The 118250-nt window shown below is 37.3% G+C and overlaps 2 protein-coding genes across 3 annotated transcripts; both read left to right on the top strand.

The window, feature by feature from the left end:
• Nucleotides 1-11452: 11452 nt before the first annotated feature.
• Nucleotides 11453-53446, top strand: LOC132103273 (eukaryotic translation initiation factor 3 subunit E-A-like). The gene is made up of 13 exons (XM_059508237.1): nucleotides 11453-11592; nucleotides 12301-12418; nucleotides 12511-12628; nucleotides 21219-21261; nucleotides 26115-26219; nucleotides 32343-32468; nucleotides 34468-34592; nucleotides 38767-38893; nucleotides 40264-40365; nucleotides 45600-45709; nucleotides 50963-51065; nucleotides 51562-51696; nucleotides 53240-53446. The coding sequence occupies exons 1-13, from the start codon at nucleotides 11503-11505 to the stop codon at nucleotides 53276-53278; spliced, it is 1341 nt and encodes a 446-aa protein (XP_059364220.1). The 5' UTR covers nucleotides 11453-11502; the 3' UTR covers nucleotides 53279-53446.
• A 2171-nt stretch (nucleotides 53447-55617) lies between these two features.
• On the top strand, nucleotides 55618-108642 carry LOC132103272 (R-spondin-2-like). Of its 2 annotated transcripts, none has more exons than XM_059508236.1 (5): nucleotides 55618-55972; nucleotides 78672-78860; nucleotides 89494-89637; nucleotides 90111-90299; nucleotides 107342-108642. In XM_059508236.1, exons 2-5 carry the CDS (start codon nucleotides 78734-78736, stop codon nucleotides 107461-107463), a joined length of 582 nt encoding a protein of 193 aa, XP_059364219.1. In that variant the 5' UTR covers nucleotides 55618-55972; nucleotides 78672-78733; the 3' UTR covers nucleotides 107464-108642. The 2 variants fall into 2 exon arrangements, with proteins under 2 accessions (XP_059364219.1, XP_059364218.1); XM_059508235.1 differs by having other exon boundaries at nucleotides 55618-56529.
• The last annotated feature ends 9608 nt before the right edge of the window (nucleotides 108643-118250 follow it).

Here is a 118250-nt window from a genome sequence, read left to right as displayed (position 1 = left end):
TTTGAAAACCGAAATTGTGCTGCTTAACTACTATGTGCATAGTTTTCCATGCCTTTGGAGCACTATGTGAAATGAGGTATAGACCTGTGTTTCCCCTCATACGCCTGCTTCCACAGAAAGAAGGCATTCACTGAAATACGTTCACTGTTCAGATATTTTATTTTGATTTCTGACTAAATTAGTCAAGGCTACTGATCTCTGACACAAGCAGTTCTAAAGACGCAATTTGGAGCAATGGGTGAGGTGTTCTGTGGCTTTAAACAACCACTGCACTTTTCCGGTCTTTCTTTTTTTTAAGCAATATCTTCCAATTACAGAAAATGAAGGCAGATGCCATTTACAACAGTATTTGCTTTGAAAGCAAATCTTGACCTCAGTCTGACAGGATCGCTTTCGATCTTAGCCTACACATGACTTTAACTGTGTACCTGCTTTGCAATTATTTAGTAACACATTTTCTTTATTTATCTCACTATCTTTACTAGCTCCAGAACACACATACAGTACATAAAAAGACACTAACAAGTGCATCACACACCTCTTGTTCAGTGCCAAGAAAAACAGTCAATTCTTGACTGATCCTGTGACATAAAACCTGGTCTAAAAGTATGCTTATGGTAAAATGTCTGTCAACACATGCACAGGATTACATGCTGCTGGACTGAGTTTATGGATGTCATTATTTCTCATTAATTCAATTCATGCCATGTCTTAAATGACACTACACTGTGAAAGTGAAAAAGGGCAGTTCTTTCTGATGTGACTCCTTAAATGACTTTCAATGACGTTACCCAGTGTATTCTGGTTGAATCGGTCATTTTCTTGAATATAGTTAATTCAGATGTTGAACAATATTTTTCTTTAGTTTTAAAAAGGCAGCATAAGTTAAATGACATCATTTACGTAAGTAAATGTCTTGACGAAACTGGGCAAAGTTATCAATTACACGAACTGAATGCCTTTATTTACTTGGTTTATCCGTTTAAAAATATGTGCTTCATCTCATGTTTCAGTAAGAATTTTACATGGAGAGCAAAGTGCAATTCTGAAACATAAATAACATCATGTTAAATTTTAAAAGACATAACACAGACAGTTCTCAACACTTGGTACATAAAACATGAAATGGGTAACAACCATCTGATTTCAAGTACAGTCATTATTGTGGAAAACTGGCAGTTGCATGCTGGGTAGAAGGTGATTCTTCCACATAAATGAATTATTAAATTATTAATTTCATTTATTTAATTAATATAACCACAAAAAAGCATTAATCAATTAATCAATCAATTAATTAATACTTTTGTGGTTATTTTATTCATATAAAATAAACTGGCCGATATTGATAATTATAATAACTGCTTATTTGACTTTTGAAAAGTCAAAGGGTGTTTGAAATGTTGAAATTTAAAATAATAATGAAAAGGAAAAATCCTCTGCCATACACATTAAATTGCAAGTAATCTTCTGAAATTAATACTCACAATTAAAACTTTCAAATATTAAGCTCGTGAAAAACGTATGTAATCACGAATGTACTAATCTTTGTCCCCAAAACTGAGTGACACATTTACAGGAGATGTGATTGGAAAACACAAAATCACATTGTCTCTCATACACTCCAACATGTGCTCTAAAGCTGTAAAACCACAACCAAAGAGCACCTCATTTAAACTGACAGCCTGGAAACCTTTTTCCTGTTGTGAAATAGTTTTCAAGCTCAAGACACTGCACGTTATTTGCCGTCCTCAATTGGAGCTCATTTTGTTTAGCAAAACACTTCCTGCGACCGAGTGGTTCACGCCTCAGTTGCCCTCAATGTGTGGCGGCAATAGAGCATGACCCACAACTCACCCATGCCACTGTCACTTCTTGGCATCGGTTCGTAACATCTATAAAGATGTTTTAGAGTCTTCCCATGTGTCTGCTAGGTTTAGCAAAGCACAGCCACAACAGAAACCATACACGACACCTACTGTAGCAACGTCAATACAAAAGAATGACTGTTGTCACCAGTTCTGTAAACAGTAAGCACAATTACGAGAAACCGCTGGAAATACAGCTTGTTTTTATAGCACGTCTGTAATTTCCTCAACTTTACTCTGGCGGTGAAGAACAGCCGAAGCACAATGATTTCACAAGACCACATGCTTGATTCTTCCCAAAGTTGCAGTATCCAAAGTAGCGGTGGTCCGGCCCTTCTCTGCTATTGTTGCAACTGAAGACGTGTATGTCCTCAAGGGGTCAGTAATTAATTGAGGTTTTGGCGCATAAAAAGAAAATTAGCAAAATTAGCGCCATTTCATTTTCGTTTGTAGCTTCTTCATATTTGCCTCATCCTTGTTATTTACTCAGGCAGGACCATTTATGTTTGTAACTAAATTAATCTTGTTTTTTCCCAGTGTTATAGTGTTAAAACCTAACCCATGTCTTTTTATCCCAGGTTTTCCACACAGCACATAGCAGATTACTAGCTATCAGTTTTTGCTCATTGAAAGTTCTATATATAAATAAATTAAGAGTATTTTGGGTTTGAGGCTATTGGTTTGGATTCAGTTAGACTTTAAAAAAAGCTTTTTTGAAAGAAACCTCTTTTGCTCACCAAGGCTCCTTTTATTTCAGTAACATTGTGAAATATTATAAAAATGTAAATAACTGCTGTCTATTTTAATATATTTTAAAATGAAATGTATTCCTGTGGTGGCAAAGCTGAATTTTTAACACCCATTACTCCAGTCTTGAGTGTCACATGACCCTTTTCTATTTTGTTAATAACTTTGTTTACATTGTTTTTTAAAGGTGCTGTATAAATAAAGCTTTGCTTACTTCAGAAATCATTCAAAAAATCGTATTTGTTACTCAAGAAACATTTTTATTATTATCATTGTTGGCAATAACAGCTGTACTATCCTTTTTTGTATTATTATTATTATTTACTGTCACCTTTGCTCAGTTTAGAGTAATGCATCCTTCCTGAATATTAAAAAAATATATATATGGTCAAAATTGACACTGTTTACAAAATAATGTTAACCAATAGCCATTGTTTTAGTAAACAGATTTTTGAAAAATCCCCCCATTATTGGACATAGTACATTGGACATTAGTTCATAGAAAATGTGATAAAACATTTCATCTATCTAAACATGTATCTATCTATCTATCTATAGAATAATACAATCTTTATGAAATGCACATCACATTTTTTATTTTATTTTATTTTTTACACAAACATTAAGATGCATTTGCACATCCAGAAAAAAATTGGACATTCTGCTTTTACATTAAATCATTAAAGCGTTTAAAATGTAGTCTTGACTTGAATTCTCAGAGCAAGCAATTGTGTTCTGGCTTACATGTGCGGTGCAGATGTTGTCTCACTGCGCTTGGTGCAATGGGAGGTTCTGTGTTTGCATTGTTTGCTCACCCCCTTGGCTCCTCTGATAACCCAAGTCCAATGGCATCATATACGATAGTGCTGAAGTCAGCATCGGGCACGGGATAAGGGGTCTGGGATGGTAATTTATCACTAAACACGTCCAACGAGCAAGGTGATGCATATCTAAAAAGCAGGGGGGAAAATCATTTGAATTCATATCACTGGTATTGAGGCCCGAGCAAAGGTTTGACTTTGAGGTATCATGCATGGAGGCATTCATCTTTAGAGGCAGTTGATTTGGATTCATTTGATATTGCGATGAAAAGCAGCTGGATGACTTGTTGTCTGGCAGCGTCTTCTACATAATAAGGCAGCTATCAGTGTGGAATGGTTTTTCATGGAAAGTTTGGCTATGTGTTGCTATGTATGTCATCCTATTTCATTAGATCTTTTTTTCCATTAAATTTCATAAACTGCATGCAGTGAGACAAGTTTTTTTTTTTTTAAATAATAGTTGAAAATAATGCTGTCAGCATTGCCTAACATGCTAATTTTGTGCAATTCAGGGAAGAATTTAAACTTGACTGAAATGGATGATGATAGTTAGGCTATTCAACATTCAGCTCCATGTTTTTAATCAATATCTTGCTTCTCTAATGAAATGACTTCACTTTCACACTGACATCTCAGGCCGCAGCTGGACTCCCGACTAAAATAGTTGCAAATGCAATAATTACTTGCAATCTAGTCGCAAACTTTGTGTAGGCCTATGTTTATATCCTATATGAGGTAGCATTAAAAAAAAAACATCAAACACACTGCAAGCCGTGAATCACGAATAAATGACGCTTGTGAACCAGTTCTTAGCCAAAAAGATTCATGAAATGGTCTCGAAATTCAATTAATGTCTGATTTGAAATGAACTAGGAACCGTTTCCATTGTTCAAGTTCAAGTTCATTTATTTATATAGCACATTTAAACAGCCGCTAGACAGACCAAAGTGCTTTACAGAACAAGCATATAAAAATAAAAGCAGCAACACACATAAGCACATAGAGAACAACTGAGCTAAGATTAATTATAAGTCAAAGAAACAAATGTAAAATAATAACAGCCTAAGAAAAGTAATCAATATGCTAACGAGAATAGGTAAGTTTTGACCAGAGACTTAAAAACAAAGAGGTTGGGAGCCGTTCTGATCTCTAGAGGCATGGTGTTCCACAGACGAGGCGCTGCCACCGCAAAAGCACGCTCCCCTCTACGCTTAAGTCTGACACGAGGGACTACCAGCAGCGCCTGGTTGTGGGATTTGAGACTTCTGGACGGAATGTACGGATGAATAAATTCAGAGAGATAAACCGGTGCTAGGATGTGTAAAGATTTGAAGACAAAGAGAAGAATTTTAAAATCTATTCTCTGCCGGACTGGTAACCAATGTAAAGATCTTAGGATGGGAGAGATATGATCATATTTGCGACAATTATGGAGGAGTCTGGCCGCAGCATTTTGGACTAACTGAAGATGGGAAATTTGAGAATCTGATATACCGCAATATAGTGAGTTGCAATAATCCAGCCCACACGTGATGAAAGCATGAAACCATTATTTCCAGAGTTATTAGAGTGCGAAAGCCTTTGATTTTAGATATTAAGTGAAGTTGGTAGAAACCGGAACTAACTACAGATGAGATTTGTTTATCAAACTTTAAAGACTTGTCAACAAGAACACCCAAGTTCCGCACTCTTGTAGATTGAAATGGAGATAGACTCCCCAAGTCTGGGCATGTGCACTGGGACCTTTCACTCGGGCTGAAAACAATGACCTCGGTCTAATTAAAGACACATATTCACAGTCAGAATTATTCTCGCACATAACATGTAACACAAAATCTGGATCTAGTGAGAGTGTCACTTTGGAGTGTGTGTGTTTATACAGTACAGACCAAACGTTTAGACACACCTTCTCATTCAAAGAGTTTTCTTTATTTTCATGAATATGAAAATTGTAGATTCACACTGAAGGCATCAAAACTATGAATTAACACATGTGGAATTATATACATAACAAAAAAAGTGTGAAACAACTGAATATATTTCATATTCTAGGTTCTTCAAAGTAGCCACCTTTTGCTTTGATTACTGCTTTGCACACTCTTGGCATTCTCTTGATGAGCTTCAAGAGGTAGTCACCTGAAATGGTCTTCCAACAGTCTTGAAGGAGTTCCCCAAGAGATGCTTAGCACTTGTTGGCCCTTTTGCCTTCTGTCTGCGGTCCAGCTCACCCCTAAACCATCTCGATTGGGTTCAGGTCCGGTGACTGTGGAGGCCAGGTCATCTGGCGCAGCACCCCATTACTCTCCTTCTTGGTCAAATAGCCCTTACACAGCCTGGAGGTGTGTTTGGTGTCATTGTCCTGTTGAAAAATAAATGGTCCAACTAAATGCAAACCGGATGGAATAGCATGCCTCTGCAAGATGCTGTGGTAGCCATGCTGGTTCAGTATGCCTTCAATTTTGAATAAATCCCCAACAGTGTCACCAGCAAAGCACCCCCAAAACATCACACCTTCTCCTCCATGCTTCACGGTGGGAACCAGGCATGTAGAGTCCATCCGTTCACCTTTTCTGCATCACACAAAGACACGGTGGTTGGAATCAAATTTGGACTCATCAGACCAAAGCACAGATTTCCACTGGTTTAATGTCCATTCCTTGTGTTATTTAGCCCAAACAAGTCTCTTCTGCTTGTTGCCTTTCTTTAGCAGTGGTTTCCTAGCAAATATTCTATCATGAAGGCCTGATTCACACAGTCTCCTCTTAACAGTTGTTCTAGAGATGTGTCTGCTGCTAGAACTCCGTGTGCCATTGACCTGGTCTCTAATCTGAGCTGCTGTTAACCTGCGATTTCTGAGGCTGGTGACTCGGATGAACTTATCCTCCACAGCAGAGGTGACTCTTGGTCTTCCTTTCCTGGGGCGGTCCGCATGTGAGCCAGTTTATTTGTAGCGCTTGATGGTTTTTGTGACTGCACTTGGGGACACTTTCAAAGTTTTCCCAATTTTTCGGACTGACTAACCTTCATTTCTTAAAGTAATGATGGCCACTCATTTTCCTGTACTTAGCTGCTTTTTTCTTGAATAATACAAATTCTAACAGTCTATTCAGTAGGACTATCAGCTGTGTATCCACCTGACTTCTGCAAAACACATCTGATGGTCCCAACCCCATTTATAAGGCAAGAAATCACACTTATTAAACCTGACAGGGCACACCTGTGAAGTGAAAACCATTTCAGGTGACTACCTCTTGAAGCTCATCAAGAGAATGCCAAGAGTGTGCAAAGCAGTAATCAAAGCAAAAGGTGGCTACTTTGAAGAACCTACAATATGACATATTTTCAGTTGTTGCACACTTTTTTGTTATGTACCGTATTTTTCGGACTATAAGTCGCACCTGAGTATAAGTCGCATCAGTCCAAAAATACATCATGATGAGGAAAAAAACATATATAAGTCGCACTGGATATAAGTCGCATTCATTTAGAACCAAGAGAAAACATTACCGTCTACAGCCGCGAGAGGGCGCTCTATGTTTTCAGGGTAGACTACAGGAGCATTGAGCAGCATTGAGCAGCATAGAGCGCCCTCTCGCGGCTGTAGACGACAATGCACCTGACTATAAGTCGCAGGACCAGCCAAACTATGAAAAAAAGTGCGAAAAAAGTGCGACTTATAGTCCGGAAAATACGGTATATAATTCCACATGTGTTAATTCATAGTTTTGATGCCTTCAGTGTGACTCTACAATTTTCATAGTCATGAAAATAAAGAAAACTCTTTGAATGAGAAGGTGAGTCCAAACTTTTGGTCTGTACTGTGTGTGTATATATATATATATATATATATATATATATATATACACACATATATATATATATATATATATATATATATATATATATATATATATATAATGTATGTATTTTTATGTGCAATGTTCATTTAACATTTATTTATTTTGAAGTGGCATAACACAATGTTTTTTTTTTACATTTTATTTATTTATTTATTTATTATGATATGCAATGCTCATTATTTTCTTTCTTTCCTTTTTTCTTTCTTTATTGTCATGTTGTTTGTTTGTTAAGTGATATAGCACTAATAATACAGCAGGGTTGAATACAGTATTAGAGCTTTCATACATGTGCAATGGTAAAATACAGAAATATTTACTTAGTCTTATGTAAGGTGCTGTTCCTTATTTTGAGGCTTGTGGTTTATGATAGTAAAAGGAAAAAAGATGTACATTTGTGCGTGTGCACTCTGAGCGGAATACTTAATTGTGCAAGTTATTATTTTTGTGGTCATACCCACCACTCTTCTCAGTTGGGATGGGTGGAGATGGAGCGCGGGCGTGCAGTATTTACTCCGACATGCTGTGAAGCATCTGCATAGTGTAGTTTCCAGACAGAAGAGTTGTAAACTGGGGCAACATCTGGGGCAATCAGAACTATTCCTGCAAACATTTTACTGTCTACCACAGACATTTAAACCACCCATTTCCATCTATATAAACACTGTATGTCCAAAAACATCAAGGGAGATACTTTAGCAAAATTTATTAATTGAGTTCTTCTTTTACATCAAATTGATTTGCAGCATTTTGCATGGAAATGTAGACCTTCAACCATGAGCTCATTCAACACTTCGTCAGTCAAATAAGGTTCTAAAAAAATAGGTTAGATTTAGGTCTCCTTTTAAGAAACTGACTTTAAAGATCCAGTGGGATTTGGGTTTACTAACTTCATCCAATTGCAAATGCAGAAAGGTCTCTATTTTTCCGGAGCAATGGGTACATTTCCCTCAAAGGAACATCAGCGATTTAATCACCTTAGCACTCACAGTTTCCCGTGCATTAACAAAGCCACAATTTGGTATGATTCACTGTAAAACACAGTTCCTCTTTATAAATGGCTCTGTTTGTATTGAAATGACCTGTTAAGGAGGTACCAAAGCCAAGATAACTTTTTTTGCGTGTCTGCTTGCGTTTGTACTGCATAAATTATGGGTCACCAGTGTCATCTTGACTTGAAATCTGTAGCCTGCTCTTCCAATGTGTTTTGGTGGCTTGTGTTAGTCACTGGTGGTTTTTTGTCATGGTCTGTAACCACAAATATTAATAAGCGACGGATTCATATGTTCTGGAGTATTAGCTAATGTGTCAATCTTCAAGGAACTATTATTTCTCCATTTCCTCATGTGTCACAAATAGGTTGCTTCAAAGCAATATGCACTCATAATATAATAGGTTTTGTATCATATTAGCTTGATTCAAGTTTAAATGGATGTGCAACAGAACTAAAAAGTGAATTTTCATCACGCTCGCTGTCTCTGACTCTTCTAGCCTCAGTCTTGTTTGGTGGAGCGAGTAAACGTGGATTTTCCAAAGCTGTGCTCCAGGGCCTCCTTCATTAAAATGATTGGCTGGTTGAAACAGGAGAAACCAGAGCAATTTGGCTTCAGAATAAATTTTTCAAAAGTAGTCTTAATGTCAATTAGTATTCTATTGCTGTGTTTAACATTTGGCTCCTTCCTTTTCCAACAGTCTTTGCCAGCATTGTATTTTTTCTGGAACTCATTACCTTATCAAGTTTACAAGCAAAATAAACAGATAAATAAATAATAATAATAATAACAAAAAGTTGATTTTGTTTGCTGGTTTCAGAATATTTGTTGCATTTGCTCTGAAATACCCAAAGAAAAATACTTTGCTGCATTCATCATATTTATAAATATAATAACAATTAAAAATGTAAAACACCCCAAATTTCTCCAATTTAGAAAGACCTTATGAGCTACTTATGTTCATGGCACTTTTTATATAAATAATTACACCTTAATTTCCTAGAGAGAAAGTGGAACGTGTACTTTATAAATAGGGACAGTAAGGAAAAATAATTCTACCTTTAGTGCCGAAGCATTTACAATCCCTGACATTGTGCCTATTTGCACAGTTAAATCAAACCACATAGTAATAGCTGGTAAATTCTTTATAAGCCATGGATAATAATTTCACAGGAATATTCATGGATGCCTTCCCGAGCCTGAGTGCCAGCTATTAGGCTTGATGTGCAAATTGTTGAAAAGGGGAAAATACATTTTCTTATTGAAAATGAGAATACAAATAAGCAAAATAAGAATATGAGCACCATGCATGCCTTTCTTTCGGGGGGAAAAACACAGCACATGTATATGCTGAATTATTTGGATAAAAGGAGTTTCTCATGAACTCTGGGAATGAATGGTGGGTGTGACTGCAAAAATTACTCAATTCCCCTCAAAAAATAAAAATAAAAATAATCTGATGTTTGGTTTGTAAAAAAGAGTGTGAAAACTCATAGCTAAAGCAAGTGTGACATTTCAATGTGATTTTTCCATGTCTCAAAAAGAGACATTAGAAATCATGTCAACCTTTTACCCTCAAAACCAACACAATGGCATGCCACTTGGTGCTATTCAAAATCTGTGAAAAAGTTTGTCCAAACAAAAGTATTAAAATACAACACAAATGTTTAAATATGACGTTTTCAAACATATGAAGGCTTGAACAAAGATGCCTTTAACTATACTTCTTTTGTTTTCCTTCCAGACTTTAAGTACGCCTGGGGTGAACGGTTAAACAGAGTTGGCCAAAGTGAAAGCTTTACATTTGTGACTCATTCCACAGTCAGGAGAAATGAAAGGATCGATGTTACAATAAGGAAATTGTTTTGGGATCCAGGACAGTGTCGTGTGGTTGTCAAGTAAACATGGTGCTGGTGGAACCTATTATAGATGGACCATTTAGGAGCTTATATTGGCTCTTCTTTGCAGTGCATGGCCAACACATGGGCATCTTTATGAGACAGCTGCTGAAGTGAGGAGTAAAACCTGGATGCTCTTCTGCTCCTGTCTTCAAATTCTTAGTTGACGTAGGCCCATATTGCATGATTATTTTGACAGTAATGAACTTTTTTCCTCTTGGACCTTGCTTTTGTTTTGATCTTGAAGTGAAGGTAGCTCTGTGTTCCAGAGAGAGGTCACCTTTCCCCCGGCCCGATGAACTCTCGCTGATACTCGTCTGCTGGAAGAATTTCAGCTGGTTCTGAAAGAGGCCCATTATTTCAGCAGGATTTTCTAAATTCAGCAAGTTTACCTGGCAAAACATGAGCTCTTTATAAATAAAACATTTTATTGTATCAATTCTGCAGTCAAATTATAGAGTAATGAAAGGTTTATAAGCATAGCTCCTATTTAACTTTACACATAAAAATCTGAGTATTTCACACTTAGGATTCTATTCTATTCTATTCATGTAGAGTACAGTTTAGTAAACGTTCAAGTAAATTTTATTAACGACAATTATATTTTATTATTTAAATTATTCTGTTCAGTTCTATAATATTTTAAAAATAATAATTATTAAACCTAATTATTTAATAAATGTTTTTATTCGATTAGTTCTACTTTAACTTTATTATTAGAACTGCAGATTACAGTTGAACAAATTTTTTTAAACTAGCGTATTCTTTTTTAATTGTTATGTTTTATTCTATTATAGTAGAAGTAGATTAAATTTCAGTTTTATTCGTTACATTTATTCTTTTATGTTATATTGTACAATTAGCTATATTTTGTTATCTTTTGTTATCCTTATTCTATCACATTCTATTAGCGCAGGGTAGTCAAGTATTTTTTTTATTCAATTGCATTTTATTTACATTTATTCTTTTCTGTTCTGGTTTACAAAAGAGTAAGTTTTATATCATTAAATCTAATTGTTTTCCACCTTATTTATTCTGTTAGTACTTATTTTAACTTTATTATTTTCTAGAAGAGTACAGCTGAGTCAGTTTTATAAGTTAAACTATTGTTTTCTGTTTTGTTAACTTTATTCTATTATATTCTATTAGCGTAAACATCTTTAGAAAGCAAACATCATTTAATTTAAAACAGAATATTCCCTTTGATAGGCTACTGTGTGACGCCTGTAGATGCAGCCCGTGGCGCTATGGACTGTGTGTGAACGCACCTTATTAAATAAAGTTTTTTCCTGTTTTGAAGCGCGTCCTCTTCCGTTGTCAATATGGCGGAATACGATCTGACCACCCGAATAGCCAACTTTTTGGATAGGCATCTCGTTTTCCCACTGCTGGAATTCCTCTCAGTAAAAGAGGTACAAGTGCAACGTACATTCGTGTTTGAAAAAGCGCTGTAACCGTTTGTTTGTAGAAGGCGGCAAAAGTAGTACCACGTGCGCGCGGTAGTTTAGCCACGATAGTGGTGCCGCACCGGCAAGTCCGTTTTTTTTTTAAATCACGTAACTCACGATTTCGACGAGTATCGACAGAGCCAACAAACTTTGACATGAATAAAAGTTTATTCATAATATAATTAACCCTTCTGTTGATTGTTTGCTAGTAAGCTGCCTAACTGGACAGTATTGTAAGCAGCTAGGGAGAGTTTATCACAGCTGATAGATCTGTCAGTTGTTCTTGGCTTGCCATTCTTTTTTAATCCAGTGCTGCTTTGTTTACATTTATCTTCTACGCTCGTGTGTTGTGATGTTGTTTCATTGTTTTCATATAGTTTTCATAAGATATATAACTGGTGATATTTGACAAAGATGAGGTTTTGTTGTAGTTGCAAAAATGACTTCGAAGTGATAGCCTTAAAAGAATCAGTAAAATTGTTGAAAAAACGTGTATGTTCTAGCAAAAGCGTTTCTGAATTTGCATTGCATTTACATTATAGCTGTTCCAGTTTGTTGCAACAAGAATCGTGTTAAGAAAAATATATACAAAATAAAATTTCTGCATTACCCCTAAATAGATGTTATTGAAGTCGTGAATGTACTGTTTATGTTTCCATCACTGTTTGCTAGATCTACAATGACAACGAGCTCCTCCATGGAAAGCTGGAACTCCTCAGTGACACCAACATGGTGGACTTTGCCATGGATGTGTACAGGAATTTATTTCCTGACAAAGAAATACCCAACTGTGAGTGGATTAACTTCTAATGGCTTTCTGTGATGCATGAGAATTGACTTTGAGATTCATATAAAAAGAATGTATCATCTGCACTTGTCCAGCTCTCAGAGAAAAGAGGACTGAAGTTGTCGCTCAACTGAAACAACTGCAATCTGAGACCGAGCCGATTGTGAAGGTGTTTGAGGACCCAGAAACCATGAGGCAGATGCAGTCAACAAGGTAAATGCTGAAATTATACATGTACTAACAGTGTAACATCTTCAGTCGTCTTTGTCAAATACCATGTCTTGTCATTGTATTTATTAAAAGGTTATATTGTTGTACCTGCATGTCTAAATATCAGTATTCATAAGCTGTTTGTAAGATGTTCGTTTAACACATCTGTCTGATTATGCTATTCTTCGCCTTCTTGGCTGAGACTTGGGAAATTGAATATTTTTTTATTATTTTATTTTATTTCAGTATTTAGAATTTTGCAGAACTATTTATTTATTTATTGGTGCTTGGTGGCATACATGCAAAACATATGTGTTAGTGCCAAAAAAAAAAAAATAAATCAAAGAGATTCCCCAAAGTCTGCTACTTTGGATCATCTACCAATGAGATGTTTAATACACGCTTTAGGGTGTGTTGTAGTTGTCTTAAAAGTGACTTTTCTGTACTTCATAGTATATTGTGTAGACCTGTGGAAGACTGGAAGACTGTGGTGAATCTTTTAAATGTTATTATGACAGTAGTTTAGTCATTTTCTATTCCAAGCAACAGCTAACATGGTGCTTTACTTATTTTGTTGTTCATCTAATGTAAGTTGAACAGTGTTTAATTGCACATAGTTTAGACAAGACAGTCCTCAGGGATGTGGGACAGAGCCCTCCCCGATTACAATTGATACTCCAAACAGGACGTTTGTGGCTCTTTTTCTGGAAGGTCGGGATTACAGTAAGTGCCATTTAATTAAGTGGATGGCAGAACATCAGTGGGCATTTGTAATCACAATCGGTTTGTATTTGATTGAAATTGCCATGTGGATGAGTATATGGTTTCATTCTGCAAATTTCAGAAGAGCAAAATGCTAGAGCATCCTGTGGTGAGTTTCATGGAGGCTACTTTTTGTTTTTTGTTTTTTGATGCTGACTTTGCTGTAATTAAAATATTTTGGTTAAAATTCTGGTTTTCTTCCAGTGCTTGCTTTTCTTTGATGGAAGTTCCTCATTTCTAGCCGCCTGCCAATCTAGATGTTTTAGGTTTAGATATGTGGTGTCTTGGGGATTAGTGATATTTTCATTTAATTAAAAGAAGGCTTTTGCACTGATCATTGAAGGCAGTAGAGATGTTCTCAGATAGTTGTCTCCATTAGCATAGATTTTTAACAGAGGATTCTTTTTAATTATGTTGGATTGTGAAGACATTGTTAATGTTAATGCTCTCATTCAGTTGCCAACAAACCTAGACGTAAGAGACACCATAGCAATTACTTACTGGCTGAATTTTTCACTGTATTTGATGTGATTTAGACCTGATCTTGAGAATGCTATAGGGTTAAATATTTGAGTCTTTTTCTGTCTATGCTGTATGGCAGGGATTTCCAAGCTGAACCTCTTTGTGCCAAAATATTTACTTGAACTATCCCCTGAGATTTTAAGAAAATATTTAAGTGATTTAACAACACATTTGCATGTTCAAATGGCAGATCAAATGATAATGACATTTAGCTTTAATCTGTTTAAGTAACATTACTTTGACTAATTATTCAAAACTGCAAATAACAAATAAATAAATAAATAAAAGGTGATGAGTGTTTTATTCACTTTGGTTGATGTTAAGAATTTACATTTATCATTTAATTTACATTATTGCTGTAAATATATGCATTTTTAATTTTAGTAATTATATTAACTGGGGCTTTGGCGTCTCGCGTGAACATGGTTTATGCTAACTAAGCTTTGTTAGTTTTGAAGGATTAGTGTAGAAATTAGATCGTTTTCTATTGCAAAAGTTGCTGATATGATATGATGAGGACCGTTTCGGTACAGGGCTTTCGGTACGGTGCACATGTGTACCGAATGCAATATTTTGTTTGCGGAACATAGGTACATTTTCGTGTTTCCAAACGAACATATTAAGTGGCGGAAGTCTCCGCGTTCAGCGCAAATCCCGCCCTGCAGCTGATTCTAAGGCCGTTGACACACTGGCTGCGTTGCGTGAGCGTGGCGTTTCTGCTGCGTGTCAGTTGCGTGACACCTGCTTTACGTTTTCTGTGTCTTTACACACCAGAATCGTGCCTGACGCGGCGCTGATGCGCTGCTGCTACTGTAGGTGACATAGAGGGAGGCCGCCGACAGACCAGGATCTTGTCTTCACGACAACAATATACTTCATGTTGAGCATAAATATAAAGCCTACTGATAAAGGACACCGTCAACAGTATTGACGGCAAAATAGACTATGTTTGACAGGTGCAATATGCCAGTGTGTCACCGGCCTAAGGTTTTCAAAAGGTATCAGGCGAGTGTGAACATCACTACAACTAGGAAAAAAACGATGGTAATTCAAACGCAGCTCCCGTCGGCATTTAAACAGACTTTTGCTCTTAATTCCGATCGGTCCAACGCAATAATGAAATCTGAGCAGGTCTAAAAACTGAAACTGCACTTTACACTTTGGAAATGTTATATATATATATTTTAAATATGAGCAGGCCTACAAGCTGGGATGGGTAATGCTGCACTGTAATCATAGTTATTTATATTTTTCATTATATTTTATTATATGATATTGGTTTGAGACTGAGAGTATTTTATTTAGTGGAGAACTTTGCAGCAGTATTTTATTTCTTATTCTTTTTTTATTTTATATATATTTTATTTGTATATTTAATTAGTAAACAAATTGTTAAAAAAAGTTTATAGTAATGAACAACCTGCAGTTTAATGTTTGCATTTCTTTCCCTTACTGTACCGAAAATGAACCGAACCGTGACTTGCGTACCAAACGGTGATTTTTGCGTACCATTAAACCCCTAGATTCAAGGGTGCTGTATTTCTTGTAGTGCGTTCTGTGTGGTTTTTATTCTGATTCTATAAATTTGCTAAGATGTCTTGCATCTGATAGCTTGGAAAATTAATTGTTTATATCTCTTTAGAAAAAGCTGTGTGATTTGAGGTGTCATTCATATTCTTGACACAAACCAGGTAGGACAATGTACATTTCAAAGTTTAATACTTGGGGTTTGTTTGTCAGGGTTTTGTTGAAATTTGCATGCCATATTGCAGTTGTCATAAATTTTTTTGTAGCTGTTTTGTGTGTCTGTTCAGTGCATGAATCTGTTGTCCCCCGCCAAGAGGCCAAAGTAGAGTCAGTAGCTGAGGCCACGATCTGTACTTAGTTATTGTTTAATTGCTTGCTTTTACTAGCGCTAATACCGCACCGAGCTTCTATATATTTTATCAGGCTACAACTGTGTGTTTGTGGTGTCTCTACAGTGAGAAATCTCAGTAGGTGGTATTGCCTTCCCTAGACATTTTTAAAGACCAGTTTCGTTTCTCCAAAACATGCTTTTATCACAGTTCAGGATTAAGTTTGTGGCCATAGAACCAGGCGCAGTCTTAATTAACCCACTCAAATGGATGTCTGCTCTTCATTAACGAGGGACTTTGAAGTTTACTTGTTCGATCTGAATATTTCGGGTTTCGGAGGGCATTTTTCAGTGTCTGAAGTTTCACGGGCCGAGACGACCACGAGGAAGTGCAGATCAGGACTCGTCTTTATTTGTTCTTTTATTTGTTAATGGCTGCTGGTGTGTGACGGGGTTCTTCTAAACCGCGTCGTGGGATGTTAACTGGTTCAGTTCTCTGACAGTGTCGCTCACGGGCCGGATGCTATAATATAAGCAGGTGATAATACGTTTGGAAATCTGTCATGACCATTGTTCAGGAGAGTTGGGACATATGGAGTGGCGATTGATTTTTTTTTGTCTTTAACAGGCTGAGTGTGATAGATGGATGAGCTGCGTTGAATGGCCAAGGGCCGAGTTATCTCGCAGTTCCCTTAGCACTAGTGCATTTTTTTCCTCCATAGCAAAACCTGCCCGGTCTGTTCCTCATTTCAACCCAGAAGGGAGGTGGTGAGAGCTGACAGAGTAAAAATGTAATGTCCTCTTCAGCAGACAGATTAACATGGACTCACTGGTAGTTTTTGGAGATACTAGGTGAGGTCTGAGGATGTTGGATAAATGCAGAAATGCTCAGTAAGTACAGTAACACTGTCTCTTAAATGGGTTTGATGCAAAACTTTTAGGACAAGACAACCATTTTGAAACAATCAGTGTTCTAATCAGTAGATATTTAAAATTTAAAAAGATAGTTTACCAAAAATGTGATGTTTCCAAAAGTGTGTGACTTTATTTATTCTGTGAATCACAGGATATATTTTTAAGAATGTTAACACTGCTTTCTTCCATACAGTGCAATGAATGGGGACTGGGCAAGATTGTTTGGTTAATCCAAAAAAAAAAAAAAAAAATGTATGAATCTGCTCAGCGCTGCGGTTGTGTATAACATGTATTTGGAAATGCACATTTTTTTCCCCCTTGCTATAATTATTATTTACTTGTCATCAGAATTATTTATATTTATTACTTAGAATTTTGGGGGGGATTTGTGCTGCCCTACAAACAAGATTCAACAACATTGAGCCTAAACCAATAGAAAAAAAAGAAAAAAAACTTTTTTTTTTTTTTTTCAGAAAATAATGTTTCCCAAAATTGTGCTACCTTAGTACTGGGACGGTCAAGCTCCCAAAAAAGACAAATATACACCATGAAAGCATCATCAAAGTAGCCCTCATGATTTGTGTTCTGCTCTATATTCTAATCTTCTAAAGCCATGTGATAGCTGTGTGAGGAACAGACTGAAAAGTTGTTACTCAAAATTTGAGTTTTATTGTGTGGAAAAGAGCAGCTTGGATGTTCAGCTATAAAAATCTATTTGTGTTTCACAGAAGTCATAAGGATTGAAATGAGGGTGAGTAAATAACAGTGTTTACATTTTAAATTGAACTATTTCTTGCTTCTCAGGGGATGGGAATGAGATTTTAGACCAATGAGAATGGGATTTCAATAAGGTTGGGACTCTCCAGCGCAATGTTGTAGAAATATAAATCAGACAATTTCAGAATTGTTCTGTTTCTTGTTGTGGCTGGTTAGCTTAGTTAAATCTGATTTGCATAAGGGAGATAGTTAGATTTTATTGCTTAACGCTGGTTAGGACATTGTTTAAGGGAGGTGGCCCAGCATCAGTCAGATGATAGTATAATGGAACAGAAGTAGTACTGTAGGAGAAGCCTTTATAAACAGCCTTTGAACCTCCCCACAAATAAAATAAATGTGCAACCTCCTCTTTCTGTCTGGAGCGCATAGTGACACATGCCTTCATTTGCCGAATTCTTCAGAGGACGGCCACATTTGGCGGAGGTGGTCGTGTGGTAAGCATGGTTAGTGCCGAACATTTTGCCAAAACTCAATGATATGCACAAATAGCAGTAGATTTTTACCTCTCACCTGATGAGGAGACGCAATGTTAGTTTTTCGTTTCTTTGTTACCTTATTCTCTCTTTCTTTTAGTGGTGTTTCCTAAGGAATATTTACTAAGGCTCATATTTAGGCTTATTGGTTTTTCAAAATCCCATTATTAAATGTTGGTGTGTAACTTATCCCACAAAGTTTGTTCTATGGATATGAATGATACCTCAAATCTTGAGTCTGTTTAAGAAATATGTGCTATTATAAGTAAATTGGAATTACTTATTTTGCCCGGCGGACAATAATTTTTTTTTTACTTATTGAAAAAGACCACGAGGCATATACAGGGATCATATTTTCTTTAGATGGGTCAGGAAATAATCTGAAGAGAAAGAAATTATTTATAGCAGTTTTGAATTGTCACCCACGTGATCGCCATACTGTAGCTCAGTGTGTGAAAGTAAAGTGACATGTGGCCAAGTATGGTGATCCATACTCTGAATGTGTGCTGTGCATATAACCCATCCAAATGCACACACACCCGGACCAGTGGGCAGTCATTTTTGCTGTGGTGCCTGGGGAGCAGTTGGGTGTTCAGTGTCTTGCTCAAGGGTCTCACCTCAGTTTTGGTATTGAAGGTGGAAGAGAGCGCTGGTTATTCACTCCCCTCACTGACAATTCCTGCCGAACCTAAGTCTCGAACCCGGAACCTTTGTGTTGTAACTGACTCTCTAACCATTAGGCCAAGACCTTTAGAGCACATTACCACTAAGTCACAGATCCAACCTTCCCTTATTATTTCTTCTGGGATTTTTTAAAGTTATAACATAAAAAAAAATAATATCAGTCTATCGATAAATACCATGCTGCATTAGTGTTACCACAGTAAATTCATGGTAAATAATGGCGATTTGTAGATTGAACAGCCTTAGATTGTATCGTTGCACAGTGTTTCTCCTGTTTGACAGTGCTGTTTCATCTGACTTTAAACCAGGGCTTGAAAACAAAAAAAAAATTCAATCGGTTCACTCCGAGCAGAATCGATGTTTTAACGTTTCTGTTCTGTGTTCCTCTGATATTATTATCGTTCCGAAACTGATTCGGGTGAAAGAAATACCGGTTAATAACGGTATTTTTAAAAAAACAATATTATTTGCCTAATAATAATAATAATTTAATAATAATAAAGTATAGCGTTTTCTTTACTCAAAAAGAAAAGGAAAAAATAGAGATCTAACGCTTAGTCACAGCCAATAGGCTACAGCATCATCATCTCTAGATTTTGGCCAAATATAAGCTACTTAAAAAAAAAAACACTTTAAAGACAAAGTATTTTTAAGATATTCAAAAATGTTTGCTGCATTGTTAAAAGAAAAAAAAACATAAGATTGCGTTTTGAGAGTAAAAAAAGTCGCGGCTCACGTCGCATTTTATTAGCTCTACTAGTTATTAGTTTAGGCTATAAAAATGTCAATCCAAAAACAAATTGATCTAAGGTGAAGCTGATGCTTACCTTTCTCTTTCGGCACGAATCCAAAAGTTTCCATGTTCCCGACGTATCTGGATGCTAAAATGTTATTTAATATAAAGAATATAGAATAATAGTAAATGTATAATAAGTAACGCTGTATATGCGTCCGAAAGTTGGACTCCAAATTTAATTCTAAGAATTAATTTGAGGTTAATATAGCAAATGAAAACTGTTCAGCTTCCAGGAAATTTGAGAAGCTCCGCTAGGCTATTTTAGTTCCCCTCATTCCATAACAAAATAATTTAAATTAACAGTATTTAGAAAAGAACAAGAATTAAAAATATAAGAAGCTATAGCAATATTAAAGACAAACTAAAACTAATTAATTTAGGCTAAAACGAAACTGAAACCAACGGGTGTCACGAATGGGGTGCGGGGATGAACTCCGGTGCAGACAGAATGCACTACACAGGGTTTATTAGTGACAAAAGGGGAAAACAAAACCCACGAGGGGGAAAACAACAACTAGGGGAAAAGACAAATAACTTAACAGGACTAAGACTGGAAACAAACAATAAAACAAGAGTTTCTTCAATCTGGTATTCACACTACAGAAAAAACAATCGACAGGTCTCACAACGTTTAGTCAAGGTGTAACAATGAACCGCACTCGACAGTGAACACAAAGGGATTGAAATAGGGAGACTAATGATGATATAACAGGTGACACAGGTAAAGCAATAATGACAAAACTAGGATAACAAGGGGGCAGGTCAAGGAAACGAGACAACACAAGCACATGGCCCAAAGACAAGGCCATGTGCATGATGATGTCCAAGGCCCCCGGCGAGTGGAGCTTCTCAAAGTTTGGAATAATCAAAGGAGAGCTGCGGTCCTCAGTTGGGAAGGAAAGGCTAAGCATGCTGGCGCTTGAGTATCGAATGCACATGCACCAACGCCGCTGCGTCATCCGCCTAATGTGGTCTCAATCCAGCCCTGAAGGCGGTTCATTGTCATTTGAGATTTGCCTATGATGAGTTCACAGCTGAGCGGACATTTCACTCGCTGGCTTCAGCGTCATATTTGCATATGCCCGAGTCTACTGGAATTCGTGATTGGTTGACAGCAAATTTAAAATATTAAATGGAACGATAAAATAACGTTGTTAACCGTTTCAAGTTTTCGATTCTGTTCGGAACTATACAATTTGATTTCGTTTCTGTTTTTGGTTCTGTTCCTGTCAAAATTCCGTTAGTTTCCGGTTTTTAAATGATTAATAACTTATTGCTGATAAATGGGTAAAACCCATTGGTTCGAAGGATAGTGGCAAAGACTAGTAAAGATTTAAATTTGCAATAAAGGAGCTTTTGGGTGCAGCTCAGCACTGTCATTATTCTTAAATAGTCTTTTAATGAAATCTAAGGCTGAATTTGTTATTAAAACTACTGTTATACTGAATGAAGTCTTTCTGTAAATCATGAGGAAAATGTATGACAGTGATAATTTTTTGCTCACAAAATAATAAATTAAACATGATGTTTGATTTTCTAATGTACAGGGGGAAAAAAAATTCAGCTGTATTTTAACTTTTATCGTTTTGATGCTTGAAAACCCTTTTTTGTTTTGGACCTGTGTGTGTATATGTATTTAATTTTACATTTATGACTTTTACACTTTTGACTATATGTATTAAATGTTATTTAATATTGTTTCATTTATATGAGTTATTTTGAGAACTTTTACCTTAAGAAAATAAGTGTATTTCATCTTGTCTTGCAACCTTAAGAAACCCCTGCATCCCCAAAATGTTTGTGTTTCAGGGACGGGCGTATGCTGTTCGACTATCTGGCTGACAAGCATGGCGTAAGTAATTCTGCTGACTCTTCCACCCCTCTGAGGAGTTCTCATGACACTTCTATGAACCCAGTGTTGTTTTTGGGGGCCAACGGGAGGGGCAACCCTGAGCAGCAACACATTAAATGACTTCCCAAAACCTTAAGTCATTTTCGGGGATTTTATGGCTTGCAGAAATTTCTGCGGACATTTACATTCTGTGGCGAATTGTTAAGAATAAACGGAACAGCTCGGGACCCATGGGTATGGCCTCAAGAATGCTGAGGATTCTATATTTGACTTGACGGCACTCCCACCCCAGCATTCTTAAAACTGACCTGAGGCCTGTCCTCAGTGCACCTTCACTGCACGGGCTGCGCGGTCTTTACGACACAATCCTCGCCTTAACAACCCTCTCGTTGCCACCCTAAGAAAGGCCCCTGTAGCCATAATGACATCCTCACCAGGACTCTAGTTTACTGTGACCACACACACTCACACACACACACACACACAATAAGTGCTCTGTTCTGAGATGCTATGCCAGCAAGCTTCCCGAGCGTGATCCACTGAACTGTCCGTCAAACTGATGATATTCTCTGACCATTACTGTTAGTTAAATTCGAGAATTGCAGTTTAAAATGGTGACATGGATAATTTTGGGGTCATGTGTGGTCACAGTTTGTTGAAGAATAATTTTTCTATACACAGAAGTGAAATACTACTCCAAGCACCAAAATCACAGCCAGTCATTGTTTAAAGCAGGGGTATCTGCAGGTATGAATTAAGGTGTCTCTAGACACGTAAAGAACACTAACCTAGAAAACAGCAAAAAGCAATGGAATGGTCAAATACATCGATCGCATGTTCACATAGGAAAACAACAGAAAAACTAAACTAAAAAAAAAATAATTATTGTGAACGGCCGCTTATTCTCAGGACTCAGTAGCTTCAGTAGCTGAAGTTTTAAAAGATAACTCTCTTGTTTCAGTTGTTTGTAGTTGATTGTCCACTTAATGCATCACACGTTGGTCTCTGCCTTCTTGCTTGTTTTACTGACTAGAAACCACTTGAGACTCTTCAGCATAGGCGGAGGGTGAACCAGTTCCACGGTATAAGGCTAAAAGGAGCCTAATATTAGTGTAATCTGTTAACTATGCACATCATAAACCTGTCTCTTTAGGCAAGTATGGGTGTCATGTCATAAAATATTTTAATACGATACATTTGTATTTGACATGATCACAGTTTAATAAAGGCATTGTAAGTTAATAAACATTTCATTATTTTAATTTCCACGTTTATTCAAACAGACGGTGACAGTGAGCAAACATTTACATTATCACATTATCACTAACTATACAGCCATGGTCAAATGTTTTGAGAAAGACACAAATATTAAGTTCTGCTGCTAAAGTCTGCTGCTTCAGTGTTTTTAGATCTTTTTGCCAGATGTTACTATGGTATACTGAAGAATAATTACAAGAATTTCATAAGTGTCAAAGGCTTTTATTGACAATTACAGTAAGTTTATGCAAAGACTCAGAATTTGCAGTGTTGACCCTTCTTTTTCAAGACCTCTGCAATTTGCCCTGGCAGGCTGTCAGTCAACTTCTGGGCCACATCCTGACTGTTGGCAGCCCCTTCTTGCATATTCAGTGCTTGGAGTTTGTCAGAATTTGTGGGTTTTTGTTTGTCCACCCCGCCTCTTGAGGATTGACCACAAGTTCTCAATGGGATTAAATTCTGGGGAGTTTCCTGGCCATGAACACCAAATTTTTATGTTTTGTTCCCAGAGCCACTTAATTATCACTTTTGCCTTATGTCAAGGTGCTCCATCATGCTGGAAAAGGAAGGCATTGTTCCTTACCAAATTGTTCTTAGATTGTTGGGAGTAGTTGCTCTTGGAGGATGTTTTTTTTTTACCAATCTTTATTCATGGCTGTGTTTTTAGGCAAAATTGTGATTGTGCCCACTCCCTTGGCTGAGAAGCAACCCCACACATGAATGGTCTCAGGATGCATTACTGTTGGTATGACACAGTGACAGGACTGATGGTAGCACTCAGCTTTTCTTCTCCGGACAAGCTTTTTTCTGTATGCCCCAAACAATCGGAAAGGGGATTCATCAGAGAAAATGACTTTACCCCAGTCCTCAGCAGTCCAATCCCTGTACCTTTTGGAGAATATCAATCTGTCCCTGATGTTTTTCCTGGAGAGGAGTGGGTTCTTTGCTTATTGACACCAGACCATGCCCCAAAAGTATTGGCCTCACTGTGCATGCAGATGCACCAACACCTGCCTGCTGCCATTCCTGAGCAAGCTTCGAACTGGTGGTGCCCCGATCCTGCAGCTATATCAACTTTAGGAGACAGTCCTGGCGCTTGCTGGACTTTCTTGGGCACCCTGAAGCCTTCTTCATAGCAATTGAACCTCTCCCCTTGAAGTTCTTGATGATCTGATAAATGATTGATTTAGGTGCAATCTTACTAGCAGCATTATCCTTGTCTGTGAATCCCTTTTTGTGCAAAGCAATGATAACTGCACGTGTGATTTCAATGTTTTCAAGCACCACCCTCATTTTAAAGCTTCCAGTCTGTTATTCTAACCCAATCAGCATGACAGAGTTATCTCTAGCCTTGTCCTCATCAACACTAACCTGTGTTAATGAAAGAATCACTGACATGATGTCAGCTGGTCCTTTTGTGGCAGAGCTGAAATGCAGTGGAAATGTTTTTGGGATTAAGTTAATTTGCATGGCGAATGGGGACTTTCCAATTAATTGCAATTCATCTGATCACTTTTCATAACATTCTGGAGTATATGCAGACTGCCATCATAAAAACCGAGGTACCAGACTTTGTGAAAATTAATATTTGTGTCATTCTCAAAACTTTTGGCCACGGCTGTAATCTAGCACGTGTTTAAGCACTCTCAAAAAACTCCCTTTATTATCAGTGACGCTGTCTACACTGTCAAATGAATTTCTTACTTGCATCGTACATCCATCTGCACTTTGTTACTTATGATAAGAGAATTTTTGAGTGTGCAGAATTCATCAAGAAAGTGCGCACACAGAACAAAACCCAGGCAATTCAGCGATGACTCAGTCGTGTGTGATTTGGTTATAGTGTTCAGTACTGTAAAATGCATACAAATAAATATGAGCAAAGCTAAATGGAATGCCACTATCAACACTTTTTTTAAATTTGATTTTTACTTTATTTGCAACTGTCCAAGTTTGTGGCTTTTTTTGACTAAAGACCACATTCATTTCAGACCCGTGGCCAAAAAATACATATACATTTATTATTTTCATTTTTATTGTGATCATTATTATTAAATTATTTAAATTTTGTGTGTGTGCAAATGAATCCGTGTTAAGTTCGTTAATATAGTGTTCCTGTAGCTCAATTGGTAGAGCATTGCGTTATCAAGCGCAAGGTTGGGGGTTCGATTCCCCATGAACACATGATAAGTAAAAATTGATAGCCCGAGTGCACTGTAAGTCGCTTTGGATAAAAGCGTCTGCTAAATGCATACATTTAATTTAATTTAATTTAATTTAATTAAGACGAAATTCGTCTTAATTATATTCGTTAACGAAAATTTTTCTGTAACTAAGATGAGACGTTGACGAGCTAAAAAAATATCTAATGACAAAGTTATGACGAAATTTATGCCGTGTCTTCGTTAACTAGACGAGACTGGACTATAATGTTATTTGAGGACTACTGGACATTCAAAATGCATCCTATAGGCTATTGTCCTTCAAAATGTACGTCACTGTCATTGGATTGCGATCGGATAAGGGCCGTTCACATATCTAGTCAGTATAGCAGCCGCAGTGGATGGATAGACTAACAAAAACGCGAACTAGCAATATGAAAAAATGGCATCAGCACCCGAAGGGATAGGGATAAGGTAACTAGATGTCCAGTTTTTACCCGGGAGTCACAATTCGTTGTCAATTAACTTAAAGTTAGTGAAGGCGGGATAGGTGGAATCGTGGTGATAGAAGTGTTCTCTCTCTCGCACGCATGCGCGCTCCACTTCCTCAAATACACACACAACAGTCCAAATGTTTATCGTGTAGAGAATCTCACGTAAATACAGTAGGTTATGAATTAAATGAACGTAAACAGGTGGGTGAAAACTGAACGTGTGTTAGTATTTCATGCATGCCTTCCGTCTTAAAAGGACAGCATTCCAAATTAAACACCTATCTGTCATTAATGTTAACCAACAAAAGTTGTTAAATGTATACATGTTAATTAAAACCTACTGTATCTAAAAAATTTGTTTAACTTGTATCTGTTGTATTTGTCTTATTGTGGTTCTTTAAAGAATAATATAATTATATATAATAATATTTTTATAAGTTGCTCCTTTTTCACCCAAAAATTTTAATTGTCAAAATTTATTCACATTTTTCCAAATTCAGTCCTTGTTTCAAATGTCTCATAAACTTAATTGATTTGGTCTAAAGAGAGAATAATTATTGATTATTGTAGTTTAAAGACTACATATAAAGATAGCTACCAAAATACATTTTGGTAACTAAAGTTTGGTTAAAACTATTGACTAAAAGTTGACAAAAATGTAATGATTTTTCGTCGACTAAAACTATGAAAGACTCAAATGACTAAAATGTGACCAAGACTATTAAGCATTTTCGTCTGAAGATAAAGATTAAGACTATACATTAATAAATTAACACAATGATATTTAATTTTATATAGTTTTATTGACTAATAGCTTGTGTTGGTTCATTACCTTTGCACGTAAATACACATTTTGTGTATTTAATCGCACACATAGTGTGCACTGTTAATGTCTGATTTGCATTCATTTTTGTGTTTTAACTTCTGTTATTCCATGCAGTTCCGTCAGGAGTATTTGGACACCTTGTACCGATATGCCAAGTTCCAGTACGAGTGTGGGAACTACTCAGGTGCAGCGGAGTACCTCTACTTCTTCAGAGTCTTGGTATGTGTCTTACCCCACGCCCCTGTCTTTAACAAATGACAGAGTTGTGTTTTCTAGCATTCTCCTCTTGGACGTTCCCAGCGGGGCAGTTTTCAAGAGCTTCATTTTATTACGACACCCTTTCATTTTCTCCTTCGCAGATTGAAGCCATTAAATGCATTCTTGTTTAATAAGTTCTTGTCTAATGGACAAACAGTTTTATTTTGATGGAGAGTTCCCCTGTGAGTGTTAATTAAGCCAAAAGGTCGCCCTATTGAGAGTTTGAATTGTCTCTGCGTAATATGGTTCTGCTTTTTTAGTGAGAGACTGCCAAATCCCATGAGTTATGAGCATTATGAATGCACTTAACATTGTGTTTTCCAAAATGACGCAGATAGAAAAAAGTGGACATGACTCGCTCACAGGTAGATTTTCTCAAATTAGAATCCAAATCCTTTTAATTTTGAAATGGTGTCATTTATCCATGTTATCCATCTGTTACAGCAAAACAGCACTTGAGGCAATCCAAAGAACTAAAAGCTCCTGATCTGTAATTACTTCTCAAAAGTGCCATCCCATGGCTTGTTAAATTCCTTGCAGGTCTTGAGTGCTGAAAAGAACCTCTTCAAGGACTTGGTTAAGAGTTGTTTCAGAGCTATGTTTAGTGGTAGACTTCATAAGCTTATGGGGTTTATGGGCAGTGCTGCTCCTTATAGATGATTGGGGGGGATTTTGTGGCCTAATCACTCTTGATTTGACAGGATTCACCCGTTTTTGCAAGGGTTAAAGGTTACACAGCATGCTGCATATAATACACCAAAAGCATGCTTTTCAAAAGAAAATAACTAGAATTTGTGTTCTTCCAACAGGCAAACCATTTTGAGTGTTTTATTGAGCCAGAATCCTATTGGATAAAAGGATATTTAGGTCACATTAACAATGCAGTTGAATGAATCCCAAATCAAAAATCTTTTCCTTTTTGAATCAGATTGTTTAAGTTCTGATCTGAATAAATCAGATGTATCAGTGTATCAATATCATATTTGTATTTATGCATTTATTTTTGTGATTTCAGGTATTTTAGTTTAGGTAAGTTCAATTTTTTTCATAAATCTCACGTGACATTTGTTATAATTTTGCTTAAATTAACTGGCAAAAATGGTTAGATATGTTAAAACTATCCTAGATGACAGATGACTAATAGATGTTTAGAAATATCTATACTATATAATTTATTGTTATCAACCAATTTTTTTTTTATAATAATGATAATATTATACTATTTATGTTTATTGTTAATAATAGTCATAATATACGTGGATGTATTATAAGCATAAATATATTTTATTATTATTTATTAATTTTGTGTGCATTTATTATATATTTCTGCATGTATATTAGGAAGATTTTAAGTAAAAAAAAAACAAAACAAAGCTTTTCAAAAAAATTTATTAGAATTTTAAAGAATAACATACAAGTGTTTTTTTTTTTTTTGTTCATTTTTCATAATTTTTGTTTCATTAATTGCCTACTGTTGAATTGTTGGCATGGATGAAATATTTAAATACAAATTTTGAGTTAAATTTTTCAATGTTAAACATCCCAGGATAGGATATTTTTTTACATGCTGGTTAGTTGTCGCCTGATGATCCCGTTGTCTGATATGGGTTACATTTAAAAGGCTAAGTGAACAACCTTACCAAAAAATCTGATTTGATTTGAACGTAGAATTGTCTTTCGGTGTGCAACTAGCCTAGAACACACACATAAACACCCACAAGCTCCCTGCATAAGGATGACGACCAATTTACTTTTTTTTATGTTGTTGTCTGGATAAAGATCCAGGCGGTGATGCACCGAGGACCTTGGATTAAATAATTTTCACCAGTGGAATAGTTTTGGAATCAGATAATACCAAAGTAGGTTTGTGGGGGAAGATAATTGCAGTTCACTGAGAGTACTGGCAGTATCCATGTTACATGTGCATACTCCTTATTTCCTCTATAAACAAAGGGCTCATTGCTGGGGCTCTGGTGTTTGTGGCTTCTCTCCCACTGCCTGTAGAAATGAGTGAAAGATGAACTTATGGGGAAAAGCATCTGGATGCTCAGGGCCCAGCGCAGTGCCGTCTAGCTAGTGGGGCGGGGGGCAAAAGACGGCTGGGAATGAACAAATTGACCTGCTCCTTTCTCTCTGGCCGCAGTGTGTGGAGGTAGTCCAGTATCTTAAAGAGAGGTGCCCATTGTCAACGCTGCCCTGGGCCAAGAGTGTTTTAAGAGGCTCCATGTCTGGCTAAGGTATCGGACTCCCTTGCCGGCGAGTGTTTCTCACGTAACCACATAGCCTGCCTTCTCACACGGAATGCTCTCCTGTTTCTTCAGACCTGCTCTCACGTATGATTCATTCAGCCTACATTGTTGTTAAAAAAAGGCCAGACATTTGCTAAGTGATGCTGTGGCAACAAGTGACCGAAAATAAATATTTTATTATACATGGAATTAATTTCAGAGGTGTGATTAAGACTGTTGTTTTGATTTGCAACATGTTTTCCATTTGCGAATGATGTGCAGCATCAGTCACGCTGTTTGTTTGTTTGTTGTGTCCCTGTGGTTTTCTTGGGAGCCAAGGGAATGAACTGTCGACAAGCCTTGATTTTCACCCTTCTGTTTTTGTCCCCCTTATTTGCATATTTATTAGTATAGATACGTAAAGGGATACTTGAGCATTCTGTCTTTATGTACTCACCCTCATGTGGTTCCAAACCGGTATGACTTTTTTTTTTTTTTTTTGTAGAATAAAACAGAGATATTTTGAACAGTGACACACAATGGAAGTCAGTGGGGTTCAAAATAACACTGGAGCCCATTGACTTTCAATGTATGGAACTTGACTTACACAAAGACACTGAAACAATACTTGAGGTTGGGTAAGAATTTGCATCCCTGCTAAATAATATTTTTTTTCCTTCAAAAAACAAAAAGTCTCTAAGGGTTTTTTCTGAAAGTTTTTTGTTTATTTGTATTTTTTAAAGAAATTATAAAATTCGGCTCTACTCATCATAGGAAAACCACATCATTGATATTGCGATCACATCAAGTGCTTTTGAGTAAATTAGACCGTTCACAGCAACCAACCTTGTTTATGCCATCATTGCTTAATCTAAATAAAACAAAATAGCTTCTAGAAATTCTCTCCCTGTGTATGTTTTGAAGCATTCATTGTTATGTTCTCATTTAAAATTCCAGATAAAATGCTTTGAAACTCAATACCTTTTGTTTTCATCAACAGTGGAGAGATGCTTGGAATATCCTTGATGTAAAAATGGATTTAGTTGAGCTTTCTCACTGAATACCTTTTTTACTTTTTGTCCACCCCTGTTCAAGCCGGACCTCTCATCTCCTCAGTCGGCTCCTAGCATGGGAGATGTCAGGCTCTAGAACTCCTCTAGCGTGGGAAACACAGCCATTTAACGAAGGAAGCCAGGCTTGCAAAATCCAGACCCGAGGTCCTGTTACAGCGAGGGCCCGGTGCGAAAAGAGCAACTTATTCATATCATCTGTTAATGCAGGGATTGGATGTTGAGAATAAAGATTAAGTGTCCCGTCGGATCCCCAGCACAGACAATTTATTGTTGCTGGTCAGTCATTGAAAATGTGCCCATTTCGGAAGGCAGTGGAAACTCAAAGGTAACTTGTGGAAAAACCCAGGTATTGAAACTATTCTTGCATGGCCGCTGCTGAAAGCAAGTCAGTGTGCAGAAAGCTGCCATAATGACATGGAGCGTCGCCAAAAGTAGCAGGCAGGGACTTCCAGGAAAAAAAAACAAACACTTTTAGAAATGAAACATTGACCTTTATATTGGCAGAGAGGATGGCTTTTTCCCCAGCTGTCCCTCCGAGCGGATCTCTGGGAGCTTTTGGGGTTTGACTGTTATTTAGACACATCCAACTTGGGAATTTTGATCAAAGTGCTCTACTGTTGCAAGTGGATGGGTGATTGCATCTGTACTGTATGGATTTTTTAAACTGTTCCATGCTACTGAGTGTCAGTATGTAAATCTCAGAAGTATATTTTAACCCACCATAAATGTACTGGACTATCTTTTAATTATATATTTAAGAATTTATTTATAATATATCATTATTATATACTAAAACTATTATTATTATTATTATATACTAATTATTTTGTTATTATAAACTAACTGTATTTTGATACTTTATTGTAGACCCTTGTATCTTCCTGATTTCCATTTGTGTACATACTGTAAATGTATTTATTTGTTGTTGTTATTATATACCTAATGCTTTGCTGCACTGCAAATACAAGCACACTGTATTTTATTTGTATTTTACTTTTTGTTATTGTATACTCTTGTATCGTTCAGATTTCCATGATGCTTTGCAGATGGCATCCTATTTCTAGTTTTCCTTGTGGAACTTGAGAGATTTGTCACAAAATATCAAGTGTTTCTTCCCGTCCATATTTAATGATTAATGTGTATGAAGAGGGATATGTTCGTTCAGTCAAATTTCAGTGTATGCATAGCTCCTTATAACATTCAGAGCCTGACTTCCTGGTCGTCTGTGTGCCGCTATGTCTGTCGTAGGTCATAATCACTGACTAGCCTCCTCCACCTATAGCTCCTCCCCCTTTTATTCATGAAACACACATTGATACTTCAGCAGCTCGCTAATCTGCAACACATTATCCTCACTTTGTTTGTTTGTTGTCTTTTTGGTCATAATTTAAAACCGATTACGTTCCTTTGAAGCTGATTGTCTCTGCAGAGATAGACATGTTTCCATATAAGAAGCTAAATGAGTATATTTCAGGGGTTTCATAACTCGAGTCCGCAGGATGTTTTTCTTTTGCGCCAACTGTTCAGGAGATTATCACAATTACTAGTTAACCAAGTTATTTAAACATTATTTTTAAGGGCCTGTTTCTGCTTAACAAGACTTATGTTATTGGCTTCTGCTGTCAAAGGGTTTTATTCAAGGTAGAAGGTATAGCCTCATGGAAAATTAAATGCCTTTATTTGTCCAGAAAAGACCTACTCAAATACCGCTATCTATCCTCATCCAGTTTTTGTGGTTAGTTTGTTCTTTGATTTGATTCAATGAATTTCTTTACCTAATGTCTGTACCTCATTCTCCCACTCCTCCACGAACAGAAATTTTGATTAGCGTCCCGCCACTCCAGCCCTGTCCACATCTCTGTGCTGATCAAAGCTTGCAGACATGTGTTACGACCAGTAATGGAGACTGCAGCAGTAGCAGCACACATCATTAAAGACAATGCACTAAGGTCACCGCAAATTCACGTGAACTTTGGAGAGCTTGCCTAACCCCATTTGTGTTCAATGATGCAGATATCAGAAAAAAATGTATCTATGTAGATATAACATATATTGTTAGACTTTAATTAATGTCTGCTTCGGTATTTCATAAAGATATGTTCCTGTTAATGTTTCAGTGATTTGAAGCCACTTTCATCTCTTAGCATGATCCTCCTTATCCTCGAGATAGCACTTGACCCCTTGCTAGTTAAAGAGCACTTGTTTAACTTGAGTAATTATTTCCCAGCATTAGCATAGACAAGTTGGCCTTTAGCCTTTGGCTCTTGTCTGAAATCCTCTTCAACCTGCTCACCTCAAAAACATCTTTTCTGAATTAAAAAATATTATAAAACATAGATTCATTGACTAGATTTGACTAATCATTATAAACCATCAGTGTAAAAAGATATCCATTTTTGTTAATTCCTGACATTAAAAAAAATATTAATTTATTGGGGTCACTTAATATAGATGTGCTTTCTTACTGAAGTGAAATGCAAAACGACAGCAATGACTATCACAAAAATTCATCAAATTAAGTTTTATAAAAATCTAAATAGCCTTTCAGAATCCATTTCTTTTTCCCTTGCAAGCCCAATTCCCGAAGATGACATAATTTAATCCGTTTATCCACTGTAAATAAATAGTTCCTCTGGTGAGCAGCATTGCCAAGAAAGCTTAACTTTCAGCTGTGGGGAATGGTAGATGTCAGAAATGCAGTATTCAGTGTATAATTATAGTGAGTTGATTCGTTGTCTACCTTTGTTTATAGTGGTCCAATGTATTTTTCTATGTTTGTGCAGGTCCCCTCAACAGACAGAAATGCGCTGAACTCTTTGTGGGGCAAGCTGGCCTCAGAGATCCTGATGCAGAACTGGGAAGTTGCCATGGAGGACCTCACCCGCCTGAGGGAGACTATCGATAACAATGTAATGCCCCACCACTCAGAATTCAATACCACACTCAGATTCCCTTACATAGGCCATAATATTGACCGCCTTGCATTTCAGCACAGCTCTGCCGCTGTTGTCGTTCATCCCCTCCTCTCCTCCACCTCCTCGATTTCTTCTCACCGCAACTCACAAGTCAAGCAAAACCTTAATTGCTGTGTTATGTCGGTGCAGCTTGATTTTTAATTGGAGGAATTGAGCTGGGAAAGAAGGGTTTGGCCTGGGGAGAAGTATGAGTAAATAAAAAATTAAAGTCTTTGGAGATTGTAAATTTCTATTCTGAACTTTTGATTTGTACTGAGTCTGGAAGGCAGCGGAAGCCAATTGTTTTTTTTTTTTAGAGTCAGAAGTTTTGAAGTCTTATTATGATCAAGTCACGATCAAGGGAAGTCACGTTTAAAGGGATAGTTCACCCAAAAAACATTTCATTATTTTTTTACTTGCTATCATGATATTCCAAATCATTTATTTTTGTGGAAATTAGTACTTTTATTTAACAAGAACACCGTAAACTTAAATTTAAATTGTTACAAAAGATCTCAATTTGAAATAAATGCTGTTCTTTTGAACTATCTGTTCATGAAAGAATCTTTGAAAAAAATAAAATTTATTGAGAAAACTGTATCACGGTTTACACAAAAATATGAAGCAGCACTAGTGGAGTTATGGCTGCTGAAAATTCAGCATTGCAATTACGGGAAAATTTTACATTTTATAATATATTCAATAGACAACAGCTATTTTAAATTGCAATAACATCTTAGAGTATTACTGTTCTTACTACATATTTGATCAAATAAATGCATCCTTGGTGAGCAGTTTTTTTCTTTTTTGCATAAAGCTATCTTATGAATTCAAAACAGCACATGAGCCAAGTGAAGCCTATTTCAGGGTGCTTCAGTGGTTCTTTTTCTCAGTTCCTAATTATTTGTAATTTCATTGAATGACCAGCATATTCAGTTAAAAAAATATATTTTTGTTTTCCATGGAAAAATAAGCTCATATACAGTACAGACCAAAAGTTTGGAAACATTACTATTTTTAATGTTTTTCAAAGAAGTTTCTTCTGCTCATCAAGCCTGCATTTATTTAATCAAAAATACAGAAAAAACTGTAATATTGTGAAATATTATAACAACTTAAAATAATAGTTTTCTATTTGAATATACTTAAAAAAAATAATTTATTCCTGTGATGCAAAGCTGAATTTTCAGCATCATTACTCCAGCCTTCAGTGTCACATGTAACATCCAGTCTACCACATGATCCTTTAGAAATCATTCTAATATTCTGATTTATTATGAGTGTTGGAAACAGTTCTGCTGTCTAATATATTTGATGAATAAAAGGTTAAAAAGAACTGCATTTATTCAAAATAAAAAAAAATTCTAATAATATATATTCTAATAATATATTTTCTTTACTATCACTTTTTATCAATTTAACACATCCTTGCTGAATAAAAGTATTGATTTTATTTAAAAAGAAGAAAGAAAGAAAAAATTATTGACCCCAAATTACTGACCAGTAGTGTTTTTTTTTATTCATCAAAGTATCCTAAAAAAGTATCACATGTTCTGAAAAAATATTAAGCAGCAGAACTGTTTCCAACTTTGATAATGAATCATCATATTAGAATGATTTCTAAAGGATCATATTATAATGATCCTAAAAATTCAGCTTTGCATCACAGAAATAAATGATAATTTAAAGTATAATAAGTTTAAAAACAATTATTTTAAATTGTAATAATATATCACAATATTAAATTTTTTTCTGTATTTTTGATCAAATAAATGCAGGCTTGATGAGCAGAAGAAACTTCTTTCAAAAACATTAAAAATAGTAATGTTTCCAAACTTTTGGTCTGTACTGTATTTGGAACAATATGAGGCTTAGTAAATGACAATTTTAATTTGGGGTTGAACTATACCTTTTCAATAATTTTTAACACCTCATTTTGTTTTTTTCTCTATAGACAGTAAGTTCTCCTCTTCAGTCTCTCCAGCAAAGGACTTGGCTGATCCACTGGTCTCTCTTTGTGTTCTTCAACCACCCCAAAGGAAGAGACAACATCATCGAGCTTTTCCTCTACCAGCCACAGTAAGCACCTTCTGCAGCTGCTCGTTTTCCATCTGGGATTTGGTTTTGCTTTGGTTTGACTCTAATAAAAAAAGGGATGAGGTAGGAAGAGAGCACGGGTCCAGGTTGGAAAGCCCGCCACAGTCCGCAAACAAAACTGCTGATGCTGGGCTCACCAGGCAGCCGCTCACAGACCCACGACCCCAGCGGTCATCTCGAAAACGAGCCTGGAAGCTCGGACAAATGCTGACAATGGCAAATGGGCTGCTTAAGTCATGTGTTCAATGTTTTAAGCCTCTTTAAGCGATGTTGTTGAGCCTGGACAAGTCTGTGTGTTTATATATATATACATATACATGTTACAAATGATTTTAAATATAAAATATGTAGTAATTCAATATTTTTTTTGTCATATATATATATATATATATATATATATATATAAACATAATATATATAATTAAGTATATATCATTTAAAATGAGAAATAAATTAATATAAAAATATAAATACGATATAAAAGAAAATAAAACATTGTTCTGAATATAATAAAAACTTGCATTTATATATTACATATAATACTACTAGTATAAATAAAAAAAATTGTTGTTAGAATTTCTCACAAATGGGTAATGATTTTCGGCCCCAGCTACTTGCTGTAAATTGGCTGTAATCTGGGGCTTTTTGTTGCTTGTAAAGGACTTAACACATTTAAGGGCTACAAGGTTCAGTGGTGTAGTGTGCACCATAGTGCAAAGGAGCTTTAAGGGTCTACTAGATTTCTTTTTATTTTATTGTATTTTTTTTAAGTAGGTTTCCACCAGGTGCGTAATGTTGGAATATTGATCTACTAAATGATTCTACATTCCATCTATTTTAAGGCCACGCTTTTCACTGTTGTGCAACTGTTCACTGTTGTGCACTGTTGTGGAGCCTAATGCATACACTGTACGAAGACAAAATTAACTTATCTGTCTCTAAAGGTGGGCGTACATGGTGCAAATTCTGATGGTCGGAAGATCGTATGTCCATGCACACGTCACGAGAGTTATGGCTCTCCGTACGACTGAAAATCGTACGGACGAGGTGATTTACGACACAATATTACTACCTGCCGATTTCCGAAGCAATCGCACGAAGTAAAAATCGCAACCTGTACACCCGCCTTAAGATGTTGTTTTTGACCAGCTTCCACCAGCACAGATGATTAAGGGTGACCAGACTAATAATTAGTCATTAGTACCTGACCATAGTGGGTAAAAAGACAGATTGAGGTGTCCTATTGTGCTGTCGCTAGCTGGAAAACCATATTTTGGTTAGGCTTTTTCCTTCTGTTCATGAATGCAGTGTGCTGTTTTAAGGCCAATGACCTGTGGCTGTGAACCTAGTGTGAATGTTCGACTTGTTTTTAAGACCATGGCTTTGGACATAGGTGCTTCATTAAAACCGCTCCAAAAAGGTACTTCTAATTTGCGGTTGGGCTCGTCAGATCAGAGGTCTTTCAATGCTGGCAGCATTCTTTTCACTTTTAGTTTCTGTGTTGTTCTCTCACCTCTTCTGCCTTCAGCTTTTATTTGCAGAGCTGTGACCATGTAGAGCAATCAGACCCCATAAATCTGAATCTGTGTGTAATTTACTGCATTAGATACACTGCGTTTTGTACACCACAACAGTATTGCGTTCTTGGAGGATAGATACATTGATTGTCTTGTTTTAGTTGGAAAACGGCAACATGGTCTGTTTTTGGCCCTGTGAAAAGACCTTTTGTTTTCTGTTCTTATCCTTTTTGTTATTCTTGAAGTTTTGTTGACAATTAAGCTGACATCAGCCTGTGGGGTTCAGGTTCATTTCATAGTTGTTTGGCCATCTTTCAGGATAGGGTACGATCCAGTACTATCGGCCTGAAGATCGTACATGATGTAGTTGCGCCGTCGAGCAGACGGCCAAAACAGAGACCAATTTCTTTTTTTTTTTGTGCAGGAAAAACGATACCAAAGATAGGCTATCATATAATATGTTCCAACCAAGTCCAAGGGCAGGTCGAGAAAGAATATTGTCACAAGATGACCTATGATGTAGGTGCAAACAGGAAAGCTAATGCCGCCGAAACACTATCCCGACCAGCGCAGAGTGGATTCAGAATTTCACTTGATTTACCTCTAATTCCCCTCCTCCCTCCAGATGCATCATGAAATTGGAACCGCACCACCGTTCTTTTCTTTGCTTTATTCCTACCTTTTTCTCTCCCTGGTCTCTCAGCCACCAAATTAGAGCTGCAACGACTAATCAATTATTAAACTAATTTTACATTAACATTTCGGTTTTAAATAAACGCCGTTCTTTTGAACTTTCTATTCAATAAAGAGTCCCATATTAATTGTTTCCATAAAAAAAGAATAATCTTTTTCAACTTCAATCTTTTTTCCAAATCAGCATATTAGAATGATTTCTGAAAGCTCTTGTGACTCTGAAGACTGGAGTAATGGCTGCTGAAAATTCAGCTGTCATCACATCTTTCAAATTTTAATATAAAAAAGTATATTTTAAATTGTAATATTTCACAATATTAAAGTTTTTACTTTATGCTCACCGAGGCTGAATTAGATAAAAAATGTTTTGTCTTTTAATGTATAATTAAAACATTTTAAAAAGATAGATACACACAACAATTGAAAAGTTTAAATTGTTGCAAATTGTAAATGTTTTCACTTATATAACACAGTTTAATTTATTGTATTGAACATTCATGCGATGACTAAAATCACTATTTTTTTAAGTATTTAAAACCGCTTGTTTTAAATTTTATTTTATTTTTACTTGAAATAGAGTAATCATGTTATTGTGAAAATAATTCGGTCAGAATTGTAGTAATACAATTTTCAGAGGAAGGAGAACAATCTACTTCTTACTTATTTCTAGTTGACACTTAATTTGTAGCATTCCTTATATAAACTGCTCTACAGGAACTACAGGAAAGAACACTTAGAGAGAGTGTGAGATGTGAGACATGATGCGGACCGGACTCGAACTCGGGTCAACTGCACAATCAAGACCTTGATCCATTATTACAATCTTAACTTAAATAACTAGATCTGCAAGGAGTGAGTGACACACTCAAATTGAACTACTACTTCCGGTTTTGCCCTCTTCCTTGCGAAGTCATTTAGCAACTGATTAAGCCGTATCATGGCTTTGGTCGTAGCTGTCGGGCTTGGTTAGATAATGTTTTTTTTCCCCTGTTCGAAGCCCAGATATGGCATCATGACTCATGTGAGCAGTCTGGCCATTGGAGCCTCCCTGGGAGAGCGAGTAGGTGTAAGTTAATCAGGAGCACAGCATGAAGTGTTGTGGTTTGCCATGAAATCAGACAACTACAAAGGGAGGAGAGAACGAAGGCTGCGCCAACTGGGATCACACGCCGCCAAAGCCCGCTGCTGTTTTTAGCTTCAACATCACAAGTGCCACAGGCCCCCTTGTCCCTTTAATTGTTTCGGCTATTTAAACCATCCGGCAGGACCTCCAAAGGACATGCGTTTCTCTGTGCTGATCCATAAAGGAGCTTTAGGACCTGGCCAAGGTTGAGCAGCGCCCCTTATTTCTTGAAATTAAAATTAATGAAGGGGGGGGGGGGGGGGGGCTCAAAGATGTTTGTACAGATAACACAGGTCCGGAGGCCTTCTTCCTAATTTAAGCAATGTTAAGACAGAGGAGATCTCAGCCCTATGACAAGGTATCTGTTGTATGTGTTTTTTTTTTATTTATTTTTTGTTTTGTCCATATAAGAAAGCTCTTGCATGTGTCTTTAGTCAGTAGAGAGGGAACTTTGTCTTGGATTGTAATAGTAGTGCTATGTAGCTTTCATTCTTGGAGAAGCCCACAGCTAGTTGACCTGTGGCAGAAAAACAAGTCCCTGGTGTATAGTGTTTCACTGCTCTGCAGGCCTGAAGCTGGTGATCCATGTCTAGAAAGGGGCTTTTCCTTTTCCCTTCCCTCCACAGTGGGACCAGTGAACAGATATGCTTTCAACACAGTCTAGTTCTTGTTTAATGAGAATCTGCAAGTTCACTATATGAGAACTCGCTGGAAAACGATGTCCAACCTCGACAAATTACATGTTGTAGTTTCGTGTTTTCATGTAGAGATCATAGCTGTCCTTCAAGCATGTGACCGTTGTTGTTTATTTTTCCGTTTACAGGTACCTCAATGCTATTCAGACCATGTGCCCACACATACTGCGCTACCTGACCACAGCCATCATCACTAACAAGGACGTCCGCAAGCGTAGGCAGGTGCTAAAGGATCTGGTGAAAGTCATCCAGCAGGTATTAGACAGGACTTGGTTCTTCATTTATGTTATGCTTTGTCCTTCAGTCAATATCTGTTCTTTTTGTTTTATATATATATATATATATATATATATATATATATATAGTAGTGATGCATCATTAAAAAAGATATATATTGAATTAAAAATACAAATATATCATAAATGTGTAATTGCGTAGCATTTAACCCTAACATTTATTTATATATTATTTTTTATTTTATAAAATGTTTATACTAGTTGATTTAAAAACAATTCACGTTTGAGTTAATGATTAATTCACCTTTTTAATTTGTAAATTATTTGTTACATTATTTTGTTCCCATATACAAGTAATAATTGTAATTTTTACAATTATTTTTTATTAATTTTGCAAACAGTAAATGGAGTTCCCATAGATGTGTATGTAAATATATTACTTTTTTATTTTTTAAACACTTAAATGTTTATACTAGATAAATACAATTAATTCATATTTTTGAATAAATTAATTCACATTTTTATTATTATATAATTTGTTACATTAATTTCTCTTTTATTATTTTATTATATATAGTCTTTTATTAATTTTTTTTTATTAATTTTACGAACACAATAAAACGTGTGCCAAGATGACAAATATTTAAAAAAAAATGCTTTTCTATTGTCATTGCAGGGAATCTTATACACTGCTTCTGTGAAAAAGAATGAAAAAGTGTATTGGCCTGAAAATAAAAGCTCTGTTTATCTATGTGCCTCCTCAGGCCGTGTGAGTCTTGAACCCATTAAATTTGATGAATGGCGCTGGACAGTCTGATTCTAGAGTTCCTATGTATCCGTGTCCAACAACAGTAGCTTCTTCAGTGATCAATGACACTGAAATCCAAATAAGCGTGTCCCTGCAGCCTTTGCATAATCACTTAAACATGTGTCCTGAGGTGCTCACCATACTCCCTGCACAAATTTCCTCTCTCATGGTTACTTAAGCATCTATGGTATTTAGATCTAGGGAAGACCCAGAGACTATCAAATATCCAAATCAGGCTCATCCCATAACTTCCTCTGCAAAAGGGACTGTACCAAGTCTTTCAGCTTTTGGTTCTTTGCAGACATGGCACATTAGACAGAGGTTTTTGCTCATTATCATATACAGCCAGGTTGTTAAAAGGTTAGTTGAACTAAAAAATTAAGTTCCCTTGATGATCTGCTCACCTTTATATTGTTGGAAATTGAAACCAAGATTTTCTTTCTATTATGCAACACAGAAAATATTGTGTAGAATGTAAAAGATGTTATTTTAAATGAACAGAAAAGGTGAGTTGTTCAGTTAGTCTGTTTCAGGGGCCCCTTAAAATGCATACTTTTTTTCTTTTGTTATCTTCTTTTTAGGAGTCGTACACCTACAAAGATCCCATCACAGAGTTCGTGGAGTGTCTGTATGTGAACTTTGACTTTGATAGTGCTCAGAAGAAGCTGAGAGAGTGTGAGGCGGTAAGTTCCAGCTGTCTTTTCCTGTTTCCTTTTTATTAGCTTGTTTCTCAGCATGTCCTTAAAAGCATGGCACACCATCCTCTTTTTATAAGGACTTTGTAGATTGATTGTATCTTCTGTCATGTTCCTATTTTTCCAAAAGCACACGATTCTTAACCTAAGATTCATAAGGTTTCACAACAGGTTCCATTAGCGAAAGCATTTGAAGAGACTATCCTTCTCCTTAGACGTTAAGCTCATCATTCACTACTTGTCTGGCCACAAAAAGCCTTTAGCTTTGTAATTTATGCAGATTATGCCTCCGTTTCCCTATTGATGAGATGTGATGTCATCACACAATCTCCGACACCTGATTGGTCAGAGGTGACCTCTGAACTTTCCTAGAACTGGTGATAGTCATTAGTGATGCTGTGTGTCACTTTTCTGCAGCCACAAAAACATCCTACCCTTCTGTTTCAGGCCCTGAAAAGGGTCTTAAAGCACAGCGGTCTCTGCATGCCGTGGTGTCATGGGCAGCTGTGGAAGTGGGCCCCTGAAAGAGCCTCTGACTCACCATTTGTCATGTTTTTATGATAGCCGGTAATTGTCAGATCAGTGGGATGGTTAACAAGAAGTGCTTTTGGTGAGCAGAGGCGGACACACGCACTGGAAAGAGCTTTTGTGGTACAGACAAGCCAGTGATATGTATTTTTGTTCTCATTTATAAATGGCCTTTTATAATGGTCACTTCATCAGTTTTCACCCTTGCACTGCTGTATCATTCTTTCTGTTTTTACATTTAAACTACTGACTTATAGTGGCAAAACAGCACCAAAAAACAAGACTCGCCTCAAAAAATGAAAAATGTCATTGTAAATATCACTCCAGCCCTACTTAAAAGCTTCAGTCTACCCTCAACATATTCTTCACGATTTCTCCTTTCTAACATGATTTTGTGTTCTAAAACAGCGGTTCTCAATTCCAGTCCTCGCGACCCCCTGCTCTGCACATTTTGTATGTTTCTCTTATGGCTTCAGACATTTGTTCTGTTCGAATGTAAGTGCCCTGCGAAATGGACATCACAGGATATTCCGCCATGATTCCAGTTCGAAGCGAACGTATATGTTCCATTCAAAGTGCACTGAAGTCTGTGAGTCATGAATTAAAATTGTTTAGCGCAAATTTGTGAATGAATGTTCTGAAGTGAAGTAAACTTCAACAGATTTCCCCTGCTCAGGGAGTAGGAAGCAATGCACACTGTGTAGAGACCATGTCAATGGGAACACAGTTCATGCATGGAGTGCACTTCTAACGAGCTGATTATCTGAATCAGGTGTGTTAACAGAGACATACAAAATATGCAGAGCAGGGGGTCGCGAAGACTGGAATTGAAAACCACTGTTCTAAAAGATTTTAGGGCTGCTGGTACAAAACACTAAATTGTGAATGTACTGTACTTTTTTTTAAAGGGCTTTAGTAAGAGAGGATGTTTTTCTCTTTGCAATACATTGGTTTTATCATTACCATAGTGTAGGAATAGTGCAAAACTTTTGCTACCATGCGATTGCAGACATTGTTGGCACAGCACCGAGATTTGTTCGCCATTCTGGCCATGGAAAACATTACATTTCTAAATGCACCTAAATGCATTTGGTAAGATGCCCCGCAAACGTGCCAAATCTTAAATGGCAAAAAGTATTTTACTTTGAATAAGAAAGTCTCAGTGTGATAAAAGCCAGAAATGGCCTTCGGCCACGTTCTTGGTTGCAGTAAACACATTACATTACAAAGATTCATCCCAAGCATCATTAGCTTGAGTGCCTGTAGCCTAGTGTGCACTTATGTCGAAGATCATTCCTGCTCTCTAAATTATGAATTCAAAGACCAGTTACACTGCCCATTGTGTGCCATTGCTTAAAATAAAACAGTTCAGTTTTGTTTAGCAACAAGCACCTCATATGTTAAAGAGCAGGCTCTATAGGAGAATGGAATAACCCAACTTGAAATGGGAACCTTCCTAAAATGCTGACATGATTTATAAACATTTACTCCTGTGAGAGTGCCCATTTGATCAGACCAGCTGTTTTTCATTCTAGTCGTTTATCGTCAAGAAGCAGAGAGTAAAACGAGGCCCAAATCTCCAGGAGTCATGTTTTTTTTTGGGGGGGGTCTCTGTAGGTCCAACTCATCGAGTCATTTGGGAGATCTCTATTACACTTTGCATGCTCAGAGGCCAGGCTTTGTAAGACTAGCAGTAATTAGCACACCTGCATCTGTGAGATTGCGTGAGAACCCTCTGGCTACTTGACCTCCAGAACCAGGCGTGTCCTACAATGGGAGCTCAGCCCAGACACTGCGTAAATGGTCATTAATTAGTCCTGACCCTGATTATGAAAGCCTGAGGCATTATCGAGATCACAAGCTGCAAAAAAAAGTTAAACTATGTGGCATGTGAGTATAACTGGCTAGACTCAGATGCATGTCAGCTCTAAATGCTTGCAAATTCAGTTTGATTGAGTGGTTACTCGACTTAAAAAAAAAATAAAAAATTGGGTTGCCCGTCTACAACACTCCAAGGCTTTTCCTGTTAGACTGCCGAAGCCTCGCGGGTCATCAAACTGTGCGCACTCAACCATTTTTTGCTCATACTAAAAGAAACATCATCTGCTATATATGCATGTTTTTTTCGATATGATATGCAAAACTTGATAGCCTGAATGCACTGTAAGTTGCTTTGGATAAAAGCGTCTGCTAAATGCATACTTTTTTTTTTCACACACTACCTTACAAAAATTCATAATATTTCCTTAATGCTTCTGAAAGTTTTTTTTTTTTTTTTTGTCAAAAAAATGTATTTGATCAAACATACAGTGTGAATCTGATTTTTCAGCATACTCAAGTATTTAGTGTCACAAAATTATTTGATGCTCAAGAAACATTTCTTATTATCAGGGTTTATGCTTAATATTTTTGTGGAAACTGTGATGCATATTTTTCATGATTTTTGATTTCAGACAGTTCAACATAACAGCATTTATTTGAAATGGAAATATTGTGTAACATTATAGGAGTCTTTTACTGTCACTTTTAATCAATTTAATGCTGAATAAAAGTTTTTTTTTAAATATCATACTGACCCCAAACTAGATGTCTAAAACAACCTAAAATTACAGTATCTGTTGTTTACAAGCAAGTCTTTAGCATATCATCAGCACCCATGGCTCCAGAGGTTCTGCAGTCTTGTGATTCAATCCAACTGGACATGGTCCTGGATCTATAGAGATTGACCACATAAGTGTTCTGGAGTTTCTTTAAGCGGTGGATCATCACATAGCTTACTTTGCACCTTGTGATTACCTTGCTTATCCAGTCAGCTTTTGTAATTTGACCTTCTTCAGTTGATCTATCTCAGTGGTGAGGGGCCATTTGCTCAATGGTTTGGGCTCATGATGTCTATGCTATGCACAAAACATATTTCCAAGCCTATATAACTCTCTTTTCAATCTGTTTGAAGTCTGAAAAAAAAGCTTTGTAGTTTTTACTTTGTAAATCGTCGTAGCCTTTTTCTCTTCCCTCTTACAGAAAAACCTCAACAGTAATTATAGCGCTTAACTAAACTGTTATCAGCGTAGGATAAGACATTGTCAATGATGAAATGTGTGTTGGCTGATGTTTGGCCGTGTAGTTGGGATTTCTTCAACTTCAAGCAGAACCACAAACCTACCATAGCAGTTCTCAAAGCCTAAGCAAAAAAAGTGGGTGCTGTCGGTGCAGACGTGCACATGAAGACACGGGACGGGGGACTGGATGTGAACAATGAAGGGACAGCAGGGGCTCACAAATGTCTTCAGCTGTGTGGAATGCACTGACTATTTGCGTTTTGACTGCAAGGTAAAGCACACCAGGTCTCTGCAGGATGTGAGGGTTTAATATGTGGTGATCAGAACTCAGCTGCTCTAAGTGTCTGAGATTGATAGAAGATGATAGTTGAGACTTTAGAAAGTAGTGGCACTGTAAATTGGTTCCACCGTGTAGCCCGGTGGACCCTGCGGCAACGGGCAAGACAAATGGTGATAAGTCACAGCCATTGCGGTGAATTTGGTGGCTGGCTCTGTTCCTGCCTCGTTTCATGTGGGGAATGTGGAATTTCAAGATCTGCGGTTAGTTTAGAGTGCTGAGAATGACCCCAAAATCTTTTTTTCTATTTTTTGTGTTTCCAGATACTGGTTTTCTCCTATGAGGATACCATTAAACACTGTCATTTATGTGTTAGCTGTAGGCCTCTCTTGCTTTAACTTGCAGCTATGAATTCATTTCCAAAATTCTATTTTAATTTGTCTTGCTTTTGGCTTTTTTCCCCCATACCCTTATTCCCCAACCAGGTGCTATTACAGAGACCTCAGGATGAAGTGGAACTGTTTTCATTTCATTTCAGAGTTTATATAAACTTCCTGTTCTGCTCCTTGTCCAGCTTAGCCACACTTTTCTGTCTTCCAGCAATGGTTGGTCGTTCCCACTGCTCCTAAGACATGTGACAATAAGTGCATTTACATATGTTAACTTAGACGCTAACACTTGAAAAATTACATAAAACTTTCAGATTTTCTTTTTACATCAAAACGTAGAAAGATGTTTCCTTTATATTTTACAAATAATATTTATACTATTTATACTTTTCACTATATAAAACATGCACTAACTGAATACATTTAAATATTTATTTTTTCAGCAAGGATGCATTAGACTTATCAAAAGTAACAGTAACAACATTTACATTGTTACAAAAAGACCGGTTTCAAATAAATGCTGTTCTTTTGAAATGTGTTCATCAAAGAATCCTTAAGAGTTTATCATAGAGTAATGGCTGCTGAAAATTCAGCTTTGTGACCACAGGAATAAATGTTAAAAAATACATAAATATAGAAAATGATTATTTTCAACTAATCAATTTTTACTGCATTTTTCATCAAATACATGCAGCCATGGTGAGTATAGGAGACTCCTTTAAAAATCTTACAAAATCTTACAGACACCACAAATTTTGAAATGTATGTCATGAAAATAAAAAAACCTTTATATTTAGGGGCTAATACAGAGGATTTGATCATCATATTTGGGGTTCTGTGGCATTAAAAAGTTTGAAACCATGTGATTTAAGGCATTGTGTAGCATAACATGTTTTGTAGCATAATCAACATTAAATTGAAAGCATTTTCATGCATGGTGTCTAATGCAAATGTTTGTATCTTTTAAAGGTGCTGGTGAATGACTTTTTCCTCGTGGCCTGCCTTGAGGACTTCATCGAAAATGCCCGCTTGTTCATCTTTGAGACCTTCTGCCGAATTCACCAGTGCATCAGTATAAGGTGAGTACCGTATTTTCCGGACTATGTCACACTTTTTTCCATAGTTTGGCTGGTCCTGCGTCTTATAGTCAGGTGCGACTTATTTATCAAAATTAATTTGACATGAACCGAGAGAAATGAACCAAGAGAAAACATTATCGTCTACAGCCACCAGAGGGCGCTCTATGCTGCCAGAGATGCTGCTCAGTGCTCCTGTAGCCTACACTGAGCAGCATAGAGCGCCCTGTCGCGGCTGTAGACGGTAATGTTTTCTCTTGGTTCTTGGTTCTAAATTAATGCGACTTAGTCCAGTGCGACTTATATATGTTTTTTTTCCTCATCATGACGTATTTTTGGACTGATGCGACTTATACTCAGGTGCGACTTATAGTCCAAAAAATACAGTACTCAGATTTTGATGTAGTACAAAGTAACTTCGCTGGATCATGTAACACAACATTGAAGTACCATTTAAAGTGAACTAATTGATGAAAAAATTGTCAGGAATGAAAAAAAAAAAAAAGTAGCAGGTCTAAACCTGTGTCCACAATGTGGGAACACTTCCTGTTTCCTCTCTTCCATTCGCACTCCACTCTCTGATAAGTTTTATTACCCAGTCTGCTGGAGGAAGCATGTCCAGAGACGGGCTGCCAGCACCTCGATCACACACATGGAGACACATTCAGAACCAGACATCCCAGGCACATCCACCCATCTGTTTTAAAGCATGTCTAAAGGGTCTACATATTGGCCCTCAGGAGGATCTCAATGGCTGCATCCTGTCTGTGGATAACACAGCAGATTTTCTCTTCTAAGCCCCACTTACTCTATTGTCTGTTGCATCTTGTCACTTCCTTGTTAGGACTGTAACATAGTGTCGTTTGGAGATTTTTGTCCACACTTATTCATTTATAGTAAAACCAAAGAGGAATAATGGCACAATTAAAAAAAATATAGCAACTAATCAAGGTTAATTAAGAGAAACGCGTTGTTCAATTACCACTGACACGATGCGTCTTCTGAACTCCTCATAGACTCTGCGTCCGGATGAATACGGCAGGTGTTTTATTACCACTTTACTCTGGTTGCGCTTTTTTATTACCCCTTTTACGGTATTTATGCGGCATTGTAGGCTTCCAGTGAAGACATGCAATGGTTTCAGTCCCCAAGATTTTCCATTGGTGGAAAAGAAGTGGTCTGTATGGAAAGGGAGGTTTGGGCGGGTGTCTCTGGTTTCCCTCTGCCTGGTTCCTATTAGCCTTCCAGTGATGGAGTGCAGAGCAGAGAGGCCTCGTTGCCCTCCTGCCTGTTTAATGAGCTTTCATAACTAGTAGTCTTTGAGCATCTGTCCTGCATTCTTTTGCTCCACCATCGTGCCAAGCAGAATGCACTTGACGTCAAACTGGAGATAACAGGTTGCATCTACCTCGGAGGATTTATGACATTCTGTAATTCCCGATAGGAACCATGTTCACAAATGCACACGCTCACCCAACACAATACCCATATTCCACATTTGATGAAAGCTGTGGAGGTTTTCTTTTTGCAGTTTCTCCAGCAGTGCACATGCAAACATAGTTGTAGCCATTCCGAATCTGTTATTTCTCTTCTAACAGAACACACGGCGATCAAAAAATGGCCATCTCCAGGTTCTCACTCTATTTTCATGCTTCATTGTACAGCCTAATTGCTCTCTCGCATTTTCTGAGCTGCGTAAAACCGAGAAGGGCTGGAGTCAAGGTTGAAACATGGAATGTGATCAGGCTCTGTCCAAACCTCCAGTTGTAGATAGTCTGGAATTGATTTGGAGTTCTGGCTCTTTTTTTTGCCAGTCTCGTTGCAGCTGAATCCTTTTTTTTGTCAAAGGCTACAAAGGTAATGCTCAACTAGGAAACTGAATTGTGATTGCTGTTTATCTGTTAAATGCTGTTTATCTGTTGTTTATCAAGTTAGTAGCTCAAATGAGTCACCTGAAAGGCTGTATAGGGGATTGGTGAACATACATTTTGGTCTACAAATGCATGTCACTGAGACAGTATGCAGACGTCCTCTGCAGCTAATTGTGGGATCAGAAAAAATGTATGCCAGTTTTGTAGCACTTTTGTTATGTTTACAGTTGGTGGCCTTGAATGAGTAGGCAGGCTTGGTTTTTTTTTTGTTAGTTTTTTTTTTTTTCTCTCTCAGCATACACCAAAAAAATACCACAACTGGCTTTATATATAAAAATGTCTGTGAAAAGGCTCTATTTGAAATCTGGTTTTATGAGTTGCGCTTATGATGGTATTTGCATTTTTGTGTCTTTAATTTAGCATTCATTGGCCCTGATTTGAGCAGAGACTTGATGAGAAATGTTTGATTTTAGTTGGATGATGTCTCCAATCTTTTCATCTGTAAATCATTGTGATCTTTTACAGTCCACAGTAATTCATTTTGCATTTGTTGTATTTCGTCTGCATGTTTGTTTGTTTGTTTTTGTTTTCCATCCCTTAAGGCCGATTTGTACTAAGAATGATAATGAAAGATAACTGTATTAGCGTCTACACCAAAAACGATTTTTATGATTTTTGAGTTCTGTCGTCTGCTGCTTTAAATGCACAAACTCTTTAATCTCTGATGGATACTGATTGACGTTATCGTTATAGCATTATTGTGGACTTCCCTTTTCTCATAAAATGATTATTAAAACTTTATAGTTAGTTATCATAGTTACCGTCCTTGGTGTGAAAAAGGCCTGAAATCTTTTTTTCTTTTTTCATTAATCCATTTCAAATTAACAAATTAAATCTATTAAGTGTAATTTTCATTAGAAAAAAAAAAAAAAAAAAAAAAAAATATATATATATATTTATTTATTTATTTATTATTATTATTATTATTAACATTTTATAATTCAGGTCACATCCCTTACAGGGACAAGCACATTAAAGCTACAAAAAATATCTTCTTAGTACAGAGAAGAGGATGTTTTAGTGGGATAAGGGAATCCGTTTTACCCCAAGCTATAAAGCAGGGATCACTTCCATTGACTTTGAACGACTTTCGTGTGTTCATATGGAAATGTTTAACAATGCATTTGTTTTAAGTCCACTATGGTAAAAACTACTGCAGTGCAGGTCAGCACTATATCAATTCACAGCTGCCCTTTTAACAGTCTACGGCTCCTGGAGTGAGACCGGTTGCCCCAGTCCCACCGGCCTGGAATTGGATAAATCAACTGCGAGGAGCTGGTACATGTAAGGTGAAAATGATCCTTACCTTCCACCCCCCAACCCCAGAGGACCAGGTTCAAGTCCGTGTAAAATGAGACTGCAGTGAGAGTAGTCAAACTGCTTGGCTTAATCTGCCCTGTCAGGCACTTATGCTTGAGTGGATCGTTCACCCAACCACTTTCTTTTCCATAATTACTTCTTTCAATGTTTGTGTATTTTTGGTTTCAGTTCAGAAATTTCATATTAGTGGCAAGCACGTGTAAGTACTACCTTTTCCCCCCTTTCTCATTTTAAAGACAAATTTCTGGATAAAATTAGATTAGAGTCTGTGTGGGCCATTTCATTTTGCCGAGGCTGTGGTTGACCTAGGTCTCTGTCTAAGCTTGTCCAGAGGGTCAAGAGGAAACATGATCTTATTTGTTTTGAGTTGATCTCTGACTCTGGCTTGACTGACACGTGTCACCACTTAATTAAATCAGTAAAAATAATATTTCTTGCATCTTTAGAGTAAATCGGCACTATGTTTGTTTAAGCTGTTTATTTATCATGTGATTGACTCCAAAAACCAGTAAGTTGGCTGGTGATGAACTCTTTGGCATTTTCATTGATTTTTTTAGTAAAAGCTGACAAGTCTGCTTCATTTCAGACATGGTCTAGTCCTCTAGGTCTGCGGGCCTGTAATGGATGTACAGCTATCTAAACTTCCTAGTGTCCTAATTGGTTTCCTGTTCCCTTTTGGCTGTAATTGTTCATCAGCATGCTGCATGCTTTGCGTAGTGCTTTGGGGATGCCAAAGAGCTTGGATTTCATGTCCTTGCTTTAACCCCTGGAGTCGTCAGGCGTTCCTTTTTTTCCGTAGCGAATGTCATCGCTTGATGTTGGACATGTGTTAACCATCACCAGCTTGGAACCCGTGATGTGACAACCGGCACATTCGTTGGCGGTTAGCTCTTAAATAATGAGCTTTATGACCAATCTAGCCTGTCGCGCATAATTTTCTGAGAGTTTCACTGGGAGTGAAATGATATAAGCTGTCATCTCTGCCTGTCTCTAAACCCATGCTATTGCCACGGTGGGTGATTGAGTTAACCTTTCACTGTGAAACCAGAGTCATTGTTTTTGGAAACCTAGTGTGTAGGCTTTAGTTAAAGAACAGAATGGGACAAGCCTGCTCTTTCTGGTTAGCATAAAATGAGCTTAGCCAAAAAGAAAGCCAGCTGCAGTAGTAGGATTTTGGATCAAAGAACACTAGAGCCCCAGCTGCCAACCTCCCTCAATGACACATTTGCGAAGGAGAAACCTGACTTGGCAATATGTAAAGTTCCTCCAAAATGTCAGGTGGATGGTCAGTGAAAGTCATGCAAGCACAAGAATTGTCATTTTAGTGAAGTAAAGTGACATTCAGCCAAGTATGGTGACCCATACTCAGAATTTGTGCTCTGCATTTAACCCATCCGAAATGCACACACACAGAGCAGTGAACACACACACACACACACTGTGAGCACACACCCGGAGCAGTGGGCAGCCATTTATGCTGCGGCGCCCGGGGAGCAGTTGGGGGTTCGATGCCTTGCTCAAGGGCACCTAAGTCGTGGTATTGAAGGTGGAGAGAGACCTGTACATGCACTCCCCCCACCCACAATTCCTGCCGGCCCGGGACTCGAACTCACAACCTTTTGATTGGGAGTCCGACTCTCTAACCATTAGGCCACGACTTCCCTATAAATCTTCTGTCTGCAAAGATAGTTTCATCGCTACCTTGACCTCATACTTATAGAAGCGCAATGATGTAATTGTACTCCGTTTTTGTGGGTTTTTTAGTGCAATTGATTACAGACTTGATTGCAGACTTGATTACATAATGCAAGGCATTTGTCACTCTTGAACAGAAGTCTAAATGCTGAGCTATGACAGTAAACCCATTATCATCCCAGCACTTTTGATAAGCACATTAAACCTGTGTGCACACACATACACAATTTTCACGTAATGCCATCACTGTATATAATGTTCTCCTAATTTTTCTCCAAGTTTTGTCATAATGGATTGTGTTGCCCCGCAGTATGCTGGCCGATAAGCTGAATATGACTCCCGAGGAGGCAGAAAGATGGATTGTCAACCTCATTCGTAATGCCAGGCTGGACGCCAAAATCGACTCCAAACTGGTGACACTCTCTCGTATTTTATTTCTCTTGTTACTCGGCCTCCCTCGTCAGATACAAACATTTGATAGATGCTGCGTTAGTGTACTTTAATTGTATATTTATATTGTATAAATATATTTATATATTGTTTAAATGTATATATGTATTTTTTTACTTTATAAATGTCTTTACTCTCGCTTTTGATTAATGTAATGTCTATGCAAAAAAAAAAAAGATTACTGACACAAAACATTTGAAAGGTATTGTCATTATTTAACATTTATGTGAAAGGAACAACAAATTTTTTTTGCAACTGACCCAGGAACTGGGTCATAACACCTTGACCAAGTAACAGGACTTCTGGTCTCCGAAATGACAATGCATTCTGGAATGACCTAGAATTAGCTCCTGTGTGTTCGTGAGGAGGTTGAGAAAATGTATCTGTGACAGCAAAAAAGGATTGGTGTTCTCCGAGTTTAGCTCTAATATTTTTTTCCTCTCCTCTTTCCTGTGGCAGGGTCACGTGGTGATGGGCAACAATGCCATATCACCATATCAGCAGGTGATCGAGAAAACCAAGAGCCTTTCGTTCCGCAGCCAAATGTTGGCCATGAACATAGAGAAGAAGCAGAGCCACGCAAACAGAAATGAGGTCAAAGCAGCAGAGCATCTCTCCTTCACTTCTTTTATCTGATCTCATCTCTGTTCGTCTTGAGCCCTGTAGTTTACACACACAAATGTATGTGTAGAAGAATGTTGAGTGGCAATCAGCCCAGAACTGTCTTTACACGGCGTAAACCAGTAAGAGCAAGTTTAAGACTGAGTGCTTTCATCATGCTGTTTTTCTTCAAAGGCCTAATGACTAGGTAGCACAGCATAGCCATAAAGAAGAGGGTCTGAGTCCCCATGACTCAGTGCTGCAGAGTAAATAACGCATGCACATCATCGCGCATACACACTCCATGGAGTTCCCTGCATTTAGGAGTCACCACAGATGTTTTGCTTGGGGTCCAGTAGGTCGTTTGATCTTGGCCTTGCACACGACAAACGTGTCCTCACTTCGTTTGAAATAGATTGTTTCAAAATAACGACCTTTAAATATCTGTCCCTCAAAGCACATCATTTAACTGACTCACTCACACAAACACCACAATGGCAAAGACCATATAACACAGTCTTGTGTTTTGATGTGTTTGGCCAGAAGCAATTTAATTGAACATTTTCAGGGAAAATACAACCGAATGGTGCGAACATGAACTAAATTTTTTCGTGTTTTATTCTATATCATATACGATATCATTAATACTGGGGGTTATTTATTTATTTGTTAAGATTTTGTAGCTAAATGGGACTACAGAGGTTGTCAGGGAGAGTATAATGAAATCTTGAAAACTCATCTACTGACTAGCCCATTTTCACAGCCTCTTTTTGTTTATAATCACACTCTTGTAAACTGTTCTAACTCAAATTTCCAGGGTAAAAAAAAAAAAAAAAATATATATATATATATATATATATATATATAATTTTTTTTTTTTAAGACTGAAAATGTTGTGGAAGCATGCAATGGAAGCATGTGATCTTGGTGTAATTAATAGCAAAAGCGATTTAGGCTTCAAAATTTATACTTGTTAGTTTGTGAAGAATAAGACTTATAAACCTTATAGACTTATAAGAATAAGACTTAGTTGTTCACAGAGTTTATTTTCTGCTGTTATCCAAAAGCCAATGAAAAATCCAATTGTCGAGGGAGCCATGGTGATGGATGGAAGCTTGTTTCTGCCACTTTTTATCTTAATGTATATAAATTCAGAATTGTGGGATGTTAACTTGCAACTGTGAATTTATAGCCTGCAATTCTAAGAAAAGTCCAAACTGTGATATATAAACTCACTATTGTGAAGAAAGTCATTTTTTTAATTTTTTTATAAAAAAAAAAAACTATTTCAAGATGTAAACAGAATTTTGAAAAAGTAAGCCAGAATTGCAAATAAAAAAATAAAAAAAACCTTTTATTTTTATAAAACGTTTTATTACATGGGAGAAATGGGCTTCCATAGTAATACTAACTTCCAGATTGGCCAACAAAAATACATTACACTGCAGCACTCTATAGCATGTTCATTCATATATGAACTCACCTGCGTTTGTGTAGAAAAATAAAAATTTTTGGCTCTCTCTTCCTTTCTATTTAGACTCCAAACTGGACGGCTCAGGATACTGGTTTTTATTAAGTGGACATTTGCGTGACCGTACACTTCCATCTACCCATACTGCGGCAGAACATCCTGTTCTACCTCTTGTGTCCCCGAAAGAAGCGAGACAGAGGCCTTAATTTTACACTTGGGTTCAATGCATCTGGTATTAAATAAAATAAAAAATAAAAAAATTACAAAACCATCTTCACCTCATGCTTGTATTTTATTCTTGGACATTACGAATGGTGGTTGAGGGTTAAGTGGTTGTGATCTTTCGTGTAATAGATGAAGATTTAATGTGCTCTGAGTCACTGAATGGGACGGGGGGTTTTGTGTCATTGCACATGCATGCACCGTAATGATAAATGAGTGTTTAGTCTGCAGCATTTACGGCACTGTTATTTAGCGGCCCACTCCGCTGCGGCAAAGAGAGCACGGATAGGGGATCGTCCCAACTCTCGTTGTCATTTTCAATATCGCTCGTCCTACTTTGTTTGCAGACGGGCACATCAGATGCATTAGACAATCAACATAATGCCTCTCCACCTTTCCCATCTCATCCCTTCTTCTGCATGTGACACCTACTGTCTGCTGCCGCTCCATACGTTTTCTATTTCCATCCCTCGCTCGCAGATGCTGCAGGCTGGGATTCGAAGCGTGTCTTAATGTCTGCTTTGGCCTCTCTATCAGCTGACATGTTTATGGGCCCTGTCTCTCTGGACGAGTGAAGAGGAGTCTTATAGCTGCCACAGCGCTCGGGCTCCCAGCCAGACATCTAAAACAACTGACGTCACCCTTACTTTCCCAGCGAGCGTGCGAGCCGGTGGGGAGGAAGGATGGGGGTGGGCTAAAGTGATTGGTTTACCGGTCCTGTGCCATGACACATTACAAAAATAAAACCCTCCTAGCCCTTAATTATCACATTCACCTTAGGAGTGCTGTCTCAGATGTTGTTTTAGTAAGACATCCAGACCAACAGCAGACGTGTGGCTGAGAAGCTTGTCCACCACAATGTCTGTCACTTCACTTAAAGTAAATAAACAAACACCCAAACCAAAAGGTCAACGTGGGTTTTGGTTAAAAGGGCTACATAATTTTTCCCTTTTTCGCATTGTTCATTACTTTTCTCCTACATGAAAAGGTTAAGGCATTTGTTCAAAAACAGGCCACATATTTAAAATATACAACGTTTGTTCCCTAATAAATTTTTGTCGGGATTATCCTTGAATCCTGTTTTCCAAATTGCAAATGTATTTTTACAAGAGCAGGCCTATATTTAGAGCATGCAATATGAGATCATTACAGAGTCTTTTCCAATGCATAAGCTTTGAGTTGAGTTGAGATCACTTCAGGTGCTTCGGTTTTATATCTAGGTTCTACATATAGTATGCACTTAAATGTTTCTTCAGTAACTTAACTAAGACAGTCTTCAGCTACAAGCAACCTAATACAACTCTAGCGTAATGATGGTAGGTGAATGAATATATCTTCAATAACACTTTTTGATGAGAAATGAAACTCCACTGATAGAGACAAATAGCTGTCATATAGTTAACATTGACTTTGGGAGAACTTCACTTTGATCTGAACATCAAAGGGCTCTGGAGGAGAGAGTGTCATCACTTTTTTTCTTCTTTTCATTCTGGGGAGGGTAACGGGGGTTCGTGCAGACTTTATCAAACGTTTTTAAGGAGGGCTGGACTTTTCTCTGGTGTATATGTGTGCATAACACCTGTTTGTTATAAATCAGTGTATCAGTACCTTCATACTTTGACCTCACCTGGAAGATTTCTAGATCATTTGAGCCAAAAAATAACAGGAAGAAAAATACATTTTAAGATAAGAGTCAAAAAATGTATATATAAATAAAAGATTAAGTGCCACACCTAGTGGTCAAGCTGGGTAAAACATTTCTTACATTTCAAAGCAATGTCTATTTTGGCAAAGTAGCTTCCTTAACATTTTAAATGGTTTTAAAACTTAAAATAATGTTATCTTAAGAGAAAGCTGTTATGTTTGACCTGAAAAGGGATATTAAGTTGTATTAAAGCTAATGTATAAAAATAAATTGCAGTCTTTAGATTTTGTGATTTCATAATATAAATAAACTGAAACTTTTATATTATAATACCATCAGAGATCATAAGAGAACCCTTATTTTTCCTTCTCCCACTGTATGTATTACTTATTTTGAGTTTTCTGAATTCATTTATCTGATTTTATCCCTGTTGATTAAACCAGGTGAATATACGATCAATCCATATTTCAAACCAATGCACTAGGACCCTGGGGAAGCTCATATGTGGTATATAGATACAGTGGGATAAATTCCATTTGTCATCTTCTAAAACTTAAACAAGGAGGGGGGAAACAGCCCTCTCTCTGGCCGAGGGGCTTCTGAAAGTGCTCCGAAAAGCCCCACAAGATCTTGGAGTCTCCACGTGACAGCAGCGCCTATATAGCATCAGCACCAGTAGAGTGATACTCCATCACCAGCCGAGCACTGCAGCACATGCCACAGTTACACACACACATCCTCATGCACCCCAAGGCTTTATTCTAGAGCTTTTGCAGACTATTGCATCCATGTGTTTTCTCGCTCTGTCTAGGAGACGAAGGGACTAAACTTTTCCTGCGAGAGGGATGCTGGATGTTCCAAGTTTAATTTGGCAGTCGGAAGGAACTTGATGTATAGGCAAAGTTTATCTCGTTTGTACTGGACTTAAGCAGGTATATTTCTTACGCTCAGTGTATCTACTTTGAAGGGCATCCATCGCGTCCCGTGGCTTTTGGAGATTCGCTTGTTCAGTTCAACCGAAGTTCTTTTGAATGAATTAGTTCGCTCGCAAACACGTTGATCCGTCAAGGTGTATTTGTTACTCAAAGAACCTAGAGTTAAGAGCAATTTCTCTCTTTTTTTCCCCACGGACTATAACAAGGTACTTTTTTGGTGTATAAAAAGTGCGTTTCGCTTTCGGAAATGACATTAACCAGTGGTGAAAAATTATGTTTTCTCTAACGTTACCTCGCTAATGTGTAACACAACTGAGTCCGGACTCCTCAACTCCCCGCTCCTCTGTGGAAAAATATACATATTGAAACCTCATATACGGACCTTGCAGGCTCGCGGCGAGTACCTTTGACGCTTTCTACCGTGAGTCGGGACAATCACACAGCCGCCCAGATGCAGTTTCGTCTGTTCTCATTCGCGCTGATCGTGTTGAACTGTGTGGACTACAGCCACTGTCAGACGCAGCAGTCTCACCGCTGGAGAAGAAACAAAAGAGGTGAGGGAACTGTGCATGTGGCTTTGATAGATGCTTTACAAATTCTCTAATTAGTCATTTAGCCGACGCTTCTACACAGAGAGACTTACTGTCCCTGTATGACGGACTGTCCCACCTGGTGTTACGCTACTTCTCCTCACAAAAATTACCATGGAAACCGTGGCCACGCTTTTAGAATCTTTCTGTGATTAGATTTTTTTACGGCTGCAGTGGCAAGTTTCCATAGTTAAAACTAACTAGTTGTAACTGTAATAGTTTGGCGAAAACTTTCGTTACCACAGTAATTTTGGTAGGATGAGGTTCGCTGTCATGCTCAAGGGTCCAGAGATGTTCATGGATAATTCACGTTTGAACGTACACATTTCGATTACTAATCTTCCTCGGGGCACCGTGACTTCTCGAAGTTTTATACTTCCACACGTATGTTGCCAAATGTCTAAAAAAAGACACATTTACTGTTGTTAACATAAATAATGACTTGTTTTAATAAGACTTTTTACTCATCCAGGTTTTGTTTTATTTATTTTTGGCATGCTGAAGTAATCCAATAGTGCGCTTTTCCCCTATACCTGGTGATTTTAGGAAGTTTACTTGAATTTAAAATATCAGGGGTTGTTGTATCTTTAAGAAGAGAAGTTTGCATTAGAATTGTGTTTCAGAATCTGTTCCTGTCACAAAATGCGGGTGCCATCATCCGTTAAGAATTTCATTTTAAAGTTTGACTCCTAACCCTAGGGTTGGTGGTTCGAGCCTCGGGCCGGCAATACCACGATTTAGGTGCCCTTGAGCAAGGCACTAAACCCCGAACTGCTCCACGGGCACCGCAGCATAAATTGCTACCCGCCACTGCTCCGGGTGTGTGTTCATGGTGTGTGTGTACACTTTGGATGGGTTAAATGGAGAGCACGAATTCTGAGTATAGGTCACCATACTTGGCTGTATGTCACTTCTTCACTTCACTAAAGCCTTGATTTTATAATGACAAATCTCATTATGATTAGGATAGGTTGGTTATTGTCATTTGCATGTCTTGTTTTGGAGAGCTACAGTATGTACTGTATGAATAATCATAAAGAATCTGGAAAATTCATTCTCTAAGTAGGCTACTGACTGTTGATCAGATTCTCACGGTGCGGCACTGTCTGTTGGCCATTTGATGAATACAGCTTCCCCTTTCCCTTTTCAAATGCACTGACCCTCCTTTTGCCCTAAGCCACTTTTAATTGATTAAGCTTTGAACAACTGGTGCAAGTGTAACAATCCAGTCTTAAGAGCCACAGCCCACTGGGATTTAACCCATCAGTTGATATGAGGGCTGCGTTGCTTAGCCAATGCATATGGACACAGTGGTCTGAAAGTTTCAAACTTATCCATCCCTCCCCAAAGCCTCAAAAGCCTTGAACATCAGTCATTCACTGTATGTGGCAGAACAACCGTCTCCCAATTGAAGTTGAACCCAAATAAAGACACTTGCTGTCATATGCGCTCTTAATTCTGCAGATATGTAAATTGGGAGGCATTCATTTATTTAATCACATCACATGCATGGCATGCCAGGGGAAACCTCTGCTCCCATCTCCAAATAATCAGCCAGAGACATGTTGGCAACTGGCACTAATGAGTTTTCAGCCCCATTGTTTTTTTTTTCAAGATTAGCGATTTCAGATACTACGTAATATCATTTTCTTAATAGGATCAAACTTGTTAGCAGAGGTGGACTAGTTAAGCATTTTCAGGAGGATTGGAGGAGTTTAACAGGGAATATGGTGGCATAAGTGCATCTGGAGGTGAACAGGATTCTTTAAAGTGTATGTATAATGGTGACGCATTTGTAAAACATGCCTTGGAGGTGCAGTGAACTCGACTGGCTTGAGTTTGATCAAGTGGACAGAAATGTGTGTGCGTACGGGCTTGTTGCATAGAGTGACGTTTTGAAATGCCGACAAGCTTTGGATTTTCTTCATTTCTATATTTATCATACTTACTGAGGGTTGTATCGCTGTTCAATTGAGTTTTCTTGCCCTCAGCACAGTTGAGACAGTCTTTTCTGGCATTCGCGTGTGCAATCTACAATCCCACAACACCCCAGAAGCATGGTCAATCTTCTTGAGCTGTTGTACAAGACTTTGTCTTAACCGCCCCACAACTGTATTTATTCTCATCAGATACTTCATTAAAGCTGAGCAGGAGCACATTACCTTTTCTTTTGTTTTTATTACTAATTGGTTAGATTTCATCTGTTTGTATTCACATGGACTTCCTCAAATGAATATAACAAAACCAATAGCAAGAAATATAAAATTTGCACCTCTGCACCCCCCATTCAGTGCTTTATGGATGCCAGTGAGTTTGGTATGATATCAATGCTTGGCCCGGGGTTAACATTTCATTTTTATTCTCTGGCTAATGATGCCACCTGCTGACTACATAAAAACTGTGGGCTTGCGTATGCCAGCACAGACCAGAGAGCAAATTCACACACAGGACTTGATGGTTTGACAAGCCTGAAGGGGTCTTAATGCTTTAGCCTTAGTGCTACTGCTTTAAAAAGAAAATCCTTTTTTCTTCTTCTTTTTTTTTTGTTTATGTAAGAAAATAGAATTTGGCCTTTCTCAGTGCATAAGCCATTTACTTGCACTTTAAGTGAAATTCTGCACCAGGGGAGGTTAAGAAGCGACTAGCTCTGATGAACGGTCCGATTAAGCTCACAGTAATGGAACTAATAGAAGTCTGTTTCCAGAGGAACACAGTCCTGGTAATCCATGGGAAAGTGGAGGAGAGGAAAGGCTTAGCTCCATCACTGAGCTCCTCAGCTCCCTCAAGGGATTAGGGGGAAAGCACCTGTATTTTGACACTATCGAACAGTTATATCTTAATCTGCTGGCAGCACACAGTGATCTGTCCCATTAAGCCTCATAAGTAGTTTTGGATAGATAAATGTTTAATAAAGAAGTTTGAAATGCAAGTTTATGTGGCTGAGTCACAAAGACTTTTTTTATGAAAATGGGCTTTCATGTATGGTAAACATGAAATTATTTTTGGTAAACTATGTCTGTGCTGCATGACACTACCAGTGTGTACAGCTCAATGATTGTGTATTTAGAGAATATATGTCAGAAAAACTGGCCTGTTTTTGAAACCGAAAGAGCAGACTAAGATGTAAAAGACCTCTTTGTTATACAGTGATCAGGTCAATAAAATTTGTTCGGGAAGACGTATAAAAAGAATAAGGACAAAAAGAACTGTTTAGAGCTAGACTGTACACTTTGTGCAAGTTTACCAAAAGTCCCAGGTTTATGGGTGTAAGTGTTAATGTTGGCTCTTTCTATGTTCGTGCCATTTAATGACTTGAAGTGTGTGACAGGATGGGTGACTGTTCCAGAGTCTCTTTATTAAAATAATAATAATCATAATAATAACATTCCACCACTCTTCTTTCGGAAAATGTGACATGTCTTTTCATTCTAATCCATAATGGAAGTGATCTTCTATGGAATTGACGTACATCCAGCTTTCTCACCCAGCCGTTCTTTCTCCTGGCCAGGAGTGACTCTTTTATTCCAGCAGGTTAGACGGGTTTGGTGGTTGTGCTCACTGTGTCCCTCTCCTGTCGCATTGCAGCCTGATGTCAATCTGTGAAGTGACCGCTTTGGTGAATCTCTGAGAACTCAGTGTGCGTGAGAGAGAATATCGTTAGACAAAGATTTTAAACTGAGGGAGGGATGGATGGCATATTTGAGGAGATCAGTTAGAGATGGTTTAATGAGAGCACCATCACCTGAGATGGATTAAATCTTTTCTGGTGTTCAGGCGGAACAACTATCCGAGTTGTCCCTCTTTCTTTTTTTTTTACTCAGTTTCCCTATTCAGCTATCCTGTACGCTCTTAAAAATAAAGTACATTTTTAAAAACATTTTATTGGCATTTATGGTTCCATTAAGAACTTTTAACATCCAGGGAACCTTTTCATTGCACTAAGGGTTCTTCATGGTGGAAAAAGGTTCTTAAGACCAATAAAATGTTCTTTACACTAAGAAAAAAACAGAATTGTTTTTGGAATCGTTATTTTTAAGAGTTTATCTGCACAATGCGGTGCTTGCATAAATACAAGTGTTTTTTTTGTGTGTTTTTTTTTATTTTTTAGTCTGATTGCATAGAAAAGTATATGCTTTACGTCAATAAGCCATCCGATTTAAGGTCTCAGTTACACAAAGTACTGAAAAACCCTAAAATTAACTACTAAAGACTGTGTCCACATTAGTTAACTCAATTAACTAATTTAAACATTACTATTCTAACAGGTCCAAAGTTTTGCAAAAGACCAGGCGTCTTGTGTCTGATCAAAGTGATCTTATGAGAGTTTATATGCATTTTACGTAAAATGTGGATCTACAGAACTTATTTTTATTTTTAGAAAACTACATTTACTTTTGTTTGCATAGACAAATAAACAATACTAATGTATTTAGTACTATAGTACCGAATTGACAAATTGACACCTGTAAGGGCGATCACACTGCACTTTTCATTCCATTGACTTCCATTCATACACATGTGTCTGACCGGAAATGCAAGCTTGTGCGAAAAGTTTTGAATTTAGCTGTGTTCCTAAGTTCAAGATTGGTTAATTTTGACCTGTGAATTCGCATCACCAGAAACTGTGACCAACAGCAGATCGATATTTCACAACATGACCTCATAGCTGAATTAAAAGACATACAATTAAAACTGCATGTTTTTACATTTTAAATGTTATTATTTGTTGTTGTTAACCATTGCAACATACAAATAAATTTTGCATGCTCAAAGTCTAGTGTGGCTGCAGCTTAAAATGTAAGTTATTTACGTAACTTTACATTCTTACAAAGGAATTCTTATGAATATTGCAATCACGGTATTAACATTTTTATAGTATTGTATTCAGTTATCATTGGCATTATGTTCTCAGCTGTAAGACTTCTCAGACTTGATAAAAAGATAAAAATTTATTTGATAAACACAATGCATATATTAACGATATAGATTTTTAAATATTTCAGTTTTTTTAAACAGTAATTTTGTTTCAAAAGATTAAATTGTACATTTCAGCATCAGTAAAAACTTTTTAAAAAATTATGTTTTGTGCATTTCAATGTTTTATACTAAAACATACGTATAAGTAATTAAACTAGGCTGGACCATGCTGCTGAGAAATAAAAGGTTTCGTAACACTTTACAGTACATGCATTCATTCGTCATGTCGTGGCAGAGAAATGTCCTTTGTGTGTTCATGGTCATGTTTTTTTTTTGCATCATGCACAGGGGGATCCTCTCCACTTGCCTCAATCATTGTTATCTGAAGATGGCAAAATGAAATGCCAAACAGATGGTTTCATCACAGGGCTACAATTTACCACACTCGGAAATGTGAAATAAAATAGTCTATTAGTACTATTATAATATGGTCCATAAATCCCAATGGTGATTAAAAACCATGTTGCCTGAGACAAAAAGTCCAATGTGCCTTTTAAATTCCAGGCAGATGTTTTTGACATGTTCACCTCTGTTATTTCCTCAACAGTCAGCCCCCTAAAGTAATTTTACTTTAATGCATTTCTTATAAGGCTACTAAATATGGTAAGCCAGTTGAGTTTGATTCTCTTGAGGTTATTAAGCAATAAAACTTTTGAATACTGGACTTGTTTCCAAGACGTGAACATAATATGGGTTGTTTTAACAATAAATAAATGGTTTAACTTAGTAACTTGAGTCATACAATGACACAACTAAACAATATAAATTCATAGGGGCTGCTCAAACTGAATGCCTCTGTTTCCATTTCCTCTTAAATATTTGTTGATCAGTTTACCTGTAAATGCGACAAACGTTTTTGGCCTTTCTATTGTCTCAGTTTGTCACTATTGTGAGCATGAGTGTTGCGCTTTTAAAGTGGCATGTCCAGTCAAATAGTTACATTTTGGAAAAGTACATCTTAAGCCGCTTGCATTTTGTTCCAGTCTGTTCCACACTGTCTATTTGGTTTTGAATGCAAGAATGAGCAATTTACATTTGCACATCTGTATCATGCATGTTAATCAAAAGCTTTGCTTTTTACATAAGGTACTGGTTTAACTTGGTATCATCTTGACATTTGATGAAGTGAGACAAACACTGTGCATGTCACGGATATAGTTTTGCTTGTTCTGTGCACACATAGTTGCTCTTTTCCTAAAGCTAGTGAGCGTGCATTTCCAAGATGTCTTTTCTGAAATAAAAAAAATAAATAACTGTGCTTCCTTCTTAGATGCCTAATTTATAAGATGACATTGCTTGTGTCCTTCATGTAGAAACCGACCCTAGAATGTATTGCAACTAGGGCTGGGCAATATGGCAAAAATCCATGTTGATATTTTTTCAAAACATTTGACTGAATCTTTGTTTTTACGATTTTAAACTAGTCAACTTGAAAATTTAACTTCAACATGATTACTACAACAACTTTTTTCTTTATTAAACCTATAGTTAAATAAGAAATTAAGTGCAACACACATTAAGTTGTCAACCTGATCATAAAATTATAAAATGTGAAACGAATCACTCGTTAAATATCTTTGCAGAAAAGTTGCATGAACTACAACTACATCTTGTACAAACTTGTCTCATACATATATGTTCAGAAATAATACAAGGAAAATGCTTAAAAAAATCTCAAAAGTCAAGGTAATTCAAATTCAAAATGACCAAAGGTATAACACCAACAGACTATTATTAACTATAAATGTTCTGTAAAAACAATAAACAGCAGCTTTCAGCCTGTCACTATGATAGAAACATGGAATATAATACATACAGTAGTAGTTTTTTACTGGTTGTTAATTATATTACGCTGCTTATCCATTGTTTTTTATATGTAAATATGGATGCGTCTGACTGTTTTGCTCGCATCTCTTGCAGCATCTCATGCATGAAATAGCATTCTAAAAATGCTGCAATCAAGTTAAAAGAAGTTCAACTCCAATCTTCTTGCATTTCATTCCTATTCCACTGCCCGCATCGCATCTTTGTTAACACAAAAGTGCATTTTGTGTGAATGGCACCTTATGGTCTTTCACAGATCGTGTCACACGTGAGGGGTTAATCATGTACACCGACATGCCGTTGGATCATTTTCTCTTTAATGTTATCATTGGCATAATGTCAGATTGTCTAATTCTAATATTTCTATTCAAAATAATGATTCCTCAATTTATAAAATACTAAATTGTGGCAAAATATTACATTCGAATTAATCGATAAAATCGGAAAAATTGTCTCCTTATCCTAATCCCTTGTCTTGTGTTGAATTTTCTTATTATTATTACAAATCCCTGACTTTTGTAGAGTGTTCCGGATTACTTTCCATTTGGAGGTTATGTTTCAGTTAGAATGCTGTTCCAGAAGGTGGCTGCCTATGTAGATAGTAGCCCCCAACACCCCCCCCCCCCCACCCCCAGCTCAGACAGGGTAATGGGGTGTCAGTTGAGTGTGCTGGACATTTTGAAGAATTTAATTGGTGGTTCAAAGTGCTTTGGAAGGTTTGGAGAAATCGAACTGCCTTGAGTAGGCTCTCTGTGTTCCCAGGCCTTGCCAGGTTTCATTCTGTACCCAATTTATGTTCATCCTTTGCGAGAATGTCGTCAGTGTCTGCAGGCCTCCTAGACCGAATCGATCGGCGAGTCCTTGTTGTAACCTGAGCTCTAGAGGCTTCCTCGGACTGAAACACACATACATATGCAAGCATTTGAGGTCTGTCTCTGGCTCTGATGGATATTTACATCCAAGCCTACACAAATCGTTGAAACAACAACAAGTGGGAGCAATGGGCTGTCGTTTCCCCCTCCCTGTCCCTCTAACACCCGACAGATGGGCTTGATAGGACTTCTAATTACCCATCTACACCACATCAAACCAGCCATCCACACGCCTTGCTTTCAGTATTGTGCGGAAGTGAGCCGGTCAGGGGCAATAAAGCTACACCACTCTCTTGTAATTTGTCCGTTGATTGAGCTTGGGTCTCATCCCCTTTGCCCTGTCATTGTACCCGTCTTCATTATGGGTCTGGGTCGAGGACGCCTGGACTTTCTAAGAACTTGGAAAGGAGGTAGAGACACCCTGCCTGCCTGCCTGCCTGCCTGTGGAACCCAGAAGCCCTGGCGTGGTTTTAATCAAGTCCAGGCATGGTAGTCATTACAGTGCCCTGGCGCTAAGCTCATTGTCTTCCTTTGTCTCTCTCTCTCCCTCCCTCCCTCCCTTTGTTTTGTGAGGATTCAACATGCGACTCAAATGTGAAAAAGGTCCTTAAGGGTCAGTAGCTGTTGATGAAAAAGTGAATGTCAGTGGTTTGTGAGCAGTAGCCAATGTATCTGTAATCAACGTATCTGTTCGGAGTCATGAGTCATACGCGATGCCAGCTTAATGCAACAGAACTAAACAAAAAGGACTTCAAAACATTCTGTTCTCTATTATATAATAAGCTGTGTGCTTTTTGCAATGGGAAATGGGAAATTAATGGGCGATTTCGTGTCAATCTCATGAATTTGTTATGGCTAGGAGTATAAAATGCTCAATTAACTTCATTACTATCATGCCGTCATTAACATGGTTTATAAGTTCTCTCTAACAGACTGAGGTATTTGTTCCCCAAAGAGAAAAATAACTTTTTACTAATATATCAAAGAGACACAGTGATGTATATTAGTAATATACATTATAATAGTAATGTATATTACAAGTTTTACAGTTATGTAGTCATTATAAAAAAAAGATTTGATTGCAGAATGACCATTCAGAATCAAGTTTCCCAATGAGCTGTGTGATAACAGGAAGTTTCAGTCTAGTACTGCAGCAGTTATTGTAGTCTGTTTGTGTGTTGTCTTTGCTGACACTTGTTTGTGTGCATGCATATTATATAGTATGGCATTGTGCCATTTAAATAGGAAACAACTGAGGAGAAAAACCTTGTTTTGTGCTTTGTAATCTGTTGCGCATAATTTGGGGAAATTCACAAGCTCGAGTTATGATTTTAATGTGCATGTGGCCTTAAAAAGCATTCTTCCGACTCTTCAGTTTCAGGACACAGAGGACTTCAGTTGTGGTGAGTTTATGTATTGTGTGACTTCAGTATATTTCTATTTTTGTCCATTTATTTCCTTTTGTCTTTAACTACTGACTGAGATATTTAGAAGGGGTCAGGGCAGTGGCGGGGGAGAATGTTAAAGAAAGGTTTGGGAGGAGTGGAAAGAGAAAATATCCCTGTACATTTCACAAATTCCTCCTTTTTTTCACCCTCTCAGTTATCCACTTGTATTACATCTTGGCTGACTTCAGCTTTGTATTATTTTATATGAATCAGAGCCAGACCTCAGAAGCACACCGTTTTCTCTTGTGTAAACAGCTGTCACGGAGAGGGACGGTACATTGAAGGTATCTGCAGGCAGAGGTCACATGTAGTTGTCATGTTCATGTGATAATAATGGCTTTGGTGGTGACAAAGTAGTAATAGTTACTAATACTTTGTTACTGTAATGAATTAACATGCATAAAAGTCATGGTGTCATCATGATTTGCACACTTTTTTTTCCCTTCAGTAAGTCATATTCATTCATTTAATTTTACTGTTTAGAATTTCTTTACAAACAAAGTACTTTATGCAAATTAATTACATATTCTAACTAGCATGTATAGTTCATTTGTGTATTTGCTTAATTTTATGTGAAAATATAGATAACCATTAAAAAGTTTGGGTTCATAATTTTTTTTCTTCTGTATTTGTGATTGAAGTCTCTTAAAGTATCTGCTTACAAGGGCTAAAGTTATCTGAACAAAAATGCAGTAAAACAGTCATATTTTGAAATATTATTACAATTTAAAACAAATGTTTTCTATTAGAATATATTTTAAAATATGATGTCTGCCTGTGATGGAAAAGCTGAATTTTCAGCAGCCATAACTCCAGTCTTCAGCATCACATGATTATTCAAAAATCATTTCAATATGCTGATTATTATCAGTGTTGAAAAACATTATGCTGCTTAATGTATTCGTGAAAACCATGATCCATATTTATTGTAGGATTTTTATTTTTGTTTTGACAAAATAGTGTACATGTAAAAAGTACAAATGAACTGTTTATTTGAAACAGGAAATTTTGTAACATTATAAAAGTTTTTTTTTTTACAAGTGAGAGTAGCAGACTTTTGATAAATTTACCTTTCTGACTAAATGTACAGTTTTTTAATGTTAAATAATATACTCTGTATAGGATGTGTTCATTCATTAAAGCAGTTAAATAATACAAGTTGTATAATTTATTAAATTTTTACAATGATGCACTATAATTTTGTCAGCAAACATTTTTTAGCAGGAATTTCATTGTCGAGACTAACACAAGTCTCAAAGGCAAAAGAGGAAAGTTGCATGATGTGGCAAATGTGTTTATAGGAGTACGGGGCCACACAGGGGCCGTATCTGATATGTATCTGGCTGCCAGACAGGTCTGTTTTGGTAAGAGCAAGAAGAGGTTGAAGTTGAGTGATTATCATAGAGCTCTTTAGTGTATGCTCTGCCCTGGGGAGCAGATGAGACGAGCAGCCATTAAATAAAACCCTGCCCTGGTGTTCATTTGTATCTGGAAGTGGTCTGGCATGTCCTCGCTTGCCAGGTTTTCACAGGGATTTGACAAATTTGTAGCAATACACGCAGATTTTATAGATTTGTGCCACCCATGTGTGCAGGAAACCGCAACCGTAGAACCTGTTTTTGTTATTTTAAAACTTATGCTGATCGTAAGCGTGGCGTTTTTGAAGTCGATGGCATGGGTGTTGCGTGGTATCCTGTTGAAATTTTTACTTAATTAACTCTATATAAGTTATTAGAGGGTCTTCTGAAGCTATTTATGGGGTAGAAATCTCAGTCTTGGGCATCAGGCTTTGAAGTCCCCTCTCAGTGGTTGGGACCATATGAGGTTCCTCTGCTTGTTTCTGCCTACTATCCCCATGGTACTCTCCACTTTTGACCCTACGGATCACTTCTCATCTGGCCTGGAAAGTGGAGAAGAGGTCTCGTTAAAGGTTTAATAAGGTCATACCTTGTAATGTTCCCCAGCATAGCACAGAGTCAGGTGTGAAAGCAAACAATTCTGTTTTAGAGGGATGTCTGCGGGATAGTGTGTCTGTATATGTATGTGTGGGTGAGTTTTATGTGCTTTCATACTTCTAACAGGTGTTTGTTAAGGCGAGCATCACAGTTACTAATGCTCATACTGAAGATTTGAACAACTCCTTAATAGTTAGTATTTATTAACTATATCATGTAATTCTGTGTGGCTTAAGAAGAGGTGTGCTATTACTTTTCTAAGCAATTCAACTATATTTTTTGCTGATTGATGATAAAAAAAAATAAAAAAATAAAAAACAGAACTGAGGCATATCTACCAGAATATAATTTAGACTGGTGGGTAGCAACTGCATAGCGACACACCAATCAATCCTGGTTCTTGTAGTTTTTTTGTCCCTTTGGAAGTTTTCTAAGGCCCCCTAATGGCCCCTCGTCCCTTATTTGAGAACCATTGCCTAGGAGAGGATTAGGGCCTTTCACACTGAAGGAACCTTTTCATAGTACCAGAACTAATTGTGGAACTACCCACTTTTGGGCTTTTTCGCACCGCAGGAACTGGGTGCGGTTTTAGTACCAGGCTGCCTTTTTCGAGAACCAAATTAGCTCCTACTCTGGAGCAGGGTCTATCCAGAACAACTGGTACTAGCCATGACGTAAGTAGACACTGATTGGCCAGACGCATTCGAAAACGCCCTCAACCGCCATGATTTAAAATGCCATGTAACATACTGTAATCATTGTGACAACTTATTTTGCAAGTATGATGAACAGGGACATATATACAGACGCTGAAGTGCAGGCACTTGTAGCAAATGTAGCACTGCCAGTTATCGTTAGAGATTCTTAATCCTCCTTTTCGTTCTTTCCGTTCAATCTCTTTACGTATACCTGCAAGACACAACAAAAACAGCTCCAATCACAGCGTCCTCCATTCTCCTGTTGTTAATGTTGTTCTTCTTTGTTAATGTTGTTGAACATCGCACACAAATGACATCGTTGTCGACCGACTTACGTCACGTCCTAGTACACACAGTCTGTGTGAATGCAATCCCTTTAAATGGCACTGGGAAACATTCGCGCAAAATCGTCACAGTACTTTAGTACTGTACATTTAGCTCTGGAACTAAAGCGGTGCAAAAGGCCCTATTTTTTTCTGTAGTTCTGCTTCCTGTGTCAGCAGTGGCAAAATGCATCATGGGCAATACCTTTTGATCTTAAATTAAATTTCTGTCATTTACCCTCATGTTCTTCTAAACCTTGTGTGGCTTTCCTGTACACTTTCTTTTATCAAATGCTAAAGGAAATATATATATATATATATATATATATATATATATATATATATATATATATATATATATATATATATATATATATATATATATATATATATAACTATGAATTAAAACTATGAATTAACACATGTGGAATTATATATGGAATTATATACATAACAAAATAGTGTGAAGCAACTGAAAATATGTCATATTCTAGGTTCTTCAAAGTAGCCACCTTTTGCTTTGATTTCTGCTTTGCACACTCTTGGCATTCTCTTGATGAGCTTCAAGAGGTAGTCACCTGAAATGGTCTTCCAACAGTCTTGAAGGAGTTCCCCGAGAGATGATTAGCACTTGTTGGCCCTTTTGCCTTCAGTCTGCGGTCCAGCTCACCCCTAAACCATCTCGATTGGGTTCAGATACGGTGACTGTGGAGGCCAGGTCATCTGGCGCAGCACCCCATCACTCTCTTTCTTGGTCAAATAGCCCTTGATGCCTTCAGTGTGACTACAATTTTCATAGTAATGAAAATAAAAAAAAATCTTTTAATGAGAAGGTGTGTCCAAACTTTTGGTCTGTACTGTATATAAATTGAAAGTCCATCCAATATTGTTTGGGCCCCAATGTTCCTCAAAATATCTTCTTCTGTGTTCTACAGAAGAAAGTAAATTGTACAGATTTGGACTGACATGAGGATGAATAAATGGTGAAAGAATGTTCATTTTTTGGTGAATCGTCACTCTTGCATAACTTTATACTGGATTGTAGAATTGCGGTGGTATTATTATAAACTGGCATGCAGTTGGATGACTGGCAGGTGGAAAAAGAGGGTCTTGTTATGTCCACTAATGCTCAATGGTGTGAAAAAATCCCTGTCTCTCTGATATTTGGCCATGATGGTCTTTCTCCATGCAGGGAACTCACTGTTAGCTTCTTAGCATGTGTGTAGAACAGCATGTGTGACTGAATTGCGGGATTCAGACCCCATTGTGCCACAGGTGTGAAAATTAGGTGTGAGGTTTATGTGTGATAAATTACCAACAGGTGTGCTAATTTTAGCTGTTCCACTTCCCACCCTTTCCACCACCACCCTCCTGTCTTCGCTTCTGTACCACTTTCTTTACACTGCTGTTGTTTAAAAGTTTAAACAGTTTCATACAAATTAAATTATTTTAAGAAATATGAATATAATAATTAAATAATAACAGTGCAAATAATAAATAAAATTCAGTTCATAATCAAGATATGTTTTGTTTAAAGAAGTCCTAATAGACAATTTTAGTGTAAAGTTTAGTGTATTTACCTTTTTTTTATACAAAAATTATACCAAAATACTTTTTTTTTTTTTAGTTTATATCTTTCTCCCCTCTTCTCTGCAGAACTGAGACCATAACAGATCATCTCACTCTGAGAAGAATTCATGTGGAAATAGTGTGTTTTATAACCTACTTTTTCAATATGTTATCTTATTTGTTATGTTTTATTTAATTGTATCATAATTTTTTTATTCAATTTCTTTAAACTCTTTTTCTCCTGTATCATCCCCTGCAAGGATAGAACCAACAACCATATGTTTACGAACCCCAAATTTTAAAGACCTTTAATCAAGTAAATATGTTTACAAATTTTTCATCAATAAGGAAACATTACAGTTAAGATATAGAGACAGATTTTAAGTTATTGTCTTAACTGTATTACCTTAACTGTATTTCCTATTAATTACTACTTGAATCAACAATTATCAGTCCGTGTTTGTGCTCTACAATCTCTCTTCGGACTAAAAGACATGCCTGGGCTTATTAGCATATACTTCAGCAGGTTTGCCCTCAGGTCGTCTGAATCCCTGAATCCCACAAGTACCAGGTGCTCAAGCTTACAAGGTATGTTTGGATATCAAGTCCACCGATTCAGTCACGCTGATCCAATCAACAAATCTATCGGTGCTTGCCATGTCTCCTGGGCCTGTATCACAAGAACACTCTCACTAAGCTAATAAGCCAGTGCAGTGAAACAAATGTGTTTGCTCAGACACATGGTGCAGAATCATTATAAGTAATGAGATTGCCCTAAATTGTAAACATATGCATACAGTACAATCTGTTAAAGTAAACTGGAGTTGGGTGGAGGGTGGGGGGACATGGATGCCTAAATCCTGACTATTTCCAGCTGCAAAGTAGTCAGAGGTAAAGTCCAGCATATTTTCTGCTAAATTGGAGGAGAAATGTGCCTGTAGAGCAAAACGCACCCTTGCCATATACCACCATTCTGGCTCTGATGTATTAATCTTCAGCAAAGTCTGATTTCCATACCCATGACCATGACAAATAAAGTCAGATGCAACAAATGCGGGGGGATTGATGCAGTTTTCCATGTACTGTCTTCAACCATGTGGAACAATGTGGGGGCTGAACTTTTAGTGGATGAACTGAAAGTTTTATTGCACACTCCCAGTTTCTTTTCCATTATAAGAGACAAGAGTTTCTGATTCTAAATGGATGGTTCACCCAAAAATACTTACCCTCATGTTGTTCTGAAGCCATATGACATTCTTCCTTCCACAAGTGGAGATTACTATTGAATAGTAAATAGTGACTGAGGCTGTCATGCAGCCTAACATCTCTTTTTGTGTTCCACTGATGAAAGAAAGTTATAAAGGTTTGGAATGACACGAGGGTGAGTAAATAATGACAGAATTTCAAAAACGAGCCAGGCGATGAAGACTGTTACTGATTTTCTCTTTATTCTCAGTAACATGAAGCTTATTACTCATTAACAACTTTTAGACTTTTAGAGAAAATTTAGAACTTTGGATAACACTTTAGATTAGGGTACACTATTCACTAACTAGTTGCTTATTATCATGCATATTACTAGTATGGCTGTATATTAGTACTTATAAAGCACATATTAATGCCTTATTCAGCATGACCATAATATTCTAGATGCAATTCTGTGGTTTGATAGATCAGTGTAGTGGATTCTGTAGGGTGATATAAAGCAGTTAATTTATTGTTAACTAAAACTATTACTTTTTTTTATTAATTGCAATAAAACTGAAATAATATATATATATATATATATATATATATATATATATATATATATATATATATATATATATATATATATATATAAAATCTATCAGAAAACTTTAAGAAAACAAAAAAAAATAATAAAGTTCATTTAAAATATCAATAATTAATATAATGATATATAAATAATACAAAAATAATAATGGTTGAAGTGTAGAACATAAAAAAAGAAAAGAAAATGTTTTCTTTCCCCAGTTTGCTATCCCATGTATTGCATGTGTTAAAAAAAAACTATAAGCAAGTGATTCCTGTTTGTTTGAGTGGTCCGACAGCTTAGACTTTAGTTTTACAATTTCAGTTATTGCCTTAAACTTTAAATTACAGTTCTAACTTAAAGATAATACTTCAAAATCTTTACAGTACATTGTGAAAATGTCATGTAAATCATCTGTAAAACTGTTTTATGTGCAACATTAGAGAAGAATCAGACTGCAAATGATCCCGCTTTCGCTTTATTTAATAGTAGTAGCATTTTGGCTTATGTAGAGAGATACAGAGAATGATCTGTCTTTCAGACAACTCTCACTAATTCAACAGTAAACAGTAAATTAGCCTCAGTGTTGGACATACTATGCTTCTTCACAGTTTCCTCCTCCTCTTCTAGAGTGACTTGTATCTTAACTTTTTACAGCTTTGAATACTGACATATCATTATCATATGACATATGATATCAATAAGATTGTAGGGACAGGGATCATGGCATCGTATGATGTCATAGGTATTTGTGAGTGTGAGAAAGAGAGATCACTGGAGGTTTTGAGGTGGGGGTTTGCCATTGCCATGTTTTTTCTGTTGGATTTCACTCACTCTGTAATTACTGTTGATGAGAATTCAAAACAAAGCCAGCCAAAGCTAAATGAAGGCAACACACTCCATATGTTGTGTTATGAGTTTTGTGATTCGCATGAATGAAGGACCAAGAATTTTGCATTTACCTGAATGAACCACAGTCTCCCTACAGAAACTGGGCACAGTGAAACTAGCGCAGAATATTGTTGGCTAAATCTTTCATTTCTTTTTAAGTTACATTTATTTGCTGGAATGTCTGCAGATGAATATTTTCGAGCCGATGGATGACTTACTTGTCATTTGATGTTCCTGAGAGACGATCTCAACAGGAATGTGCTGATTTCAGATGAAAGTAGGAAAGTAAGTGCCCAGAAAACTTTTGAACTATTGAGAGAATGAGGGAAGAAAAAGAAAAGATAGCTAAAAACAAAATAACACCTTTAGAAAAATATCAACACTTCCTTTTGCTCCCCAAACAAATCAAGACATTCACCTCTAATACGTTTGTTCTGGTGCTTTTGCGTTCCCTCTTATAACCTCATTCTCAGCTGACAGAAATGGTGGAGACAGTATGACCAAACAGTTTGCTCTTTTTACCCAACACAATGTTAGACTCTAGACAATTTTGAGAAATTGTTTTCTGGGCAGGCTGCAATGAGTCGTTGTGATGTCTTTAGCAAAAATGTTCAAAGAGGATAAAGCCTTTGTAAATACAGTTGTTTAGGTTGTAGGTGGATTGTTTAATGCATGATGAAAGAAGGCATTTGTCCCGTGCTTTCAGTGTAAACTTTTTCACTTTGTTATGGGGAAAGGGCAGGTTAAAGAATCCACAGGTGGTCGGGTCAGCATGCATTTGCAACCTATTTTATTATTGAGTATGTGTGTAAAGCTGCATAATTACATTGATTATGAAATGTAATAATTCATTATATAGTGTGTCACAGAGGCCATCTCAGATTACCCACATGCACTTGCAAGGAGAGGCTGACAAATGCTCAATTTAAATGAGGAAGGTTCTTGTTGCAGAGTTTGCATTTCAGCATTATTATTATTAATAAAAATTACATGCATCCATTTCAGCAAAGTCGAATGCTGTCCTTTTTTCTCCCACAGTTGTTATTTTGATTCTTATTTTAAGTATATTTTTGAAAATGTGTTTTAATTTGCCTTGACTTGCACTGTAAAAAAGTTTCATAATTTTTACTAAATAGTGTAATAAAAATGTAAAAACATTTACAGAACAAACTAAATTTACAGTATAAAACTGTAATTTGCAAACAAGACAATTTGAGTGTAAACTAGTAAAGTCAACAATGCACCCTGCTAACATAAATTGACAACCACCATAATAATGCAGGTGGTTAAAGAGACAGCAATATGAAGAATCAGTTTATCACGAGTAGCAATTCCACAGGCTGAAGTATATTCTAATATATAAAAGGTGCACAGAGTCATTCATGCAAACACTAAAAACCATCATGAAAACACACATGACATTTAAATAATAAAATAAACATTCAATAAACAACAGATGTAACATAAAACCACAACTTTTAACAAACATGAGTGTCACAGGGAATTCTGGGAATATCAGTTTACAGTTTTTTTTACTTTAAATGATCCATGATTTGTTCCTTTTTTTTACTTCTAAAAATTGTACAAGCATTTTACTGTAAAATTACAAGAAATGTCTGGTTAGATCTTTTACAGTTTTTCCCTCTATGTAGTACAGGAACTTACTATTAACCTATTAACTTTTTCGTAGTGTTTTTACAATATTTTACAGTTAAAATTATTATTATTAAAAAAAAGCAGTGTATAATCACTATTTGTTCATTTACACATTGTAATTATTAATTGTGTAAATCAAGTTCAGTAAGTTGTCTGCCATTGATGTGCACATCTAATATGCATATCAACAGCCTACTTAAAGGAATAGTTCACCTTAAATTCAGTGATTTTCCCTCATTGTTTGGAACTTGTAAGACTTTCGTTCTTTTGTGGAACACAAATGGAGATATTTAGAAAAATGTCTTTGCATTATTTTCTCCGTACATTAAAAGTCGGTGAGGGCCAATGTTGTGAAAGAACGCATATAGAATTTCATTTTTAAGTGAACTATTCCTTTATCAAATCTGTTTGTGTTAGATATTATACTTTGTTTTTATTGGATCAGTAATAATTGTACATAAATTGAAATTTGTATAAGAAATTGAGACTGTGAGTATAAAGCCTGATGTATTATTTTGTTCTCAGTTCAGGGGTGGATTTGTGACGTTAAAACAAGAAATGTGCTTTTTTTTGTGTCAAACAGAAATAATTCTTTAGTTCCATAATACACACTTGCCAGAATAAGTTACACTTCAGCAGGATAACATGACAGACTTATGGTAAAGTTTAAAGCTCATGCTGGTATGATTCTTGGAACAAAAAACACTCTTAGCAGCCAAATTAGGCTTATCCACTGTAATTTACATAGAACTGTAAATTCTGCCAGACCGACACACTTAGATAATTAGCATTCTAGAATGACTTAAAAACATTGACAGAGATGTTGTTTGCATGTATGAAAGCCTCTTGGGTCATTCGGTTTTTCTCTTGACAAGTTTTTTTTTTTTTGTTATTTAAACAACTAGGGCAAATTGCTGCACAAAAAAAAATTAATAAATGCCTATACATAAAATATAAATTGAGTTGAATGCAGAAAATGAATAGGGTCCCATAGTGTGCTTTTTCTTGGATCTCAGTGTCTCTTGAAGACCCAATTTGACAGTGATATTGGAAAGCCATCATATTTTCTGGTTTGGGGCTTGAATGTGATCCCCTCTATGAATTGATGAAAATACGATGCGGAATGAAAGACTCCAGTCATAGCTTCAGGTATAAATCAGCTGGCAGTGAAAAGATTTCTTTCAAATGTGGAAGCACTAGGCCCTTAAGGGTGGCTCTTGGACATCCTTGCCCTAGACGTACCAGATCCCAGCCTCCTTTTTGACATGCCTGTGGTCAGAGCTGGAAAGCCGTCCTCAGACATGCTGCTGATCCAAAAAATCTTGAAAGAGACATCTTACGTCTCTTACTGTTTTCATTTATAAATACTAGGCCAGTGGTAGCACAATCCCATTAAGGTCTGAATGGCATGCCATACAACTGATAACAAATAAATGCGAGTCGATGAGGTAAATGGCATGACCATGCTAGGTGATCACTGCGCTGATATGCGATCATTCAAGGTCAATAGTGTTGTTCAAGCTCATGTTGACAGCAGCAGTGAAATAAATCATTTATCTGCCGCAAGGCTTTGCTGAAACAGTTCTGCCTCTGACAGTGGGATGAATGAAATAACACCCCTATGATTAAGAAACAGGGGAAACGGTTTGTAATATTGCCATACCACCTTCAATTAGGGAAATTCAATAAGGGAAATGTTCTGATAGTTCTCAGCTCTTTAAAGTTCCAACCTCATGCCAGTCCTTGTTTTCTGCCCGTTTTCTGCACTACGATCACAATCAGGTCTGAAGTGTGGGCTGAGTCAAAGAGATTTTTACCAATTTATGGTGGATGTCAGGTTTCTTTAAACATGTTCAAACTGTATAACTTATGCCTTTATGTGTGGTTTGGGAAAAAATGTATCCAGATAATTTCCTTATTATAAAAACAGTGATGTCACGTGGCATGAAACAAACTACACAATAAAGTTGCCTATATTTTAATACCATAAAAACAGCATGATACATTTAAAAAATATTTAAAATCTTTACTCTTGACCTAGACATCCTAATCAGCTCTAGGGCTTTTTATTGTAGACTACTTGATTGGCCACGCTGCATTTTTACAATGTAAATTTGACTGTGTGTATTGCATATAGTATTGATTGTGTGGCATATAGAGTACAGTAAACGTTGTCTGATGATTACAAATGCATTTTTATAATTTTACATCACTGATATTTTAAAGAACTACCTCCACAAAAAACAGATAAAAAGTAATTGTTGTATATGGTATATTACTATATGTCTGTTATCACATATTTGGGGCTCTAATCCAAAGCAGTCAATCATTTTTGAGTAATATTTTCAGTCCTTTCTCAAATGTGAAAACTGTAAATGGTACATTAGCATTAAAGAGGTTGTGTCTTATTTCACCCGCTAGTATATCATTAATACAGTTTTGAGCACTAGGAAGGACCTTGTTCAACTAAACCCTGGCATAAACATGACAATGTTTGCAGTGAATTTAGTGAGCTGCCAGTGCTTACTGATTCTAAGGTGCATTCTGGGAATTTCTAGCGAGCAAACTTTCTAGTGCAGTGAGGCATTGACAAGCATTTGCTCATCTAAGAAGCAGATTGAGACACAGCCTAATGATGAAGGTTTGAGAATAGTAAGAATTATTTCAAATAGCAAACCTACACTCCTACTGAATGGTTTGTCCATCTTTCTCAAAGCTTTCTCATGTATAATTTTATGGAAAATGTTTCTGAATGTCGCCTATTATTTAACACGAAAGAACAATGTTTGTATAAGCCATGCAGAAGCTATTTCAATGTTGCTTTAAATCTCAATTATTTATTCAGACTGAAGAAAAGATGAGGGGAAAAAGGGAATGGGGAAAAAGGTCAGCAAAGTGCATGATATTTTATAAAGCATTGTGGTGGGTCATCCAGTTCGGACTGTTACACTATCTCGGTTTGTGATATTTAAAACTTGGCTTCAATCAATAACAATGTCTCTGGTTTGCAGCTATTGTGTGCGCCCAAGGACATTTTCCTGTAAAGGGGATGCTAAGGAACTTAGATTAAGAGACCTTTATTGTGAAATGGTATGGTTGTTACTGGCTCCTTTGTCTTCTACCAGCAACATGATCCTGCTCAGAGTCGATGTGGTTTTGGCCTTTCAGCGGCTGTCTGAACTCTACATACAGGAGTTGAGCTTTGAATCAAATCACTGTGCTGCTTACATTAAAAATGGTTTCTTCTGCAAAAGCATCAGGCCTAGCTAGTGTCACAGTAATGACAGTTTCTTTAGTCAGTGAAAGTTTTATGTGTCAATGAAAATGTCTGTGACAGTTCTATAGCGCCACACATTTAACCGTTCAACAGGGCACTTTGCAGTTAGCTTGCTCTGTGGTGTAGTGGTTTACAACTTAACGTTGCTGGTTCAGTTGCAAGACATAAGTCGTGATCTATCACCAGTTTCCCTTGCGCGAGGCACTTAACCTCAGTAAGTGTAAGTGTACAGTAAGTTGTTTTGAGTAAAAATGTGTGCTTTTGCTTTCTTACTTAAGTACATTCTGCAAATCCCTACTAGGTAAAGATTAGGGTTGCTGATAGTCCTGTTTTTCAGCAAACAATCTTGCATTTAATATTAAATCCATACGGAATGCAATTTTCATGTATTTAGCACTTAGGAAAGCTTCAATATTTATTGCATTTGAATTGGTTTACTATTCAATACACATTTGCATACAAGTGTCTGTGTTAAACAACTGCATATTAGAATGGAAAATAGATTACATGCAAGGGCAAATATAGACAGTCGGACAATTGCTTGTATATTTTAATGTTATTATTTGGCATGGTTGAAGCTTAGGCATTACAATGCATATGTTTTAGAACAGATGCAAAACTTGCTTCTGGAAGTATTTTAGCACTTAATTTATTTTATATATTTTATATATTTTTTACTTTGTGTATCAATTGTTTTTGTTTTTGTTTTTTTTCAATCATTTTTGTACTGAATTCGCATGTGGCATATGGTCATAAAATGGAAAGTGTTGGCAAAAAGATTTAGTATTTTTTGGTGTTATTTGCTGGTAAACTGATCTTTTTTGTGTCTTGCTTTATTACAGCTAGTTATGGAGCTTATCCCATCTGTAAAGGCTGCTCGGTGTGTTCCAAGGACAACGGGTGTATGAACTGCCAACCCAAGCTCTTCCTGTTCCTGAGGAGGGAGAGGATGAGGCAGTATGGCGAGTGTCTCCATGCCTGTCCGTCAGGCTACTATGGCATGCGCGGGACAGAGATCAACATGTGCTCCAGTAAGATCCTACTGTACACTTACTACACTTCCCCACTTACATACTGTATAGCACTGGTATGTGAATGCTAATGCACAGACACGCTGGTTTAACATGGGTTTGAGTGAGAGCTTAGCTCTATGTGGTCACGTACTGTGAATACTTAAAGTGAAGCAATACTGCCTTGCATTTGATGTTCAAATTGCTTGTAAACTTGTTATGAGTGAACTGACAAATCTGTTTATTGACTTTTCTCCCCAGTATTTTCCATGTGCCATAATTGGTTTAAAGGCTTTCTGACATACTTAGATCATGTAGGTCCCTTAAAACAGTTCTCTTAGCAAACGTATGTTGCATTGTTAATGCAACAATTAAGGATGTACAAAACTTAATATTTCCAAAATCAACTTGCTGTTCAGGCAACTGAAAAACTAGTCTTTTGTTTTAAATGGTCAAATTGTTCTATCCACTGAATGCAACCTAAACCTCTTCTAACCTCTTCTTTGTCCACAAAGAGAATGTGATGCCATATAACAATTTAATTCAAAATGACAAATGTACAAAAGAACAGCATGCAACAGTTCTGCTTGTATCATTGGATCTAGGTTTTAACATTTCAAAACAGATGTGTTCGATTCTACGCTGGCTGTGCTGATTTAAATCTAGCGGTTCTTTTGTGTTTGTGTCGCAAGTTCAGTGACGATCTCTCCGGCTAATCCACGATCAGCAGAGTTTACACATCACGCTTTGGTAACGGTACGGTTCACTTGTGGTGCTTTTCCACTGCATGGTATGGCATGGTACAGTTCACTTTTGGGGCGGTTTCCACTGGGTACAGTACCTGGTACTTTTTTTTTGTACCACCTCGGTTGAGTTCAAACTTGCGACACAAACACAACTGAACCACTAGATTTAAATCAGCACACCAAATGAAGAAGCGAACTCAATTGTTTTGAACGAGCGCACTTTTTTTAACAACCCAAAAATGTCTGTTTCATTATCTGTTGAGGAAGTACAGATGTTCCTCTCGTTGATAGCAGAGGAGCGGATCCAGTGAGAGCTTGATGGGACGACGACGAAAGAAAAAGTTTTTCACGAGTTGCGGCAGTAGATGTAGTAATAGTAGTAGGTGGCACAACAATAGTGACATGTAAATAATCCCGCCCACTCTAAAGCGGTACTAAACTGTGTTGGAAACGCAAACCGAGCCGAGTCAAGCCATGCCATATCGTACTGAGCCATATCGAGCAGAGTTGTAAAAACAGTGGAAAAGCAGCATTGGAACCTCAACGGAGGTGGTTCTAAAAAAAGTACCAGCTACCAGATACTGTAGCCAGTGAACATCCCCCCAAAAGTGAATTGTACCAAGCCATACCGTGCCGTACCATGCAGTGGAAAAGCGCCATAATAATCCATTTGGAACTCTGTATCCCTCTCCTTCCAAGCCCTTTATTTTATTACCTTATTTTAACATTTGTGCCAGGCCTTAGACACTCTGGACCTTTGAGGTTAAGTGAAAAGCCTGAGGTGTTGGCTTTGTGTTTCATGTGAAAACAAAACTCTTAACTCGTTGGATTGTTAAGCCAAACTCCTGACAGACAGACTTAGAACCTCAGAGGAGTGTGTCAGGACCTACAATACTAATAAACCCAGATGCTGTACAGACACCCCTGTAGGTAATGAGTCCTTTTCAACTCAACAAACTAGATACAGATTTATCTGCCAATTTTATCAAATAAGGAGGAGGGTAAATGTTTAAACGCCTCATTTACCATAAACTGAGTGTACCAATTGCGGCTATATAGCGTTATAGAGTTTTCCCATTCTCGACCGCTAATCAAAATCATCAACCTGCATTTTGTTAATGTAGTCAAGTTCTTAAGCTGTGGGAAAAGACGTGCTGTTTTCTGAGAATGTGTCCTCCAACAATTTGTTGTCCTGGGTGAATTTTGGTTTTAAATTATACTGATATGTGGCCAGTTAATCTGGATTCCTTTCATGGAGAACTTCTCCCAGAACAAAACCTCACATCGTCACGTAGCATCAAATCTCTGCGCAAAGCATACTTTGATGTGATCGCTGTTTCAGTCATGACTTTGTAATCCCACTTCGCATTTGACCCTCCTTGAGTTATGCTTTTTCTGTCGTCTTCACTAAGCTCCTCATGTCTGTCAGTCATAATGGGATGTTCTATCAGGGTAATGCAAGAACTAATTACTGGGTCACTGGGAACAATTTCAAAACACATAGGAGCCATTCAAAGTCACTCCGTTTTCTCTCTTTTCCAGGTTTTCAGCACAACTTGGTTCTTCCAAGAGCCTGGAATGGTGGATTCAGTTGGAGTTGACCATGTTTTTAAAAAACAGGCTCTGAAATCACTTAAGCAGCAGCTGCTTATCATTAGACCCTAAGTGTGTGTGTGTGATAATATCTCATTTAAGAAGGCTTTGCAGAATTGCTGGGCCTGAGTGAAAAAAAAAGGCAAAGAGGAGACAGGTTTGCACTACATCTGTGAAGACTCTTCCGCTTTTGCTGTGGGGTGGGGTCGAGCGGTTTTGAAATCCACTCACCAGATTGAATGCACAGACATACCTCTGGTGAGCATCATATGCTTGACTCAAGCATCTCGAATGAGTAGAAGCAAGGCTGGACTGGTTTTCCTCTACTATAAGAAGATGAGCCCAGTGTTTGGAACCTACTTTGAAGCCAAGCTTACTTTGTTGCCAACCTACAAGCTACTTGTAAATTAAATTATATATTTTAAATATTTAAATATATAATTATAACATTGTATAATTGATTCATAACTATGAATCTGCCATTTTGTCTGACAAATAAACCAGACAGGAGTAGATTAATGTTGGTGGACTTGAACTTGAAAAATAGTGTGCATTGACATGGTTCTTTCCATGGTTGAAATAAGATACCTTCTGATGTACATTTATGTTTATTTCGTGTTATAACTAGTAAAGAGGTTAATCGGTGCACATGACGTTTGATCTGAGGCACCACAGCGATCTGTCATGACACATTAAAGAGCCAAAAAAAGGTATTTATTTTTTTAAGTTTTGAACGGCACATTGTCATTGTCCTCTTTGCTCCGCGATATGTTTTTCACTGCACGAAAACATGTGTGGCGTAAGAACACCATAGCTTGACGGGTCTTTGCAAAGGGTCAATTGACTTTAAAAGATAGTTCAACCAAAATTTACAAAAAATCTGTCATCATTTACTCAATTTTATGTGAAAAAATAATTTTCTTTTATGTTTTATGTTTTATGTGAATTGCTATGTTTCCATTCAAAGTTGATAATTTAACTTGACAAAATTGGAATATTGCATAAAACATTTGCAAATAAAGCACCATTTCCATTCAACGAGTCAAAAAGGCCAAAATCTTCACTACCTGATACAATGCCACTAAATATCACCAAGTAAAGTAGGAGATGCCTAATAATTTCATATATAATAAATAACTTGATGCTGCTGTTTGGGAACGCAGTCGTGTAAGACAGTTCTGGGAGGCCATTATACATAAATACTTATGATGACAGGCATTGCTTAGGCATTTAAGAAAGACCATAAAAACATTTATGATGCTGTGCAATGAGATCGGTTCGCTGGTTAGTCCATGTATCCCATCTCATAGCGCAAAGGCACATTACTTTTTTGATGCACATGGAGGATTGTTTGTGTTTCCATCGTTGTTTATGCACATTTTGTCTTATCGGATAAAATGTTTATCTGACACAATTGTGTGCATATGTTTTTTATGGGCATTTATAGAATTTATGTGTATTAAGGAAAAAAAATAAATAAATTAAAACAGAAAAAAAGTGAATGTAAATTAGCAGTAAATAATAAAATAACACTGTTTCACAGAAGAAAAAAACTCTGGCATGACATGAGGGTAAGTAAATGATGACAAAATGTTCAGTTATTGGTGAACTGTCTCTTTAAGAGCAGAAATTATCTGACACGAAACATCATTGGGATATCAATTAGTGTATCAACATCATACCTAGTGTATCAGTACACCTACAATGGCAGTAGAGGCAATTAATAAAAACAAAAAATTTATATAACATTTAATTTATATAAATTAATTTCTTAATTAAAAGTTTAATCGAAACGTTTATATAATTAATTTGAAAAATTAAAACAAAAAAAAAACTAGATTTAGCTGTTTTGCTTTAATATTACAATACTTATTTCATGAAAATGTAAAATACAGTGCAAGGAGTTTCAGAAACACAACTGACAGCTGATTCAAATTAATTTGTCATTGAGGTTTTTTTTACCCTTTTAACTGGTTTGTTAAAATGAACCATCTGAGTGAAGAAACTTGCTAAAAGACTCTACAGTGTTATTTGAGAAATTCATACTTTGAGAGCATGTTTAATTATTACCTGATCTCACTAAATTGTTTGACTGTGTTGCGATAAAATACCATAAATTAGTAGCCTCTCTGCTTTTGGTTAGTTGCTCCCATACACTGCTTCAGCCTACCACTGAAGCTACCCAGATAAAGAGAGCATGTGGGAAGGATGAAGCAGAGATAATTGCTAGAAAATAAACTCTGAATGTAGGGAGAAATGGTGCAATGGTACCATCAGTTTTTCCACAGGTTGTCAAGTGAAAGCCCTCTTCCTCATCTTTAACCCTCCTTTTCTCCTTTTACATTTTAATCTTTCAGTGTCACCACAAGGAAACCCCCCACGCCCTCTTTCTCAGGAATAGATTAAAAGGTTCCAGACTGAGAATTAGGATAAAACTTGCAAGTAGAGACTAGTTTCAACCATAACCTTTACAGCAGCCATCAAGGTACTTAACAGCTTACTGATAGTTCTCTTCACGGAGGGCTGTGAGTTTTAAAGCTGACTTCATGACTTTATGAATTATTTTTCATGTGATTTATAGCCTATGTTAGTAAGCAGCCTTCCACTGAATGAAATATATTGTCCCCAGATGACCTGTTTGTGCACATGTGAAGTTCTCTGTTCTCTCTTTACTCATACGGAAACCCTTTTAAAGCTTTCTGATTGCCAATATCCTAGACGTGTAGTTCAATTATTATAGTTCATCCAGGACTAGTGTATGTCAAGGATAACTGATTCATCCAATTTGGTACTATGTTTTATCATCCCTGGTGTTGTAAAAACTGTTCCTATTGTTCTGTTGTTGTTGTAATTATTCCCACTTTGTCACTATTTTAAATGGTCAAATGCAGGCACTTGAAACCTTCCTAAGCTTCTGAGGTTTACGGGTAGTTTTGATAATCCAGTGGGACCGAGGTGGACCTCAGCCACACGAAAGGACTTCAGTTGCCTAAAGTGGTACCCATATGTAGTTAAAGAATCAACACAATTCCACAATATGTCCTTCCAATGTGGTAATGAGTCCTGTACCCTCTGGGATAGAATGGGTTGCAGTTAAAGTGATTTCATTTGGGACCTGCAAAAGAACAGTTGCTGTTGGTCCCTCTGTCACGGGGCAACTTTTTGAGCAATGTTGCCGGGCAACTTTGGAAAATGTTGCCGTCAACAGGCAACCAGGTGAGACACAGGGCCCACGTCCAATCTTAAGTATCCAGATAGACATTTGTTATCCATTCTCAATTAGAAAGTGCACAAGCAACATTACTCAAAAAAAGTTGCCCAGTGTATCATCAGCCTCACACCAGAGAACTCCATTTGTCAGACAGTGTAAGTGGTACACCTATCCTTAATTCAGTTTTACTGTTTGGTCATTGGTAATTTAGATGGCTCTTGTAAAGTTCCATTTAATATACTCTACATTTATAGAGACTTTAATAGTTGTCATTTTTGTTAATATTATTGTGGTCTACAAAAAAAAAAAAATGACTGTTAGGCCTCACTTAATAGGAATGAATATCATTTGCATTTAAGAACAAAACATCAAACCAAGTGGCATCTGTAAACAATTGATGTTAGACTTTTTCTCAACCGCTTTTAGAATGACTTTCCAACCAATTGGACTTTTAACTATTAATGCTTGACAACCACAGTGTGTTTTTATTTAAATTACTTTTATTTATTTATTTGTGCTGTTATATATTCTTGTATTTTTTGCCACTTGGTTTGATACAATGACATGCTAATGCAATGACATTTATAAAAGAAAAATTTATACAGGGTGGAATAAGCCATTTTTTTGTGCTACTAGTGTCACTTAGCAGAACTACAAAGCATGTTTTCAGACAATCTTTGCAAATACCCATTTCACATATTACATCTTCCCCAACTCAACAACACAAACCGCTCTAACAGGTCTACAATAATGAACGGGCAAAATAACGGCTACTTTCAATCAAAGGTCGAACATATTATGAGTACTTTTAACTTGAAGTTTAGCTTACCTGTAAACTCAAGTTCATTGTATCGATTGAAACCCAAACATTACATCAAATTCCTCAATCTTGTGAAAACACTGCCATTGTTTACCCTTGTTTTACCCCGTTGTCTGTTTTTGTGTATTCTGGCAAGTCTTGGAATTTTGGCCTGGACTTCTGTAACAGAGTCTGAATTTCTTTTTCACTGGTTAAACACCAGACTGAATGCAATGCTTGGATGAAAATGTTTTGGTCCTGAGACTTCCAAAGAAGTCACAAAACTGGTTGAAAATCTGTGAACTTATTAAAGTATCTAAATACATTTTTTAAGTAGCTTCCTCTCTTGCAGGAAGCCGCCCGTGTACAATGCAAATAGATGCTCCAAGGTCCTCATGAATAACCCAGAGGGCTTGTTGTTCGCACTGGCAGAACAAAATGACATTTTTGGGTGTGAGAAAGTCAACCGCATGATATATTCACCATAAACAAAACAGGTCAGATGGCACAGACTCTTTCAGTGAGGCACTTTTAATTTGACAAATGGAAAAATGCGGCTCGGGTTTACTGCTCCCTAAACATGGGCATCACTTTTGCACCGCAGATGGCTGCCGAATACTATGCATTGGTTAAGTGACCAATAAATAGACTGGCTACAAAATTTACGCCTTGTTTACAAGGCACTGCCATATATGATTTAAAAGCAGTTACTGTTACAAGTTTAATAACTTAAAAATGAAGTAGGTCTAAACTTTCAACAGCCAAGGCTAACGTGGTTCACAGTCGCTTGGATATGACACTGGCTCGAATGTCCACAGTATAATTTGCTTTATTGTTTTTTTTTGTTTCATCCAGACCACAGCAGAGAGGCATTCCTGCCACAAGTCTTTCAGAATTAGATCACCCCTAAAGCTTGATGATTCAACTCAACATGCACTTGACTTGAAAACCACACTAAAACCCAAGTGGAAAAAAAGGACAAAGATAAATCTCAAGCAACAGTTTGCAGCAGAGTAGGAAATTTCATCTTTTTAAATGGTCTGTTTAGGCTTATTTTTTTGTCCCACTTGCATTGGGCTTTCATCGGATTCCCATAGTCTGTCCTTATTCCCATGTGTGTGTGAGAACAACTGATCTAATTATGTCATATTAGTCTCCTGTAATCATCTAGGCCTTCAAAAGAGGCCCCAAGGTTAATCCTATTGGAAGACCACCTTCATTGCATCTCAAGAATTTTTTTTTTTTTTCTAGTAGGGCCAGGGGATCTTGCCCAGGGGATTCAAACTTTATCTACAGTTGAGTCTTTTAAACCCAAACTCACCACATTCACTCATAGACACGTATAGCATTAACTAAATTCTGATATTCCAATGCAGTGATTTTTGATATTGCAACATCTGCACTTGATCACGGATGACAAATGACATTTCATGACGAGTCGTGTGCCAATAGTTGCTCTTTTAGCTTTTCCCTGTGCAGTTCCCTAAAGTAAGCGATCCAGAATGTGATGACAGCCTCCCTATGGCTGCAGTATATCAGGTGGAGGACAGAGGCAGCTTTTCTGTTACAAAGCTCATTTATTAGCTGTTGCTCCCTGTCATAGATTGGACATGTAGTGACACAGAGACTCCCAGAGCTCTGATTACTTTGGGAACAAAAGCGAGTGGATCCATCTGTGTGGCCTTCTTTTCGGACACCGCGCCAAGATCTCTACAGCACAGTGTAACTCGACCAGCCAGAGCATGTGTTTGTCAAACAAAAGATGCAGTTCTGCCCCAGTGTCTTGGCTGATGTAAAGACAAGGGTGTTAAAGACAATGACATGATGAAGATGTACTTTTTTTTCTTTTTCTTTCTTTCTTTTTTTTTTCTTTTTGAATGGCATGTTTTACATTCTTACCCTACAGCAAAACTACGAGGCAAAGCAGCTTGTCTCTTTAATCTGTGTGTCTCTTCGGTTCTGTCTAAGTGTGTATAACATTAGTTGCAACTATGATTTAGCAGTTAGAATGCATGTGAACATGATCAGTCGTGCTCATACTGGCACCACAAGTTCAAGTCTCGTCTCTGTAATAGTGTTAAACAATTATGATGGCCCACTGGCTTTTTGTAAGGAAAATGTTAAGAATTATACATTTAAAAATGGTAATTATAATAATAAATAATAAAAGTAAAAATGAATAATAACAAAAATGAAAAATAGTACAAAAAATAAAATTGTGGGTCCAGTGAAAATTTTGGCAGGGCGAAGCAGACTCAGAACTGGGCTAGCTGAAAACATCCCTTCATAATTTCTCCTAAGATGTCCTGTCATCTCTCTGCTAATAATTAAGCAATAACATATGAAGATTGAACCTATTGTGTATGTAATTAGGCTTAAGGAGTGTTGCTTGTCATTAAGGACATACAGGACTAGAAATATTGGTTTTAAAATTTGCAAAAGGTCAAAAAATACTTTATCAAAGTCATTGGCCTGGGAGTGATAATGATGGTGATTACGGTTGTTGGAGTGCAATATGTCTGTGTGTGTGTGTGTGTGTGTGTGTGTGTGTGTGTGTTATTTTCTCTGCATGAGATTGTTTTGGACTGGTTAAAGAAAGCGTGAGAGATCAGGAAAAGTGGGCGGAGGCTTCAGGGGTTCAAAGGAGAAAGGGGAAGGACTCATTTGTTGGGAAGGAATGTAGTTGAGGAGACAGGCTGGTTTGCTGGAGATGGTCTAATTAGGGGAGTGTGATGGTGAGAACCATCCCAAAACCCAGAGAGGGTCAGAGATTAAAGCACAATCTTTATCTCTTTGTAATGTGCCAGATTCTCTCTTTCAAATCCTTTTGTAAATGCATGCTTACCTGCAGACTGGAAAAAGTTACCAACTTCCTGCCACAAACAGGTGCCCTGGCGTACCTGAGCGGAACCTGCAGCCAGCTTCACATGGTTGTGGATAGCTGTAATCTGAGATCCAGTGCCTATCAGGCAATCGGGCCTCTGAAGAAGCTTTTAAGAAGCACCATAAATTAGACAGCTCTCAGTGGCTCCTTTTAATTATGTAGGCCAGCGCATCGCCCTGTTGGTGTGGCTCATGTAATTTCACTCTGCCTGACGTGCTATTTGCAGAATCACAACTTGATGAGATGCTGGCAAGCTGCCCTTGATATGCTGTGGCAAGGCGGGGCGTGGGAGGATCGGTGCAGTGGTATTGCCTCCTTCACAGTTTCCTGACCCTTGTTTCCCTTCCGCCCAACTCTGATCTTAACACAGCAGAACTTCATGATGTCCCAGACTAGATCATTTCACTTAGGCCTAAACTACAACCTTATAAGATGTTATGCTAATTATTATTATATGCTGAATATTTGCTCAAATTATATCCTAATGATAAGTTTTCTATCCTTATGATTTTAAGATTAAGTTCCTGCCCAAACATTGCTAATATTTTATACTAATAGTGATTTTATTCTAAGTGTTGTTAAAACTTTGCTCAGTTTTTATGCTAATAATGACTTTATGCAAAATCTTTGTTATTATTATTATTATTATTATTATTATTATTATGCTAATAATGATTTTACGTTAAATTCTTGTTAAAACTTAGCTCAGATTTATGTTAATTTTAATGCCAAGCTCTTGGTGAGAAATTAAGATTTTATGCTAATACAGATTATATGCTACGTTCTTGTTGAAAACCTAAGATTTTATTCTTTTTTATAGTTTATCAAACATTATTCTACTAATTATTTTATGCTATATTCTTGTTCATTATTTGCTAAAATTGAATTTGAATGATTTTATGCTTGATTCTTATTAAGATTTAATGCTAAAAAAATTGTTTTATGCTACGTTCTTGATAAAAAATACAAAATAAATAGTAAAGATTTTATGCGATCAATGATTTTATGCTAATAATGTATGCCACCGCTTACCCAGTCAAGAGAGGGAATAGGAATAAATCTTTCCTTCTAACTCTGTACTCTTGAATGCTTGGAGGTGTTCTGTTTTCCTTTTTTTTCCTGTGAGGGGGTCATGATGAGGTAATTGCTCATTCCGGATATCATCACATCTTTGGAGTTCTGCAGCCCTGAACTCCCACACCCCCCAAATCCCTGGCTCAGCAAGCATGTCAGATGAAGTTGCACTGGAATATCTCACTCGCCTAAAGAGAAATGCTTCAAAAAGGCATCAAAATACCTTTTTCCCAACCCATAATAATCCCTCTCTCACACTGATCCCCTCCCCCACCCTCCAGTCTACTCCAGATGAGGAGGTTTGTCTGCTGTCCCGACTGACGTCTGTCTCTCTTGTTTCTTCACAGGGTGTAGGATAGATAACTGTGAGGCCTGCTTCAGCAAAGACTTCTGCACAAAGTGCAAGCCTGATTTTTACTTGCACAAGGGCCATTGCTTCGAAAAGTGTCCAGAGGGCTTTGCTCCTCTGGAGGAAAGCATGGAGTGTGGAGGTAAGTAAACTTTTTTTTTTATATACAAGCCAACTGGAGAATCCAGATAGAGCTGGTGGCTGTTCTGAAACATAAATGGTATGAAACCGAGCTAGGATGGTCATTAGTTTTACCAAGTTAGTCATTAGCATTAGGTAGACCATCTTAGACCAGCAACAAAAACTAGCAACCAAATGGTCAAACCAATTTAAGGCGGTAAAGCTGTTTTTGGGACACAGTGGCTGGTGAATCACCAAATGACTAGCTATCAACCTTTTTTCAACCAGCTAGAACCTGCTACTAAGTTCCAAAGCACAGCTACCAGTTTAAGCTAGATTTTACAAACATTGTATTTTACCATACTATTACTGTGTCTAATATACTTATCTAATATTACTGAATTGTATCTTACCATATCCAGACTTTCATAGTCTCTATCACTGGTTTTTATCATCAACTAGTTCTCTAAATTCTAGTTCTATTTCACCCAATAGAGGGTTGTGAGGTGGGCCAGTGGAGTGAGTGGGGGACCTGCACCAGAAGAAACAAAACCTGTGGTTTTAAGTGGGGTCTGGAAACCCGAACACGGCATATTGTGAAGAAGCCACCAAAGGACACGATACTATGTCCAACCATCGCCGAGTCCAGGAGATGCAAAATGGCTATGCGACATTGCAGGAAAGGTGAGTGTATGTGATGGGTGAAGCATATATGGATCTCCTCATGCTTTTAAAACAAGACCTTTTTTAAAATACAAATCTTCCATTTTATCTGCAAATCATCAATTTTATTAGGTTTCCAAACCTTCTTCACTGTGGCCTCTCCATCTGCATCTCACCTGTTTAATATTGAGCTCTGTTTTTTGGATTGAAAAGTTGGCTGTCCAACCACAGCCCTTCAATTTGAGTTTTCAGTGTCGACTGGCATTTTCACTCAGGATTTATTAGTATTTTTCCATGCTCACTTTAGCCAGCTCGCCTTAGTTTTTTTCTCTCTCTTTTCTTAAGAGCTTATGTGTTCTCTCAATTATTCTCTTCTCCTCCCAGTGGAATTCCTTAAAAAAGTATGAAGCGCAGGTTTCCTCAATGGTACTCTGTTTCCTTTCTCTATAAGACAGTTTTTGCGGTAGGTGTTGCATGTATTTTACCACTAAAATGAGAAGTCAAATCGGAGGGAAAATATTTTTTTAGTAAATACCGCCAAGGAAACATATTTTATTAAGTGTTTAGTTTAAGAAGATATGGGCCAAGTTTACTTGAGAAATAATCACCGTATTCAGGAGGGCTTATCAGGGAAAACTTACAATGGTAATTAATCGAGACGTTTCATCACAGCAATTTTTTTATTTTATTTGTTTCTGCTCACCTGAGCAACTTAAATCTTATGTGTTCACTGACTTATGATACTGTCACACCAAGTTCACATGTAATTTCAATTTCGGAGGTCAGTAAAGGACAGCACATTCACATTAAGAAAGTTTTTTGACTGATTATGGAAAGGTTAATTGTCAACCCAGAGACCTGAGGCAATAAAAAGTTGAACTTAAGTTTCCACTGTTTATTTAGGTACCTCAGTCTTGTACTATATCTAAATCTCCATAAAGTCCACCTCAGTATCAGGTCACAGTCACTGAATTTTGCTCTGTGAGCTATTACCAGTTTTGAATGCATCGTTAAAGCTTAATCCATTCATCTTCACTCAAATCATTTCTAAGTCAAAAAAATGGCAGTTGCTTTAGTGCTGATTGAGTGAATACATTTCAGACATGTCAACATGACCCTTTTCCCCATCGAGTGGCTGTAAGGTGGGGAAGGAAGGTTGGAAATAGTGATTTTCTGGCCCTATGTTGGCTCTCTCCACAGGAATTTTTCCCTCCTCTTGACCTTTTCCAAGAGTATTTTATATTCATCTTTAATTAAAAACTGGCATTGTGATGCATGGTTACTGGTCTCAGTTATCTCATCTGAGGTCAGTGAGCCATTCTTAAAGTCTAAACTGAACATGAAGTGAAGCAGTTCATTTGTTACTTTTAGATATTACTTCATAAGTAAGCATATTGAAGTCCTGAATTGTATGGTCATGTACACGTGTTTTGTGCATACGCACAAAAGCGTACGCACCCCAAAGCAAATATAGGGATAGGGATAGGCAACGTCGGTCCTGGAGTGCCCCTGTTCTGCAGAGTTTAGATCTAATCCTAATCAAACACACCCGAACAAGCTAATCAAGGTCTTCAGTATTACTAAGGCTACAGACAAGTGAGTTTTTTTTTCAGGGTTGGAGCTAAACTATGCAGGACATCGGCAATCCAGAAGCGATGTTGTCTACCCCTGATCTAGTGTCTTCATTAAAAGAGAGGCCAGGATAACATAGCCCTCGACTGACCTCTACATTACACTGGATTCCCAGGACTTTGCGAATAAGTCCCTGAATGCTACCTAATACGACAGCTTTGCTCTGCAATATAACAAATTACTCTGTGAGACATAAACAGGATTACAGCAAGACTATAAACATGTACACGTGTGTAAGTTTATGTATGCCCTGCTGCCGGGAAATTTGCTCTACATAAGAAGAAAAATTAGGTAAAAGTTGACTGTGGGGAAGTGTGCTAGAATATGACCCTGTTACCATAATGCTCATAACATGAGATACTAGACACCCGCCTGTAGAAATAGGTATAAGATTACGTAACAGCAGACCTTGCAGATTGCTATGGATTAAACAGAGGCAGGAAATATGAGAAGGTAAATAACATCATAGGATTCTAGATGTGACTTTATTACTGGCATTGTTTATCTGATCATCCAGCTTCCATTTCTATGAGCTTAAATGTCGCTGGACATAATTTACAGACCTTTAGCCCTAGCTTGAACTTGGTGCACATGCGACTTAAGAAAAGATGAAAACATCTGGACACCAGTCATTTAGACCATTTGCAATCATCACTGCAACAATGAGTAGTACGCCCTTATTTTCTGTAGATATTTACAGTTACTTTAGATTGGCTGTTAGTATAACTTAAGAGCCTCAAGTATTACTAGGGGTGGGAGAATTTAGTAATGATTCTCAATCAAACCACGTGTTAACATTAATGCATTAGCATACATTGAATAAAAAATTATTTTGCAACATTAATTGATATGAGTTAATGTTAATTTTACATGTACAAAGAAATTTCTAACATTTCAGTTCAGTGAAAGTTACTTTAAAATAAATCAGTATTGTTGCTAACGATTGGTGAATATCACCGTTTATTCAATAGAATATATGGAATATTTACTATTCTATTTAGGACCTGAGAGTCGGTTGCCAGGCCAACGCTCTCCCAGCAGGCTAGACAGCCTCTTTCTGGCAACGTGATGGGACTCCTCAGAGTGGTGGGCCGTAAACACAATTTATTAATAGTCACCCGGCTGTTTGCGAAAAAATAAAATGCCTGCTGTGCTCCAGCTTTCTCCTAACCCAGTCCCTGTCATCAAATCAACTGACTGACCAGACATGCTAGGGAGAGAGAGAACAATGCTAAGAGAATTCTGCCATGAAAGTGCTCTGTACAGTGATATTCCAGCAGGGAGCATCTGTCAGTAGTATTGCTGTTCTGAGGATAGAATTTCCTTCCTGGTGCAAACATTTTCCAAAAAGGTTTTTAGCCCTCTGCCTTTCTGCAACCAACTAGCAGCAGGTTACTTAATGTCAATTGTTTTAAATGTTGTGCAAACAACTCAGACTGTTATTGCTTCCAATTATTTTGTTAATCCTTGTAGTAATTCCCTGACATTGGATTTAGTGTGACTGAAGTTCAGACACAAACACGACATTGAGACTTATTGGATAATTTTGCTGTTCACAGCAAAGCGGCTTTCAGATTCTCAGACAGCTAGAAATGGTGTATTGAATGCAATATTAGTCCATTCATATCCACATTTGTGTCACTTACGAGTGGCTCTATTGGGATTTTTTTTTACTTCAGGAACATGTGAGACTCCATAGTGCAATGATATGCATGCTTGACTACTCTTAACGATTTTCTGTGGTTTCTAGATTCTATAGCTCAGGGGCAAAGAGCCTTGCATGTTGCAATTGATTTCCCATTTCTGAAACAGGAGAAACATATAGGTTTTCCTATATGCCCTGAAATCTGTGACAAATCTTTGTCCTTCTTAGGTAACTTATGATCCTTTTCACTTTTAAATGTAACATCTTGCAACTTGGGCAATTAATTAATTAATTTATTTTTATTTATTTTTTAAAACGGAGGTAGTAAACAGCTTGCAAACAATTGCAATTTGAACTTAGTTTGTACTGTTAACCTGTGTGGTCTTAACTGTCAATTTTTCGAAATTATACAAAATTATTTATTTATTGCGCAACAGAAATAAACGGTTTAATATTCAATATCAGGTTTGAATATTCTGGAAAGCACCTTCCTTTTGCCTGCTGCGACGAATGCAACAAGGTGAGGTCAGGATAGAAACTCTGGAGCGGTAATGAAAAATTGATCCACGCAGACCTCCATTTTGGACCCCACTGACTTTCAATATCTGAACAAAAACAGCTGATCATCTTTTGTGTTTCACAAAGTCATAAAGGTTTGGAATGCAATAATATTTCACCCCCTCTGTATTGGCGCTATTTGCCATCCCTTCTTAGGATGAGGATGGACGGATATCCAAGCAACAGTAGCACTGTGAAAGAGCTAAACCCAAATACTCTGCTTGTCAGTACAGGCCAGTCTGGGAGCCAGATGGAGACTATGGTAAAGTAATGCCCACAGAGGAGTTATTGCCTTTAATCTGTTATTGAGGGAAGCAGGACGAGACCCGCAGCAAGGCATGCCCCTCTGTGCCACAGAGAAAACACTGGCAGAGTATCTTTTAATGTGTGCATGGCTTTGCGCGGCACTGGTGTGTTTATGGTTAGTTAGCGGACTGAATTTGGGGGCTTGGCAGGATAACCTTGTCCTCCAAGCATTTTAATTATGCACCGTGATCTGACTCTGACCCTGTGTTTAGTTTGGAAAACCAAAATCCAATCCATACTTGAATGTCTTTTGATTTTCAAACATTCCTGCTACAGATGCGAGCTTCCACAGACAACTAATTCACTTCTTATGTGAGTCTCTTAAGCTCGTCCTGTGCCAAGTGCCCCTCCAAAACAAATAGAGGACGCTTCTCGCCACCTCTTATGAGTGTGAGAGAGTGTGTTTGCACTTATTTATTTAATAAATGTCAGACTGCCTCGTGATTCCCACCAAAACTTGAGCCTCTCGGAGGAGAAAGTGATCCGCAAATGACGACTCCCGATGAGATCCTGACTCAGTGTTGAAATTCAGGAATGATAAATGGTGAATTATGCCTGGATAATATTGCGGGCTATCACTGGATAGAGCAGGAGCGCAGCGTGTGCTGTTTTCCCAGGGCAAGTGGAGCTCACTAATTGGCTGGCGTGTTGGGTGATTATCTGTGCCTTGCGCCAGGTCTGTTGTGACTGGTGTGCCAATGGACTAATCTTTCTTTAATTAGCTGACTCCACAGGACTGACATGGGAGCAGGAGGCCACTTTTTCACAGCCAACGCGCTTTTCTGCATTCACAAAGCAGTTCCCATATAATCTCCCATTTGGTCTTCTTTTAAACTTTGTGTTGTGGCATTGCTAATGCTACATGCTCTGTATGATTAATTGCTCAGTCTTTTACAATGTTTTACCAAAAGTAAATGTCCATTTAAAGCCTGGCTGAAGATGAAGTGTCCAAGAATAGGCATCTGGTCTGAGGTCAACAGCAAATGGTGTTTGTCAATAGTCATTGATCCTTAATGATTCTTGGTGAATTATTTATAAGATGTTGTTGAGATATTGATATCCCAGTCAACTGATTGCAGCTTTCGTGATTTGCGGTAGGTTTTTCTAAAGGGGCTGATTTGCAATTATTTTTTGCCACTTATTTAATCTAAATTAACCTTTTGTCTATTTTACATGACCCAAAGAGGCTTGAACTATGATTTTACATTAGATTAAGGGATAACCTATACATTTTTATAACACATTCTCACCTAAGAAAAGACAAAGTAGAAATCGAATCCTTCATTCTATCCATCTTTCTGTTGGTCTGTCTCCTACAGAGCCCCGCACATGACATGTAGGAAAAAATATTAGGCTAAATCGTGTGCACGATTTACTTATTCGTTCCCTCAATGTACTAAAACATGCACACGATTACTATTGTGTTCCCTCGATTTACTATATTGTTCACTCAATTTATAAATTGTGCTCACGATTTACTAATTTGTTCCCTCGATTTGCTAAATCGTGCGCACAATTTATCAAATCGAGCACGATTTAGCAAATCGAGGCAACGCAGTAGTAAATCGAGGAAAGCAATAGTAATCGTGTGCACGTTTTAGTACACTGAGGGAACGAATCAGTAAATCGTGCGCACAATTTCTTTCTTTTTTTTTTTTAAGGCAGTCAAAGTTAGTATGCATTTGAAGATATTAAATATATTTGACATAATGATTTTTTTCTAATATTATGTTACTACTTCATTCTGATTTCTAAAAATAGGTCCAAAATCATGAGATTAATTGAGGGTATTTAATTCTTTTCACAGTCATGGTTTTGAACTTGAAAAAAAATCATGTAGTTTTGTGGGAAATATTGTAAATCCCAAATACACTACAATCTCTTTCTTTCTTTCTTTCTTTCTTTTCCTTTCTTTCTTTCTTTCTTTCTTTCTTTCGATCTCTCTTTCTTTCTTTCTTTCTTTCTTTCTTTCTTTTTTTTCTTTTTAGGCTGTAGACTACCTAAAGCAGCCCATGTTTATTTCACAATATACATTTTAGTGACATTGACTTTCAGCAATTATTTTGTCTCATGACAGCATCACAGGCCTATCACAGTCTAATTAGGCTGCAATCATTCAGTGTTTGCCATTTGAATGCGGACCTTCTGTCGTCCAGGCCACTGCGTAACCCACTGAATGCCCTTCCGCAAGGCCCCACACATGCTTTCATCTCCACAGACACACACAACAGGCATGCACACATCACACATGACAGGCAAGACATTTCCTCTGCACAGCCTTCAATAAACATGCTTTTATACATTGCCACACATAAGCACTAATGTATAAGCTCGACTTTTGATAGTGTGTATGCCAAGGTTCCATTTGATGTGCCTGCAATATCAGTGGGACACTGGCAAGGCCTAGACCACCCTATCTTCGAGGCTAGCTGGGAGCGGGGTATGACTTTCAACATCTGGTGCACAGTTGCACCAACTCAGCCGCTAAAGTCTTCTGTCCTCTCTCTCTCTCTGGCATTTTTATTGAGACATCACAGCTTGTAATCAGAGCCTTATGATACTGAGGGAAGCTGTGGATTCTGACCCTCTCACATCCATAGGCTTGGACCAACGAAACAGACACCCAGACAAAACAAAGTGTTGTTTGTTGCTAGATTCCTGTGTTTTAAGTGTTTGGACATCCAAGCTTGCATACACACAGCGGGGAATAACCAAAAGAGACTGTGTCGATTTACAATTGGGTAAATGCACCAAAGTAAACAGATGGGTTGTAAACGGGGTTGTGCACTATTCAGAACAGAATTGAGATTCCAGTTCAGTTCCAGAATTTGAATTGAGGTAACAAACATGATGCAGAAATTTGAAGACAGATGTTTAAATGTAAAGGTTTATAGGACATTTTACCTATATATATATACCCTGAACTTCCAGTCTAAATGGTTCAGTTGCTCTTGGTAGGAACTGTAGTTTTATTTATGCTGAATTGATGCAAATTTTATTCAGTATTGTAATTTCAGTATAGTTGCCTTACGGCATTGAAAGAAATCCCCCCTTTTTTCAGCTGGTTTGTTTGCCTATCGACATTTATCCAGTTCCCAAGACTCCATACCCCAGTGTTTATACTCAATACCTGGATGTAGGACAAATCCTTGCTACCTTCTTATTACTTTTGGATCTTTTCCCTGACATGTTCCTGTTTTTCTAACCATTGCTGTGGTGTTAAACCCCTGACCCTGTTGGGCATTGAAAGAGCTTGGCAGAAGTACTTTAGCAGAACTAAGGGGAATTACTGGCACCAAGGCGTTTGAGTTGAGGGGGGCTCCATGGGTAGATGATAAAAGCTGTCAGTTTCACTCAGGTGAGTGGTTTTGGTTTGACAGGAACATTTACACCTAGATCCTCAAAAGATTAAACACACCTCACAGCCCCACAGGTCCACAGATGCAAGTACAGAAGTTTTGTATTGCTCTTTTTTTTAGAGTTAAGTCCCCTCGAAAGGATACAAGTACCCTGTTTAGACAGATGAAAGGTCTTTGAAGGGAATTTTATAAAATGAGGTAAGGATAGGAGAGCAGGCGTATTGCCTTTGATTTGAAGTATTTCACAGAGGGTCCCTCCTCTCCAAAACACGCACACTCGCACACTACTCTCTTCGGTTTAAGTGTATAAGCATGTCTGATTTGGCACAGCCTGTCTGCCTCATGGGCACTTCCTCTTTATGTAGAAACCCGCTGGGTTCCTCGAGACACGAGGCAGATTTCCTCTTCGTTCCCCATTGGAGATGGAGATTGAAGGCCTTGGTTTCTGAAATGAGATATAAAGAACACATCATGCTGCACAATTTCCTCTTACATCCTCCAGAAGTGCCCTTGGGGAGTGAAGGAGCAAACAGAACTGAAACGGCTGGGCGTATAGCTCAGAAACACATATGGCCCAGACAGGGCTATGACAGGTACAGTCTCGGCTCAAGATGTAGCATACGGGTTTGCTTTACAGTATGGCTGTGCCTCTGAGTATATTTATATACGGAACAGATTAGATTGTATGAATTTAACATGGACCTCAGTTTGAAAAGCCCCAGTGGTGGCGGCGGCCCCAAATGTTTCCCATAAACTCACAATGAACGTTCGCTCTCTTGCCAACACAACCACACATCATGGTGTAAAATAGTATTACCTCTGCATCCATATGTACAGTACATGACAAAATCTGAGGCTTGGCCCCTGTATAGGGAGGATATGATTTTCTTATTTGCCATGACGCACACACTTATAGTCCGTATTTCCCATCACCCACAGCACTCGCAGGAAATGCAGCTTCAGGAGTAAAATGAAAAACAAATGTTCCATCAAATAGTTTGTGTAATTGTAGTGTGACGAGGTCACATCCTTGGCAAAGCTGTTGAAATTATTTCTTCCTCCTCTTCATTTTCAGGACAAACATAAAAATGTGCTTTTAAAAATACAGTAATTATACAGTTAATCATTGTGCACTCCCAGAGCTAGTGAAAAGTGATGGATTCCAGGGACAAAATATTTTCCTACCAGTTTGCAAGTCAGAGAAGACAGAAGCCTTAATCATAACTTAATTCTAGAAACTGCTTTTAAACAAAAGATGATCTTAATACATTAAACATTCCAAGATGTTCATCGTAGAAAACGTGGTTGTGTAATGCAACACATCAGTTCTTTTCCCATGAAACCGACTATAGCTGAATTGATAAGAACCACCACTAGTATTTAATTCTCCCTTCTATCAGCACGAAACAGATGTTTACGTAAATCTGAGAGATCAAAGCACCATTGTGAGTTTTAAATACACTTAAGTGACTCCAGAAAACAGTTTAGTTTTACCTCAGCATAACCGTTATTTGCCTTATCAGGAATGATGTGTTTGTGAAATTTTGACATATGACACAAATTATGAATATGTGGTGTTCCCTTGATCTTTTTTTTAATCATCCTATTGCCACTTTCTCAGTGCTGGTTGGTAATAGCATTGGATGTTCGCTGTTTGCCAAAATATCGCAGAGATTTTCTTTGATAAAGCTGTTGAATCTTTTCATGATCATCAGAAATTTAACATAACATTTAGGCAGTAATTAAATGAAACTAAATCTAATTATGCCTCATTTTCTGAGGGACACAAGACTACAGCTTTATGTACTTAAGCTCAGATGTGGGGGTGAGTCAGGCAGAGATAGGAGACCACAGAAGCTGTTTTGCAGCCTTCTGTATGGGTTTGTGGTGGCATGCATATCAGCTTCTGTGTGTGGCTTTCAGGGCAGCTGGCATCACTGTGGTATCTCTCAGTGGACAACACTCAATCTGCAGGTGACTGACTGACTTATGAATAGAATGATAACTCCATATATTTGTAATCAGGTTTTAAATACACACAGTAGTAGCATTGCTCAGATTTATCTGCCTCATTTTATGTGTTTGGCATAAATTGTCCAAATATTATTCAAAGCGACTTGTCAAGGTATTATATTTGTATCAGTGTGTTCCCTAGGGGAAATGGATATATACATTGAAATGTATTATTTTATTATTTTTATTTCAGTTTTAGTCATTTTGTTATGTGCTTTTGTCGTTGTTATTATTATTATTTAGCATTTATATATTTATATTATTGTTTTAAAAAATTAAGTACTACAACTTGATTTATTTCAGATGGTTGCAAGGCAAGATTTATCTCTTTTTTAATCTAATATTTATATTTTGTTTAATAAAAAATATGTTTTTTAACATCATTCTCATTTATTGACTAATTGCAGGCTGTTCAGACATTTCCAGTTCAGCTCTGGCTCATGGCCTGAAGGCAATATTAACCACCAGATTAATCACTGCTCCAGTCATGCCTGTTTTTATGCTAAAAATCATGATATTTACTTTGACATATCATCATGGACATCTTCAAAGAACCGATACAGTGCACTCGCCTGCTCCTAAAGCTCTCTACATTTTTACCGTTGCTCAGAATTAAGACAATTATGACCCACCTAATTTCAACATTAGCATTAGTTTGGAATGCATGTGTTTTAAATCATTCCTTCTGATAATAAGCAGAACTTCAGAGGAGAGAGGAGGGGAAAGAGATATGATCCAGAGTAACCTTGTTAGGCTAAGTGATGCTGTGCAGAGAAGTTCTTGTCAGCTGGTTAGCAAGATAGTCTTCTACCTATGAAGGATCATCTTCTCAGGGAAGTGTTGGGAAAACTGATTTAATACAGTAACTTAAGCTATGTGCTAATCATAATTTAAAGTACAGTTAAGTTTCTTTTTTTATTGAAAAAGTGTTTTAGTTAAACAATAAAAAGCTACTAATAAAAAGTCACTTACTGAATTGATGCTACTAGATGGCAGTGTTTTTAAATTATATTACTAATGACATAATTATAATTGAAATACTGTACTTGTACAGTAGTTTACTTTTTTACTTGTAAATATTTGATTGGTTTAAAGTGTCAGCTACACAACAAGCTGTTAATAAAAAGGCAATAATTGCATTGATCCTATTGGATGGCAGAATTTTTTAATTTTGGACATTTTATTATTAAAATACTGTACTTGTAGTTTACTTTTTAACTTGTAAATATTTGATTGGTTTAAAGTGTTAGCTACACTAATTGCATTGATCAATGGATGGCAGAATTTTTTATTGTCCGTTGACAAGTTATTATTAAAATATTATACTTGTATTTTACTTGTCTTATTTTTCATGTTAATATAATTATGCAAATGTTTGCAGTATCAGTTATTTTATATTGAAAGGATTATTCAGATTATTATTGTTATATTTATATCCATTTATTATTTGTATAATTCTTTATAAATTTATGAAGAAGAATAAGAGAATAAGAAATTACAAATTAAAGCAAATGAAAATTTGTATTTTAGATGCTACAATATAGAGCAAATAATAATGAATCCACACACACACACACACACACACACACACACACACACACACACACACACACACGCACAAAGAATAAGAAAACAAAATAAAGTGCAGGCACTGAAATCAATTAATCTTTTTGTAATTTATTTGTTTTATTTCTCATCTCCAAATATGAATATGATGAATAACTGTTGCTTTGATCACTATAAAAGTTACACAATTCTGAAAATGACAACATTAATTACACCAGGAAATTACTTCTCACCTTTGAACATAAAGGCTTAATCTGTAATTGCCTTAATTTATATAGAAACTAGACGTTATTAGACCAGAACAACTGGATTGCAGTGATGATGAATAAACAGGGTTTAGTGCCGAAATGCTTTGTGTAAATCTGACTCAACGGTTTAGTGAATTGTCCCTCTGTGCTCTGCCAGGTTCACTGGATCTCCTTCCAGACACATTGTCCACAGTGTAAGTCCAGTGTAAGTCCATCTCTTCACAGTATTATAAATGTATGTGTTACAGCCCTTAATGGCTGCTAATTCAATTTCTGCCACTGAAATCAAATCTTACTGGCGCCAGTGGTCCTCTCCTTTACTCACAAATAATGACTTTGCGTTTGGAGTCTTCATAAAAATGATGGACCACCAAAACTTCCACTTTATCATCTGCTACTTCCACAAGAGTCATACCCTGTTTTAAGTTTTGTGTCTTTTCTCCTCATTCTCTCTTGATCTCCTGCCGTTTTGGTAGGAGAAGTGGATAAGATTAAGGAGCAGCAGAGAAGCCAATTATTAATTGTTTATACTTTGAAAGATGAGAAGGTCCTGAGCAGAAGAAGAGTCTTTGCAGAGAGGCCCATTTACCGCTCACTTGTAATGCTTTCCTGGGGTCAGGTATCGATTTTCTTAAACCACATGCTGTACTGATAAGATTAGACCTTTCGATTCCTGAACTACTTGAGTCATGCAGATGAACTCACTTTAGGTTGGATTTTAAGGCTGAACGGACGTCTTTTCATTTGGTCACGGCCTCTCTGATGGCAGATCACTGCCAGGCCTAGATGGAATATGTGACTTTTTATGCATTTTGTCACTGTTTTGGTTAGGAAAAACTTTTAAACAGTTTTTAATTGTAAGGGAGAAGACTTTCACGATGGAGTAAAGCATAAGAGGCATGTTTTTTAATGTTTCAAAGGATCCTCATTACTCTATGTTCTTCTTTTCAGCACTGACTGCACAGCTGCATGTACAAATAAATATTACACAGTATTTATTTATTTGCATTTAAAATATAGAATGTCACATTATATTAATTAAATTGATTTATCTTTTTGAATATTGACATTTATCTGTTTAATTAATAATTTACATACATTTGCGTATGCATTTTATTTTATTTTTCAAAGTGACTAACTTTGCATTCAAGTTATTTTATCAATTCATGCATTTCCTTGGAATCAAACCCATGTTGCTAGCTCTAAACTACAAGACTCCTATTTTCATTAGTATGTGATTAGAGTTTTTCATATTGATAGACCCATAAAATTCTAACATTTATATGATAACACTGATGTGTTATTTTGATGGAATGAGAGCACAAACATGGTGCAGTCAGATCCAGGTAGAAGATTGAAAGAGAGAGTAATACGTCAAATCATGTGCTGAAGGAATTTGTGGTTGGGAGTGGAACAGCGGTTGCCAGGTGTTTCACCAGATCGCATCCATGCGTGTGGCAGGAGAAGTCAGGAGAAGAAAGAAAGTTATGAGGAAATCATGCGGACATACAGTACAGAATGTGTTTTAACTTACACCTGTGTTCTCTTTTCTTTGCCGTCCTTTCTTGACACTCCTTCAATCTGGGGGGAAACTCTCTCTTTTGTTGCCATGGAGTGGTAATCAATATTCCGTGCAGATATCGGAACATTAGAGCGCACACAAGCACACTGTTTCTGATTAGCACAAACTTGTTTATTTGTTCGATGCTGAAATTCATGTAAAACTGAGTGTCTTTTGGCAGATGCTTGTTTTATCTACAAAAGGAAAGCAATCAGTGGCGGAATGATTTCTCTTTTTAATTCCACTAAGAAAGAAAGAAAGAAAGTAAGAAAAATAAACCAATGTTTAAATATAAAAACCATTCTGGCATATGGTTGCTTTCTGCTTTTCCAATCAGAGATGCTAAAAACAATGCTTCTTCCCCCCCCCCTCACGTTTCTCTGCCGTAATTCAAACTGTAAGGTTGTAGCAAAAGGCAACGATGTCTTGACCTCACTCTGTGAACCTTGCTAATTGGACTTGGCAATTAATTATAAACATTAGACCAAAACTGCAAACAAGGCCCTTATTCAAACAATCTTATGCCTGACATCAATTCAGGTTGAGACATATTAAATAGTTGCAGACATCTTGATAGGATTTTCCATTTCAGGCACTGTTTTGATCTGCTCAGACCTAAGGCTTTCAGTTAGTTTTGGTTGCCCTCTAGCTGTCAGTTATGAAATGCTATAAAAATTTCCATCAGCATTTGATCAGAATTCACAAATAATGAGTGATGATTGGAACGAAATTGAAATTAATAGTAAGCTCCGTTTTTAGCTGCACAATAAAACAAGGCCACCAAAATCAGGGACTCACGTGCATATGGTAACTCGTAATGCCTTTGACAAATATTTCTAGCAACAGCTTTTAGAAAAACCTGTCCTTTAATGTTGTTTAGACTGATGTCTTTGAAACTATTTGATCAGCAATAGCGTTAAGTTTAGTTCTCTCCTAGTTAATCACACTGCTCTCCACTACTATAAACAGAACTTAATGAGACAGGATATTGTTCTAATGGTTGGGAGGAAAGAACACATGTGCTCTGGCCTGCAACATAGGTCTTTTTAATGTAGACCTCTGCTCTTTACTGCCATCAAACTGTGCCCCTAAATCGATCACATTGCAGACTCTTTATAAAGCAAAAACTTTTGAATCAAAAGGGCCTCTTGAAATGGAAAAACACCTTTGCCTGTGGTCATTATGCATATTGTGCACATTATGCGTAAATCCGTTATAACTCACTTGGAGTAATTGGAAGCGACATTTATCGAAGAGGTTCAACAGTTTTGCTGTTGCTTTTGTTTTTATGTCAGGCGCATGGAGATTCGGTTAAATGAAAACGGACCCCAAGGGCTTTTTGGAGCGTTTTCAAGGCATACGAGCAGTCGTGTAAAGACAACATTTTTGCATTGTGCCAAATTGCAAAACCACAAGATATCAGTCCCAAAATAGAACGATTGCATTAATTGCAGGAAATTGCCTGTGGAAGATTAAGTGAAATTGTTACATTTTTCTCATGCTACCAAAAGAGAGCATTTTCTCAGGGTTGTTTCCACTTAAGAAAACCATTTTCTCAGAATTCACATAGTGGGGCTAGGAATGGCATTCAGGCAGCTGCGAGCGAGGCAAGAGCTGGGACAGCGTTTGAGAGAGAGGCCCACTTGAGATAAAGTCACCACACATTCTGCTGCCTTGCCTCATTTTGTGGTGCTAAATGGCCTGAACAAGTGCAATAATAAGACTGTGAGCCAGGCCTTGAAATACAACTACAGAAAGATTATTTTCTGCCGCCTGTATGTGAACCGTAGCACAGCTAGCACAAATGTGTGCCAGATCGGGATCTAGATACCACCCGGCATCTAAGCCTGACTCGTTTTTCCCCTGTTGACAAATTTTCTGTGCCTCTCAGTCAGACTTTCTCCTTCGAACATACACACACTCGCACACACACTCAATCATATGCACCTTGTCATCTTATTTGCCACTGTTGGATTTAGCAAGCCACCCTTCGTTGTGTGCGATATGCCACACACCCTTTCCCAGAATGCATTGCTTGCGACACCTGGCTTGCATTAATTCTGGTCTGAGATGCTTGGCTGAGAAGTGAACGAGTGTTGTGCACTTTGCTTCACTGTTTTAGGCTGGAGTGTGAGGAGGCGAGATGGGGTGAGGAAAGGATCATTTGGTTTGGGATTCTGCTCAGAAAGCTGCTGTCTTTAAATCATAAAGAAATATCATTCACAGGCAGCTCAAGGTCCCGCTTGCTCTTTTAACTCAAACTGCAAGAAATTATTAAGAGGAAAAATACATTTTCTTATTGAGTGAAATAACTTGATTTCTTGTGATTGTTTTCATTTTGAGCTTTAGTGAAAATAAAAATACAACCCGAATTCCGGAAAAGTTGGGACGTTTTTTAAATTTTAATAAAATGAAAACTAAAAGACTTTCAAATCACATGAGCCAATATTTTATTCACAATAGAACATAGATAACATAGCAAATGTTTAAACTGAGAAAGTTTACAATTTTATGCACAAAATGAGCTCATTTCAATTTTGATTTCTGCTACAGGTCTCAAAATAGTTGGGACGGGGCATGTTTACCATGGTGTAGCATCTCCTTTTCTTTTCAAAACAGTTTGAAGACGTCTGGGCATTGAGGCTATGAGTTGCTGGAGTTTTGCTGTTGGAATTTGGTCCCATTCTTGCCTTATATAGATTTCCAGCTGCTGAAGAGTTCGTGGTCGTCTTTGACATATTTTTCGTTTAATGATGCGCCAAATGTTCTCTATAGGTGAAAGATCTGGACTGCAGGCAGGCCAGGTTAGCAGCCGGACTCTTCTACGACGAAGCCATGCTGTTGTTATAGCTGCAGTATGTGGTTTTGCATTGTCCTGCTGAAATAAACAAGGCCTTCCCTGAAATAGACGTTGTTTGGAGGGAAGCATATGTTGCTCTAAAACGTTTATATACCTTTCAGCATTCACAGAGCCTTCCAAAACATGCAAGCTGCCCATACCGTATGCACTTATGCACCCCCATACCATCAGAGATGCTGGCTTTTGAACTGAATGCTGATAACATGCTGGAAGGTCTCCCTCCTCTTTAGCCCAGAGGACACGGCGTCCGTGATTTCCAACAAGAATGTCAAATTTGGACTCGTCTGACCATAAAACACTATTCCACTTTGAAATAGTCCATTTTAAATGAGCCTTGGCCCACAGGACACGACGGCGCTTCTGGACCATGTTCACATATGGCTTCCTTTTTGCATGATAGAGCTTTAGTTGGCATCTGCTGATGGCACGGCGGATTGTGTTTACCGACAGTGGTTTCTGAAAGTATTCCTGGGCCCATTTAGTAATGTCATTGACACAATCATGCCGATGAGTGATGCAGTGTCGTCTGAGAGCCCGAAGACCACGGGCATCCAATAAAGGTCTCCGGCCTTGTCCCTTACGCACAGAGATTTCTCCAGTTTCTCTGAATCTTTTGATGATGTTATGCACTGTAGATGATGAGATTTGCAAAGCCTTTGCAATTTGACGTTGTGGAACATTGTTTTTAAAGTTTTCCACAATTTTTTTACGCAGTCTTTCACAGATTGGAGAGCCTCTGTCCATCTTTACTTCTGAGAGACTCTGCTTCTCTAAGACAAAGCTTTTGTAGCTAATCATGTTACAGACCTGATATCAATTAACTTAATTAATCACTAGATGTTCTCCCAGCTGAATCTTTTCAAAACTGCTTGCTTTTTTAGCCATTTGTTGCCCCCGTGCCAACTTTTTTGAGACCTGTAGCAGGCATTAAATTTTAAATGAGCTAATTAAGTGGATAAAAGTGTAAAATTTCTCAGTTTAAACATTTGCTACGTTATCTATGTTCTATTGTGAATAAAATATTGGCTCATGTGATTTGAAATTCCTTTAGTTTTCATTTTATTAAATGTTTATTATTAAATATTATTTGGCATTTTAAATGATATCAAAATAGAAGCTTAAGCATAAGAGCATTAGAGACTTTTTCAGAAACATTAAAAAAATCTTACTAACCCCAAACTTTTGAACAGTAGTATACATAATATTGTTTTTAGTGTCATTGTAATTAAAATCCTAAGCCAGTGCATGCTCTTACAGATATTTATTTAAAGCACATATATAATGTGCTTTTTCTTTTCTGTCTGTTTTGGTATAGGGGGTTCGGGGAAGGCCCACCGGACCAAAGACCAGAAGAAGAAGCCTAACAAGCAGAGGCTGCGCTTCCGGGCTCAGAACCAACACAGTGACCACCTCGCCTCTCTTCGAGCCAGCCAGTAAAAATAATTTAAAATAATAAATAAAGACTTTTCGATGGAACAAAGACCACAAAGCTGCTATCCCATGCTCCACACACACCTACCCTGATGAAAACACACACGCGCATCCAAACAGGATTATTCATACTCATGTGGTCACACTGTGTCTCTGTGCCTCCTGCTGCTTCCCTCAACGGTGACACGTCCCCCTGACCCACAACCCTACTGTGATATCATAGAACACTATACCAGCTGTTCATATAGCTCATATCTCGTCCTATCTGAGGAGGAAGAAGAGACAGACTGAGCTGGAAGCACAGAAAGCTTGGGCCTGGAGACCTGGAGGAGTAGAACGAGCACAGAGTGGTGAAAGGACCTGAAGGGATTAGAAACGTGATTGACTGATAATGATGCCCTGAAAAACAAGAGAGAGACTCTTCCATATTTATGTACAATTCACATCATCCCCTTCCCTAAAAAATCAAGGCAGAGTGTGTCATGTATTGCGCTCCTTGTCCAATAGGTACTTTGTTTTTCATTGCAATGTTGCAAACCATGCACAGTTGCGAAATTATTATTCTCAGCACAAGATGTTTACGTCCAGACCGCTTTATGCTTTGACTGTATATTGTGGGTAAGAATCTTAGTTGTTTAACTAGCATGGCCACAACTCATGTGTACATAGTTGTTGAGTTTATCTAATAACGGTAACATTGATGCTAAATATATAGGAAAAAATTACTGTATTTTCAGTATTGACACCTTCAGCGTTTAAATGTGTAAAGGGTTATAATACCAGCTACAGTTAGATGTATTTAAAAAGAACAAAAAGCTAAATAAAAGCATAGTCTCCACATAGCTATTACATTTATAAGGTATATAAATGATTTATTTATTGATCTTTTCATTATTATTATTATTATTATTATTATTATTGTTTGGTGAAAATTATGTCTCTGTACCTGATACTCCTCAGTGCTGAAGTATTCTTTCAACCACTTATAACAATACAAAATATCTCCAACAGTGGAAACTGATTGTGTCTGATTTGCTGATAAATGTCCCACAGAAATGCATTGTGTAAACCTGGTTTAACATGTTGTACTTTATGTTGATCACACATCCTGCAGCAGCTGAAGTGTATCGTCAACTGATTGATAATGTGTATATTGTGTGCTATTAAAACGCAGTTCATGTTGCACTTCATGGTGCTGTTGTATATTTTCAGAACCTCGCCAACCTCCCATCAAGTCCGAAAGCTCAATAATACAACATTTGTCATTTCACAGCACACAAACAGATATGCCCAACTGGCAGCAGAGCATAGGGCCTTTACAGGAACGGGATATCATTCAGAGAAGCTGTTAGTCTTTTTGACAGGTGCAAATGGCATCACTGTCTATTTCTACAGGCACTGAAACCACTTCACAAAACCTCTCGGAAAGAAAATGAATAAACATTTTCTGCAGGTAGGTTCTGTCAAAACAGTTTAATTTGAGTCACGGACAATAACCTAGTGCTGTGTTCTGTATAATCATGTATAAAAAGTAGACATCCAGATTCTGATGCATCTGTGAACCTAGAAAATATTTCCAGAAGAGAATAAGGATTGCTAAACAAACAAACAAATATGATTTGGAGTGTTTACATTGCAATAAATGAATAAATAAATGTATATACAATGATAATTTATATACATAAATCATGAAATAGTAAATAATTTTACATGGAATTTAAGTGGGAGGGAAATTAGGACTTTTTATCCATGCATTTCCCACAAGAGAAAGTATGAAGGATCTTTTCACAATTACTTTAAAATTTTATGCTTTATCCTCCAGATTATTTTGATGGACAAAACAGTTGAATGAATGAGACATGAAAAATGAAAAATAGCCCATCCTTGAAGTATGGTTCATAAACCCTCCATATAGTGAATGTACAGTATATGTAAACTTAACTGTTTATAAACCCATCCCCTGTGGGTTACAAGCTAATGAACTGCACACACTTGTCACCTCGGGGGCCACACCATCACCAAACTAAATTGTAAAATCATAGTCTAGAAACAGACACACTGTAATGACTCACTAGAGACGAACAAGAAGATTTAGAAAGGACATTAGCAATAGAACATTATGCTACATGATTTTAACTGTAAAAATATATCTTGTGGACTTGTGCAACATTAGTGTAAAAGTCAATCCCAATTACCAGCTTGTCACCGTTTACTCACCATCACGTCGTTCCAAATGGCCAATTTGTAGGCTAGTCATTCTTTTGAATCAAATATTTTCAATATGAATCAGTTGGCTAACAAAAGCAGTCCGAATGCTTCATTTACTAATCGAACAGGTCCGGTTGTCAAGTTCAACTCACTGATTCAACGATTCTCTATAGCAAAAAATAAACACAACTATCATATGAGTTATATGTGGTGTATATGCCATTTGGACCAATTTTATGATGCTTTTATGGAACTTTTGCATCCCTTTTGAAGTTTGAAATCTCCGGTTGCTATCAACAGTAAATTAAATGCAAAAAAAAAAAAAAAAGTCAGGTTTGGAGTGATGACAGAATTTTTTTATTTTTGGGTGAAGTCATCCTTCATACCCAGAACCAGGACACAATGCACATGCTAATGTTAAGGTATCTAATGTCTGTCCACACATCAGACATTTGTATTGCCCATTTCCGCTTGCCATTTCGTGATTTTCTTTTCATCATTTAACCACTTCTGTAAACTATGCGGCAGCGCCTTGAAGGCAAGAGTATCATACTGAGGATGTCTGTGTTTTCCTGGTGTGTGTCTGCGGTAAGAGGTTCTGGTTTAGTTGAGTCCAGGGCTTCCTTTTAATCTGACAGAGTGCGTTTTCATTAGCTCCATTTGGTTCTATTATTATGGCACACTTCAAAGACTGAACAAGTGGAACCACAAACAGGAAATGCTGTTTGTGAGACCTGAGCGCCAGTGGTCCTCCTTCTCGTGCAGTGTGATTTCCCTCTCATCATTCTGTCATGTACAGAGCGTTTGCTGCCTGAATGACACATATGTTCCAAAGCAGATGCCAGATATGGAAGTTATGAGATCACATTGCCAGATTAATAACATTGCCCGGGACAATAAACGTTGAAATAATTTGCTGTTTTTCTATAACTGTGTAATGGGGCATTGGTTGCCCACCGAGGCAAAGGAAATCTGGGATCATTAGCCCTCTCAATGAAAATGACATTTTTGGCGAGTGATCCTGCGTTGATGTCTATGCTCCAATATTTCAGGCCAGAAGTGTCCACTGGTGTGGAGTACAACTTTACCATATGTCATTGCCCAAAACTCTACAACAAACTGTGGCTGCAGGAAAATGACACACAGGACCAACAAATATAGGTGGAGTTTGTTAGCTATTTCTAATAATAAGTTAGGAGTTTCTGTTTCTTTTAGGTACGTGGTGCAGAAAAATATAAACTAAAACCAAGAATAAACCAAAATACAATGCCAGAATATCTTCTGATTATGCAGCAAATTGTTCACCATCAGCATAAAGATAATTTAAAGTACAATGTGTTGTCTCTTCTTTGTTGTCACAAACAGACATCCTCTGTACAGTACATGCAGTGCATTACCTCTGCCATACTAACACATCAATGCAATATTGCATTACCATTCAACTATTTATGGATATAATCGACATTTGGGGAAATCTTACAGTAAACAGCAATTGTACTCTTTCATAAAAACATAGCGATCTTTCATATACATAGCGATCTGTACATGGATGATGTCAGATTACACAGATTACACATGCTCGCATGTTCATACTTGTACACAATTACATCACCTTAAAGGACCTCTTATTACATTGTCCAGCTATGGGCATTATTAACACTAAAAGTATTTATACCCCCCTTAACCATCACCTGGTTAAATTCTCCCCTTCTCCCTTGCAATCGTCTCTCTAGATAGTGTGTCAGCTACTGTGTTTCGATGCCTTCAATAATACTGGACATCAAAATAAAAAAGACAGACAACTGTGAAATCCGACTTTGTTCAATCCCTCCAAAGTTTGTCATTTTCAAGTGGCACAGAGGATTATTATTGGTTATCATTGTAAATTTGGACCCTAACAAATACCCCTAAAACTTCTCAACAGTTGTCCACTTGAGAGCAAGGGGCTCGAGTTTCATGCTGCTCTAATTTTTTTTCTGCATCGCTCGGACATCAACTTACAAAGGCAATAACACATTTAACATCTCCCTGATGCCTATATGTAAACGGCGCCCAAGCCCTGACTGCTTGCATCTGTCTCCACAATAAAGGGCTTCCTATAGTCAGCCACCCCATAGGACAGGTGCACTAGTCTGCTTATCTCTGAGTGTGTCAAAATTGGTTTGACATTTTTCAGTCTACAGACTCCCCAAAAGGACATTAGTTCTGTTTGAGCTTTCAGGGGTGAGACATGAATTTACAGTGTGACAGGGACATTGTATCCATGAAAATTGAAGATTGACTAGGAAATGCTTGCAGGGAAGGAACTGCATGTTGCTGAAGGAGGTTCTGATATACATTCTGTAGAATCACCCTGTCATGTGTCTGTATAAGAAACCCAACTCCTGCTGCAGAAAACATCCCCCAAAGTCTTAAACTTCCTCCTCCATCCTTTCACTGACTTTTTATGCACTTGGGTTCAGTCTTTTCTCAGTTTGATGCTGAACAAATTGTTTGCCATCAGACACAAATAAATTAAGCTTGATCTCATCACTAAAGTGAACTTTGGACCAGTTTTCCTCTCTCCACACATCATGTTCTTCAGCAAATGTGAGCTTAGCCTTTTGACTTTGGGAAGTCGTGGCCTAATGGTTAGAGAGTCGGACTCCCAATCGAAGGGTTGTGAGTTCGAGTCCCGGGCCGGCAGGAATTGTGGGTGGGGGGAGTGCATGTACAGTTCTCTCTCCACCTTCAATACCACGACTTAGGTGCCCTTGAGCAAGGCATCGAACCCCCAACTGCTCCCCGGGTGCCGCAGCATAAATGGCTGCCCACTGCTCCGGGTGTGTGCTCACAGTGTGTGTGTGTGTTCACTGCTCTGTGTGTGTGCACTTCGGATGGGTTAAATGCAGAGCACAAATTCTGAGTATGGGTCACCATACTTGGCTGAATGTCATTTCACTTTCTTTTCACTTTGATTCTTTCTGCTGATGAGGTCACTGCAGAATACATTTTCAGTCTAACTTAAACGTGCTGAGACAGATACTCACCCTGTTCAGCACTGAACTGGCAAGCAATTCCAGCTGCAGTGTTGAACCGATTCCCCATTGAGAGTCTTTGCATTATCGTTTTGGGCTGGTGGTCCACAATGAGTTAGTGACTGGTGGACTTGAATGAGTTAGACCTGGTGGACTTGAATGAGTTAGTGACTTTGTAAAGCTGCAATATTCTAGAAATCACAGATTTGGAATGACCAACTTCTGTTGCAATGGCTGAAAGGGTCATCCCTTTAACCTTTATCTGGACAACCTTCTGTCATTGGGTTTCAGTCAACTTAGAGCAGCCCGCCTTCATGTAAACTCAGTGGGAGGATGGGGGGGAATGCTGCCAGTTAAACTGGGTTGTCATATAATTAAAGAAATTAGCACCAGGTGCCAGATTACTGCAATAGGGTTGGCTATCTGTAAATATTCTCTAGTTTTGATCAGAGTTCTTTTTTAAATGCCTCATTTAAGTTTCTTACAATTTATATATGAAATATGCTTAAAAAACTGCCCTACTGCACCTTCTGTTGGGATAAATTCAAAGAGGACTAAACGGAGACCTTGAAATTAAGGAGGTTGTAAAATGTTTTCTAATTTTGATCTCCCCTGTATATGAATATAAATCTTTACATGCATACAGTGTAAATGGGACCTCAAGAGTTTAGTAGTCCTTTGGGTGGGTGATGTAATATAAGGTAATGATGCCGTGCTTTTAAAGGTGAAAAGTGTTTAAGAGGCACCATTGTGTTCATTCAGTGATGGTTTTGAAAGACTGTCTGTGAAATGGAAACATATAGCTCCATCCAGTGGTTTTCATGCCTAAATTTATCTGTATACTGTACATGTAAATTATTTCGGTGTTTTGATTCATTATAGGGGTTCATCAGAATTTGAGAAATTCTTTTTTATGCTTCTGCCACTGGAATGGTCTGGCCCGCTTAATGTTCACTTTGAGCCTTGGAGTCAAGAGGGAGTAAAATAATATTTATGGCCTAATTTTTGGGCCTGGTCATCTTGGTTTCATTATGGCAGGTGCAGTAGAGGATATGGGCTCGATATGAATCCCACTGGAAAGAGATAATTTTTTGGTCGGTCTGGCATGGGATATGATATTATTATAAGGGCATACAATATTATTCTTAGCGTCTTTTCCCTCGACATGGCTAGTTTCCTTGCAAGTGACCACGGCACCGCCACACTAAGTCAGCTGTTTTATTTTAGTCAGACAACCACACAAGACCTTGTGTCTTCTGTTGAGGCCTTGAGGTCTTGTAATCACAAGAGAGGTCAAAGCCGTGAGTCGACCGCACCATCACCACCTTCCTCTGGACTCCAGGTCTCACCAGAAGGATCTTTAACATATGTTCTTTATCAGTGCCGCTGAGTATAGTTTTATATATTTAAAAGACATTAGCTAGAGCTCTGAGCTCCCTTTATGACCAGACAGCGGTATGTGGAGACAAAAGTCACTTTTGGCAAAGCTTCTGTGCCTATTGCCAGTGTTGGGGAAAGTTACTTTTAAAAGTAATGCCTTACAATATTGCGTTACTCCCTAAAAAAGTAACTAAATACGTTACTTAGTTACTTTTTATGGAAAGTAATGTTACATTACTTTTGCGTTACTTTCACGTTACTTTTTAAATATGAGCAGGGCTTGATTGTTTTTAATATAAGAAGTTCTATTTATAGCAAATGTAAAAGCCCTTTCACACCAAAAAGTGTAATGAATAAACCTCAGGCTGAAGGAAAAGTAAATTCACGTCTGTACAGTAGAACACAGGAGAAGAAGGTTCAACACTCTTCAGCAATAAAAAAAACAATGAAGCACAATTGTTAGTTTATCTAAAGTCATTTTTTAATTATTAGTATGGTTGAACTGGATCATTAAAAGTCAGCAGCAAAGACACTGTTAATAAAATGGGAATAGATACATTTGTGTTATTTAATAAATTTAGTTATTGCAGGTTTGCGTCATATTCTGAGTTTGCATTTCACTGTTTTGATTAATTTTGATGAATACTAAATCTGTTTTGTTTTTTTGTGAGTGAGATGAATTAATGCACATTCACATTTAGTCTAGAACTACAGTAACATGTTCACACAGCGCACACAACGCCTCCATACTTCCGATTTCTCCCAATATGGGAACAGGAGGCTTGTCAGTCAAAAAATGGGAATACAAAGTAACTGGCGTTACTTTTTTGAAAAAGTAACTCAGATATTTTCTTGTAAATTAAAAAGCAATGCGTTACTTTACTAGTTACTTGAAAAAAGTAATCTGATTACGTAACTCGCGTTACTTGTAATGCATTACCCCCAACACTGCCTATTGCTGTGGACGAAATTAAAACCTCCATCATGATTCTGCGTTCTCCTTTTTGTTTGGCAACAACTCTCCATTTATTGAATTTTATAGGGGTCTAGTAGCTACATTAGCTAGTGGTTTCAAGGGAGCATTAATACAAAACAGCCCTTTTAAACCATAATAGAAAGACTGCTGCCTATAGAATTACCAGCAAGGATACAAATAACTGTGAGGAAAGATGGATACTGTTTTGCTTTAGACATGAGGGACATAAACGGAAGTTTAATTAGCATTTTGGATGTGAGGAACCTAAAAAAGGTGGTATCAAATGCAATATATTGCTAAATTAATTTTACATAATGGTTATAATGAAAGTTTCTATTGGATTAAACAAAAACTGGCCTGGAGCGTACAGAAAATTGATCGGATAGAGAAATTATTTTCCAGTAATGATTTGAAGGTGCCAAAATGCTGTCACAGATTGTTCTTGCCGAATTTAACCACTGGACATGACAATACTAAAATGCTGCAAGGGTTTTTATAGACATGAAACTGTGCAGGAAGTGGCTGGAGGTGTAAAACCAGAATATTCTTCCCACATAACAATTCTTTGAGTATTTAGCTTAATCACACCTCCCTCATGCACTCACACATACAGGTGGTCTCTGATAAAAATCACCCTTAACATAGCCGCAGATTATAAAAGGAAATACAGAGTACTCCACACATATAGTTTAAAAGAATGCCTGGTTTAATAGATGTATTATTGACAGGTTTTTTTTTGTTTTGTGCAGAATGGGGTGGCCACACTGAGCTGCAGTCTACACTCTGCACACTGCTACACCCAGGGTTTCAGTCTAACACCCAACTCGGCCTCTGCCAGTCAATTAATTTTATTTTTTTATTTTTTTTGCACCAGATAAAAAATTTGGTGCCCAACAATTATGAATGGTTTATGGTACTGATCACCTATGTCTTTTCTAAATAATTTTTTTATTATTATAATTTTTTTATATCCAGTCTACAAAAGGTGATTTAAATTTGGTTCCTTTTAATATTACAGTTTTACTTTAAGATAATTTCATTTACATTTATTTACAAGGCAAAAAAACAATATTAGATTAAACATACAGAAAAAATGAAAAGAGGCTGTTTAACAGTGTTATAGAAGCCAAAAGTGAGTCTTTTAAAATCTAGTTTAGTTACTGAATACCCAGTGAAGTCCTGTGCTGACAAATGGAAGACAAAGATGCAAATTGCAAATTGCACACTGTCCCTATGGTTATGTTTCAAATTCCCAAAGATTCTACTAATAAGATCTGCTAGACTGAATGAAGCTGATTATCTCCTTAGTGATAAGTGGAGTACAGTTTATAATTTTTAGATCCTGAGAGGCGTCATAAATATTAGTCAGCTGTGTGGGATTTATGTGGCTGACTGATATAGCAAATCAGAGTCCAGGTGAGTTTATACTGAGATCTGTTTTCTTCATCAGTTTGCTCTTTATCCCCATATTACACGTTCATTACGCTCTCCTCTCATCAGCGTGTCTGAAGCAATGACAGGCAGTTTGTCGGAGTGGAATACCAACTGCATACATGCTATCACTGGCCTCTAAATTAATGGCTAGGATTCTGTGTGAGCCTTTAATTCAAAGCCTTTTACTACATCATGTGTTTAGCCTTTAACCTTTTCACAGAATGTTTGTAAGCTTTACACAACCTCCCATGTATCATCTGTATGTGTTTGCCTATGTGTACGTCTAACTACCAGCTTCAGCCGGCACAAGGCATATTTACTGTTTTTCCTTCTTGTGAACTGAACAAGATTGTACATTTTTGAAGAAACTTGCCACAACACAAGGGTGTTGTGGGTGGTTGCCAAGACATGGGTAGGATGTTATGGGTAGTTGCTAAGGCATGGCTACTGGTTGGTAGGGTGTTCTGAGTGGTTGCTTGCTGCAAAGGTTAAAAATGGTTCTTAAATCTTTATTTGTAACACCAATGAAAAACATATTCTGAAGTATATAAAGTTTCACCATCCAAATATTTTTAAAGTCAGATTGGGCATTGTCATTTTTAATGTACATGTGCCAGTCTTAGCTGTCAGCAGTCTGTTAAGCTTCTCAATATTGCATTTGTTATCATAGTAATTTATTATCATAATCATAAACACCATAGTTTATTTATTTATTTTTTACTGCACATTGTTATTCTGATCATTTCGCTACAGTGGCTAAAGAATCGGATGTTTTGAACATTAGCAGAAAATATCTTACTTCTGCATTAAAAAAAGGATTGATAGGTTCTGTACATCAGTGATTTGGATTCAACGTTTGATATTTAAAAAAATAATCACACAACACAGGTAATCACAGTTATTTAGACCAATAAGAGCTCATAAACAGTCTAAAATTACATTTCAGACAAAATATTTGGTGCTATTTTTGTCATTGCTCTTGTCTATTTTCACTAAGAGGAAGCCAGAGCTGAATTAACTGTTGCACATGTAGCTCCTAAATTAATCAATGTTTTGAGTGCATGAAGTCAATGATTCACCCAGAAAGACAAATCATTTGCTTAATTCCAGAATTAATCATTGTTTTTAAATTAATCGGCTGAATTAATGAATTAGTCACTCACTCATAAAATCACTTGTCAACACCCAACTATCGCTGTATTGATGTCATTTGCACAACAATGCATTGACAAATACAAAATACTAATATACTATATTCTGGTACATACATACATATATTTGTATATAAATATATTTTTTTTATGAATTAGCAACACAGAGAGGGATTGTGCATGTGTAAATTTCCTGTTTTCTTGCAGCTTCTCTGTAAACTGCGAGTTTAATTACAAAATCATTACCACCTTGTTGGTGAGAATTATATGTTACCAATAAAAGATGAGGAACAGTGTTGAGAAGAAGTCTGTGATCCTGAATGCAAAATTATTATCGAAAGTTACATTAAAAGCCTATAAAATAATAATAATAATAATAAATATAATCAATCAAATCAGTATAATATAATATACATCAATATAATTCATTTCTGTAGCAAAAACATTACCGAGATAAAGATTATTTGCTTGCTGGATGCACTGTGACAGATAAAGTGAAGCTCATGCTCTCCACCCGTTATCTGTTTGTGGTTTGAGCTGTAAAAAAAGAATGGCCATGAGTCTTGGAGCAAGGCATGAAGCCGAGATCTACCATGCTGCTTAAAGAGAGCGGCTACGAGGCACCAG

This window comes from Carassius carassius, chromosome 24, assembly GCF_963082965.1.
Source record: "Carassius carassius chromosome 24, fCarCar2.1, whole genome shotgun sequence".
Classification (NCBI taxonomy): Eukaryota; Metazoa; Chordata; class Actinopteri; order Cypriniformes; family Cyprinidae; genus Carassius; species Carassius carassius.
This window is presented reverse-complemented; position numbering and strand designations above follow the sequence as displayed.

Coding starts and splice junctions, on each gene's coding strand:
- LOC132103273 (XM_059508237.1), top strand. CDS start 11,503: ATGGCGGAATACGATCTGACCACCCGAATAGCCAACTTTTTGGATAGG. Junction 11,593..12,300: donor AATTCCTCTCAGTAAAAGAG/GTACAAGTGCAA, acceptor ACTGTTTGCTAG/ATCTACAATGACAACGAGCT. Junction 21,262..26,114: donor ATCTGGCTGACAAGCATGGC/GTAAGTAATTCT, acceptor TATTCCATGCAG/TTCCGTCAGGAGTATTTGGA.
- LOC132103272 (XM_059508235.1), top strand. CDS start 56,427: ATGCAGTTTCGTCTGTTCTCATTCGCGCTGATCGTGTTGAACTGTGTG. Junction 56,530..78,671: donor CTGGAGAAGAAACAAAAGAG/GTGAGGGAACTG, acceptor GCTTTATTACAG/CTAGTTATGGAGCTTATCCC. Junction 78,861..89,493: donor AGAGATCAACATGTGCTCCA/GTAAGATCCTAC, acceptor GTTTCTTCACAG/GGTGTAGGATAGATAACTGT.